Raw genomic sequence first — 116,066 nt, forward strand, 5'->3', positions numbered from 1 at the left:
CTGCCACTCCAGCCCACCTGCAGACCCTGAGCACAAAGAAGAAATATTGTTTATAAGCCACCAAGATTTTGAGTTGCTCATTACGCAGCATTATTACGCAATAGCTGACCAATGCACCAAGGGAAGAAAAGCGATCACAAAAGGTCACATGAGTCCATAACTGTGTGAACCTTGCCGTTGCTATACATGTGAAATCATGTTTAGTGAAACAAGTAAAGTCCACGATGTTACAAACAAACCTCATTATGACCATACAAAAGACGTGTTTGTGCACTGATTAGTCCAGAGACACTGAGCAGATTGTCCGCCAAGCACCTTTGTTCCAAGAATTGCTTCTATCCCCTCCATCCATGTTTGCAAACGCAGGTACCACATTCCTTCACTCTTAACCTCCATGAGGAGGAGTGAGGACCAGAGGCAATCTGGGCCAATCATCTTCTCTCCAAGCATTTCAGAACTAGGACAGGCACAGAAAACTAAGTTCCTCTGGGTGGGTGGACCATGATAATATTAATCTCGGGCCTGTTTGAGGGCTCCTTTTTTCCTCTTCCTGAGGTCTGACTGTACCCGTCCTTAGAGCTGCAGGGACTCCCCCCAATCCCTTCACTGAATTCCCCTTTATGCTGAAACTAGTTCACTCAGGTTTCTATTTACAGAAGCAGAATCAGAAGAGAACTCTGTGGGAAGCGGTAGATGGCATTTTGAGTTTATGAAATACCCTTTGGTGAGGTTACCATGATGTGGCACATCCGGGTCCCCCCACTAACTGAACACTCTCCTCAAGGGCAGAGGATGGGGTCTGGTTGCATTTTGCATCTCTAGTTGCATTTCGCATCTCTAGTGCCAGCCTCAGGTCTGGCGTGGACCGGGTGTTCAGCAAAGATGCCCTGAATTATTATAGGCAGCCACGGTTGCTATCACCTTGGCTGTGGTGAGGGCTGGTTGGAGAACTTCTTTTTTTTTTTTTTTTGAGGAAGATTATCCCTGAGCTAACTACTGCCAATCCTCCTCTTTTCGCTCAGGAAGACAGGCCCTGACCTAACATCCATGCCCATCTTCCTCTCCTTTATATGTGGGACACCTACCACAGCATGGCTTGTCAAGTGGTGCCATGTCTGCACCCAGGATCCGAACCGGTGAACCCTGGGCCGCCAAAGGGGAATGTGCACACTTAACCACTGCGCCAGTGGGCTGGCCCCCGGAGTATTTCTAATTTTCTGCCCTGAAGAACAGTGCTGTGAGTGCCTCTTAAGCACATGACCTTAGAGACAAGAGGTCTCTCCTCAACTCTCCTCTTCCTTTCCCTTCCCCTGCTGCTCCTGAAATTAAAGGATGCCCCCCTGTTCTTGGGGAAAATGGCATAGTGAAAAAGAACACCAGATATCTGAGTCCTGGATCGACCACTTCCTAGCTGTGTGACTTTGGGCAAACAGCTTAAGCTCTGTGCCTGTTTCCGTGTCTATAAGTGGGAATAATAATGGTGCTGACTTCACAGGGCCGTGATGAGGTTTAACAGTAAAATGCTTGTCAACAAGGACAACAAAAACCGAACGACCTGATTCAAAAATGGGCAAAGAACTTGAATCGACGTTTCTTCAAAGAAGATATACAGATGACCAATAAGCACATGAAAAGATGCTCACCATCACTAATCATTAGAGAAATGCAAATCAAACCACAATGAGTTTCCCATCCATTAAAACGGCAGTTATCAAAAAACATAAGATAACAAGTGTTGGTGAGGGTGTGGAGAAATTGGAACGCTTCTGCATTGTGGGTGGGAATGTAAAATGGTGCAGCTGCTGTGGAAAACAGTATGGTGATCCCTCAAAAGATTAAAAATAGAACTACCGTATGATCCAGCAATTCCACTTCCGGGTATATATCCAAAACAATTAAAAGCAAGGATTCAAATAGATACTTTTATGCCCAAGTTCACAGCAGCATTATTCACTATAGTCAAGGGATGGAAACAACTCAAGTGGCCATGAACAGATGAGTGGATAAACAAAATGTGGCATATTCATGCAATGGAACATTATTAAGCCTTAAAAAGGAAGGAAATTCTGACACATGCTACAACATGGATGAACCTTGAGGACATTATGTTAAGTGAGATAAGCCTGTATGGTCCCACCCATATGAGGTGCCTAGAGCAGTCAAATTCATACAGACAGAAAGTAGAGTGGTGGCTGCCGGGGGCTTGGGGAGGAGGGCATGGAGAATTATTGTCTAATGGGCACAGAATTTCAGTTTTACAAGATGAAAAAAATTCTGGAGAGGGATGGTGGTGATGGTTGCACAACAATGTGAAAGTACTGAATGCCACTGAACTGTACACTTAAAAATGGTGAGAATGTCAATTTTATGTTATTTACATTTTGCCACACATTATTTTAAAAGGAGTGAAATGCTTGGACCAGTGCCTAGGACACAATACACGCTCCAGGGCAGACAGCAGACCCTTTCAGGGAGTCTGCAAGGTCCAAACTCCTTTCACCACAATACTAAGGCGACAGTGGCCTTTTCCACTGGAGTGACATTTCACAGATGGTGCAAAAGCAAAGGTGGTACAACTTCTGGTGCCTCACCATGAACCAGAGCAGCGGCCCCAGATTGTACTAGAAGTCACTGTATTTTTTGCTGCCATGCCTTCACAATAAAACACTGCCAATATCTCTCAAGAAAGTCTTTGATGAAGCAATAAAAATTATTCAGTTCATTATATATTGACCCTCGAATGCACATATTTTAATATTCTGTGTGACAGTAGGAAGTATCATAAAGCATGCCAGCTGTGGACCAAAGCACGACCCTTGTCTCCAGGAAAAATATTTGTGCAATTGGTTGAATTGTGAGCTGAACTAGCCACTTTTTTCACGGAACACCATTTTTACTTGAAAGCAATATTTACAGATAAATTACGGTTACACAGACTTGAGTATCTGGCTGGCAGTTCCTCAAAAATGAATAAAGTGAGTCTGTCATTTCAAGGTAAACTGACAGCATTTGTGGCTAATGATAAAATTCAAGCTTTCAAGTGAAAATTAGAATTTTAGGAAATTTGTGTTGACCACTGTGAGCTTGACAGCCTCCCAATACTTACAGACTTTTCTGATAAGACTGGTGGTGATATTAATGAATTTGATTTTTCTATATTATATACTGAAATTTATTGATATTTGAAAGATCTGCATAAGTTGGTAAGCCATTTTTTTCCCAAATGGCAAATACATGCTCCTACAAAACCACGCATGGGTAAAAGATACGTGCAAAGTGCAAAAGCCACTAATGGGTTTTAATGCAACTGAGTACGAAAATTTCACTGATATGGTTTCAGACTCTAATAGCAATTAACCTTCAAGAAATTTGTCAAGTTCAGATTAGTGTTAAAGAAGAATAGCCACAATTATGTGAAAAGGCTATTAGAACACCCCTCCCTTTTCTAACTAAACATCAGTGTTAGCCCTCATTTTCTTGGTGAACTTCAACCAAAACAACATATTGCATCTGACTGAATGCAGAAGCAGACAGGAGAATCCAGCTGTTTTTTTATTAAGCCAATCATTAAAAAAGTTTGTAAACATATAAAACAATGCCACAGGGCCGCCCCATGGCCTAGTGGTTAAGTTCACACGCTCTGCTTCCGTGGCCCAGGGTTTGACCGGTCTGGATCCTGGGCGTGGACAGGGCACCACTCATCAGGCGGTGTCCCACATGCCACAACTAGAAGGACCCACAACTAAAAATATACAACTATGTACTGGGGGGGTTTGGGGAGAAAAAGCAGGAAAAAAAAAAAAGATTGGCAACAGTTGTTAGCTCAGGTGCCAATATTTAAAAAAGAAAACAACCATGCCACTCTTCTCACTAATTTTTTGTTTTGGAACATATAGTTATTTTTCATAAAAATATGTTAATATTTAATTTAGTAAGATTGTTACTATTTTAGCTATTTAAATGTTTTTAAATTCCTCCGTTTTAATTTCTAATACTGTAAATACCAGTAAAAACCACATAAACAGAAGTTCTTTGGGATCCTCAATAATTTTTAGGTGTGGAAAAGGGTCCTGAGTCCAAAAAGGTTGAGAACCAGCGCTCTCGCGTTAGCGCTATCATCATTCTGCACCGACCAGTACTAGGCAGCAGGGGGCAGCAGAGGCAGTCAAATGACCTGGTTTATCCGCGCCACCTTTGAGGGGCCACTATTTTCATCTCCATTTTACTCAGCAGGCAGCTGAGGCATAAAGAGGGGAGGCGACTGGGCCAAGATGTGCATCTGGCTCCGAAGCCCACAGCATCACGCCCACAGTGTCCTACATCCAACTTTGCCCCCAGTCTGGACAAGTGACTGCCCCACCCCCCACCCCGCCCCGCCATTCTCCCATCCATTCCTCACTCAACGCATTCTTATCCGGTCTCGCCATCCTTTAAGCTCAGCCAGGGTTTGGATGTTCACCCTGCCCTGGTGCCTTGGACCCCTCGGGGCCTGCCCGTGACCTCCTTTGATAATAAATTGGGCCATAAAGTTTCTCCGGGTGTGCCGGGGTGGATGGAGTCCCAGCCCCCACAGTTCCACATACGTCAATCGTCAATCGAGGTCACAGGGCCACCGAGGGCACCGGAAGGCCAGGGAGGGGGAGAGGCAGGCAGGGCTGTGAGCGAGCAGGAGGCCCTCTGGATGGTGGTGAGTGGGGAGGAGCGAGGCTGGATCCAAGCCCAGCCCCCTCCCCCTCTTCACCCCTCCCCCTCGTTAAGGCTGCGAGCCCTCCAGATAAAGTCCAAACTCAAAGCCCCACCTGATACGGCCTCCACCTGCCTGCCCCTCGAGCTCCATCTTGTTTATCAGACACTCACAGAGCAGCTTACCATGTCCCAACACTACCCTAAGCTCTTACAAAAATTAACTCACTTCATCCTTAGAAACACCCTGTGAGGTAGGTACTAGGATCATCCTCACTTTACAGTTGAGGAGACTGAGGCACAGAGCAGTGACAGAGCCAGGATTCCAACCCAGGCCGTGTGGGTCCAGAGTCTATGCTCTAACTGCTCCCATGTGCGCCCTCAATTTCTCCCTTCCCACATCGTTCTTGTTCTCCCAGACACACCAAACTTCTCACCTGTCACCTGCTGTTCCCACTGTCATGACTTTTGCTCAATGTCTCCCTCCCCTGCCCAGAATAGAAGAGTCTTCCCTCCTTATCCTGACAAGCTGTGCTCATCCTTAGAGGGCCAGCCGACTGTCACCTTCCCTGTGAGGCGGCCTTTGAGCTGCCCTGCCCTCCTTTGCAACAGGCAGCCTCCTGTGTTGACAGTTCCACTGCAGACAGCCCTGGCACGGGGGGCTCCTGGTGATCAGGGAGGGTGGCTCCTCCCTGACTGTCCCATCCCTGGGTGCACAATGTCTGGTCTGGGACTTTGTCCAGCTCAGGAAGTGCTGGTGAGTGCCGATGAGCGGGGGGCATAGAGAGAGACCAGACTCCATCCCTTACCCTCTAGTGGGAAAACTGACCCACGAACAGCCCAAGATCCAAGGGGATCAGAGTCCCAAGAGAGACACAAAGAGCCTGAAGTGTCACAGGCTCCAGTGGATGACACCCTGCTTCCCACTGGTGGAGTCAGGCACGCTTCTCAGAGGGCTCAGCTTGTGCACTGGGCCTTGAAGGATGGAGAAAATGCCAGTGGCCGGGTGGGGCTGGGAAAGGATTCTAGGCTGGTGGAGGAGGCTGAGGCAGGGAGGCAGGATGTGCTGTGAGGGCCAATGAGTCCAGCTGAGCTCTCGACCCCGCCAGACAGCGGCTGCAGGAGCGCAGGGTCACCTCTGCTCGATGCTCCGTGGTGTGCCCTCCAGCACCTAGCACAGTGCCTGACATGGTGGGTGTGCTATAAAGATTTGCTGGAAGCAGATGTCGTGGGCTGTGAAGTCATACAATTCGGGGCCCTATTTAAGAAAAAGAACGTGAAATTCTTAATATGGGTGTAGGTGCAACAGCGACCGTATATCAGCAACGAGAGCGGGAAGGAGCCGGACGACAGAGCTGAAGCTGCAGCAACCTTGCTGTTAATCCTCGTCTGGTGGAAGAATCCAGGAGGGTGGAAGGTTCCTGGAGCAGGGTCACAGGCAGACAAGGCTAGCCTTTTCTGTCAGCCCAAGCGAGGCCCAGGTTCAGAACCGGCCTCCGAGCCCTCAGTCACCCTCCCAGACAAGCTCCTGTGACCAGGCCTCTGTCACGCTTCCTGGGCCTCTCCGCCACAAAAAGGCCCGATTCTCCCAGGTCAGGAGACTTCCTCCCCTGGGAGGGTGGCCCGGGGGAGAATGTGGGCGTCTGAGTACCGTTTGTTGGTCACCTCCTGGTGACCTTGGGCATTCCCCTCCTGGGCCCCAGGGGTCAGGAGGGTCTGCTCTGAAAGCCGCTTTTTCATGCTGGCATTCTGCCCTGCGGGCCTGCCTCACTGCAGGGGCGGCCGGAGAGGGCTCTCTGAGGGCCTCATTCACCTCCCAATGCTGAGGTCTTCCGAGGGCGGCCTGGTGCTGTGCTGGGTGGCGGTAGGTGGGGGGGGGTGCATGGCCACGGAGGTGCCCCTGGCCCAGCGGGCCAACTAGACAGGAAGTACATAACTACAGAGCCTTCCAGCCAAGAGGTCCCAGGCCAAAGGCAGATTCCCTGGGGGAGTCCAGGCAGGCTTCTCAGAGGAGGAGACACCTGATTTGAGAGATGGAGCATTCATTCAATGATGATGTGCCAAGCACCTACTCTGTGCAGGCTCTGAGGGTACAGCGGCAAAAAGGACAGATGGGCGTTTGCCCTAAAGTTCCTTCCCTTCCATCCAGCAGGGAAGTAGGAATTAACTCAGGAAAGAAGGGGAACATGGCCCCCCAGACAAGGGGACCAGCAGGAGCAGCCACATGGAGGAGAGAGACTGCATCCAGCTTGTGGATGGAGCCGAGAGGTTTGGTGTGAGGGGAGAGGGAAGTGGTTGGGAGATGATGCTGGTGGGGTTGGCAGAGAACAATAATGGAGGGGCTGGAACACCAGGCTAGGGTCTTAAGACTTGATCATGCTGGCAACTGGGAGCTACGGAAGGTTATGAGCAGAGGGAGAAGTCACAAGGTTTCTTAGCACCATTACCATGCTCGACACATAAAGCAAAATAACCTCCCACCAGCCCTCCAGCCACAGGCACCCAGAGCCAACTTCTCACCCCTAACCCCTCGGCCTGGCTAAGAGAGCCCCCTCCCCTACGTGGACTTGAGCCTGCAGCTCTCCCTCCTTCTTGTTGTTCCAACCAGACTAAGCTGGTGCACTCTAAGGAGGGGATGAAGCAGAGCCTCTGGGTCCAGGCCTCCAACCCTTCACTGTGAACGCCCCACACCATTTGCCTCTTGTGGGCTTTAAATGTTTTCATGCTATCCAGTTCCCTACAAAGCTCCGTCTTTCCCATACCGATGCTTGGCTTCGAAACCTCCCAGGGCGCCCCTCTGACAACCCGTGAGTCCAGACTCTGAGTCTTCAAGGCTGGGGCCTCAGCATAACCCTGCTGAGTTCAAGATCATGAGCAAGACCCCAACAGAGTTCTCAGCCCTTAAAGTCTGGACTCCCTCCTGTCTGGACCCGCCTGCCTCTCCACACTCTTCTCTTCCCACTGGTTCCGCTGTCCTTTCCCTGGGAACTCCAGCCACCCCAAACTTATCTGGGTTCTTCAACAAAACAACGCTCTCCCTCGCCTCCAGGGCTTTGCCCAAGCTGGCCTCTCTGCCCAGAGCACCGTCCACTCCCCGAGGTCCCCCCCTAACCTAGCTAACCCCTACTTCTAGCCTGAGGCTGCCTGTCACTCAGCCTCAGGGAAGACTCTCCTAATCGCCCCAGAATAGGCCAGGGGTCTTCAGAAGTGTTCTTTCAGACTCCATGACATTGCACATGCTGTTTCCTCTGCCAGGAATACCCTTCCCTCCACCCTCTAAGCCCTGCACTTGCCCAGTCCCTGCCAAGTAGCAGCATCTTTATCTCCCTTTTACTGATAAGGAACCAGAGGCTCAGAGAGGTCACATCTGTTCAAAGCCACACAGGTTTGCCCTAGGATGCTACAGTGATGAGTGAATAGAATCCTGTAACAGCCACATGGTCTTGGGACATCACCTGGCCTCTCTGTGCTTTGGTGAAATGGGGTACTTATTGCCTGCATAAGGTTGGTGTGAGGTTCACAGAAAAGCTGTACTGTGTGGCCTCCATTCCTTCACCCCCCAGGCCAATTAGTGGCTTTCACATGACCCCTGCAGCACATTCAACACTCGGTTCATTCATACATCAGAACCCTCCGCCGCCTGCTCTGTGCCCTGCCCTGTGCGGGGTGCTGGGGACTCGAGATAAATCTGGCACAGCTCCCCGCCCCCAGGCGCTGGGGGAGGGGGGACGGGAGCCTAAGGGAGGGACCTCACGACTCGAGGTGTGTGTGCGCTGTCCTCACATACTTCTGCTCCCGACTTCGTATTTGTAAAAGTGACAACGACGCACCTCCCCGCAATGGGCGCTGGAACAGGGGAAATGTCGAAGAAAATCCGCTCTTTATTTTCAAAAACTTATTTTCACCGCGTCCTGAAATCTGAATATCTGACAGCAACCAACGCTCATCTCGTGCTGAGCTCTAGAAGCTGGGGAGTGGGGGGCGCACTGCGAGGGCGGTGCCCCACCACTCCTGAAGGCTCCGCCACCCCGATAACTCACCTCCACCCTGCTGCCTTCCCTACCCAGACCCCTGTTCCTACCCCATGACACCCCCTCGCCCCCGACAAACCAGTCCTCCTCACCTCTCCCTCCCTCGGGGTCCCCGGGTAACCCGGCCCCGCGCCGCTCTTTAAAAGCCCCCACCCCTCCATTGTCCTCGCTCTCCGCAGCTCTGCGCTGCCGGCCCCGCCCCTCCGAGGTGGAGTACCCGTCCCGCCGGGCCCCGCCCTATTCCCGCTCTCCGATTGGCTCCCGCTGCCCGACGGCGGGGGCCGGGGGCGGGGACCTGGGCAGGCCCCACCCCTCGCCTGCGGCCCGGGCGGGGGCGGGGCCTCGGGCTGACTCCGCCCCGCTCGGGCGGGGCCGCGCTGGCAGGCGCTCGGGCGCTGGGCGGCGCTGCCTCGGCTCGGCTCGGCTCGGCTCGGGCTGCGGCTCCTGTGGGGGTGGGCGGCGGGGATGACAGCGGCGGCGGCCGCGGCTGCGGCGCGGGGCTGAGCGGGCGGCGAGCGAGCGGGGAGAAGAGGAGGAAGTGGAGCCGCGGTCGCGAGCGCCGGAGTCAGCCGGCGCGCCGAGGGCCGCCCAGTTTTGCAGAGCGAGCAGAGTCCGGACCCGGGAAGACTTCACGTCGGGCGCCGGCCGCCGCGGCTCCGCGCCTCCTCGCCCGCGCCCCGCCTGCCCAGCCTGCCCCAGGCCGGCTCCGCGTCGGGACGCTCCCCGCCCCGCGGTCCGGGGCGTCGTGGCCGGGACGCCGCAAGCCCCGAGCCTGAACCGTGCACCGGCGCGGGACGCTCCTGGGCCCCACGGGGCCATGGCTGCGGGCTCGTTCCCAGCCTCTCGGTAGTGTGCGTCGGAGCGCCCAGCCCTCCGCCAGGGGTTAACTTAGGGCGCCCCCAGCCTCCCGACTGAGTGCGGAGGAGCCGGCGCGTCCCCAGCCTCCGGTTCCCGAGACCCGAGCCTTCCGCTGCCTCCGACCCCGTGCTTCGGACTTGGGACCGTGCGAGCGCCCAGGAAGCCCCGGTCCGGGTCCAGCGCCCCGCGAGGGGTCCCCGGCGGGCTGGACAGTCGGACTGAACCGGTCTGGGCTGGTGCGGCGAGCCGAAGCGGCCACCTTCCTGCCGCCCCAGGCGAGGGGCTGGGCGCTCGCTCCGCGGAGAACACAGGTGGCCCCTCTGCCCCGGCGGCTGGCGAGACCGAGAGCTGCAGGTGAGGGCGGCGCGGATGCCGGGCAGGGGCGGCCTGGACCCACCCCACGCGGCGCCGGGCCGGCTGCTGGTGCGTGCGGGGCGCCAACTGAGGCCGGAACTGGCTGGGAGGGGGCGCGGGGAAGGGAAGACATCAGCACTTATTGAGCGCCCATTGTGTGTGGGGCCGCGCCCCACCCTTGCGCAAATGGTCCCTCATTTAAGGCTCGCTACTATTCCGTGAGATAAAAGGTGTTGTGTATCGTTATGGGCGCTTACAGATAGGGAAACTGAGGCTCCACGGGGTTGATTGACCCTACTCTTTTCACTCTGAGGATGAGACTGGGGAAGAAGGTTAGGGTGGAGAGGGAAAGAAGCAGAGAATGAAGAGAAAAAGAAAGGAAGTGGATAGCTGCCTGGCAGGAGGGGGTGGTGGGGAACTGGTCAATGTGGGGCCGCTGGAGCATTCAAAAGCTGATCTGAGGCTGGGGAGGTGGCTTCTCCTGGCCTCCTTCTCCCACTCCGTGGCCATGTCACCTCCCAGGAAAGGTGACCCAGAGTTGAGAGCAGAGGTGGGAAGCTTCCTATTTCCCCAGCTGTTCTCTCCATGGGCCCAGGACCGGAGAGCAGTGGCACCTGGCACCTGCGTGCCACACTCCAGAGTCTCTAAGACACCCTGGAGGTCCTGAGTCACCGCTTATCTGATGGGGAAACTCCGTGTAGACGTTCCCAAGTCAGAGCCCATCAGAACTGCAGGAGATGGGGTCCCTCAGCACTCAGCCAGCTCACATCCTTCAGATTACTAACAGGGACACTGAGGCTTGGGGGCCGTGGGGGAGGAGGGGTGAGGCTGAGCCAGAAGCACACAGAAAACCTTCTGAAACACCCTTCAAGGTATCCCCTCTCCCACCCCAGTTAGCATCTTCTGGGTGGATGACTGGGGTTTTCCTCACATCTGATGTGAGGTCAAGATGACCACCTGTGAGGCTCTAGTGAGAGTCTGTGTGGTTAGCACTGGGGTCTGAGACATGCGGGCGGCCATCACCTTTGGCTCAGAGGCTCTCCTGGACTCAGCCTCTCCTGGACCCAGGAACTTGCAAGACACCTCTGGTCCAGGAGGGGAGGGGCTTGCTCGAAGTCTCAAGGCTGGGGCTGCCAGGGCGGGGGCATAGTCCCAGGTGTCTGGATTCCTAGGCAGGGCCTCCTTCTGCTGCCCCCTGGGGCTGTGCAGGGAGAGGGGTGTCGTGAAAGAGTGTTTGGCATGAACTCTGGGCTCTTGTTCTGGGGGGCGTGGGGGCGGGGGGTTGTGGTGGACATGGCCTTGGTCTGAGCCCTGTGGTTGGCTGGGACTAGTTAACCCGTGCTGTGCCTAGCTTCCTGGAGTCAATAGGAAACCACTTTGGAAAGCCCCGGGGAGGTGGAGGAGGCTGGAGAGTTCAGCTGAAGGCTGGAAGCTCAGTCCCTAGGCGGGGAGGGGTTGGGACAACTGGAAGGGAAGGTGACTGAGGGGCTTGGGGTTCTCCCCCATCTGTGGGATTTCAAATTCTCCTAATACTCCATGATCTAAACAAAGCTCCTCTCCGATGAGATCATTTCACACCTGTGATCTCATGTCATGGTATGGTGGAAAGAACCTGGAGTGAGGTAGAATAGAGTTGGGGAGCCACCTGGGACCTCTCGGGTGCATCGATGGCTCCAAGCCTCACATGTAAAATGGGGCCAAGGCAGGCTGTGTGTTACCTGCTCAGATAATGAGGCCATCACATCCAGTGAAGTGTCAAGTGCTAAAGAGTTTTTTGTGTTTGCCAAGACTGGGCTTGATACTAATGGCACCTTGTGTGGCAAACTGAGGCTCAGGGAGGTGGAACCACTTGCCCAGGCCCTTCGGGTTAGCTGCAGAAACTGAGTGCTGACTGCCTACCAGGTGCCCTGGGAGTTACCCTGGTGGAAAAGGAGTGGACTGACTAGCTCACAATTGGGTGAGCTAAGCGGCAGGCTAAAATGAACGCACAGACAGCAGTAAGTCAGACAGAGCGGGCGGGCGTGAATCTGCTCTGCCTCCCACTGGCCAGATGGTACTGGGCAAATAAATCGCTTTCACTCCTCAGAGCCCCAGCTTCTCTGTAAATTAGGATTCCTCCTTTACAAGGTTGTTGTGAGGATTAATGAGATATAAATATACAGTGCTTGGCCAAATATCTCTTTCCTTTCCTATAAGGAAAACAAGCTTGAATTTGGACCAGGAAATCTTGGAAAATTCTCAGACTTGCCTTAGATGAAAATGCGGAGTACTGTTGCATGCTTATAGTCCTAGGTGTGCTCAGCTGGGGCTCCTGTATGGGTCGGGCTCCCCTGTGCCTCCTCTCTGGTCCCACAGCCCTCTAGAATCTGCTTGGGGACCCTGGGCAAGAGGCTCTGGATTCTGACCCCCTACCCCAGGACTGTTGGCTTCCTCTGGTTGGGGGGGAGCTGGTGTGCATTCCCTCTGGCCCATTGTCTGGCCTCCCTAGGCACAGAGGTGCAGTGAATAATTTATGACTCCCCTCGCCCTATGAGGCGGGCTCAGGGAAATTGCTCTGGGCTCCACTGAGCTTCTGAACCCTGCCAGAGGAAGCGAGTGGTTCCAGTCAGTGCTTTTAAGTCTTGGGTATGGGGAGGAGGGAGGGCAGGACAAGATGAAAGTGGTCTATGATCAGCCCTGGCTCTCTCCTCTTTGGGGGCAAGGTGGACCCACAGGACACAATGGAAACCAAGCTAGATAGCTAGGATCAAGCCATGGACCTCTGATTCCAAGTGAGTGGTGAGGGGTAGCAGCAAGGGGCCCTTGAGGACTGGAGTGCCTTGGAAGGCTTCATCAAGGAGGGTGACTGGGCTGGAGCTGGAGGCACCTAGCTGTAGAGAGTGGGGCTCCTGACATCGGTTCAAGGTGGAAAACTAGTTATGCCACATACTTACCCTGAGACAGTGGGCAAGACACCTGACCCTGCCAGGCCTCTGTTTGCTCCTCTGTAAAACAGGGTAGTTATGGGTGACCCTGAGGTCACATATGTAAAGTACATGATATGATAGGTACCTAGAGAAAGGCTGCTTCACTGTGAACATGAACCATGGTGGGCTAACCTTGGAGGAGGCGGGACAGTGTAGTAAGCAGAGAGGTGGGGAGACTCTGGGGTGGTGATGCTGGGGTTTATGGGGTCAGTGAGTGGTGTGGAGAAGAGGAGTGAGTGACCAGATGGTAGAGGGCCTTGAGTGTCAGACAGAATTCACATTTCAGAAAGCATCATGGAGTCCCCATTCAGAACCCTCTGTGGCTCCTTGCTGCCTGTAGGATGAAGACCAGCCCCCTTTGTTGTGCGTTCAAGGCCTTGCCCACCGTAGCCACTGCCTGGATGCCTGGCTCATGGCTCGTCACGGTCTCCTGAACACACCATTTGTGGCCCCGTCGCTGCGCCTTTGCTTGTGGGGTTCCTGCTGTCAGAACCGCCATCCCTGCCTCTTCTCTGCTCACCTCTCCATCTGTTGAGGCCCAACTCAGGTTATAAATTCACCTAGAAATGTTCCTGGATTACCCAACCCTCTGATCACACCCCCTCTGAATCTTAACACTTCACAATAATAGTAATAAATAATACCTACCATTATATCATATTTTACAGTTTGTAGAGTACATCCACATAGTCATTAATAATATCATGATGTGGGGCCGGCCCTGTAGCTGAGTGGTTAAGTTTGTGTGCTCCGCTTCAGCGCTCCAGGGTTTTGTTGGTTCGGATCCTGGGCGCAGACATGGCACCGCTCATCAAGCCACACTATGGCGGCAGCCCACATGCCACAACTAGACCTACAACTAAAAAAAATACACAACTGTGTACCAGGGGGCTTTGGGGAGAGAAAGGAAAAATTAAAAAATCTTAAAAAGAAAATATCATGATGTGATATTAACAGTAGCTAAAGCTTTGTGTTCTTATTATGCTAAGTGCTTTATAGACACTCTCATTCACAACTCTGGGTGATAACTACTGTTATTCTCCAGAAACTGGGGCTCAGAGAAGTGCATTGTCTTGCTCAAGGTCACACAGCTAGACAATGGGGAGTGAGGAGTCAAGCCTGTGCTCCTATCTGCGACTGAACAGACAGCTCGACAGCTTTTAGAAGATGTCCTGTCTCTTCAGCTCCTCCCGAGTACCTCGAGAGCATCCTTCGCATGTAAAAAGCCTGGAAATGAGCCTTCTTCTCAAGGCTGAGGAAGGGCAGTGCTGAGGAGCATGGGACCCAGGAAGGACCCCTTGGCCAGGCATCTAAGGCCCTGGGCCCTGCGCTGGCTGGCTGTGTGGCTCGGGGTGAATCAGCCCCTCTCTGTGGTCCTGTTTTCCCGTGTCTATGGTGAGTGGGATGGTGTTCGAGCTCCCGCTTTCTGCAGTGTCCTTCGTGACCCTGGAAGGTGGAGGAGACCACAGCGTCAGGGCCAGAGGATGTGGTGTGGCGGGCGGTTGTGATTTTTGGCCTGGCTGCTGTCTGGGCCAGCAGGCTCTGTAGTTAGCTGCTGCCTCCCCCGAAGGAGGGTGGTGGCCTGGGCTGCTGGCAGCCTGGTCATTAGCTGGGCAGAGAAGACCCTATGATTGGGAGCCGGCTGGGCCAGGCCAGGTTGGCAGGGCTGGAGGCAGACTGGCTCCGCCACAGTGGGGTCATTGGCAGGGCAGCTGGCAGGGCAGCCGCTTCTCCTCCCTTTGCAGCCTCCAGGGCGGTGGCAAGCACCCCCAGCAGCAGAGCTCTGTCAGCCGTGGCTTGCCCTTCCTCCCGCTGTGGTGGTGGTGGGAGGGGAGCAGCAGGGAGCCTAGCCAGGCCTGAGGTGCCTCCGGCTAGGAGCTCCCAGACTCCCCCAAGCAGGTGGATTGCCGCCTTCCTCCTGTGCAGATCCACAGCCCTTGCTCCCTCACTGTGGTCTGTGGAGTCGGGTTCCATGGCTCTGCTTCCCTTGCCAGCCCGTCAGAACTAGATTCTCTTCACCCCAGTCCTCCGCTTCTTACAGAGTGCCTGGCACAAGGTGGCAGCCACCCCCGGCAGGGGAGACAGTGCGAGCAGCCCCTTGGGCATGTCGCTCAACCTTTGTACCTCTGTTTCCTTCCCTGTAAAATAGGGCTGACAATAACAGTTGAGGAGGTTAAGTGAGATGACAGGAGTGAGGTGCCTGGCCAGGCCTGGCACGCAGGCGGGTGCTTCTTCAGCCTGAGTCCACTTGCCCGTCCCCTTGGCAGCCTCATGACCAAGTGGCTCAGTAGGAAGCTGATTGATTAGTTAAGCCCGTGCTGCCAGGAGGGAGGGTGTGCCTGGTGGCAGGGAGGGCTCCCCAGGGGAGGACACTTTGCTGCCTGGGGGGCGCTGTGTGTCAGAGGGGACTTGTGGAGCTGCGAGTCCCACTGCCTTCCTGGTGAGCAGGCAGCTGTTGGCCGTGGAGGCCCCCAGTTAAGCTCAGGGCAGGGAGCAGGACTGGGGTGTCCAGGGGCCGGTTCTTCTCAGGCCGTGGCAGCAGGAATGGCCCAGTTGGGAGGAGCCGTCGGGGTTCCAGGGAGCTGATGTGGGGCAGAGAGTGTCCTTCCTGAAAGAGAAGCAGCGTTGGTCTCCCTCTCACACACGCCTTCAGAACGTAACAGGATTAGAGATTTTGGTCTGTGGGGGCAACACATTCAACAGGTAGGCACGTAGATACAAAACTTTCAGGGGCCAGCCTGGTGGCGCAGCGGTTAAGCACGCACGTTCCACTTCAGTGGCCTGGGCTTTGCCGGTTCGGATCCCAGGTGTGGACATGGCACTGCTTGACACGCCATGCTGTGGTAGGCATCCCATGTATAAAGTGGAGGAAGATGGGCACGGATGTTAGCTCAGGGCCAGTCTTCCTCAGCAAAAAGAGGAGGATTGGCAGCAGTTAGCTCAGGACTGATGTTCCTCAAAAAAAAAAAAAAAATGATACAAAACTTCCAGATTGTGGACAGTGAGCTCCTGTGGCGGGGGCTGGTCCCCTCCTGGTCTGTGGATGGTGGTATAGGGTGATGCTCAGGTCCCAGCCATGTGCACACGCTCAGTAGCCGTGTGACTTGGGCAAGTGATTGAACCTCTCTGGGCCTCAGTTTCCCCATCTGTAAAATGGGGACAATTATAGCACCTGCTTCACAAGGTTGTAGTGAGGATTAAATGAATTGTACATGTAAAGTGCTCAGAAAAATGCCCAGCACGTAATAAGCCCTCAGTGCAGGTTAGCTGTTATTAGCTGTGTCTCCAGCGCCTAGCAGAGCGTCTGAAAGAGGACAGGTGGTCGGGAATGGAGTATGGAATGAATCCCAAGCAAAGGGCAGCTGCCCTGTGCCATCAGTGAATGAACGGGCTGGCCTCCTAGGGAGGGGAGGATGCAGAAGCAATGATGAGACGGAATGTGACAGAATGTAGCAGAGAAGGCCAGGGGTTGGTGTTGTCCAGTGCTGGGTGGGGAGGAAGTCAGGAAAGGCTTCCAGGAGGTGGTGTTCCCAGAGCTGAGTTTGAAGGTGTCATTTAACACACATGCACACATGTGTACATGCACACGCGCCAGCACACTGCTGTGAGGTCAGCACCAGGAATGAGTTCAGAAGGGAGTGGCTCCTGTCCCAGGGTAGCTGGCCAGGGGTAGAGCTTGGGCAGACCCCGGGTCTGCTGGACTCCACACACCTCCCTCTTCCCACCGCCCCTCTCTGTCTTGCCTTCTATGACATTCTGCTTTGAAGGCACAAGGAAGGCGAGAAGGCAGGTGGGGAGGAAGTATGGGCCGAGGTCTGAGAATCCCAGCTCTCCCCAGGGCTGGGACCAAATCTCCTGCGAGAAGAATAAACAGGCCTCGCTAGGAGTTCTTTTATCTTCTTGCTCCCAAGGCACACCCACTGGAGAGGTGGTCTTCCAGCGTTAATCCTGCAGCTGTTAGCTTTTGAATGAATGGACTCTAGAAGAAAAATACCATGAAGAATTCCTCCTACCCTCCCACCCAGGAGGCTCAAAGGGAAAGTTTTCTTCCGCTGACAAGGGAGCCAGGACCCCCCAAGTGTCTTAAAGGAGTTCACCGCACAGGCACCCTGAAGTCATGGTTCCTTCCGCTGCCTGCACTGGTGGCTGGCTGTGGGGCCTTGAGGACATGACCTCGTCCCTTATATTTTGCCCATTTTTTACCCCTCTTGTAAAATGGGGTCAGAGTAACAAAGCCCTTCTCTCCCTCCAGAGATGGAGGGTGGGGAGCTTGCAAGGTGGGCGAGACGTTAGTGGGCGTCTGGGCCCATGGCTCTCAAACTTTGCTGCACACATTAGAACCATTTAGGAGGCTTAAAAGTCCTGCCTGGGCCCCACCCCACAAGCTGGGGCTGAACCAGGCATCAGTAGTTTTTAAAGCTCCCTAGGTGATGTCAATGTGTGGCCAAGATCCAGGACTACCTGGCCGTCCCCTGCAGCGTGCCCCTGCCAGCAACCCCAGGACGAAACCTGCACATCCCTGTGACAAGGAGTCATTGCTTCCAGGCTGCTCCCTCTGTGCTCCTGCTGTGCCTGGGACCACCCTGCCTGGAGAAACCGGGCAGTGGAAAGACTTTGCAATCCGATAAATCTGGATTCCAGCACTCCTCTGCTCCCTGCTTGTGTGTCTTCTCTGAGCCTTGGCATCTTCACCTGAAAATAGGAATAAGAATAATCTCTCTGAAGGGGCTGTAGAGACCAAACGAGGCCATGCACGGAAAGCATCAGCCAGTGCCTGCCACGTCAGCAGTCAACAGAGTGGCAGAGCCAGGCTGCACTCAGACCCTGGACTCCCCCATAGTGCTTTTCCTGCTGCCCCAGCCACCTGAGGCTGGGTCTCTGAGATGGGGGCTGGTGGGGGAGGGATCAACACCCAGTCTTGGGGCCCTTCCCTGTCCCCCTTGTCTCACAGATAAGACGAGGCGGCAAGCATTTTGTTTTGCTTGGTTTTGTTTGGATGACCACAGCATCAGGCTCTCCTTAACAATGAAGCCTTGTCTGAATCTGCTTGTTTTTCCAACCGGGACACCCAACTGCACCGCCTGCTCGGGGCCCCGTCCCACCTGGGAGGACTGAAGAATGTCAGCGGTGTTTTTTTCATTTAGGGGAGTGTCCTGGGGAGGCATTGGAGGCCTCCATCTGGCCCTCACCAACGATTGACCCCACTTAAATCACTTGCTTCTACTGGAAGCCAGTGCAATAAAATTATTTCAAGGTAGCTGTCAGGATGGGGTTTGGAGGCAGAAAAACTTGCATTTGAGTCCTGGCTTTGTCACTTACAGGCAATACAGCCCTGGGGAGCCATTTCAGCTCTTCGAGCACCAGTCTTCTGAAAGATGCGTAAGTGGGATATGCTTCCTTAGGTTGTTCTGAGAAGCACATAAAGAGCTGGGTGTGTGGAGCTCAATACCGACCATATCCTGAGCACTCGGAAACTGTCCGGGGTTGTCCTCTGCCCCGGCCTCCTCTGTGTGCCGGGCCAGCCCAGGCTGAGACATGGAGGCCAGCATACTTAGTAACGAAAGAAGGCAAACTGCTCTTCTGTAATCATTTGTTCCAAGGCTTTGGGGAGTCTCTGAGGGCTGCTCAGGGGAAGACTGAAAAAAGGAGGTCACTGGTGGCAGTGCTCGGTCTCCTCTGCTCTGGCCCAGCCAGAGAGGGTGTATTGGCCCGGGTGGACTGCCCAGACAATAGGGGTGTGGTACCCCAACAAAGCAGAGTGCAGATCGGGGCTGGCAGCCCCTGGGAACAGTGACCGCCCGGGGCTGAAGTTGCAAGGGGAGAAAGTGGTCAGCTATATGGATGGGCTGTGGCCTGTGTAGTCAACCCAGGAGACCTGGGAGTCCTTCCTCCGTCTCCGCTGGGGCTTCCCACTGGGTGAACCTCCCCAGAAGCCAGCAGCACGGAGCCCAATGCAGCCCAGTGAGATCAGCCTCCCAGGCCCCACGCAGGGTGGAGAGGGGGCCTGGAGAGGCACATGGACAGCGTTCCTCACCCCATCGGTTGAAAGCTGTGGAGTCCACTGGACTCACCCTCCTTGGGATGCAGTTTAAGTATCCTTTGTTGTTACTTGAGGATACCCCTTAGGAACGGGGTCTCAGCCCCCACCCCAAAGACGAACCAAAGCTTCCCAGCTGCCACTCAGTCGGAGGTGTTCCAGGGGTGCCCGTCTGTCCATCTCTGCCTCACCAGAGGTGCCTTAGCACCCCTTTGAGATTGGTACCCAGGCCCCTGCCCACCATGCCCACCACTTTGTCCAGCTCCACCCCACTTCTCCTCAGAGGACCTGGCTCTGCGTTTTCTCCAGCCTGATCACCTGAGCAACCTTCGATGTGCCTCTGTCCCTCTTTGTCAGGCAGTGTGGAGCCGTGGTTGGAACACAGGCTCTGAAGCCAGCCTTTCTCCTGAAATCCTGACTCCACCTTAGCATGGCTGGGGGACTCAACAGCGTGCCTCTTAATCTCTCTGTGCTGTGGTTCTGCGTCTTTGAAATGGGGTAACAGAGTGTCCCTGAGAGGGTTGTTGTGAAGACAGAATCATTGTGTAGTGCTCAGGACGGTGCCTGGTGGGCAGGAAGTGCCCAGTAAATGACAGCCTTTACCATCATCATCCCAAATAATACGGCGTGGCCCGACCATTAGTGAGAGGACAGGCAATGTCACCGCCCTCAGTCTAGACTCTGCCCCGCTGACGAGGCGATAACAGTCTCCCACAGCCTGGCCACATTGTGGACGTTCACCTGTCAGCTATCCACCCCCTCCCCCCAGCCCTCTCTTCTGAGAATTGGCTTCTCATTCCATCAAGCCTCAGTTTCCCCCTCTGTGAAGGAAAGCAGTTGACTAGATGTCCCCAAGTTTTGGCCCTGGAGAAGGCGCCGGGAGCTGGAGGAAGAGGACTCGGGTTGTCCCCGCCCTGGAGGAGCCCTCGAGGCTGGGGTGGACAGGGCGCAGTCCAGTTCTGCTCCTTGCGGGGCGGCGGTGAGCAGGGACCAGTGAGAACAGGAGCCCAGAGGAGGATGAGAGGAATCAAGGAGCCTCCGTGGAGAAGGGGCATTTGAAATGAGTCTAGAAGGTGGGCTAGGACCTCAGCTGGTCCACCCTGGAGGGGAAAGGTGTCCTCAGAAGCGGGGAGGGTAAGCATCAGGTGAGGAGGCGTGGCCCTGGGGCTGCAGCAGGCGTGGGCGTGCAGCGAGCAGAGCACAGCGCAGCGGGGCCTCACAGGTGGAGGGACATGTAGGGAGAACATTCGGATTCTGGGATCAGGCAGACGCGGGTTTCAATACTGGCCCAGTTTCTTGTTGGTTCTTTGTGGGCAAGTGGCTTGGCTTCTCTGAGCCTGTCTCCCCATCTGTGGAATGGGGGCAAGCCCTTCCAGGGCTGGGCAGTGATGTGCAGTGCTGAGTGTGGCTGAGGAGCCAGGCTGCCCCTTGACCCTGTGGCTGCAGAGAAATCAGGGATCCAAGGGACCTGCCTGGGTCCATGCCTCCTCCCCCAAATCAGGCTACAGGTGGCTTCCAGGGGCCTTGCTAGGGACAAGCTTATCTCCGGAGTGGGGCAAAGGTCACAGGTAGGCTGGTGTCAGGTGAGCTCAGGTGCACCAAGCAGTGGCCCCAGCCCAGAGATAGCCCTGGTGCAGCCACCTGACCGGCTCTCGTTAGAGCTGACAGCCGTCGGTGGCTCCAGGAGGTAGCTCTGGGCCCCCATCAGCCTCTGACCTGCAGAAGGGGCCCTGCTTCCCTAAGCCCAGGTGGCCCCCTGGAGCCTGTGAAGACCGGGTAAGGGGAGTGTGGGGCCGGGCAGGCCTGGGATAGGCTGTGCAGGGGTACTGGCCAACGCTACAGGGCCTGTGCTGGAGTGCCTGGGTGTGGGATGTGGGGAGAGCATGGGGTTCCTGCCAGGCAGGGAGCCAGAGGTACGGTCAGACGGAAGGTGTGTTGGGGTACATTGCCTGGAAGGCACCTGTGAGGCCCCCAGGGCATGGTGGCTTGGGGGCAGCTGGGCAGGCCTAGAATGCAGTGCCCTTTCCTTTTTTTTTTGAGGAACATTAGCCTGAGCTAACTGCTGCCAATCCTCCTTTTTTTGCTGAGGAAGACTGGCCCTGAGCTAACATCCGTGCCCATCTTCCTCTACTTTATATGTAGGACGCCTACCACAGCATGGCTTGACAAGCGGTGCCATGTCTGCACCCGGGATCTGAACTAGCGAACCCTGGGCTGCCGAGAAGCAGAACATGCAAACTTAACCGCTGCACAACTAGGCCGGCCCTTGCAGTGCCCTTTCCTTATAGCCGGCCACCACAGAGCACCTCCTCTCCTCCCTGATGGGAGTGCTTGTGGCATCTCCAGCACTTGCCCATTGGCGGCTGAGGAGGAGCCTGGAGATGCCCCTGGGGGCGTGGTAGTGCCTGCTCCTCACAGGCCTTCCTGAGAAGGGAGGTACCCCGGCTTCTGAGTCAGTCCTGACTTTGAAGCTCAGTGCTACCTCTTTGAGCAAAGCTTTAAAGACATTGGGCAAGTCACTTAACTTCTCTGAGCCTCAGTCATTCACCTATAACATGAAGGTGGTGACACCTACCTTCCAGGTCTGTTTTGAAGCTAAAATGACGTGGTGGATGAGATAGCATCTTGTATCTGAGAGGAGACTCCTTCATGACCACCCTCATCCCGCTCCCTTTCTCTGCATGCTGTCCATTTTTAATGCTGCCTCAGGAGGTTCCTTCCTCTGTCTGACTTAAATCCATTCTGCTGCAACTGGACCCTCCTTTGTCTTGTTGAGGGCTCTGCAGAGGCAGACTGAGCCCCTCCTCTACACAAGTGTGCCCCGTCAGTACCTGCAGTGAGCAAGGCAGCCAATGGAGCAACTGGGTGCTGGCTTTCACCTTGCGGCTTGGGGGCCCAGCTGTCAATGGCCTGCGCCTCCTGACCAGCGTGGAATGCGGGCGGGTGCGTCATCATGACTGTTCACACTGTGCTTGATCCATGCTCCAAAAGGGACGATTCTGAGGCAGTGGAGAAAGCCTGAGCCTGGGCTTAGAAGGCCCAGATTCTGGCACCCACTTGACCCCTGTCTTGCTGTGTGGCTTCCAGCCAGTTAGCAACCTCTCTGGGTCACAGTAGGCCTGGAAGATGGCTGTGCGCTAGGCCCAGATGTCTCCAGTGACGATATAGATGATTCTGCCTGAAGATTCTTTTCCTACGCCTCCCCACCTGGGCCCCAGGCACCCTGGGAAGTCAGCAGAGTAGGGTGCTGCCGGTGGCTGGTGGTGGAAGGAGCTGACTCTCATCTCTCAGACCAGGGCTCCCAAGGGTAGGCCGTGAGTTCAAGGTCAGCTGGGGGATTCCTGGTGGGTGGGGTAGCGCCTTCCTCCTCAGAGCAGGGATTTTGAGAGCCTGGATCTCCTCTTACCCCCTCAGCTGAACTCATCCATCCAAAGGTCATGACGTTTTGAGTCTCTCCTTGGAGTAGATCCTTTCCCACGGGAGGGCTGCTATAATCCCTCGTCCTGTGGGTGGGAACCTGAAGCTCAGAGAGATGAAGCACTGGCCTCAGGATCCACAGCCTGTCAGCGGGGCGTGGCGAGGGACCTGGAGCCCTGGATTCCGCACAGCCACATGGCACCCGGGCGGGGCCTGGCCCTCTAGGTCCTCAGCACGGGACTAGGGGTGGAGCACAGGAGAGCCAGGTGGTTTGTGGTGTGGGAAGGGCCCCATGGGCTTGGGGGGGGGGGGGTGCTCCTGGGACTGCTGCGTCCCTTTCCCTGGGAGGAAGTTGGCCAAGGAACGCAGTGGGTGGAGGGGTCGGGGACCCAGGAGTTCGGGGCTGCGGCCGGTTCTCAGTGCCCCTGTGGACTTCACTGTTTGGTTTCGTGGAGGAATCGGGACATGTCTTGTTGGCTTTGGACGCATTGTAGTTTACCTTTACAGAGCGCTGTGGTATCTGTGATGTCACCGGGTCCTCACTGCGGTCATGTGTGGCTCACTCTGGAGGGCAGGACAGGGCGAGCTCTGGAATCAGGAGACTGGCTTTCTATTCCGGTCCCCCCACCTCGTTCTCCCCAGCACTCGAGTACCAGCTGAGTGTCAGTGTACCCCCTCTGCGAAAGGGCCCCTCGTTCCCCCAGCAAGGAAGTGGCGCCTGGCTGGCTGGCTGCGCACATTCGGCAAGACGGGGTCTGGACCCCTGGGCCAGTGCCTGCTGCCATGCAGTAGTTTTCGTGGTTTGTATCATCCGGCCCACTTTCTGGACGGGAAGATGGAGGCTCAGCGAGGGAAGGTGACTTGCCTGAGGTTGTGTGGTGATTGGCTTGGTCCTCTGGACATCCTCTCGGTGGCTTTTTTCTCTAACACTTCCCTCTCTGTCCTCAAGAGACCTGATACTTCCTTTATCCACAGTCCTCAATGTGGGACGCTGTCTGATGAGGCCTGTGTACCCCGCCCCTGCAGTGCCTAACAGCACCTGCCTGGCACACAGTGAGCACGTTAAATGTTTGTCCTATGTGTGACTGTCTTGATGAGTTAGTATAAAATGTGTGTTTCCAGGCCACTAAGGTCTGTGTTCCTGACGCTTCCTTCTGCTCCTGTCCCATTTGAAAACAGCCCTTTCTTAGGTTGGGTTGGAAACCTGGGTGAAAAGGGTTGATCCCTTCCTCCAAGCACAGGGCCCACAGGAATGACCTCTGCGGGGCGGGCCCCGCCTCGCTGGGTGTGGAGACCGCTGGCCGGCCCGGTGCCCTGCACTGGTGCACCAGCACGGGCTTCTGCCTTTGCGGGTTTCAGGCTCCTCTCTTCCTGACCTTTCTGCTGCCCGCAGACCTCCCTCCAGCAGCCCTGCCCTTCTTCTCCCCTTTTGCTTCTGTGTGTGCATGTGCATGCGTGTGTGTGTGTGTCCTTCCTAATTTGCTTCTACTTGTTGGGGACTGAGAAATGGGGCAGCTGAGCTTGTTAGAATCAGTTCATTCATATCCATTCAACTAGCCATTCTTGACCCTGGGCCTTGCTGGGGCTTCCTTCCATCCATCCATCCATCCTGATTGAGGATTTCTGCAGTGGCGTGTGATCATTCGAGATGTGACCACACCTTCCTGGCAGGGCACGCGGGGGAATGAGGATCTCCATGGCAGATGCCGGTACAGGAGTACAGTGCTAACCCGTCTCTGCTTGCGTTACCCACTGCAGCTTCACATAAGCCCTGAGAACAGCGTTATCCCGGTTTTGCAGACGACAAAAGTAAAGCTCAGCAGGATGCGGTCCCCTGCCCAGTGGCCAGCAGCGAGCACAGAATTGCGCTTGGAACTCAGGTCTCCAGCCGGGCCCGTTGCCTGTTCCCTCTTCTGTGCTCCATTTGCAGGCTGTATGATGCCCGTGCAGTTTTTGCTTCTGTCATAAATTATTGTTGTTGGTGGCTTAGGTCAGCCTTGGGTAAAATAGTCAGCACCAGGAAGTGTGGCCTTGGCTGGGGGCCAGCCGCAAGCGCACCACGTACCTCATCCTGCAGTGGGCCTGAGCCCTCATTCACACTTCCCAAAATGTGCTCTGCGGAGCCCTGGTTCCCTGCGATGGTAACGGGTCCCTGGAGGCCTGGGCCTACAAAATCAGGAAATGCTGGGTCTCGTAAGTCAGAACAGGACTTCTCAGGACCTTTAGTGTGTTGATGTGAATAAAGGATCCCCCACAGGTGGCACGGGTGCAGCCAGCCTTTACAGGCTTGTTTCAACATGCAAGTCCTTTGTCACTGAGCAGGGTCTGGGGCTGAGTCTGGAGAAAGCACTTTGGGAAGAGCTGGTTGGCAAACCCTCACTTTCGCGTTTTGCACGTGAAAGCCTTTAGCTAGAGCTTGTTTCTTGCCCTGGGCTGTTTTCCTCTTGAGAGAGGATCACAGGGAGTGTTTTTTTTAGCCCGAGGAAAGAATTGGTAATAATGGTGGCGTTTCAGGCATCAGGGGAAGTGGAAGGTGGAGATGTTTTTCTTCTTTCATCTACCCAGCGAAGCATCTCAGACATGGACTGTGTGCCAGGCGCTGAGCCAGCTTTTGGAAATGCCAAGACGTGTCTCACTAAGAAGCTTCCATTTCATTTCCCGTGCCCACTAAGGGTTTTTAAAGAAAGGCAAGTACAAGCCTTAAAAGGAAGAAGTGATTTGTAAATTGTTCTGGGTCTTCGTGGTGGGTGGGTGTGTGACACATTTAGTCAATTCAGGAGAGCCTGAGTCCCCCATCCTGAGGGGTGTGAATGAGCCTGTCTAGCAACAGTCACCTGGGCAGAGTGCAGATGCCATACGGGAGGGGGAGGTCGGGAGTGTGGGGAAGCCCAGGGGAGGGAGCCTGGTCTGGGGGCGGGGGAACTTGAGGAGGCTCTGAGGATGATCAGAGGTTACTATGGGGGTGGGCAGGCTCTGGCCAGCTGGAGAGGGCGTTCTGGGAAGTGCAACAACCGCAGCAAAGGTGTAGGGGTGGCAACAGGTGGGTTCCCTCTAAGGAGCCTGGGGTGAGGGGGACAGAGGGAAGAAAGAGAGGAGGGGGTGTCGTTGGGGATGGGGCTGGAGGAGCTGGCTGGGGCAGTCACCAGGATCCCGACACCAGCTGAGTGGGTGCCCACCTGACTGGGAGACCTTGAGGGCCAGACCATAACACATTCATCCCAGTATCCCAGCACCTGGCTGGTGCCCCGGAGGTTTGTGGACTGACCAGACTCTTCCGCCGCGAGACCTTGGACAAGTCCTTCCCCTCCCTGGACCTCGAGTTGCTCATGCTGATGGTCAGGCAAGGTCACCTGGCACGTCCCTTCTAGCTCAAAAGGGCTCTCAGGAGTTCTTGGCAGACATGCAGGGAAAGAGGCTCCCTGGGTGGGGGGCAGCCCATCCACTGGGGCGGAGGCGGGGCTGGCTCTGCTGATGGAGTTCGCTCCTTGTTCTCTCTTCCCTCAGCAGCTGGCTACTGAGCTCAGGAGAAGTACGCTGGTGTCTAAAGTTACTAAACCTCTGGGCCTCAATATCCTCATCTGTAAAATGGGAACAGTAGTTACTCCCACCATGGACCTTTGTGAAGATTCAATGAGGTCAAGTTTGTGAAAGCGTATAGTAAACTGACTTACCCCACAGACGTGTAATCCGTTCTTGTTGTTAATAACGTTTATTTGTCCAGTTTCCATAATCCCCCAGGCCTCTGGCCCACTCACCTCTTCCAGGAAGTGCTCCCTGGTGGCCGCTCCCCATTCTCAGGGCAGGCTTCTCCTCTGGGTACACTTTATCCAGGCCGAAGCTGTAGGAGCCCATGAATTATGTACAGGTTGCACACGCAGGCTGGGCCCGTTCTGTCTGCTGGGACCTGGGACCAGACGCTGCCTGCTCCCCAGCCGCATCCCGGAGGCCTGCAGAGTGTTGGGGCCTGGCCTCTGGCAAGGGTGGGAAGCACATGTCAGGAGCTCCCCCTCCCCAGCTTATCAGTCCGGCTCCCAGGCTGCGCCCAACAGGGCCTGCCCACCTACAGGGGACTCCACCCTGTGTCCCTGGGAAGCTGTGGGGATTAGGGATACTGGGCAGAACAAGACAGTCACCCCTCCAGCCCCTCCACTTTCCAGCTGGTGCCAGGAGGTGTCAGTCTGGGAAACTCAGATCTCTGGTGTGGATGTGCTCTATTTCAGCAGGGCCTGGGGCATCTGCTCTGGCGGTCCCACAGCCTGTCACACAGAGTGCTTGGTCAAAGCCACCCTGCCCAGGATCGGGGGTACGGAGACAGGGCTGTGCTATGGCCAGCATCCCTTCCTGCAGAGTTCTGAGGGTCCCTCTCAATGCCCTTGTTCCTGAGTGGCACCCAGATGGCATCCTGGCCCGGACAGGGCTGGGGTCGGGGCAGACAGCTGGGCTCAGCTGGCACCCAGAGGCATCACAGATGCTCCCTCTGCTTAGGCTGGCGTGGGGGCAGGGTGGGGGAAGGAGGATATAGTAGAGCAGGAACATAAACATAAGCAGTTTATTGAAAAAAGAGCTGGTAAATATAAACATCCATTCTCCCCTGTCTTAAAAAGGCCTGACACACTTGGCTTCCTGTCCCGGCTCTACCCCAGGCCTGTGCAACCTGGGATTTGTCACTTGGCCTCATCTGTAAAATGCTAATAAAAAGGCCAACTTCACAAAGCTAGTGTGAGGTGAAATCAAACCAGCAGGTGGGACGCCCAGTAGGTTGCCAGGCACATGGTAGGCCACCAATTTGCAGAGAGGATCTTGTTCCAGCCCAGAGCAAAGAAAATGGGATTTTAGGTAGGTACTTGATCCTCTCTAAGCAGGAAAGACACAATTTCCGTTCAGCTGCTTGAGATGGTCAGTGCAGCCCAGACATGGTCTCACACCTGTCACCCAGCAGAGGAGCCTCTGAGTCACCTGGGTTTGGGGCACTTCCCTCCAGGACCAGGCAAGACCAGGCAGCCCTGGGTGTGAGGCCTGACTGCACATCTGCCAGTGGCCTAGGCTGAGTCCCCAGTCTCTCTGTCCCTGTGAAAGGAGGTCATGGATACCCAACTCTCAGGGCCTGAGATTCAGATGAGCCATTGTCTGCAAAACTCTCCTGGAAAGAAGGAATCACAACTGATACATAGTGGGCACTTGAGGGGGTCTGGGGGAGGGTGGCCCGGGGTGCAGCCCAGTGGCTCAGGAAGGCGAGGCTGGGTTCTCCGTTCTGGTGACCAGCAGGCTGTGATGGACAGCCAAGTGGAGCCTCATTTGCTTTCCCTAACAGGGCAGCTGGTTCATTACTCCTGACGGGTGCCCCTGTGAACGCCCCAACTCGAGTCAGGGCCAGCCTTGTTTAGATCACGTGTGTGCTCAGCTGGCCAGCCTTGGGTGTGAGGCTGTGACCCACTGCCCCATCCCCTGACTCTCGGCTCATTCCTCTGGTGACCCTGTGGAGCAGCTACTGTGCGGGGACCGAGGGAGCGGGAGGCAGCCCTGCCCCAGGAACTATGGTTCCAGATGGGCAGAAAGGAGGAATTCAAAGAAGGATCAATGGAGGGACCTAGCCAGGGGCTGGGGGCAGTCAGTGCCCCCCAGCCTGGGAACAGTTCTGCCTGGCTCTGCCACCAATCCCCGGTCACCTTGAGCACCTGACCTTTCTCTCTCTGGGCCTCAGTTTTCCATCTCAGAGGGGACATTGGGAGAGGTGGTCCCAGGAAGCTGTGACCTAAAGCAAAGCAGTGTGAGGCAAGGGATGATCCCTGAAGCCAGCCAGGCCTGGGCTTCTCACCCCGGCTTCTCCTTGTCCCAGCCATGACCTTGGGCAGGTCGCCAGCCTCTCCAAGCCTGTCTGACAGGGATATGCTGGCCCTGCTGGCACAGACCAGACACTGACTGTGGGCACCCTGACCAGCAGTGGCTAGTGTTGGTGGGCCTCAGGGCAGCCTCGGCCTGTGCCCATTCCGTTCCCTGTTTTTCCTGCAGCGCCCACAAGTTCCCTAGGAGCTCTTGTCCCCAGGAGATCTGGGCCCGGGGGAGTGTTGCTGACCTCAGGGGTGAGTCCTACCACTCGTACCAGGGACCCCAGGGTCAGGATGGAGCTGGCCATCCTCTGCCCCTTCAGGGAAGGGGAGGGACACACACTAGACCCCAGCCTTGGGTCCTTGTCGGCATCTTGGAACCTTGATCCTCTAGAACCATGGAATCTTTCTATTCCCAAATCTTGGAAGCATTGGATCATGGAACCTTAGAATCTTGGTCTATGAAATCAAGGCTTTGGGAACCAGACTGGACTTGGAAGTGACCTTAGGGGGTCATCTGATCCAGACCTCCATTCAGCCCACACAGCCCCTCTGCAGACCCTGTGGCACTCCAGTGTCGGGGGGCTCACTCTGCAGCCCCTTCATCTGGGCCTCATGCTTTGGTCAGGTCACAAGGCCACCCACCCCATCCTTGTGGGGCTGGTTGTGCTGATGGGCATCTGGGGAGGAACCTGGCCCGCGCTCAGCTAAGAATAGAAGGCTTTGTGCGATTTAAGTAGCAGCCTAATCATATCAGGCCTCCCAGCCAGGCCCCAGGGAGCTTATTAAGCAGGATCTGGGGCTGCTGTGGGTCCTCCTGGTTGGAGGGAGAGGCGGGTGGAAGGTGATGGGGCAGCCTCGGCTTCCTCTTGTTTCCAGGCGGTGTTGATTTTACTTGTTCCATCAACTTGGGCTCACCTTCCCCTCCCTGCTCCGCCCTGGGGCTGGCTGGGGAGCATCAGCCAGTGTTCCTGGGGGAAATCTCTGGGAATAGTTCAAACAAACAAGTGAGAGGAACAAACAGATCAATGCAAATGGCTTTGTCTTCAAGGGGAGAGCTGATGATGGTGGTCATTTATTGAGTGCCTACTGTATGCCAGACCCTGGGCTCAACATTCTGTGCCCTTGCCTCATCTAATCCTCACTAGGGCGCTGTGTGGAGGTGTCCTTATCCCTACCATGCAGACGAGGATGCTGAGGCCCAGCTAGTACTTGGCAGAGCTGGGACTGGGACAAGGACTGTCTCACCACGTTCCTTCTGGGGGGCAGAGGATGCTGAGTTAGGGGAGAGGTGAGAGTCAGAATTCTTGGGGAGAGCTCTGGGTATAAAGGACTTTCTCGCTCAGTATGACAGATCATGCTTTGCCTTGGGTAGAGTCTGTCCCCTTTTGGCAGCCTGGAGACGGAGAAACAGTCCTGGGCTGGGAGGAGTTACGATCCCAGGTACAGGCACCTGTGTGTTGAGTGTCAGGAAGCCAAGCCCCCTTGGGTCTCAGATCCCCCGTCTGGCAGGTGGGCAGAGGCTGCCTGGGGCAGGACCACGAGACCGCAGCTCCAGGTCCCTGGTCTTTTCACTAGGGAGTGTCCTGGTCCCCTTCTCTGCAGGTCCCTGATCCTGCCACCTCCCCTGCCCCTCAGAGATTATTCCCAGTGTGAGATCTGGAAGGAATCCTGGGTCACCCTCTGTTTATACAGATGGGAAGACTGAGCCCCGGAAGGACAGGGACTGGCCGGAGGTCACACAGTAAGTAGGCCTGGGGGCACCTAGTAGGTGGTCAAGAAATCCCTTCTTCCTTCCTTCCTTCTGCCTCCCTCCGGGCACTGCTTTTGTGTGAAGACCTGCAGGGCCCGGGTGGGTGGGGGCGTGGAGTCAGCTGGGTCCCAGGAGGGAGGGAGGCAGGCAGGCAGGGCCAAGGCTGGAGCCACTCTCTAGTGCTCCAGACTCATCTATACTCGCCCAAATCCTGCCCCACTCAGATGCCCCCTCTTCTGTGAAGCCTTCCTGGACTTCCCTCACTATCCCCCCAATCCCCCTCTCTACCCCAGGCATCGGAATTGTTTTTCACTGTGGTAAAAAACATACAACCTAGATTTGCCATCTTAATCATTTTTAAGTGTACAGTTCAGTAGTTTTAACTATATTCACGTAACTGTATATTAACTGTATAACTATGTTGCACAACAGATTCCAGAACTTTTTCATCTTGCAAAACCGAAATTCTATACCCTTTGAACAACAACTTCCCATCCCCCCACCTCCCCGCCCCAGCTCCTGGCAACCACCCTTCGACTTTCTGTTTCTGTGAATTCGACTACTTTAGATATCTTACATATGTGAAATCACGCAGTCTTTGTCTTTCTGTGACTGGCTTATTTCATTTAGCACCATGTCCTCCGGGTTCATCCATGTTGTAGCAGGTGGCAAGATTTCCTTCTTTTTTTAAGGTTGAGTAATACTCCATTGTATGTGTAGACCACATTTTATTTATCCATTTGTTTGTCCATGGATACTTGAGTTGCTTTATATCTGCTCTTGTAAAGAAAGTGGGGTTTTGAATGGGCCTGGGTTGGATCCTGGCTTGCAGCATCACTTAAGCTCCAAGTCTGAGTCCTTTGTCACTTGCTTCTGTGCCCAATGGGGTTGCTGCAGGGATTAGAAATTGTTCGTGTAAAAACGCCTGGTGCACTGGGGCTGGGCCCGGTGGTGTAGTGGTTAAGTTCGCACACTCTGATTCAGTGGCCCGGGGTTCACCAGTTCGGATCCCGGGCACGGACCTACACACCAGTTATTGAGCCACGCTGTGGCAGGCGTCCCACATATAAAGTAGAGGAAGATGGGCACGGATGTTAGCTTGGGGCCAGTCTTCCTGAAAAATAAAAATAAAAATGCCTGGCACATAGCAAGCTCCCAGTGAGTAGGAGGTGGGATTCATTCTCATTATCCACATCCTTCTAGGGACAGATCCCTTTTGGGGTTTATAGGACTGAGGATTATGGGACCCACATACCCAAGCTCACCTCCACCCTGTCCACGAGGCCAGCTCAGCATCTGGTGAGTCTCAGAACAGTGGAGCTGGAGAGCACCTGGGCCCAGAGAGGGGCGGGGATTGGCCCAAGTTCACACAGTCAGTCAATGGCCAGGATTAAACCCAGGTCTCCAGCCTGGGGACCTTCCTGCTGCAGTCCCCAGGATCCACAGGGCTTGTCTTTAGAAGGGACTGGCTTTCCAGGGGCCTGGGTACAACCCTGCAGCATGCGGGGCTGGAGGAGGCAGGAGCAGGGAGAGGAGCATCTCAGAAGAATCCCTGTGCAGGGCAGAGGCAGGCAGCATCTGCCAGGCTCTCTGATCACCTTCTCCTCCCGGGGCTGTGGACAGTGGAGCCGCCCCAGCAACCAGGGGCCCGTGTCAGGCTCGTTTGCAGGTGCAGGCTTGCCTGAGGTCCTTGCCCGGCACCCGGGCTCACTCTCTGCTTTCACTCACTCTCATTCAGCTCTTCATTTGCTTATTCCTTCCCTCAGTCATTTATTCAGCAATCGCTCCCTACGGCCTGCTGAGGGCCTGGAGACCAATGAGACCTTAGAGGCAGTTAGCATTGCACAGTGAATAGTATGGATTCTGGGGCTAAACTGCTTGGGTTCAAATCCCGGCTGTGCCAGTTACTAGCCCTGTGACCCTGGACAAGTTGCTTAACCTCTCTGTGCCTGAGTTTCCTCTTCTCTAAAGGGGGGATAATGATGTTCCAGTTACTATTATTACATAACAAATCACCCTGAAACTAAGTGACTTTATATAAGTGACTTTATTGTTTTGGTTTCTATAGGTCAGGAATTTAAGATAGGCTTGGCTGAGTGGTTCTGGTTCAGGATCTTTCAGCCTGTGGTCACTGTCAGGTGGTGCTAGAAGGGCGAGGAGCTGGAGCCGCTGGAGGCTGGCCGGGCCTCCTGTAGTCTCAGGGCTTTGTGCCTTTCTGTGGGCTCGGCGGGCTCCCCCACCACTGAAGCCTCAGAGCAGTCAGATTGTCTACGTGGTGGCCCAGTGCTCCAGCAGGGGTGTTCCAGCCGAGGCAGAAGCTGCATCACATTTGATGACCTGGCCTTGGAAGTCTTGGCAGTGTCACTTCAGCCATTAGTCCCAAGTCCTCCCAGATTCCAGTGGGGGTAACATAGACCCTACCTTTCCGTGGAAGAGGATCAGAGTTACATTGTAAGAACAGCACGTGGGATGAAAGATACTGCTGCAGATGTCTTTGAGGTACAGTCTGCCACAGTTGGGAGGGTTAGATGAGTCAGAACATGGCAACTGTCTAGAACAGTGCCTAGGCATTATATATAAGTGGCAGCTATATATAGTCAAGGGTGGTTTTGACCATATGCACTTTACTCCCGCTGTGCTGACTTTGGGACCTGACTCTCACTACAGAAGCCAATTCACTGAACAGCAGCATTTCTCATTTGGGTACAGAGGGATCTATAGGAGTTCACCAAGCAAGGGCAAGTGGGCAGGCATCCCATGCAGAGGGAACCAGCTCTGTAAAGGTATAGAGCTGGAGAGTGCAGCCCTGGGGCAGGACTTCTGGGACCCACCCTGAGGGGAGGAGGGGGAGGCCAGGAAGGTGAATTGAGGCCAGGTGAGAAAAGCTTTGCGTATGGGGTTTGTTTGCTCCTGTAGGTCCCAGGGAGTCCTCAGCTGTTTCTCAGGCAGAGATATTAGGGAGGGGCTGGTGTGCCCTGATGGGGAGCCATTTCTGAGGTGGAATCAGCAGGACTTGCGGGGTCTGGGGCGAGGTCCAGGTCTGGGATGATGGGGCTCACACCCAGGCGTTTGCTGGTGCATTTGCATCAGTTTTGCATGTGATGTGCATACCCACCCTGGCCCGCTTCCCTCCCCTCCCTGTGTAGTGGGTACCTGAGACTTTTCTCTGCTCAGATTGGCTCTACTGCAGGGGAAGGTAGAAGCGGGGAGAGGGAGGTGCCTGCCATGGCAGAGGGGTCTAGAGGAGCCTGGCAGCCAACCCTGGGGCAGCTGGCAGGGCCGGAGAACACCCAGTGGCCTCCTCCACTGCCTCTAGCCGGTCTGCGGCCCCAGCACCCCTCATGGTCTCCCTGTGCAAAACCGCTCCCCACTCTGATTATAGCCTCATAGGGTCCAAATGGAACAGGGTTGTGCACCCAGCCCCCCTCACATCATAGATGGGGAAACTGAGGCCCAGTGACTTGTTCCAAATCCCACGGCGAGTCAGTAAAGGAGCGAGCCAGGGCCCTTCACGTGGCTGCAGCCAGGTGCAGTAGCTGTCAGGGCTGCCTCCGCCAACTGGGGGCGTGGTAGACTGGTACTCTTCAGGTGCAGAGCTCCTCTCTGCCGGACCCTCCACCCACCCTCTGAAGCCCCTGTTCCTCCTGAGGGAGCTCGTGGCTGGGAACATGATTTTAAGGGAAGGAAAGAAGGGCTTAGCAGCTGTGTGGCCCTGGGAAAGTCACCTGGTCTCTCTGAGCCTGATTTTCTCCTCTGCAGAAGGAGTGTGAGAACACCAAGCCCTGCATTGTCCTGAGCGTGAGATGAACTCACCAGGGCCAAGTTCTTATCGCTGCTGCTGATGCTGCATCTGGGAAAGGGAACCGCCAAGGATTACTGGAAGGGACATTTGAGCCATGATTTGGCGGCAGGGCAGGCCTAGGGCCAGGGCAGGGGAGGATCTTGATCCTTAAGGCTCTGAGCTGTGACTGGGCTGATGGAGCCCTCCCTCGCATGTGAGAAGGGACCGACAGGAAAGATTGCGGTGGGGTCCAGGCAGGATCCCCTCTGCGTGCAGCCTTCTCCCCCAGCACTGAGAGGGAGGGTGTGATGAGGGAGGGCTTCCTGGAGGAAGGATTTGTAGCAACTGAGAGAGAAGGAATGGCTGAGGCAGGCAAGGGCCCTCCAGGGCCTGGCATTCCCTGAGGGCCTGCGCTGTAGACATGAGAGTTGGCCCTGAGCCCTGGCCAAGCTGACCTTGACTCCTGGAGCCCATGACGCCCAGGGAGGCTCGTGCCCCGAGGGAGCAGTGGCCCAAGTCCATGCTGCTTCCAGGATGCTCTGTCCCCATGGGCCTGTCTGCAGATCTGCGTGTACCTCTGTGATCTTGGACCGTGTGCCCATGTGTGTTTGCTGGGTCTGTCTGTATTTTTGTATGTCTGCGCATATGCATTTGCAGGCCCTGTGTCCATATCTCCTTGTAAATGGCAGACGGGTTAGAATGTCTCTAAACGGCAACTAAGTGCTCATGTGTTGTAAGCCCTAAGAAGGGCATAGCAGAAACAGCCCTTGCCCTGGGAACTTGTGGGTGGGGGGAGATCCAGACCTCACCCCTAGGGCAAATTCAGCAGAAAGAGAAGTTCCCAGATTTGGGAAAACTCTCTGGGGCCCCCATGCACTGAGCTCGGGCTGGGTCAGATCAGACCTGGCCCTTCCCTTCTGGAGCCTGCACTTCTGAGCAGTGAGATGCGCAGCTGGACCCCAGCATGGCTGCTGAGCTGAGGGCTGCACTGGGCCCCTGAAAACAGGAACGGCATGCCTGAGTCTGCTGGGAGAGTCAAGGAAGGCTTCCTGCAAGAGGAGTTCGAGCAGAGGGAGACTTAAGGGATGTTTGGTGGGAGCTGAGGGGAGGGGGTGGAGAACAGAGCAGGGCTGGTGCTAGATGGGATTTGGGGGTCCGAGGAAGGGGAAGGTAGGGAGAGGGATTCTCAGGCCTGGAAGACTGCGAGAACAAGGTGCCTTGAGATGGGAAGAATGGGGAGGAGCAGGTTCAGGGGAATGTGATGAATCCCCATTTGGCCACTGTGGGTGTGAGGTTCCTGTGGGATGTCCAGGGCGGAATGATCAGGGGGTCGTTGCATACTCGGGCCTTGAGCTTGGTCCAGGCAGAGACAGACAGGGGTGGTGGGGTGGTGGATGATGTTGACCAAGGAGAGTGTGAAGGGCAAGGCAGGAAAAAGGGCTTAGGATCAAGGGCAGCAGCCTGTGGCCTGGGCAGGGAGAGGAGCCAGCCGGAGCTGGGGCGCGGGCCCAAGAGGGAGGAGGGAAACCGGAGCAGTCAGTGTCCTGGAAGCCAGGGAGGGAGGATGTTTCCAGAGTGAGGGCGAGGTCCACAGTGTCAGGGAGGACTGAAGACTGTCCAGGGGGCTTACTCACCTGGAGGTCAGGGTTGAACTTGGTGGCAACAGAGGGCCGTGGTTCAGCAGCGGGTGGGAGGGAGGAAGTAGAGACGTGAGTGTAGACAACTCTTTCAGGAGTTTGGGTGAGAAGGAAGGAAAGAAAGGGCATGCCAGCTGGAAAGGGGCGGAGGGGGACAAACTGGGTGAGACTCAGGCCTGTTGATTTCCTCCCGGAAGGAGCCTGCCAAGAGGAGACACGGGGCGGAGGAGCCAGACGCTCATCTGTGAACACCTGCTGTAGTCCTCCACTGCGACTGCCCGGGGAGGGCCCTGAGGGGATGGGTGTGGAGAGCGGGGGCAGAGGAGGTAGCATGGGGGCAGCCCTGAGTCCTGCCCTGAGCTCTGCCAGGCTCCAGGGCCTCAGTCCATGCTGGGTGTGGGGAGGATCGGGGGCCCTCGCCTGCGGAGACTTTTGACCTCCTAGGAGGCAGAAGCCCCACAAACTCTGAGCATCCTCATAAACCAGGTTCTGGGTCAGTGGTGGAAGCTCAGGGCTGGGTGGGGGTGGCTTCATAGACGCATCAAACAAGAAAGGCCTGGGAAGGTCAGGATGTGGATTCACTGCTTCCAAGGAGGCCCCGCCCAACCCCATCCTTGGGTCCAGCTCCCAGTTGGTGGGAAGTTCTTTCTCTGGGTCTAGCCTGAGTCTTTCCTGCTGTATGTTCCCTTCTGGTGAACTCGTTGTACCCCGCTTTGTGGAGGCAAGCCGATCAGCCGGCCACTTTGAGTGGCGGCCAATGTTTTTACAACTTGTTTTCATGAAGTTGGTTTGAAGTCTCCCTGCCTTCCTGGAATGTTAGACCCACCCTGATTCACAAGGATTGACCGAAACAGGGTCTGAGCCAACGAGAGGAATCCAAGGACTTAGTCATGCCCCTTGGATCCTCCACAGCTTCTCCTGCTTTCCTTCCAGTAAATGAAAAGAAAGAAAGAACGTTCGCCGTTCGCCGTTCGCCGTTCGCCGATGGCTGGGAGGAGACAGCGTCCGGGGATGTGAGCAGGCTCTGATGAGCTGGTGGGGACAGAGGGGTCAGTGCGCAGGCTTGGCGTCAGGCCGACCTCGGTTCGAGTCCCTGCTCCGCTTCCTGCCGCGTGGGGGTCGGCAACAACTCTAAGGCTCTGAGCCTCAGTTTCCTTCTCTCTGAAATGGGAAATGAATGACACCACCTCGTAGGTTGGGTATCTAGAAGCAGACCCTGAGACAGAGATTCCTGTCAGAGGAAGTTCTCCAGAAAAAAATCTAAGGGAATAGGGCAAGTAGAACCAGAAGCAGAAGGAGGAGGGCGACTTGAAGCCAAGCCCCTTGGTCTGCAGAGGCGCTCTGGGGACGCGGGGCTGGAACGGACTGTGGGGGCAGGGCTGCTGGAGAGGTTACACCTCTGCCCAGCAGGTCGCTGGCAGAGGGGTCCTGGGGGATGGCTGTGCCCACAGGCAAAGGGATTTGGCAGCCTGAGGGTACTCGCCCCGCACCTGCACAGGTGTTGGCTGGGACCACACAACCCTGTATGCCCCGGAATGGGAAGGGTCCAGAGGTTGTGGCTGGAGCACGACAGAGGCCTTGTCCTGAGGATTAGCATGCAGATTAGAGGGTAAAGCGCACACGTGCAGATTATGCAGAGCCTGTGCAGGGAGCACCGATACGTGACAGCTCTTCTCCCTGTTAGAAAGGGAGGTGCAGAATGGGTGCCCTTGGGTGGTGTGGTCAGCAAGAGGCAGGACCTTCTGGGAGCTGTCCTGTGCCCCCAGCCCAGGTGCTGGCTCACTCTCAGCCCCCGGAGGCAGCATCCTGAAGAGCTCCCCAGCCCCCAGGCTTCTCCCACACCTCTTGGCTTCTGGAAACCTCTCCAACCCCTGTATCAGCTCTGCTCTGGCCCCCAGCCCCTGCTGATTCGGAACCTGAACTAACCTCCCAGTGGGCAGGATGAACTGAGCCGGGTACCAGAGTCGTCAGTCACTGCCATTTAGTCATTAGCTCAGCTGGCAACCATTATTAAGCACCTACTGTGTAAGGGGCTCTGAGCTTAGACCGGCAGGGTCCTGCTCTTACTGGGCTTCATGCCTGGTGCACTGCAAGGCCACACCCCATCCCGAGCCCTGGGGAACCCGCAGACTCATGGGTGAAGGTAGACATAGGGTGGTGGCCCCAGAGGGGAAAATGGTCTGAAATGTATAGGGCCTGCCCTGCCCAGGAGCAGGTGGGGAGCTGCCACCCTGGGGGGTGGGTGCAGGGAAACAAGCTTGCTCGCTCCCAGGTGTTGCTGCCTGCGGTGGGTCCGGCACTGGGCTAGGCTGGGAGACGGCTTTGATCCACAAACAAGGCCTTCCCTCGCCCTCCCCCGGCTCCTGCCTCCTTTGTTCACATGCACTGGTGGTGTCTGTCTACACCCTTAGACCATGGGCTCTTTCAGCAGGAGCCCCATCTGTCTGCCGGGGCCTTGGGACCTCTTCTGGCACACAGGAGAGTTCAGAAAATGTGTGTTGGTAACTGGATTTATGAGTGTCTAGACTGGCTTGGGAGTCAGATGAGTATGAATCCTGGTTCTGCCATTTTGCCTAGCTGTGCCCTTGAGCAAGGGACCCAAACCCCCTTGAGCCTCTGTTCTGCCATCTGTAGAATGTACTGCAGTGGTAGCTAAAGGAGTGAGTGGAAGAACAGACAGAGAATGTTGGCTTCATATGGGGCTATGGCCAGCCCTCGGGAAATGGTGGGCAGCACCATAGTGGATGGACTCGGCATGCACCAGGTGGAGTAGGAAACACAAGAGAGGTAGGGTTAGGCCCCCCTCACATCATTCAGCACTTTACAGTTTACAAAGCCCTGTCATGTCCCGCTCACTGGATTCTCCCAGTCATCCCACGAGGCAGTCTGAGCTGGTTGCAGTGTCCCCATCTGGCACCTGAGGACGCTGACTTGCCTTTTAAGCCAGGGCCGGGACTCGATCTCCTGGCCCTCGGTCTCGTGCTCTCCTCGACGCTCCTGTGCTCTGGCAGCTCTGTGAAAGATGCTAGGAAGGGCGGTGGGCAGGGAATGTGAGGATTGGTCAGATGTCTGGTGGCCTTAGCCCAAAGGGGGTCACTGTGACCAGCAGGCTCAGAGTGAGGGGGCAGGGGGCGTGGGTAGAGGTGGACTGAGTAGGGGTGCAGAGGAGGAGGAAACCAGTTGTAGGAGCCACAGGTCATTAGGTCCATTCACTCAGCCTAATGGCTGGGGGCTGCCAGCCTCCTGGGCCAGAGGCTGCTGGGCCCTCCCATCCAGGTCCCCTCAGAGATGCTGCTGGGGTACAAGGGACTCCAAGAGCACCGGGTCTGTGGGGGTCTGTGGGAGTCAAGTCGTGGTCACTGCCCTTGAGGGCATTCAAGCCGGCTCTGGAAATCAGGCCCACAGCTAAGCTTCAGTGTAGAACACTTTCTAAAAGGCAGCCTCTGGGGAAGCCAGAGGGCCTGGCAGCCCTGCTGATGCTCAGTGAGGTGAAGTGACCAGCACAGGTGGCCGGCGCCCCACAAAAGTGAGAGCTGGTGGGCAGGGAGTGGACAGGCAGGCCCCGCCTCAAATTTGCAGGGCCCAGGACAGAAATACAAATAGAGGCCTTTTATCTTTGTCAGATATCTGAAGATTATAACACAAACCCAGAAACTATTAAGTAAAATGGTTTGCTTTTCCCATCTTGACAAATGTATCTTTATAATGTAAATTGAAATATACATGTAAAGTTACGGTTTTATATGAATGAAAGTGACAAGATATCAAGGAAGACAATTTAATTATTATGACACATCTGTTTTCTTGGTGTTTTCTTGTTGGGCTGGTGATGTTCAGATGAGTAGTAAGACTTATTCATACATTATTGTTGATTTTATAAAATATTTTATTGTCTTCATTTCAGCAAGATCATTATAATTATATTGTTATAGTCAAGATTTCCACATCATCTGAAAATTGTGTATTGATGGTAATAATCTAAAGGATCAAACTAAGATGCCATTGTATTTAAAGTGCATAGAATTTGAATATATTTCCATCAAAATTGTAAATTAAATGTGTGGAAAAGAAAATTTATATTTTCAAAAATTGTTTTTATTCCTTGAAATTATCTGTGGGAGTTGAAACTATACACATCATAATTAATGAATATCAGATTTTTAAAATAAAATTATTTCAATAGAGATGAAATATTCAAATTTTTGGAGACTGTATAAAAATGAAACTATTCACAGTTCCAGTATTTAATGTACATCCAGCTCCAGTATCAAGAATTAGTATCACACTTCATGCTACATTAGTTTGAATAATGTGAATTATTAAATACTGTAGGATGTTCCTGAGCCGCCATGTGCATTTATTGTGAATACCACGCTAATTCATGAGGAGTACTTTTAGAACCACAGATTGGAACAGGGAGAAAAGCCAAGAAAAAGAGGATGCTCAGCATTACTGGGAAGCGGATACTTGGTTATGCAAGAAGCTGTTGCGTGTTGCACTCTGAAAGGATGTGATGAGTTTAATTTGTCTGCCCCCTCCCCCCGCAAACGTTCTCGCCCACCGCCCCTCCCCCCCCAGTAGCGTCGCCCCCCCCCCCCCCCCCAACTCCGGACAGAATCACCTTTTGTTCTTCAAGCCCAAGAAATGGAGAAGAGTTTCGCTGGGGCCTGAGTGGTGTTAGGGGAGCGGCATTAGGCTTGCAGGTCCCCTGGATGTCGTGGGACAGGGGCTCCTGTAGGTTCTCTGATAGGTGTATTGTGAGCGTGTGTTGTGATGTGTGGGGCTCAGAGCAGGGGCGCTGCTTCCCTGCACCTAAGGGTGATTCAGGGGTGGGTCTTCTTGCCAATGAGATCTCTGTCGTACCGCTAACAACAGATGGATGATGGAGCTTCTGCTGTGGCTGGAGTTTAAATCTGGGATCTGCATTCACTCATTCACTCCATTCGTATGTACATTTGTTCATTTATTTAGAACCTGTATTCACTTCCTCCAGTCCCTCATTTTATTGTAGAATGTGCGGCCATAGCAGTCTTGTAGTGCAGCCCCATGATCTTACAGATGAGAGAGTTGAGGCTCAGAGAAGGGCACTCATTTGCCTGAGATCACACAGCAGAGAAGCCCGCTGGCCGGTTCACAGTGCAGAGGATGGGTGTCATGACTGAGTTTCAGGTAAAATCTGAAGAGGTGTTGCTGTGTCCCAATCAGCTTCCCTTCCTTCCTCAGACTCTGCTGCCCCAGGCACCTGCCATAGGGCTCTGGGGAGATCCTGCAGGGGTTTCTGCTCGAACAGCCACTTCCTGTTTGGGGCCAAGCACTTCCTTCAAGTGACTCACAGGCTCCCACTGGCCGCATGCTGGGAAGCCAAGGTGGGGGTTGAGACGGGCCTGGGCCCTGTCACCTTCTGCCTGCGACCCCAGCTGGGTGACCTTGAGACGGAGCAGTGCCACAGACTGGAGGTAGGAGAGGGAGATGGAAGGAGGATGCCGGACTGTCCTCACCCAGCCTGATGGGCGGGGCTCTGCGAGAGCTGGGACCCCGGCCAGGTGGCCACCGGGGCCTCCACATCCAGCCATTCCCACATCCGCTTTCCAGGGTGGCTGCTGCCGAGATGGGGCCGACAGCAGAGCTGGGACCCCTCAGGGAGAATTTGTGATACTTTCTTTTCCTTAGAGAAGGACAGTGAGGTGTGACGGAAAGAGCACTAGGCTGGGAGTCATGAACTTGGATTTCTGACACCAACTTTCTCATGAACTGGTCAGCTCTCCACCCCTTTCTGGGCCTCAATATTCGTGCCCAGAGCAGGGCTTTCTGGCTGTGACATTTTGGGGCAGCTTTGGGATCGAAGGATTTACATTAGGAGATTTGGGTTTAAGTCCTGGCTCTACCATCTTGCTGGATGTGTCCACCTCTCAGAGCCTCCATTTTTAAATTTGAAATAGTAATAATGGGGGGCCGACCCCGTGGCCGAGTGGTTAAGTTCTCGCGCCCCGCTTCAGTGGCCCAGGGTTTTGCCGGTTTGGATCCTGGGCGCAGACATGGCACTGCTCATCGTGCCACAACTAGAAGGACCCACAACTAAAAGCTTATACAACTAGGTGCCTGGGGGCTTTGGGGAGAAAAAGAAAAAATTAAATCTTTAGAAAAAAAAGGTTAAAAAAAAAGATATAATAATAATCACTTCAAGCGTTTTACATAATGTAATCTTCACATCAACCCTGTAGGGCAGGTTGTATTATTATTATTATTATTTTATATATAAAGAGCTTGAGGCACAGAGAGGTTAAGTAACTTGTCCAAGGTCACACAGTAAGAGCCAAGATTCTAACTTGGGCACTTTGACTCCAGCACCCATGCTGTTAACAGCTATGTTTTTGCTGCTCAAATTGTGGTCCTTAGACCTGCAGCATCAGCATCAACTGGGAGCTTGTCAGAAACAGAGGATCTCAGGCCCTAGCCTAGACCTACCAAGTGAGACTGCACTTTAACCAGACCTCCAGTTGATTGGTTTGCACACTGAAGCTGGAGAAGCCCTGCTCTGTTTATCTTCGCTCTCTCACTGAGGCCCCAGGATCACTGTGGGAGGTGAAAGAAGTAGGGTTTTTTGTAAGCTGTAAAGTGCAGTGTATTCAGGGCGCTATGAGAAACCCGGGGACTGCAGGTGGAGGGAGGCAGGGCTTGGGGTGCCCTAGGGATCCATCGCTCAGTAACTGGATGTCATTTCCAAGCTGTCTCTGAGCCCAGCCCCGTCCGCCTCCAGTGAGGCTGAGTCTTGGCTCTGTGTTTCTGGCTGGTGTGTGGCTCCAGGGCCCACTGGGTTGGAGAGAGTTCTCGTGTTGGCATGGGCTTGGGCTGGGCACCAGGGCTGAGCCACTGCTGCCCTGGGTCTGCAGGGCACCAGGGGGCCTGGGTCCCAGCCCTGGCTCTGCCTCTAACTCTCTGGCCCCTGACCCCGCCAGCCTCAGTGTCCCCTAGAAGGCAATGTGGCAGCATCCTCTGAAGCCTGCAGTGCTGACCCAGAGCCCCTCCCCTCCTCCCCTCTCCCCATGGCCTGTGGTGCCATCTCTCCCCCCAGTTCCAGGGCAGGAGGGCTGCCCTGCTGGCTATAGGAGCTGGTGATGGGGGAGGCGGTGCATGAGTCAGAAGTCAGCCATATAATTGCGGTGCCCCAGATCCCGCCTCCAGCCCACCGGCCCTCCCTCCGCGGCTGCTTTGGAAGAACAGCTGGTTTGGCGGCTACCTCCAGAGAAGCAGGTCCCTGGACAGCACGAAGGGGCCTCTGCCCCCCAGGAGCCAGGCGCAGCCCCAGGTTTCACCCCAGGGGGGCTAGGCCTTGGGTCACGTTTCTGTGGGTCCTGGAGGGGACAAGAATGGTTCAGGGAGCAGGTCATACTGGTTTGGGATGGGGCTGTTTGTGGGCAGCGTATATGGAGGTGGGATTGCGTGTGCGGGGTCTCATGGCCCACCGCTGGATCACCTGTGTCGGCTTGGCTTGCCCGCCAGCTTGGTAGCTTCTCCAGGGCTGAGACTAGGTGTGAGCCAGCCCTGGGCCCACACCCAGCACGGGGTGGGCACTCACTAAGGGTCAGGTGGGAGGTGAGAAGGCAGGTGAACTGATGAGTGATCTGACTGGGTTTGTCCCCTTGTCCCCTCAGCTGGCCCAGTGAAGTGACATCACCACCTCCGTGGACCCCTAGGAGCCCAGCTCACAGCCACTGGTACCTTCTTCCAGATAAAGAAAAAAGGTAGGAAGTCGGGGGAGAAAGAAGTTAGAGACAAGCTACAGAGAGCAGCCCACTGGGTTCTAAAACAGTGTCTGCCTCTCCCATGGGGGCAGCACTCCACAGTTTACCAAGAAAGGCGGGAGGAACAGGGATTATTGGCCCATTTTATAGGCAAGAACAAACTGAGGCTCTGCGTGGGTGGTCTCTGGCTTACTCCAGTGCATCTGACACCTGTCCGAGCCCTTGGCACGTATTCACTCACATAATCCTCACGACATGAGGTCAGGGCCGTCACCACTCACTTTATAGATCAGGCCACTAAGGTCTAGAGGCGTTGAGGAACCTGCTCGGTTAGTAGGTGGTTAACCTGCTCAGTTAGTAGGTGGTTGATCTGGGTTCCAAACCCGGGCAGGCTGGCTCTCATTGCCCATTCTCATCCCTCTGATTTACTGCCTCTTAGAGCCAAGTATTAAACTAAGTTTCCTTGACTTCCAATTGGGGGTTCAATAGGCCCCCATTTCCAGGGGAGATGGGTATTTTAAAAGAGAATCCTAGAGAAAGTGATGCTTTAGCCAAAGGAATGAACAGCAAAGAGTGGAATGGGAGGCCTTGAAGCACGGAATTGGCATGAACCTTCAAGATGTGCTGGGCCAGCCAACTCCTGGGACTTCCTTCCTCAGCATTCCAGCAAGGCTGGTTTTCTTTGGTTACCAAAGGGAAACCTGGAAATTTGGAAGAGGGGAAGAAGAGCTCTGGCCCCGGGCTCTCAGCCTTGCCTGGAAGGAGAGCGGCTGGCTGCCTGGAACACTGTGGTGAAGGGAGCTGTAACTGATGGAGAAAATCAGCATTCTGTGCTAGATCTGAGGTCGTCTGCGGCTAGACCTGGAACAGAAGGGTGCAAAGATATCAGAGGTTTAAGAAAAAATTGTGGGAGAAAATACTTCATTGAGACTTTTTTTAGTAGCTTAATTTTTCCCGTAAATAGGGAAAAAGCTCGTTATTATTCAGAGGCAGAACTGGGACCAGGCTGTGAAGTGGCTCTCCAGTCGTGTGGTTTCCGAGGCTCTGATCGGTTCCTTCTTGCCTTCCTTTGTACACTTAACCAGCTTTTCTGAGTGACAGATAAATGGGCCTCTCCTTGGTGCTGGCCCGGGGCAGGGACGCAGGTCCCTTGCACGGTGACTCCTCTCGTGGGACGGGGCCAGGGGTGTCTCGTGTCCCCCTCACCCAGTGCAGGGCCCCGGACGCTGGCTCTTCAGCAAAGCTTGGCAGAATGGATCAGACGTCTCCGCCTGGGGAAGCGCTCAGCCTGGTGGCAAGACAGCCGCGGAAGCGGGTAATTACTGTGCACAGAGGCCTATGATCATGTCTCAAGAGCTCCGCCAGATGCTGTGAGCACAAAGGGAGGAGGCAGTGGGCTTCCGTGGGGGTCAGAACAAGCTTCGCACAGGGTCCATTTGTTCAGACGGATGGGGTTTGGATGGGGGTGGGGTGGGGCTTCCCTGGCAGAGGGCCCGGCAGGGGCAAAGGCGTTGAGGGGGGACGTGTGTGGAGCACAGCAGTGTAAGGAGGGGCAGGGGGAGGCGAGGCCAGGCAGGTAGGTCTGAGTGGAGGGGAGCAAGAGAAACATTCCCTAAATGGTAGGACTTGCTCTCTTCCCACCCTCGGGGCCTGCTTGGGAAGACTGTTTGTATAATAACTCCACTATTTTACATAAATAAATAAAATAAATCATTGCTTCCATTCCCTCAGGGGGCAGAAACTGGGCAGAGACAAGTTTGCTCAATGCAAGTCTCTGCCAGACTCGGCTTCCTCCTTCTCCTCCTCCTGTTCAGGCGGCCCCCCTTTCCTGGAATGCAGGCAGAGGCATTGGAAAAAGCCAGCTTGGTCCCTGGGACTGAATCACTGGGCTCCTGGGAGGAGCTGGGGCGTCACCCGAGGGTGAGAAGATGGTGAAAGTGCCCCCCTCGCCAGGCCCCAGGGCTGGTGCTTGAGGCCCAGCCAGAGGCCCCTGGGGACATTTGCTCACTCTGCCTGCTCCAGGGAGAACCTGTCTGTTCCAGTCGGGGAGAGGGTGGCAGAGGAAAGGCCACTCCTTTCAGGAGGGCCCTCCTACAGTCCTGGCTTAAAGAGGGAACCGCTTGGCTTTCCAGGGAAGGAGGGGCCCGTCACAGGGAGTATGCAAGCCTATGCAGGCTGCTCTGCTGAGGAACCACCACTAGGAGCTGTGCAGGAAGGGAGGCCGGATGGAATGGCTTCAGGTCTTTCCTGGTGCTGACAGTTGATGACTGGGGATAGTTGTAAGATCCAGGGGTAGTTCTAAGGTCCCTGCTGGATGGTGCCAGGATTCCACGATTGTATGCGTCTTGGGTGAGGTGCTTCCAAGACTCTGGTTCAGTGTGCAGCTGGAGGTCTTGAGTTTTGAGATGCTCTGCTCTCTGGACAAGGCCAGGGCACTCCTGGCGACTCCTCTGCCCAAGCTCGTAGCCCTGACTTGGGGAAGAGAGGTCCTTTCTGTGTCAAGAAAACCCAGGGCTCCTGGGCAGAGTCCTAAGCCTGGCTCCTGTCCAGTCTTTAGCCCCAAACTCGTCCAAACAGGCGAGTCTGTCCCCTGAGGCCCTTAACCGAGCGTGCACCTCCGCAGACCTATCCTGACCACTGCCGGCCTCGCCCCCCTGTCCGTCCATGAAATGGGGCTCTGCTGCTCACCTGCAGAGCTGGCCAGACGCCCCAGTGAGCCGACGTGGGGAGGGTCCTGTACACTGCAAAGCACCGTGCGTGTTATCGTTGTAGTTGTAGCTGCTGTGGCTGTGATGAAGTTGTCTCCTTGAAAGCAAAGACCGTGTCTGATTCTCTGTGGCTCTCTCGGCTCCCAGCAGTGCCTGGCACATAGTGGAGCCTTCGTGAACATTTACCAAAAGAGCTCAAGGGCCTACGCTATGGGACAGATGGCACCGGAGGCCACAGTGTGGAGGAAGCCTCCCTTCCCTGGGGAGAAGCAGGGAGCACTTCCTACGGGAGGGCAGCGGGGAGGGGCAGAACTGGTGGAGCGAGCCCGCGGGCGATGTGGCCTGCTCCCCAGAGGAAGGGCAATCAGAGGTCTCTTGGGACAGAAGTGTTGGGTAAACAGGAGGCCCCGGCATCACCATGGAAAGAGATTAAGGACCCTGATTATGGCATGATTGATTCTTTGAGGGCTCCTGCTGAGCCCCAGCCTCAGCCATGAATGATTCTGTTCCCCAAAGAATGAGCAGGCACGACAGGGGGATGGCGGAGGCTGGCCACTTTGTCTTTTTACCTCCAAGCCCTCCCTCCTGGCATCTTCTCTCCCAGCCTCTCCCCGCTGGCAGCTGCCTCAGTGACAGACTTCCTTCCTGTCCTGCGTCTGTCTACCACCTATGCTCATTGCATTCGAATCTAGGGTTTTCTCTGAGGCCCAGAGAAGTGGAGTGACTGGCTCAGGGTCACACAGTGGGATGATGGGGGCCCAGATCTCTCAGTTCAAGCCATCTGATGAGGCCTGTGCCTCAGGAAATGTGGTAAATCCGAGCATCCTCAACAGCTAAGTGCAGGAGGCTGTGCTGGAGGGCGGCGGGGCGGGCCTTGGGATTAGGTAGTCCCGGGAGTGGGAAGTCCCGTTATCAGCCCTGTGGTGTGTCCGTCTGTGTGTCCTCCCCCCAGGTTGGCTTTTTGGGGAAACAGCCCAGCTGGTGAGCTGCCTAGGGGTGCCCTGCTGCCCCCGGGCCCCCAGAGGCCGGGAACGCTCCTGTGGGCAGCAGACCCCATCCTCACCACCAGGTGGGATCTGCATGGGGCTTAACCTGATGACTGGAGCCCTCAGCCCTGGGAGAGGCCCTGCTCACGCCTCCGGCCACCAGGCTTTCCCTGTGCTGTCCCCTCCCCTAGAACGCCCTTCTTTCTGCCTTGTGTGCTACAAATCCTCCCTTATTTCAGAGTGCCGCTCAGATCCCGCCCTGTCTGGAAGCTGACACACAGTCATCAGTGCTGGGACCCCAGGAAGCACAGGAGCTGTGGGACCTGGAGGAGACCGTGGCCCAGGCAGGGAGGGCTTGCTGGAGGAGGGGCTGCTGAGCTGAGACGGGGGGTTTCCAGGCTCAAGCAGGGGCAGAGGCCTGAGGGGCACGGGCGCACCCACACTGGGAGCAGGGGATGGCAAGGCCGTGAGGAAGGACCACAGGGCGGCCCTGGTCTCACTCCAAGGCCGTGTTCTCCGAGCACTGTGGTGAGGCGTCCTCGTGGCCGTCTGCCTTTGACACTTTGGGGTTTGTTCTGAGTCTGGCGTCATCACTGTGAGTTATCCAGGCCGTGACTCCCAGTACCTTGGTCCCTGTCAAAGATGGTAGAGGCCGCTGGGCAGGGACAGAGCCCTGGCCCAGGGCTCAGGTGACCAGGCCTCTAACCTTGTCCAGGCCTTCCGGCAGCTTTCGTCCTGGTTCTGCTGCTCCAGCCAGCAGCAGGCTCGGGGCTCCTGGCCATTAGTCCTGGGAATGGAGGGGCTGTTCCCCTGAGACCAGGCAAGACTCTGGGATCTGTCCTTCTGTCCTCCCTGAGCAGCGCCCTCTCTGCTTTCCTGCTCAGATGAGGAGGGAGCAGGTGGTTAAAGGGTTTTAGAAGCTGAGTGCTAGAAAGGCCCTTGGAGATCCTACAGTGGTGTTCAGACCCTCCCACCATACGGACAGGAATGCCAGGACCAGAGGCTGTGGCTGTCCCCTCGCCTGCTGGGGGCTGGGCTGGGCTGGGCTGGAGGCCCAGAGAGGGCAGCCATGGCAAAGGAGAAGGGGAGCCGTTCCTCCTCCACATGGTGCCCTGTCTCCTTCCCAGGGGCCCTGGCAGGTCAGGTCCCTGCCCCCCAGCCCTGCACCCATCGGGCTTTCCCTTTTCCTCCTGCGTTCCTGGCTCCACTAACTGCCCATGTACCTCTAGTGCCAACCAAAATATTGAGCTTGGCCCTTTGAGGAGCAGTTTGCAGTGACACAGATGCTGTGGCTGGCATAGACAGGGAAGGCGGCTCTCCCTCTGGGGCTGGTCCCTCACAAAGGCCGGGCATTAGGTTCACAGCCCTGGGTTCAAATCCTCCCTCTTCCACTATTAGCTCTTTGGCCTTGGGCGAATCACTTATCTAACCGTGTACCTATCTATCCATCAATATAGATATTTAAATACATGTATTTAATTAATAGACTTTATGTTTTTTGGGGATAGTTTTAGGTTTACAGCAAAATTGATGAGAAAGTACAGCATTCCTGCATCCTCTCCCTCCCCGACCCCATATTGCCTACCATTAGCGTCTTACATTAGGTCTGTACACTTGATAGACTTGATGAGCTAACCTTGATACGACATTATTAACTTCAGTCCATAGTTTAATTGGGGTTTACTCTTTGTGTTGGGTAGTCTGTGGGTTTAGGCAAATATATAATGACTTGTGTCCGTCATTACAGTGTCATGCAGAATGGTTTCACTGCCCTAGAAATCGCCTGTGCTCCCCCGCAACCCTGGCAACTACTGATCTTACTGCGTCCAGGGTTTTGCCTTTCCCCGAATGTCGTGTGGCTGGAATCATGCAGTACACTGCCTTTTCAGAGTGGCTTCTGTCACGTAGCAGTACGCTTCCAAGGTTCCTCCACATCATTTTGTGGCTTGATAGCTCATTTCTTTTTATCGCTGAGTAATTTTCCGTTGTCTGGGTGGACCGTGGTTTGTTCATCCGTTCACCTGGGGCCCATATTCTACACTGTAAAAGAAGCCTGTGGAGCTCTCCTTTGGAAGGCTGTCATGAGGAGATGACACAGATGCATTGCTCCGCATGGTGCCTGACAGGCCCCCATACCACCGTCTGTAACTGCCTTCTTTCACTTAGCATAGTGTTTTCAAGACTCATTCATGCTGTAGCATGTTTCAATGTCTTATTCCTTTTTATTGCAGACTTGGGCCCTTTTATGAGTCACCTCATCTAGTCCCCATTTCTCAGATGGATAAAAGTAAGGCTCAGAGAGAGCTATTGACCTGTCCAAGGTCACACAGCAAGTCAGGCTGAAACCTAGGCACTGACACCTGTCGGAAACTCCTACTCTCAGGAAAGAGAGTGGGCTAGGGGTCAGAGGCAGTGGGGTCTGGGGACAGTGAGAGCCTGGCAGTCATGAGAGGGAGGAGGAGCAGACAAGTGGGCCAGGCATGTTCCCAGGATGTTGGGATAGGAGCAGATCCTGGAGGTGAGGGCTCACCCATCATCCTGCTCCTGCTCCCTAGTGGACCCTTGCTCCATCCCAGGCCTGCCTCCTGGAAGGCCCTTCCCTGTGCCAACAGAAGGCTGTGGACGTTCAGGGCAGGGACCAGGGATTCAGACGGAAAATGGGACTTTGGGCTGAGGGGCACCCTCGAGCATCAGGCTCAGAGGCAAGGGCTTTCTCTTGTCCCAGGGCCAGCAGTAGCTCTGGGCAGGGGATTTCTTGGGAACTTGGCTGATATCAGCAGCCCTGGGAGGTGGCTGGGAGGAACCTATAGGTCCTAAGTAATGCCGTTAGCCCTGGCAGGAAGGAGGGCTGGGCAGGGAGGGGGGGGGAGTCTGGTCTCTGGGAGCTTATCTGACAGCTTGGTGTCTGAGCAGCACATCTCTGTTAGCAGGACGTCCAGGCCTCCTCAGAAGTATAGTCCAGGGAGCCCCTGGGGGCTGCCTCCTCTTGCTGTGCTAAATGCTGGCCACTGGGGACATGGGAATAACTCAGGTCATCCAATGGGGGAGATGGGCATGTCAACGGTGCTCACACTGGGTGCCCAGGAAGAATCAAGGATGCCCAGGGATCTGGGAAGCTGGGGAGCCCTCTAACAAACCTGGGGCTCAGGGAGGCTCCTTGGAGGAAGTAACATCTGAACTGAGACTCCAAGGATCAGGAGGTGTTAACAGGATGAAGGGACTGCAAGTTCTGGAAGGTGAGGCTGGAGGAGCTGGAGACCGGATCCTGATCATTTACCTGTTAGGAAGCTCACTCTGGCTGCAGGTGAGAGCTTGGATTGCTGGGTGTAACCCACATAGGGAGGCCAGAAGATTGCCCATCCAGGGGAGAGATGAGACCTGGGCCAGGGCAGTGGCCAAGGGGATGGTGAGAAAAGGGCTTTGAGGGGTGTTAGAAGCAGGCTGGGGGTGGTGAAGAGGTCAGTTTGGCCGTGCCAGGTCTGTAGGGCCTGGGCGACAACCCCCAGGGACAGCCAGGAGCTGCTGGCTATCTCAGTTGAGAGGCAGAGACTGGGGGGCCTCAGCCACGCCTGGTGACCGAAGCCATGGGGGTGGTGGATGAGGTGGCCCCAGGAGAACACACAGAAGAAAGAGAAGAGCTTTCCTCCCGGAGATGCTCCTGCAGTTATAAAGTATGTGAAAACTCACCTGGGAGAGGTGAATCCCAGGCCATGATCCGCTTCCTTCTTTCCAGATTTGAAGTGGAAATGTCATTCCTGGGGGGCTGCAATGCTCAGTTGTGGTGGGGCGGGGGTGTGGGGGCGCGAGGGAAGGCAGAGGACATGTGAGAATCAGTCCAGGGTCGGGGGGTCCTGGGAAAGGAATGTGAGGGAGGGCAGGGAACCTGGGTGTGGGCTCCTGCTCGCAGAATGTCCACCTGCTGTACCTCAGTCATTGCAGCCATGTGCCCTCATGGCCCCCCATCATCTGGTCTCATATAGAAGTCAAGGCAAAAGCTGTTACCCCATTTTACAGATTCAGAAACCAAGGCTCAGGTGGGGACAGAGCCTGGCAGTCATGGGAGAAGCCCCAGCCACAGAGCAAGTCAGTGACCGAGGTAAAATGATGCCAGGCCTCTTTCTACATATCAGCGGCCTCCTGCCTTCCTGCAGAGGTGGAGGCAGATGTGGTGGTCGACCTGACAGTAGAGGCCCTAATCTCAGGGTGCCCAGGATGAGAGCTAGCTCCCTGGCTGTGGCCTCTGGCCTTTACCTCTCTGGAAGGCTGTGCATGTGGGAGCACATCGGTGAGCACACACTTCTTCCGGAGTGGAGTGGAGTGAAGCTGAGAGCATCCCCCACCCGCCCCCCAGCCTTCCCCAACCCCATGGGAGCTAAGCCGACTGCGGCAGCATCCCCGGTGCTGTCCCCTGAGCCTGGGCTCAGCTCAGCTCAGAGAACCCCCAGCAGCTGCACCGTGTTCCCCATGCCTCTCTAGGGAGCCACAGACACAAAGACTGCAGCAGACAATTCCCAGCAATTGGGAGGCTCCGGGTCAGTTGATATTCCCAGAAGCCCCTAATGCATGTCTGCCCCCTCAGCCTGGAGGCTGTAATCCCTGTGCTGAGGTTAGAATTTGCTGGGGGAGGCAGGTGGCGTAGCTGGGTAGGCAGAGGCTCTGAATGAGACCCAGAGGTAGAAGTCGTGGGTGGGCCTGAAGCCCAGTGTGCCCCTATGGCACAGGCCCTGGGGTGGGCATTTAGATAGCGGCGTCTGAGGAGCTCGTCTCCCAGGCCTCCAGGAAGCGGCCATGACCCCCCTGCACCGTGTTAAGTGCCCACAGCCTCCTTTGTCTCCACTGTACGCTGCACTTGTCATACCGGCTCCTGAGCCGTTATAGCCGGTGGTTGCAGAGTCAGCCAGCTTTCCCTGCATGGTCCAGGCAGTAAGTATTTTAGGCTTTGTGGGCCATACGTCCCTGCTGTAACTACTCAGCTCTGCACTTACAGTGAAAGCAGCCATAAACAACACGTAAACGAATGAGCATGGCTGTGTCCAATAAAACTTTATTTATGGACATTGAAATTTACTCCCATATTATTTTCATGTGTCACAAAATATTCTTGTTTTGATTATTTGAAAATGGAAAAACCATTCTTAGCTAAACAAGCATAGGTGGCTGGTCATATTTTGCCTGTGAGTTACCGTTTGCCAACCCCTGGGTTAGAGCAAGGCCCCTGAAGCCTGACCGCCTGGCTCTGCTGTGTGACCTTCGGCAACTGGCTAAACATTTCTGTGCTTCAGATTTCTCATCTGTAAAATGGGGATGATATCGTTAATACTTTGTGAATGTAAAATGGTGCAGCCACGTTGGAAATTATGTTAAGGGAAAGAAGCTGGACACAAAAGGCCATGTATCATATGATTCCATTTATATGAAATGTCCAGATCTATAGAGACAGAAAGTAGATTAGTGGTTGCCAGGGGCTGGGGTGGGCTGGGGCGGACCAGGGAGTGACTGCTGATGGGTGTGGGGTTTTTGTTGGGATGATGAAAATGCTTTGGAACTAGATAGTGGTGATGGTTGCACACTTTGTGACTATACTAAAAACTGAATATGCTAAAGACTGAATCATACACTTTCAGAGGGTGGATTTTATGGTGTGTGAACTCTATCTTGATAAAAACATACTGATAACACTCAGCTCAGTGTTGCTGTTAGAGTTCATGCATGCCAGCACTTGGAACGGGGCCTAGTGCATAGTAAGTGCCGGGCTGTGCCCCTCGCTGGTCCTGTGAGGGCCCAAGGGGTCACGGTGTCTGTCCTGTTCACACTGTCTCAGGGCCTAGGACCCTGCCTGGTACAGAACATATGGTTTCGAGTTTCTGGAGTCCCACAGACCAGAGGGTGAGTCTTGACTCTTTCGGCAAGTCGTTTTGCTGCTCTGAGCCCCCGGCTCCTCATCTGTAAAATGGGACAATAATAACAGTGGCATTGAAAATCAAATGATGCCCGAAATCAGGGTGTGGGAGGTGCCCAAGCCAATGGCCATCTGGCCACACTTGGCCAACACTGGCCCCAAGACACTGAGCCCTCAGCAGGTACCTCCAGGGCACCAAGCAGGGCTGGGGCAGTTGCTCCTGGTGGCAGCAGCTCAACCCACAAGATGCCTCCCGTTGTGCCAGCAGCGGCCCGCAGGCCCCACCGGGCTGGGCTCCCTGAGCCTGAAGGAATGAACACCGGGGCACCAGAGCAGATTCCCTGATTGACCACAGCCAGCCATGTGACCGCAGGCCAGGCACTGCCTCTTTCTCTCTCTGAGCCTCAGTTTGTTCAACTGTCTAATGGATTTAGGACACAGTACCTACCACTTCGGGTGATTGTGACAGTGAGCTGGGACAATGAATGCGGAGTGTTCACACAGTGCCTGGTGTACTTTAACTGCTTGATACATGTCAGCTTTTATGATGGTTTATTTCAAAAAAGTTATTTTGAAAGTCTTTGTGCTAGGCACTTTTCTAGTTTCTGGGGCTACAGCAGAGAATAAAACAGACAAAATCCTTGCCTTACATTATCCATAACTTACATTATGGTGGTGTAGGCAGACAAGAAACAAAATAAATAAATTAGATTTGAGAACATGATCGAGAAAACAAGCTAAGAATGACCGAGGGAATGTGGGAAGGGGTTGCAGTTTTACAGAAGGTGACCTGGGAAAGTCCGCTTGTGAAAAGGACATTTGAGCAAAGACCTGAGGAGAGGAGGGGAAGGAGGGAGCCACTCAGGGTTCTAAGGGAAGAGCATTCCAGGCAAAGGAAGCAGCAGCAGTGTGCTGGGCAAGTGTGGCTGGAGGCGGGGGGTGATTAGCTCAGGGGTGGGTGGCAGGGGACTGTCCTGGGGACTTGCACGTGGGGGCCTCTGACTCTGAGTGACACTGGGACACACTGCAGGGCTCTGTGCAGAGGCTGACCAGCCCTGACCTAGGCTGCAATGACTTTGCTGTGTCTGGGACCGACTCCTCGCCCCTCCCCTGCCTCACAGCTCTGTTTCCTCCCACAGGACCAGCTGGTGGCCTCCATGGGCGCCTGAGGGCCTGGCGCCAGGACCCGGGGCACGAGCATGGTGAGACACCAGCCCCTGCAGTATTATGAGCCACAGCTGTGCCTGTCCTGCCTCACGGGCATCTACGGCTGCCGCTGGAAACGCTACCAGCGCTCCCACGATGACACGACACCGGTGAGCTATGCTGGGGTGGGGGCAGAAGCCCCCAGGGAGCCCCAGGGTTGGGGGGAGGGGCTCAATTCTGTCACTGTGCTGTGTGGCTCTGGACAGGCCAGGGCCCCTTCTGGGTTTCAGTTTCTCCCTCTGTAAGATGGGCCCCTGGTAATTCCTGCGTCCACCCAGCTAGGCGGGCAAGGAAGTAGCTGTCCTGTTGTGGATGTAGCCAGCTGTTAACTCTCCTTCGACAGCGTGGGGGCTGGGCTGCTCCCACGGTCTGGGCAGGGAGAGATGCTCGAGGAAGGGGTTGCCCCAAGGTGAGCAGAAGATCTCAGCTTCCTGGAGATCCAGATGGACAGGCAAGCAAGTGGGTGGCTGGTAGGGAGGGTGAGGAGGTGGGCCAGGCCATCCTGGAGCCTGGGAGCTGGCAGGGCCATGGCCTGGCACCAGGGCCCAGTCACCTGAGCCACAGGCCTGCCAAAGCTGGCAGCAGGTGCTCAGCCGGATGAAGAAAGCCTCCTTCAGTGTCCAGCTCCCCAGGCCAGACCCCGAGCCGCGCTTCCGTCCCTGGGGCGCTATCAGCAGGTGGATCCAGTTTCTTCTTTGAAAGAACTCAATTCCTTCAGGAGAGAATGGAGAGAGAGATAAATGGTGTTTATCTAAAAGCTTTGCTGCCTGGAAAACAACTTTTCTCCTCCCTCCTCCTTGTCTGAACAAAGAAGCCAGCCTCCAAATTCAGCCAGCCCCAGAACAGGCTAGCGTGGCCGAGGGCGGGGCGGAACCAAGGTCAGAGGCCCAGCATCTCCGGGCTACCTGGATGGGGAGGTTGGGGAAACTTGTCTGCCTCTCTGTGCTCCTTCTCTGCCTGTGCTGGTGAGGGACAGAGCGCTAGACTGAGTCAGGAGCCTAGGTTCAGGACATCCAAATGGTGAGAAGCAGGTCCTGCCTGATGGGCACCTGTCCTGATTCGTTGCCACGGCCCCGTTCCCAACACAGAGGAGGAAGGCAAGAGAGGGAAGGGGCTGCCCGAGGCCACTGAGCAGGTCCCTGCGGGGCTGGGACAGCATCCCCAGTCTCTCTACCCCAGCCCTGCCTGGGACAGCCTTTCCCTCTCACATGGCCGTAGGATCTGCCCCACAGTGCTGCAGGTGCTGAGGGGGGAGTCAGGCAGACCTCAAGTTCAAATTGTGCTGCTTCTATTTGTACCTACTTGACATTGAACTTTCTCACCTGTGAAATAACACACACTCCTCTCAAGGAGCTGATGGGCGGATGCATAACGATGGGAAGTGACCAGCACAGTGCTACCTATGACCAGGCAGTAAGACAAGTCATTTCCCACTCCGTGGTCTCTCCATCTCTGAAATGGACGAGAGGTTGGGTTAAGACACCAGAATTCCTTGGCCACTCTGCTGTGCTCCGAGCTCCATTCTCCCCAGCGACTGGGGGTCGGCAGCCGGGCCACCCTGTGCTGGGAAAGTCAGAGGCACTGCAGTCAGCTGGCACCCCGCCTGTCTGGGCCAGGCGCTGTGCTGAGCACTCACACAGCCACTGTGCTTCTCCCAACAAGCCCGGGAGCTAGATGTCCTTGCCACTGTTTCACCTGGAGAAAGAAGCCAGCATGGCAGTGACTGGGCCTCTGTCACACAGCCAGTGAGGAGCAGAGCTCCAATCTGGCCTTGGGCAGTGTGGGTGGGGGTGGGAGGATGGCTGAGGCTGAGGCAGGGAGGGGAGGGGTGCTGACTCCCAAGCAGAAAGCCCCTTGCCTGTCGGGGTTGACACACTGGAGGAAGGCGGGTCTCCCAGGTCATCTCGCACCGCTTGGTGCGCTGTGGAGCCAGGAAGTGGTGGGTCTTGGCTGTGGGCAACGCAGGGCCCGGGGTGGAGGAAGTGGTGAGCTGAGGCCAGCTTCAAGCTCCCTGGGAGCCCTCGCGGCGCAGGCTCTGCAAATGCCAGGTCTGGGGGGCCTGGTCGGGGGGGGGCCAGGAGGCCCCATGCCAGCTTGGCTGGGGGAGGGGACAGGGTTTGTGGCAGCTCTGGTGGAGGGCCTCTGCAGACAGTGCTGAGTTCACCTCGGGCGACCCTGAGACTCCCAGCGGAGGACGAGGACGAGCCAGCATCCTCCCCCTTCCCTGTCACTCATCTCACTCCCCCTCCCACTTCCTGGGTCCCAGCCTCAGCCTGCTCACCCTGTCTCTCACTCCCTCTCCTCTCTTCTCCTTTCTCTCCCTGGTCCCTCCCCAGACAGCTGGGCAGGGACCATGATGGGGGCTGGGCTCTCTGGCCTGACACAGCGAAAGGAGCAGCGACCTGGTGTCTCAGAGTCAGGGCTGGCGCAGAGAAGGTGCTCTGTCAGTGGAGTGAGCCCTGCAAGCACAGGTTGGGAGGGAAAGGAGAGCCTCTCAGCTCAGGCCTGGGGGTGGAGGAGAGGCCTCAGCAAGGGGACGCGGGGCCACTTTGGGCCTGAGCCTCTCCTCGTCGCGCCTTCCCCTCCTCTTTTGGGGACTTCCTGCCCTTCCCCCCGCCCAGGCACAGCCTCCCCTCAGGTCCTCCTGAGGGAGGCCCCCTGCACCTACCAACTCAGAGAAGCCTGGGGTCAGGTGACCTCTCTGGGCCTCACCTGTGAAATGGGGTGACAGGCAGGTGTGAGCCACAGACCATTTCACTCTTGACCTTGGCTGGGAAGTGAAGTGTAAGAGTCGATAATTATTGAGTACCTACTGTATTCAGGGAGCAAGTGTTTACATGCATTGGCCTGTTAATTGTTTCATTGTTATGGGTTGGGAAATCCAGGCTTGGGGCAACGTCACACCTAGAGTCTGGGAGGCCTGAGTCAGGAGGACGTGTGTGTTTTAAATGAGAGTTTGCAGGAAGAAGAAAAGAGGGGCGGGGAGGAGGACTTGGGGAGTTGCCTGATGGAGGAGAAAGAGCGCTGGAACAGGAATATTTGGGACAGGATAGGGAGTGGCTTGACTGCGCAACTGGGAACCCTCTGTGTTCCAGACCCTGTGGTGCTGGAGGATCCTGGGGGGCAGGAGAATGGGCCCAGAAGTAGGGAAGAGGCCCCTCCTCTCCAGAGGCCCCTCATCCACATCCCAGCTGGCCTCCTGCCTTCCTGCCCACCAGCCAACACATTCCTACCACCTCCAAGGGCAGGCTGTCCCCTCCCCCCAGGACACACACTTGACAAATAAGGAAACAGGAAACTGAGGACCCAGAGGTGAAACGACCTATTCTCCTGCCCCCAGTGCAGAGGGAGTGGGGGAGCCTGGCAGCAGGAGGCCGGCTCACTCTACAGCCAGGAATGGGAAGTGAAGCTTTTTATAACTGGAGATAATTAATTGGTTGTTGTCTGTGACTCATTACTCTAATACTGCCAATTAAGGACTTGGTAGGACAGAAGACAGTTCTCAGGCCGTCCCCACAGGCCCCCTGAAGACTGCATCTCTGGGAGGCAGCACAGTCTCAAAACCAGCTTCTCTATAGCAAGAGGGATGTAAGTCAGACGCCTGGAGGAACTTCCCAGCCCGAGACACTGAAGGAGACCAACAGTGAAAGTCAACTCTCCTGCACTTCTATAGTATGCTTGCCTTTTGAAGGCTGTTTTGAGCTTGTTTGATCCCTCCATCTTATGAGTGGGGCTCCAGGAAGAGTAAGTGATTTATCTGAGCCGAAGAGTTGAAGGCACAGCCTCCAGTGTCCTGCTTGCACCCCCAGTCCTGTGCTCTCTCCCCTGTTCCACACCGAACAGTCTTGTCTGGGGTGCACTGGTTGCTTATTCAGTCAACAAACTTGTCCTGGTACCTGCTCTGGGCCTGGGGGTCACGAGTGCATCAGACCTGCTTCCCCCCTCTCTTGACGGGCTCCTAGGCGGGTAGGGGAGCAGACAAGAGCTGACACACCCAGAACCCCCAGGGTGATCAGTGGCCCAGGGGAAGCCCAGGCAGGAAAGCTTGCCTGAGCTGGTGTCTGAGAGAGTCAGCCCCATCACACCAGTGTGGGGAAATGTGCAAGGTAGGGGAGCTGCGTGCACAAGAGCATCTTGTGTTTGGGAACTGAAAGCAGTTCGGCCCAGTGTGGCTCCCATGTGAGGATGGGAAGAGTGTTGCCAAGGGGCCTGAGCCTGAGGCTGTGCTGGGGAGCGATCACGCTGGTCAAATCACAGAGAATGCGCTGAGGGGCCTTGGCAGGGAGCCGGATGAGAAAGGCAGAGGGGGATGTGGGATGTAGCAAAGGGAGGAATTCTAGAGACACCAGGAGGGTGCAGTCAACACACTGGCTGTAGAAGAGATTTTTAAAAAAATTTTTATATATGAATATTTTTAATTGAGATTCATAATAGTTTACATCATTGTGAAATTTCAGTTGTACATTATTCTTGTCTGTCACCACATGGTGCTCCCCTTCACCCCCTGTGCCCATCCTCTACCTCCCTTCCCCTGGTACCCACTGAACTGTTATCTTTGTCCATGTGTTTGTTTATATTTATGGAAGAGATTTTTGGTGATGCTTCCCCACCTCCCGTCATCCCACGGTTTCCACCCTAGCTGGATGGGGCCATTCCTGGAGATGGGAAACCATGCAGTGCCAGGGGTGAGGGAGAGGGGGTGAGTGGTCTGAGTAGAGCCCAGAAATAGCACGAGGCGGGGGCAGGGGGCGGCAGGGGTGGAACGCAGACAAAATAAATCTCCCCATCCCCGATTACTTGCCTCCTGTGATGGGAGCCCCTCCTGCCACAGCAGGAAGACACCTGGGGGGGGGAACACATGAGCAACCCACCCCCCATCTCCACTGCAGCCTGCCCAGGATAACCTCACCCTTTCACCCGCCCTGCCTTCCTCAGGCGGCCCCCTGCCTGGAAGGCCCTTTCTCTCTTGTCTCTGCCTCTCAAGGCTCCTGGCAAGTGCCCTTCCTTCAAACAAAGAGTCAGGCCTTCTCCGCTGCCTCCCTCTGTCCCGGGGCTCCCGCAGCACCTCCCTCGGCCTGGGCTGCCCACGTGGGTTGTGACTTGTGTTTCTCCCCTGGTCTCTGAGTGTTTTGAGGGCAGGAGAGGCTCAGGCAAGGGGCTCGGGCAAGGGCTGGCAGGACGACTGAGCAGGTGAGGAAGCCTGTTAGGGAAGGCGCCTGCCTGTGCTGATGGCGTGTGGAGAGGCAGGATCCCTGTGGGCTATCCATGTTGGGTGGTCTGGAGAGGGCACCTGCATGCTGCATTCCCAAGCCCCTGGCTGTGGCTGATTGGGGAGGCTGCTGACTCAGCCGTGGGACCTCCCAGGCCACCCTTGGAGCTGGGGTTGGGCTCTGCCAGTGGGCAGGATGAGGGGGTGGATTTCCCAGCTGGCTCCCCACCTCTCTGTCCTGTCAACACCATGTGGGCCTGCAACAGGGCTGTGGGGCAGGAAGGTGTGGCTCTTGCCTGAATCAAGGCAGGTTCCCTGGATGAAGCAGCCTTTGGGGTGGGCTCCAGGGTGTGATTGGAGTTAGCCAGAAGCACCTGGTCATTCCTGGCCGAGGGAGCTGCCCCTGAGCTCACCCTGCCTCCCGCAGCGACTGAGCGTGTGAGCTTAGGCAAGGCCAGGTCATCTCTGGGCCTCAGCTGGCTTGTGGGCTAGAGGGAGGTACAAAACCGTGTCCAAGGGTCCAGTTAGTCGATGGATACGAGTGTGCCTCGTGTCCTGTGCGGGAGAGAGCACTGTTCCAGCCGTGGGGAAAATATGTCGTCCCTCCAGACTCTCAAAGGGATGGCTTCCCTTCCCCGATGCTTGGGGGCAATAGGGCCCAGCAGGCCAGAGAGGAGCCCTCGGAGCTTCAGTTTTCCCATTTCTAAGATGGGGGTGACAAGACCCCATTTTGTCCTTTAAACCTTGCGGGGTTGCCATGAGGACAAGAACATGGGCGATGATACTGTTGCATCCACGAGAGAGAGAGGAGAGGCAGGCAGAGCCCTGGTCGTTGCAGCACAGGCAGCTGAGGATTTATTGCTGCAATAAAGCTGTGCTGTCTCTGGCCTTCGGGAACCCCCACATGACACCTAGCTCCTCTCTGAACGTTGCTGAGAGTGTCTGGCGTGGCCGTGCCATGCTCCATGGGAAGCAGCTAAGCTCTTGTTCATGACACTCCGTGACCACCTCAGGCATCTGCTTAGGGAGCGGGGAGTGGGCAGGAGATGACGGGGCATCAGCAGGGGTCTGTGGCCACCCACTGCCCTGTGGCCTTGGTAGGGCCCTCTGAGGGGCTCTGGGTAACCCCTCTGGAGGGCCTCAGCTCTTCTGTTTGTGTCAACCCATCGGATGGGCGGGGAGAGCCCAGGGTTCCAGGCTGGGCCTGGTTTCCTTCTGCCTAATGAGCCACTCTGAGTGACCCCGGCAGAAGCAAGGGCAGACAGAGGCCTAATTGCCCAGCTCTCTGTAGTCCAGAAAAATAAATCCAGCCTCTTAGGCTGTCAGGAGCTGGCTCGGGGTGAGGATTCTAATCCCTTCCCTGCTTGGCCCTGATGCTGCAATATATTTTAACCTTCCCCAGGCGGCCCCCTCCCCCAAATCTCCTGGGTCAGGGCCGGAGTAATCCTCCCAGGACCTGCCTGTCTCTCCCTTCCCAGAGCTCCACGCACCCTTCCCAGCTGACATTTCCTAAGCTTCTCTTTGCATCAGTCCCCCCATTTGGAACTTGGCGAGGCTGAAACAGGCTGATGATTGGAGGAGCTGGCGCGCGCGTGAGCTCTTGCCTGCAGGTGGGCAGGTCAGTGGGTAGGCACCCTCCGTCCCTCTCCAGCCTCTGCAGGGCTGTGTGGTACTGAGGGCACAGCTGGACTCTGGGACCTCAAAGCAGAGCTGGGACCACGAGGGTGGCACAGGGAGCAGAGCTCAGCCATGCGGAGGGATCCGTGTCAGGCAGAGCCAGCACTGGGGCCGAGGCTGCCTCGGGACAAACTGGAGAACCTAGAAACAGTGCAGGCGCGTCTGAGAATGTGCTGTGTGGCGGAGGAACGTGGCTGTGATTGCAAGTACCACACGTGGTAGAGGACAGCTGGAGTGTCCGCTGGGTGAAAGTGAAATCAGATCCCCGCCTCTCACCTCAAACCAAAATAAATTCCAGATGGATTAAAATGGGTTTTTTTTTTCTATTTTTAAACTCCCTTTTTCTATTTAGGAAGTGCACATTTGTTGAGAAAATTCAAACAACTTGGAAAGATGTAAAGTAAAAGGAATTCTAATCTTAATGCTTTAGAGGAAAGGCTTTCCAAGCTCTCTCCATACGCGTGACATCCGCCTGGAGCTGTGGATAGATGGGTGAATCACAGATTAAATGTAAATAAGGAAGCTGAGAAATTATCTGTATAAAATAGGAGGTAAATATATCATCTTGGGCCACCTTCCTTAACCCCGGCACCTAAGACAAAACCTATAAAGGAAAAGTGGGATAGATTTGACTGCTTAAAAATTTAAATTTTTATACAAAAATCATGAAAACAAATTTAAAGTCAAATGATAAAATAAGAAAAAAATAGGCAAAAAAAATACTCTTACATAAAGAAAGCTTTTATAAGCCCATAGGAAAAGAAGCCAGTCCCCGAAACAAAACCTGCTGTGCTCTGTGCCTTTGCACCCTCCCTGCCCTCCCTCTGCCTGAATCCCTAACCTTGTCATCCTGACAAGTCCCTTCCTTCCAGCTGTACTGCAGACATCCCCTCCTCCAGGAAGCCCTCCAGACCACCCCCACCCCTCCCATAACTGACAGTGTGTTCTTAAGCAGCCCAGGCTTGCCCAGTTCACCCCACTCATTCCTAGGATGAGAGCTACCCACTGGCTGCTCAATCACCTGTGCTAGTTGCTCAGAGTGGAGTCCAGGCCTGATTTATCTCCCGGGGTCCAGGGCTCAGCATGTGTGTGTAGAATGACTGGAAGAGGGTGGTGGTGAGGAAATGGAAGGGAGATGGTGGAATTTAGTTTAGTATGGGGTGTGAGGTAGGAGTCTAATTGTATTTTTTACCCAATGGCTGTCCAGATGTCCCCACACCATCTGTTGAATTCGCCATCCTTTCTGCGCTAATTTACCATTTATCAACCCTGTGCCCATGCTTCCAGGCCATTCTCCTTCTTTGGGTCTCAGTTTCTCCATTTCTTAACTGGACCTGCAGAGGATGAGACGAGAGGATCTCTGAAATCTTCTCTGACTCTGAGATGCCAGGGTCCCGCCCTGGCACTGCCTGTGTGACCTTGGGCAAGGCCTTGCCCCTCTGAGCCAATTTCCTCCTTGGTCAGACAAGGATAATCGCGTGTCTTGCTTCTTGTTGCTTTGGGACACTTGGGGTGCTGCAGGCATCAGACCTGGGTGTGAATTCTGGCTCCGCCATGACAAAGGGCAAACCCTTTGTGGCCTTGGGCAAGTCACCTCCCCTCTCCGGGCCCGGGTTTCCTCTGACGCTACCGCCTGCTTGCAGAGCTGTGGAGAGGAGAAGATGAGATGAAGAAGTAGAGGACTCTTAGGAGTCCCTCCGCCTCAACTCTGCGAGGGGCTCAGGGCTCTGTCCTCTGGAGCCGGCGATGTGGGGGTTGTGAGGCGGGATGGGGTGGCCGCTGTGCCAGGGTCGTCGTCCTCCATCTGTGCCAGCCCCTAGACTGCAGCCTGCAGAGCTGGGCCTGACCTCGGTGTCCCGCTGACCAGGGCACCCACCCTGGGCTAGGGTCGGGCGATCCACTGGCTGTCCTCAGCAGCCGGATAAACTTGGTGCAGAGCAGAGGGCGGGGGAAGACTTGATCACTGTCTTCACATAATTAAAGGGCTGTCGACGCAAAATGATAATTATAGGAACGGTGGTGGGTTTGGCGACTTAGAGCTTACATCTGTAATCGCATTGGGGCCTGGCAGCCGCCCCGTGAGGTAGAGGTGATGTCATCCCGTGAGCAGAGGGAGAAGCTGAGGCTCGAGGTCCTGAGTGATTGGCCCACAGTCATGTAGCTCGTGGGTCCAAGGGCCGGGAATTCAAATCCAGCTCCTGATTATATTCCCCACTCCTGGTCATTTGACCCCAATTTTTCTTGCCCTTTTGCTGGACTTGTTCTGGGTGGTATCACAGAACCAGCTGCAGGCTGGTGGTCCAGGAGGCAGATTCCAGCTGCCGCTCATGGAGGGACCGAAGGAAGGGAAATAACTCTGACTGCCCTCCTGTTACCACCCTGCACATCCTCCTGATCTATGCAGCATGCCGACACTGCTGTCCCCATTTTACAGAGCAGGGGTCTGGCACTCAGGGAGGATAAATAAATGTCTTCACCAACGTCCCCCATTCAGCAGGTGGCCAGTCTTGGATTCAGACTCAGTGTTTCTGGACTCTCAAATGCTGTCTTAGAAGGAAGAACTTTGGGTCCAGACGAGGACCAGGCAGCATCCAGCAGGAGGGTGTCCATCCTGGAAGTACGGGAGCAGAGCAGGGTGAGCTCCTGTCCTGGAGGTGCAGAGGCAGTCTCTGCCCCGGGGGTGACAGGTAGGGATCGATGGTCCAGCAAAATAGCTCTGGCCTGGCGACTCTGTGACTCTGGAGTCTGTGATGGGGTCAATGCCGTGGAGTTGACTCCTGCTTATGTGCTGTCCCAATGCAGAGTTCAGGTTCCAGGTCCTATTTGGGGACCCAGGAGAGGTCCTCCAGACCCTGCACGGTCCCCAGCAGTGAGAGCAGTGTCTGTGTGCATGTCGGCCTGGGGCCGAGGTCCAGGGCCACAAACAGCAGCGGCAGGGCCAGCGCCCGCACTTGCTGTGTAGGGCTGGGGTTTGTGGCTGCAACCCGTCCTCTGTGACTGACTGTGTGAGCCCCAGCCACTAATAAGCTCATTCTGCATGTGTTTTCTCTGGATTCAGAGGCTCTGGGGTGGGCGGTGAGGAGGAGACGTGCCAGTCAGCAGGAGACAGTGAGGAGGAGCAGCGGCTTCAGGGAAGTTGGCAGTGTTGCTCCAGTGGATACAGGGTCTCATCTTCCTGGAGGGTGGGGACAAGGATGGGAGGAGATGAGGCAGGGATCGAGGGGCTGAATATCTGTAGCCTCTGTGCTTGGGCCTCTGGGATTCTCATCACAGACACCCCTGGGAGCAGGGATGGAACATCTTCCCCCTCCATAGCCGGGCCCATCCCCTCCCCCAGCTGCTCTCAGCCGTCTCCTTGTCCCAGCTGCTGCGGCCGGCCAGCTCAGGAGCTCTCTGACCTTTGTCCTGCTCCCAGGCAGCTGCACGGCTCTGAGAGCAAGGAGGCTGGGGTGCCGCAGGAGCTCCTTCACTTGGTTCCCTGAGGCCCCTGGGATGAGGATCAGTCTGGGGTGGATGACAGCCTTGTTCTGGTGGCCCTGACACCTCCCTGTGTGACAGTCACGTTCACACCTTCTATTCCTCACACCATATCTGAACACCACCTTGTGCCCTGCAGGACGTGGGCCCAGGGCACACACAGATTTCTTGAACATGCCTGTCCTGAAGGAGTCCACAGTCCCAGTGAACTATCCTTTATTATGCACCTACTGTGTGCCACCTGATATATATCACCTCATTTAACATCAGCCCGCCCGGGTAGGGGCTATTATTCCCTTTTTACAGGTGAGAAAACCAAGGCTCCAAGGGGTTAAATAACTTGCCCAAGCAGCAGAGCCCGGGCTGCCCACCTCTTGAGTCTGGGCTCTTTCCGTGTCCACAGTTCGGAATGTGACTGAGGGTCAAGTGGTTGGTGGGTACCAAGAGTCCATGCGGAAACGGTCAGGGAAGGAGGCCTTGCGGGGCGGGAGGGGTGGGAAGGCTGCCTGAAGAACGAGGTTTGGCCTGGAGGTGACCCCAGAGAGAGGAGAGAGGAATCCTAGGGGGCCAAGCTGGGCCTGGGATGGCCGTACTGGTCCTAGGAGGCAAGGCGGGTTCTGGGGAGAGCTGTTGGGGGCTGGCTCCCGAGGGGGCCTGCAGGGGCCTCCTGTCAGGCCACCTGGTCCAGTCCCCCCTCCACTCCTTCCCCACTCCGTGACCTTAGGTACACTGCTCAACCTCTAACTCACCTCCACTCACCCATATTGGGCCTTTGTGCAAATTAGCAAGAGGCACCCCTTCCCCAGGACCCTTGACCAGCATCTGCTGGCAAATTGGTGTGACACATCTGCACATGGATAGTGACCACTGTGAGCAGCACCTGCTCAGCCGGATTTGGTGGCCCTGCTCTGAGGCTCAGTGTCTTCATTTGCTCTCGGATGGGGATAAATACGCACGAGTGAATAACCCCAGGCATCGTGCAGACTGAGAGGTGACAGTGCCAGTGGACCCACTGTCCTGCCCAGCATGGCAGCGGCCTTGCAACCTGCATCTCCTGGGAGCAGGGCCAGGCTAGCTTGTTAAGGGGTGAAACAGGCTCTCTTCTGTAAGGCCCCCGACAAGGACAATTAGTGCCATTTGGAGCCTCTGTCAGTGAGCTGCTCCCCACCACTTCCTCCCACTATTCCTGGCCTTCCGCTCCCCTTTCTTCCAGCCCCTGCCCTTCAGGTTTTTCCTCTGATTGTTCTGAGCCCGGTTTCCCTCCCCACTGCAGTGGGGCCTCTTCACCCCCGTCTACAGGTCCCCGTGGCCCTGGGGCCCCTGGCTGCCCGCTCCCAGGACTTTCATCCCTGGGTGGCCCCCATCCAAGCTCCTGCCCAGTTCTGATAATGGGGTTCCTAGGTCCTTGTTGCTTAGGCCCTGCCCCCATCCCTGCTGCGCCCTGGCTGGCTCACCCACCTGCCGGCTCTTATCTTGTCACCCTGGCTGGTTTGCAGGGTGGGGCTGGACAGCCCTTATCCTTGCCCTGTCCTCCCTGCTCCACGGTTAGGATCTGGCCAAGTGAGGACAATATACGAGACCCCTGGGTGCCGTGGGCTGTCCTGATCCCTGCTGTCTTCCTGGCCACCTGTCAGCATTGCCCTTGGGTCCTATATCTCAGCTCGCCACAGGACATTTCCTCAGCATCTTTGTCATTGTCCCTGCAGCTAGCTCCTCGTCCCACCACCTATCGACCTCCAGGCTGCTTGCCTGCAACAGGGCACACCGTAGGCTGAGGCTCCCCCGTCGCTGGGCCTGTCTCAGAACCTGTCTGCTGGTCAGAGGTGCAGTGGCCTCACGCCTGCTGAGGTAGAGCCATCTCTGTGGACAGATGGCCACTCACCACCACCAGCTCAGGGTCCACAGAAGACTAAGGGCTCCTCTGTCAGGGTGGGCTAGGAAGCCCCCAGTGAACTCCGTCTTGGGTGGGTCCACTCATGTCGGAGTAGAGAAGGGTGTTTCCTCACCTACTATTTCTTTCTTTCTTTTTTTTTTTTTTTTTTGAGGAAGATTAGCCCTGAGCTAACTGCTGCCAATCCTCTTTGTGCTGAGGAAGACTGGCCCTGAGCTAACATCCGTGCCCATCTTCCTCTACTTTATACATGGGACGCCTGCCACAGCATGGCTTGACAAGCGGTGTGTAGGTCCACACCCAGAATCTGAACTGGTGAACCCCAGGCTGCCAAAGCAGAACATATGCACTTAACCGCTACACCACTGGGCCAGCCCCTCCTCACCTGCCATTTCACTATTAAATCTCTTAAGTTCCTACCCCACCTGGCAATACGAAGACCACCCAGATCTTCAAGGCGCTCACAGTATAATAGGGGAGACCGATACACAGAGAGACAGTTGTGGAACTGTGGGCTCTGTGCTGTGTAACAGACACCCGGGCAAGGGTTGTGGGAGCTCTGAGAAGACCGGAGGCTCCCTGCTGGGACAGGAAAGGCCCCGGAGGGGGAGGAGTTGCCCCCTGGACTAGGTTGCTTTCTAGATGGAGGGTCTGGCTTGTGCAAAGGCACTGGGCCTGAGAGAGCCTGTTTGAGGAAGTGTGGGTGATTTCCTGCATGGCATGTAAAGCGCATGTGTGGGGCAGAGGTGGGGGCTGGGGACACAGAGCTTGGGGAGTGACATGACCACAGGGGCATCAGTGCTGGGAGACCCAGATGTTTTAGCTGGCCTGGGACCCAGCAGCTGCTCTCTGCAGGAGATGGGGCAAATAAATTCTTATTCGTGAGCAAGTAAGAATTGGAGGCAGCAAGGGGGACCCTTAGAAGGACTGGGGGGGTGGGGGATGCTGGGGGTGCTGGCTCAGATGTGGCAGTGTGGGCCAGCCCTTCTGGGGCCCAGGACCCAGCCACAGGAAGCAGCACTGAACTGTGGCCCTTCTCTGCTCTTCCAGACAGTCCCAGCTGTTCTTTGGCCAGTGGCTACCCGGGTTCTATTGCTCCCGGAGGGTAATAGCTCGCCCCGCTCCCAACCGGGGTTTCCCGGTGCCTGTGTGAGGTTGAGCCCCGCCGGGCCTGGAGCTGGGGCTGCGCCACCCGTGTCTGAGTGAGGCCTGCCCTCGGAGAAGCCACCCTTCCGCCTGCTGCAAAGCGGCTTTAGGGACCCCCCACATCTCTGCACAAAGCGGGGCCGGGCAGCCTGGCTCTGCACATGACAGTGTGTGGTGGGGCTGCTTTGGCTGTCACCCGGGCTCGAGCCCTCCTGCCTGGCAAGGCCCGCAGCGGGTGCCCGATGGCGCGGTTGTGGCTTGGGCCTGAGGGCCTGTCCCGGTGCTGCAGACAGGAAGGCGCACATGCGCTGACCGAGCACTGCTGCCTGCCAGCCGTGGTCCCCGCACTCGACTTGTGTTATCTCATTTAATTCTCACATCAATCCCGTGGTGTAAGTGCTGTTATCGTCCTCGTTTCACAGAAGAGGAAACTGAGGCACAGAACGGTTCCATCACCTTTTGGTGTCCGAGGTCATATAGCATCTAAGTGAAGGGCAGGGAGTCCTCTGGCTGCAGACACTATGCGGGACCACTCCACTGCGGGGTCTCTTGGGGGCCCAGGGTGGAGGTATCCTGGGCATCAAGGGAACATTCCCTCCTCTTCTGACAGTCATAACCACCAAGGGAGTGGAGGCAGGTCCCGTCCCTGTCCTTGCAGAACCCCAGGGAACACAGTTGTCTTCTGGGAGACACAGTCACATGAGCAGGTCACCGTGCACAGAGTACAAGTTTAAGGGCAGGGACACTGATGCTGGGGGGCCCCCACCAGGAGGGAGCATGGTGGCAGGGGCGGAGTCCAGGAAGGCTTCACAGAGGAGGTGATAATTTGAGCTGATTGGAAAGGCGAATGTGAATGTTCGGTGCACAAGCCTAGGGGACAGTGGCCCTTCCATGGTGAGGGAACTGGTCGGGGGATGAAGCTAGAGAGGTCCAGGGGACACCCCCAGAGGGGCCTCCCTGCTTGGCTTAGCCGTGAGGAGCCATCAAGAGGTAAGCTGGGGTTAGAGCCACCCTGGGCCTGGCTGTCCTGTGCCGAGGTGAGCTGCAGGGAGCCTGGCCCGGGGCCTGGGCAGTGCCAGGCGGGAGCTGCCCCGACTCCTCCAGCCCTCCAGCCCTCCAGGGGCGAGTGGTCTTGGTTCTCTCCTGCACTGACTTCCCCTCAATGGCTGTGGCTTTGTTCTGATGACCTCAGCAGTTTCCAGAGGGCAGGATGTTCTGAGCTTGTTGTGCTTCTGAGATAAGGGGATGGATGAAAACAGGGATAGACCTGGGCACCTGGCCGGAAGCGCCTGTGGACCTCTGAGCCAGCCCCTGGGAAGCAGCAGGGGCGGTCAGCAGCCCCCACCACCCCACCCCCATCCCTGCAGTAGCCAGAGGGGCGGCCTCCCCAGTCCTGAGGGGCCAGCGCCTGGGGGAGGCGGCTGAACACTTCCTCAAGTCCGGAGGGGAGGGGGCAGCTGGTCTTTAACCCTCTGCTAACTTGCTCTGTGACATGGGCAAGTTGCTTTGCCTCTCTGGGCCTCAGTGTTTTTATGGGTGGCATAGGGCAGAGGTGCGGAAGAACAGCACCTGTTTTGCAGGCCTATGTGAGGAGGGAAGGAGGTGAGGGATGTGACCACCAGGCCAGTGCAAAAGCTTAGGGCCCACACTGCCTTTGCTTCCGGGGGCCATCGCCAGAATGGGGTAACCTCACACACTGGAAAGGCCTCGGGCTACAGCAAAACGGGCCCAGCTCTGGGGTGGACCCCTGACCCTGTTCCTAGCTCCCCACTATTTTGCAACTTCTGGTTCTGTGATGTTGGACAGGTCACTTCCTTTCTCTGAGCCTAAGGTCCCCACCAGTGTGAAGAGGGTAGTAATTCCTTCCTGGCAGGTTTGGCTACTGAGGGGGAAGAGGAGGGAGCATTTGGTGGGAGGCGGCTTGCAGGGCCAGCCCTGACCCCACTTGACCCCTTTCCTCGTGCTGCTCTTCCAGTGGGAGCGCCTGTGGTTCCTGCTCCTCACCTTCACCTTCGGCCTCACACTCGTCTGGCTCTACTTCTGGTGGGAAGCGCACAATGACTACGACGAATTCAACTGGTGAGTGGGTGGGAGGGACGAGGGCCTGGGCCTCCGGGGGCTGGGACGGGGCTGGTGGTGGGGCTTGGGTTTGAGCCTCTCCCAGGCTGGTCCGCAGAGTTCTGCCACCAGCTCTGTGTGGCCTTGGGGGCAGGGTCCTCTGGGAAGAACAAAGGCTTAGCGGGATCCAAGACCAGCTGGGGAGAACAGGGAACTCCTTCCTTGCGCTGCCATCATGGAAAATAGGAATGTAAGGCTGCAGCGGGGCTCAGTGCTGGGCTGGGGCCCTGGGCCCCTTTGTAGACAAGAACTCCAAGGCCTGGAGAGACCCAGGCCTCAGCAGAGGAGGTGGCCCCAGCCCCTAGGCCTCGGAACTCCCTGAGCAGGGCCTTGGGCAGCAGGCAGGCAGATGGTTTGGTTCTGAGACAGCTCAGCTTCTTTGTGAGCACCAGCCTAAGGTCCAAGGGCAAGGCTGTCTGAGGCTGCTGCCTGGGTACAGGAGGGCACCTGTTTCTTCCTCGCTCCTGCCTCTATTTCCTGCCTTTGTCAATTGGTGAAAGGCTGTGGGAGGAGGGGAAGGAACCCTGGGTTCTAGTGGGAACTCCTCCATTGACAGGTGTGGAAACTGAGGCCCAAGGTCACACAGCCAGGTGGGGGCAAGCTGATGCTTGGAAGCCAGCCCTGCTCACTCCCCTTCCTGTGTTGTCAGAAGTTCAGCTCAGTGTGACTGTGAGCAAGTCTTTGGTCCTCTCTGAGCCTCAGTGTCCTCTTCTGTAAAATGGGGACCTCATCAGGCCTTTCTGAGGATGAAATGAGATAGTGAACTTGACAGGGCTCAAAGCTCCACCTAAACCTGAGGGCTGCTCCCTGGGAAGCTGAATCTGCAGCTGGAAGGTGGTCATGGTGTTAGGATTTGGGATTTCTAGGACTCTGGGCTTGTGGTGGGCCGTGGTTCTAGGAGTCTGTGATGATCCTAAGATTCCGTTCCTAGGGTCTGAGCATCCACTCTCCTCTGCACGGTGCTAGGCTGTGTCTCTGTTATTAATGAGCCCAATAAAGGACGCGCTGCTGTCCCGCTGCAGCCTGGTGAGATGAGCCAGAGCCCCAGCTGAGCCCCAGGGGTGGCCTCTGGCCTTTATTAAATACCATAAATCAATTATTCATCCTCGCAAGTATCCGAAGCACAGCACTGTTGCGGATAAATGGGACCTTCCCTGGTGGCCCTCGACTGCAGTCTGGGCAGTTCTGCTGACCCGGCGGTCTGCTGCCTGGGAGATCATTGGGTCCGCCCCTCTCATGTACAGATGGAGAAACTAAGGCCCAGAGAGGGGCAGGACTCACCCATGGCCACATAACCAGTTACTGCCAGAAACACATATTGAGGACAGTCTGAGGAGACTGAGGCTCAGAGACGTTAAGTAGCCTTTCCAAAGTCACACAGCGAGATGCAGACAGATCTGGGACGGGGACTTGAGCCTGACTGACTGTATCATGCTGTCCATGGAGCTACGCCACTCTGCTCAGAGGGTGAGCTCCCTGTCACTGGGCGGCTCAAGCGGAGGATGGGTGCCCGCCCTCTCGGGGAGGCTGCACACGGAAGGCCTAACCTGGGACTTAGGGATGGCCTGAAACCTGCAGCGCCCTCAGCCTGTCACCTCCAGTGCTGGGAGTCGCTGCTGGGGTTCAGGAGACCCTGACGCTCATGGTCCCCAGAGGCTCTGGGATCGTTCCTGCAGGGAGAGCAAGACCTGTGAGTAAAACCTGGCGGGTCAGCGCTGCCCGAGGAGAGCAGGGAGGGCCGTCCGGGCTGCTGTGGAGGGCTGTCTGCCAAAAGTGAGAGACAAGTGGAACCAAACATCTTTCAGGAGTGGCTGCCAGGAGCAGGGCCACCCCTCTTTGGGCCTCAGTTTCCCCAACTGCACAGTAAGAAGAGTGTGCTCAGTGATCTTCCAGGCAGTAGGTTTCCCCCGGAATCTGAGGCTGAGAGCCAGGGAAGGGTGCAGGGGCTGGCAGATGCCTGCACTGTCCTCTTGGTGTCCCCTCCCAGCCCGCTGCCAAGGCCCAAGACGGCAGCAGGCCTGAAACTGCCTGGCGCTGGCTCACATTCTCTGACCACCCTGAACAAGTTGCTGCCTTCTCTGATCCTCAGTTTCCCCGGTTGTACAGGGAGGATGTGGGTGGTTCAGCCTTTCTGGAGAGCAACTAAGCAGTATCCATCAGGAGCCTTAAAAAGTTCATTCCCTTTGGCCCTATCTATAATTGTATTCATAGAAGTTTATCCTAAAGAAATACTTACTAATACAGAAAGATACATGCAAAATTTTCATTTTTGTGTTACTTTGTAACAGTGAATAATTGGAAGCTATTAATGGCCACTGGGAGGAGGTTGGCTACATAGGGTACATTAATTCAATAGAAGACCACATGGCTATTGAAAAATCCCATTTCTCTGGATTTATACCGATGTCAGTAAATGCCGAGTTAATAAGGAGATAGTTGGCTGAGCACTCACCCCGCGGCTCGCCTCACGTCCTCCTCAGGAAGCCCAGGAAGCGCATTACTTATCCTGACATCCTTACAGGAGGAAACTAAGGCTAGAGAAGTCAGGTGCTACAGTTTGTCAGTTCTGAGAACCCATATTTTCACAATTCAACATTGAAATTGAGATGAATGTCACAAATGATGGCATCTTAGAATCAGCGAGGCTTGTCACCTCCACAGGGTCCTACAAGCCAGTAAGAGGCGGAGTGGGGATTTTAACCCACACGTGCCTCCCTCCAAAGCCCACACCCTGGCCGCTGTGCTGTGTGCAGTGGGGCCCGGCCTGGCTGGTGTCAGCAAACCCTTGGTAATGGTTCCTTCTGGGCAGTAGAACTACGAGGAATTGTTTTCTTCTTTATGCTTTGTGGCATGCCCAGGTGTCCACTGTGAGCCCTTGACAGGCCTGATGATGGTCAGGGAGTGATGCCATCGTTACTGAATGGGCAGGGCCTGGCACTGAGCCCAGCTGCACAAGAGTCGGGCCGGCCCACGGGAGCGTCCTTGTTCCCTGGTGGAGGCCTGACCCCTGCCCTTCTCCGCCTGGCAGGTACCTCTACAACCGCATGGGCTACTGGAGCGACTGGTCAGTGCCCATCCTCATGACCACAGCTGCCGCCTTCACTTACATCGCAGGCCTCCTGGTATGTGGGGCCATCTCAGAGGGCAGGTGGCCCTGCTCCTGGGGGAAGGGAGACTTAGCCAGTGCTGAGCTGTTGGAGGGACCTGCCCTGGTCTAAAGAGGGCAACTGGCTTTTCCCTGGGCCTCTTGGGCTGCTGCAGCTCTGGGGCTTGGTTCCCTCAAGGTGGGAGGTCATCTTGGTCTTGCCCTCTCCTGGAGTGTGTCCCCTAGACTCGGTGACAGCCATCCCACTCTGTGGGCCCACTGCAGACTCCCTCTTACAGGAACTTCTGCTTTGGTTCCTGCTCCCAGTTCGCCACTCCCTCAGACTCAGGTCATTCCCCAGGCTGCACTCGGGGCTCCTTGGGGACAAGACTCAGGTCTGCCTCAGAATCCTGGAACTCCTGAAACGTTGACTGGGCAGTCCCACTGCAGCAGGGCCCAGGGACCTCTTGAGGGAGAAATCCTAGAGGAGGAGGAGCCTGGAGGCCTGGAATAAGCTGGGGGGAGGCCAGGCTTGGGCTGGGCTGCGCTGGGCATTCCCGCTGCCTGCGGGGAGGGTTTGCTGACTGCTTGGAGCAGCAGTGGGAGACGGGCGCCTGGGGACCTGGAGAAGGAGGAAGCCTTCAAGTCACGCCTGGTGCCTGACCGCCGCCCTGTGGGTCCCCCCTCAGGTCCTGGCGCTATGTCACATCGCTGTGGGGCAGCAGATGAACCTGCACTGGCTGCACAAGGTAAGGGCTGCCTCCACGGGCTGGGAGAGGGGAGGGGAGGCTAGAGGCCGTCGCAGCAGAGGCAGAGCTGGACACGTCATCCCTCCCTGGACCGTGACTATACTTGTTCTAGTAGCCAACACCGAGTGCTCCCCGTGTGCCCAGCACTGTCCTCACGGCCCGGCCTATGCTAACTCACTTAACCCTCTCCCCAGCCTGTGATGTAGGTGCTGTTATCATCCCAGTTCGCAGTTGGGAGAACTGAGGTACAAAGAGGTTAAGTGACATGCCCAAGGTCTCCCACTTAGTAAGTGCGATTTGCCAGGCCAGGTCCCGGCTCCGCCCTCTGGCTGCCTCTGCCTCAGGCTCACCCTCTCCTCTTCATCCTTCATCGAGCTCATTTTACCTCTGATCCCGTGACGTAATTCCTCAACTTAAAGCCCTTTCCGCCACTCCCCTTGCTCCCGGGATGATCCAACCCCCAACCCTCTGCCCCCCACCCCCGCCTCTAGCATTAAGGCCCTTAGATGGCTCCCAGCTGCTGTCACGGGACAGTCACCCTCAGCCTCTGCCGCATGAGACATCTCAGTCCTCCCAGCGTGTCTGGCCCTTCCCTGCTTTACCTCTCCACTCTTGCCTCCCTTCTCTCTCTTCTGGACCCTTCTTGGCCCTCCTCCCCCACCTACACAGGCGCTTGGCTCCCCCAGCCCGGGCAGGCTCCTCTGCCACAGTCTGAGCATCTGTGTCGTCCATCTCTGTCTGCCTCTCTGACCCTAACCCTCCCCAGTCTGGGAGCTCCTTGCAGGCCAGAATTAGCTTCACCCATCTCCGTGTCCCCAGTGCCCCACTCAGGGCGGGGCCCAGAGCAGGGAGAGGTCATCCATCCCCAGCCTCAACTCTCTCATCACCATTCATTGCATGCATGGTGCTGAATGTGTGTGGCTGATGCCTGCTTTTCTTGGGGCCCCAGTGGGCACAGGGGTGGCACAGAGATGACCAAGAGAGAGCCCCTGTGCTTTGGAGGGAGGGCTGGGCCATCTCTCCGTTCCCAGTGCCTGGCTCAGAGGGGCACACCATTTAGGAAGGGGCAGAAATGTCCAGAAGTAACCATGAGTCCATGAGGTGGGTCAAGTGACTGTGAGGGGAGGGGCTCACTTCCAGCCTGGAGGACATGGAGCAGGGAGCAGAAGGAGGACGTGGTGAGCTCCAGTTGGGCTGTGTGGAGTGGGAGGTGCCTGTGGGCATCTGGGGGACCTCCACGCTCTGGAGCTGGGCGGTCAGAACCAGGTGACTGCAGTCCTGGACGGGCGAAGAGCAGGCAGCAGCCCCAGGTCCCCTCCCACCTTCCTCCGCTTGTCACTCTATCCTGAGGTCTCCTCTGGGCTTCTCAAGTCTGCTCTGTGAGGCGCTGTCTTCTCCCGGCTGCAAAGCTGACACTTGAAGGAACTGCAGCAGCTGGCAGCCCGGGTGGGGCTGTTCACCCTGCGGTCCCCTCCTCTGCCAGGCCTGGCTCTCAGCAGGCCTGCTCACACCTGCTTGATCCTGGTGGAGGGGCCCCTGGAGGCACGAGCCAGCCAGAGTGGCAGATCAGTGCAGGGAATCTTCTCCTGGGGGCAGGAGGATCAGATCCCTTTATCTGCACTGGGGCCAGCTCCCGGGGTGCCAGCCCGCCTTCCTCTCCCCTCTGCCCCCTCCCACAAGATCTCAGCATGAGGAAGGGCCTTCCGGGCTGAGCTGGTCCATAGCTGGACCCACTGCCCCAGGAGGGAGGGCTCAGAGTATTCAAGTAGAGGCAGGAAATTCTATTGTTTCCAAGATTCTATCGTTTGATTCTAAGATTCTAAGGAATCCGTATTCTTTTTCTTTGTTTTAAACAATTTTTGATTATCTAATACATTGACATGGGTCAGAATTTAAAAGGTACAAAAAAGTACACTGTGTAAATGCCCCTACTATCTTTCCAGGGATATTTTAAGAACATACAAATAGACAAATACATTTCCTTTCTCCTTTTTCTGTAAACACAAGTCGTAGCTCACTATCCCCTCTCTTCTGCACCTTAACAAAATCCTTGGAGCACCTTCCCCTTCGGTACATTAAGAGCATTCCCCTTGGTGTCCATCCTTTGCTCCTGTCCCACCGTCTAATCCCGAGTTCCCTGGCCAGTCCCCTGTTGACGGGCCTGATGGCCATCCCAGTTGCTTTCAGTTCATTGCCAGGACGATGTGGCAGTGACCTGGGTGGGGAATTGCTGGGTAAAGAGTGTGCACTTCTGTCATTGTGAGAATTGTCGCCGAATTGCCTCCTTGCCAGATACCACCAATTCATGCTCCTCAGCCCCGTATGACTGTGCCTAGGAAAACCCCTTTGCCCAGAACTGTGTGCACATTTCTTGACCTTTGCCTATCCGATGGGTGAAAATGGAACCTCAGTGTAGTTTTCCTTTGCATCTCCCTTATGTTGAGTTACAATTGGCAACTTTCATCTGCTGGAGTCATTTGCATTTCCTTTTCTGTATGTCTCCTCATATCTTTTGCTCTTTATGCTGTGAGATTTGCTTTTTGCTTATTAATTTGCGGAGCTCTTTATAAATTCCTAAAATTAGCCCTTTGGCTGATGAACTGCAAATAATTCTTCCTAGTTTGTCATCCATCTTTTGACTTGCTTTTTGTAATTCTGCCGTAGGTATTTTTTATTCTTAAGAATCTGTCATCTCTTTGATGGCTCCTGGGTTTTGTGTCAGACTTAGAAAAGTCTTTCCAACTCAAAGATTATACAAAAGTTCTTTGTGGTATCATTTGGTAATTATATGTTTCTCCTTTTTCTCAACATTTAAATTTTTTTATCTTGTTGGAAGTTATTTTGGGGTACAGGGTGATCATACTTTGTTCTTTCCAGATGGCTCCCCAGTGTCCGTGACCCTCTTGACTTATCCATCTTTCCACTAATTCAAGATGCCACTTCTATCATATGCTAAATTTTTTTAATGTATTTAGGTTGTTTCTGAGCTTTTTACTTACTTTCATTTATCTCTCTGGTCTTAGACCAGTATCATACTGCTTTAAATACTACAGTTTTATATTGTTTCGATCATGACCTTTATTTTGAGAGTCTCTGGTCCCCTCTGAGTCCCAAGTAGGGGGAGGGCCGGAGCACAGAGGTGCCCAAGATGGCGTGGGGAGGGAGCCATTTGGGGCAGGCTGGGGGCTGTGAGGGGATCCAAGTGTCCACTTGGGGGCCTTCCCCTCCTCCCCAGTCCTCCCATAGCTCCTGTTTCCCAGAAGCTGCTCCCAGGTGAGCCTCCAGGAGAAGTCCAGGGCCAGGAGGTGAGGAAGATGCTGAAGGGGGCTGGGGGCTTCACAGGAAACAGGAGGCCTTTTCCCTGAGATGCCCCCCTTCTCCCAACCCCTTACCCCAGAATGAGCTCAGATGCCACTGCCATGAGGGGCTTTTATCACAGCCCCCACCTAACCATGCTGTCCCCTGTCCTAGCACTGGTCATTCCATGCTGCTCCTGTCCGTGTCCTCACCTGACTTCCCTCCGTAGGGGCAGCAGCCCCCAGCCCAGGCCCCATCAGCACCTCTGCTTGCATCTCTCCACATTCTCTTCATCAGCATCCCTCCAAACAACTGGCCCAGGCTCCACAGTTCTTCTTGGTGTCTAGCCTGTGTCCCTCCAGCTGCGGTGTGGGAAGGCACATTCTTGGAGAGCGTGTCCTGCATGTCCGGCTCTCTGCTCGTCATAACAGCCATGGCCATCATTTACTGGGCACTTACTCTACGTGTCAGGCGCTTTCCACACAGTATGTCACTTACCCTTGTAATAATCCTGTTCACTTGATATTATGCCCACTTTTTAAAATTATACCGCTGGGGCTGGCCCTGTGATATAGCAGCTAAGTTCACGTGCTCTGCTTCGGTAGCCCGGGGTTCACGAGTTTGGATCCCAGGCACAGACCTAGCACTGCTTGTGAAGCCATGCTGTGGTGGCATCCCACATAAAATAGAGGAAGACTGGCACAAATGTTAACTGAGCAACAATCTTGCTCAAGCAAAAAGAGGAAGATTGTCAACAGATGTTAGCTCAGGGCCAATCTTCCTCACAAAAAAATAAAAACTAAAATTATACGCCTAACATTTAGTAAGCATTTCCTGTTTTGGTGCCAGGCACTCCCCTTGCATTTTCTCATTTCTCATCCCAAACACCTTTTAGGTGGGCACTCACTCTCCCTATTGCACAGCCCAGGGAACACGCTTTGAGAGGTTAGCGTCTCCCATTAGGCAGACTCACCGAGGGATGTGACTCAAGTGTGGCCCTGTACCCTGTGCCAGCCATCTGCCATTTGGACCACAGAACCCAGGTTCCAGCTGCCCCCAGGAGGTCAACCTGCCACACCTCTGCATGGCTGGGCTCCAGCTCCTCGCATCCCGGCACCCCGGCGAGGCTCCCTGAAGGAACGGATGTCCCTCCTGTCTCCTCCACCCCTCCCCCTGTCATCACGAGCCACAGTCCCACCACATAGAAAACCAAGGACCGATTTCTCAGTGGAGAACACTGGACTGTCGCTGGGCCTCCGGGGCGGGACTGATCCTTTCCAGTAGGTTTAAGGAATGGTGGCACATTGTTGGGAGTCAGTGCTGTTCCTGTGGCTTAAGGACACAGTGTGTGGGGGGAATCCCACAGACACTGAACATTTTAATAATGCTGCTGAGCATAATGGTTGCCACTGCAAAACTCAGAGAGAATAAATTCCTTAATTGCGTTAGGATTATGGGGAATCAGTTTTATTGCCAGTATTTCCACTAGTGGTTAATAACATATTGTAATAAGATGCTCTCAGAAGCCAGCCTTCCCAGAGGCGCACTGGGCCCTGGGCCGGCCTGGAGGGAGCAGCAGGGGGCAGGGAGCCTGCATGTTGAGGGGGAGTTCTCAGAGATGGTTAGGACACTCCTTGGGCTCCAGTGTCACTGCCGCATGACGTCCCAGGAGGAGTGTGACCTCTGAGACAGGCGGAATGGGGTTTGGTTCTGGATCCGCCCCCTCAAAGCTGCGTGGCAGGCAGACTCTTGTGCTGTCCAAGCCCCGTTGTCCTCTGTGTGAAACAAACATGGTAACACCTCACCTGGGACAGGACGGGAATAAACATGAGGAAGTTGGGCCAGGCACACTTGGGCCCTCATGCCCCTGCATTCCTCCCCTCCCCGTGTTCCCCGGGCTGGCCTGTCACAGTCCATAAAGGCCCCAACCCATCTGAGCCTTATTACTGTTTCTTATTGGAACATTCATTTCCAGGCTGATGGGCTGGGATGACAAACCTCCCAAGGAAAACTCAATCCCAGGCAAGAATGAACCTTCCCTGTCTGGCAGGGAACCAGATAGATCAGCCGCTGTCTCTGCCTTCACCACCTAGAAACTCAATTTAGAGCTGGGGCAGTCGTTGGCGGTTTCTCAGAATGGGGCTGCCTCTAGGAAAGGTGGTGCGGGCAGAGGAGGGTGCGGCCCCTGCCAGCAGGGAGATGCGCTGGAGGCGGTGGTGGGCAGGCTGTGGGGGCCTGGGTGGCCTGTTATGGAGCGTGGGGGCCATGAACAAAGGCCTTGGGGTAGAGGTGGGACCTGGGCTTAGGAGGCAGGCCCTGTAATGCAGGGAAGGTGGGTACAGTGAGAGCCAGGACTCAAGGGGTAACATGGGGGCTGAGCAGCCAGAAACCAGGCTTTACTTAGTTTCAGGGAGCATCTTGCAGTGCATGAGGTGTTTCAGATCCCACCCGTCCCGAGATCCCTGTCCTGTCAAGGTTCCATCTCGCCCTCCATCAGCTGTGCTCCTTGCTTCTCTTGGTGAGAGGGCAGCCCCATAACACATTCAAAGCTGGAAGCTCAGAGGCTGGGGCAGGACCTGCCTCACCACTCGCCCCAGCCTGAAGTGCGGCTGAGCCCAGCCAGGGGCGCGAGGATGGGTCCAGGCATCAGGCTCCTGCCCCAAGACCAGGGCCAGTCATGGCTCTCAGTGGGGCCTCAGTTTCCTCATCTGTCATGCTGAATGAAAGGTTGTTGGGGGGACTGGGTGAGGCTGTGGACGACCTTCTGGGCCCAGGGGAGGCCCCCCATTTGCAGAGAGTCTTCCCTCCTCACCAGCAGTGAAGCCGATTCCCGGAGCTGCCTCTCCGTCACCCTACCCCAGCTCTGTCCCACCTGTCTCCTCTCCATCCTCCTCTAGTTCTCGCTCAGTCCCTCCTCCTTCGCTGGGTCTGCCTGTGTCTCACCATCATCTCTGTCTGGCTGTCTCTGGCTTTCTTTCAGTCCATGCCTGTCTCTTTCCTGTTTTCCCTCTTCCCTGCCAGGCCTTCTTGCTCTGTCCATTTTTCCTGTCTGTCTCTCAGTCTCTCCCTCTCTCAGATACACTGGGGACCTTTGGGCTATCCAGGCTCTGACCCTGCTCTGATCCTCTGTCTGGTGGCTCTTCCCCCTTCCAGATAGGGCTGGTGGTCATCCTGGTGTCCACGGTGGTGGCCATGTCGGCCGTGGCCCAGCTGTGGGAGGACGAGTGGGAGGTGCTGCTCATCTCCCTGCAGGTGAGTGGGGTGGGGGGTAGGGCGGCTGCTTCCCCACGACCCTCAAACCTGGCAGCACCTTTTTCTCATTCCTGTTTCTCCAGACCAAGGCCCAGAGGGGCCTGGGAGGGGTCCAGGTCACATAGCAAGTCAGAGGCAGGGAGGGTGCTACACCCCAGGGTCCCTGGATCCCCATTTCCTCCATTGGAAAATGGAGACAGAGTTGCCTGCCCCATGGATCAAGAGAGGCCGTCAGGAAATTGGTGACCAGAGGGTCTGGGCATGGCCGGGAGCCAATGGTCCCTCTTGCTCCTTCCCACACACAAGGGCACAGCACCGTTCCTGCATGTGGGGGCCCTGGCTGCCATCACTGCGCTCTCCTGGATCGTGGCAGGACAGTTTGCCCGTGCAGAGCGGTCCTGTAAGTACAGCTGGGCAGGACCTAACCCCCCCCCCCGTGCCCTCCAAGTACCAAGGCCAGCTTTCCTGCCCTCACCTGGGTGATGTGGGGTCCTCACCCTCAGCATGGGGGGTTCTGGTTGAGTGGCCCACAGGTTCCACGGAGGGTTGCAGCCTCAGTCGGCTTGTGTTTCCTCCTCTGCGTCTCTCTGTCTGTGTGTCTGTGTATGAATTGAGAGGCCAGGTTCACCCTCCCAGCAAGAATGGGGGCTGCCCTTGGTGCAGGGTCCCCTCAGAGCACCTGGGGCCTGATAGCTGGAGGGAGGAGGGGCCCAGCATCCCTACCCCAACCTGCCCAGGCTCATGATTGGGCCTGGCGGGAGCCCGGCAGCCCCCGAGGCGGCGCTCACGCCCCATGTCTGCAGCCTCCCAGATGGCCATTCTCTGTACCTTCTTCGCGGTGGTGTTCGCCCTCTACCTGGCCCCTCTCTCCATCTCCTCTCCCTGCATCATGGAGAAAAAGGACCTGGGCCCCAAGCCCGCCCTCATCGGCCACCGCGGGGCCCCCATGGTGAGTGCCCTCTGAGGGTCCTAACAGACCAGGGTGTGGGGGGTAGCTGCCATTCTAGGGGAGATGGGCAAAGACCCCAGGGGGTAGACCTTGAGGAAATGGATGTAACACATGTAATAGCAGAAACAACTTTTACCCCTTTTGAGGGGTGTATGGGAAGGATCCGTGAAAAGGCCGGTGAGCTTGGACAGACCAAATCCTGAACAGTCCTGAACACACCTTGCCAAACCGACTGGACTTTTACCCCGAGAGCCCTGGAAAGATGCAGGCAGGCTCTAGGCCTGGCAGACCCCCGCGTTATGCGTTAGGACAGCCCAGGAGAGAGATGCCGGGTGTGGGGTGGAGGCGGGGGCGATGGCCGGCCCAGGCTGGCCCGGGTGAGGCAGTGGGAGAAGATGCTGGGGTGTGGGGGCAGGGAAGCTGGGTGCAGCTCGGGGGCCACCGCTGCGGGGCGGACAGGGGAACCGGGTTGAATTGGAGAGAGGAGGAGTCAGAGTCAGCACCGGCCACTCCACTGACGCCGCAACCCCACACAGACCCTCCCTCGAGAGGGGGCCCCAGGGCCAGGCTTCCCCAGCCCCTGGGCTGCTGTGGGAGCCCGGACTAATTCCCATCTCCTCTGTGCCTGGTGTCATGCTGTGCTCTGGGATAGCGAGAGGGCCTGCACCGGGGCCGGGAAGCAGGGAGTTCTGTTGAAGGGCCAGCCGTGAGCCTGGTGCGCAGAGCAAGAGGCAGCCGCTCCTGTTACCTTGGCAGGCCCCCCTCCTCTGGACAAATGTTTCCTCTCCCACCGCCCCACCTCCGCCCTTGGTTCTCAGCTGCGGCAGTACCACTCCGCACCCCCCAGGGGGCGCTTGGGGACTCCGTGGGAGCTGTCCTCGGTGGTCACAAGGACTGGGAGTTCCACGGTGCCCTTGAATTTCAGGGTAGTCAAGGGCGCCCCTCCAAGTAACTGTTCGAAAAGGAGGAGTTGAGTCTGCTGGGGCTGCGAATCACCCTGAAGCCCACCTTCCCCACCCCCGCCCCCCGCGTGTGGTGGGCCTTGTTGTGCCCACTTTCCACATAAGGCTCAGAGGCCCCTGCCCCTGAGCTGGCCCCGGGGCCCTCCCACCACACCCCATGCTGGTCCCGGGGCCTCCTGGAGGCAGCCAGCTGGAACGGCCATGGCTTTGGATTCGGAGGGACTGGATTTGGGGTCTAGGTCCGCCACATGCTTCCTGTGTGTCTGGGGGTTGCTGGTCCCCTCTGAGCCTCACGCTGCTGGCGTATGTGAGGATGAATTAGAAGCGCAGCCTTCCCACTGGCGGGGCCCCAGATTGTAGCTCCTCTTCCCTGCACCAGCCTGATTACCCACCCGCCTGCTCTAGAGGCCAGGGGAGAGAGGGTGTGCTGACCTGAGGCGGGGGGAGGGGCGAGGGGGAGGAGCAAGGTGGCCCCAGTATGGATTGTTTTGTTAGTAGAAAATATTTAATTTCTAATTATTATCTGATATTGAATTCATGTTCCATTTTCCTTTCTCATCTCAAAAATATCTTTTTACAGTTGAGTTGTTAAAAATTAAGATCTATATAGGGTCCACATAGGGCCGGGTTTCCACGCCTCTTTCCCAGGAGGCCAGCACCAAACCCGGGGAGACCTGAGCTGAGACAGACTCTGCCCCCTACGGTCTCCGCAGCGCCTGCTGCGTACGCTCCTTCTGTCTGCCCACAGTGCACCTGCTGCGCCCCCACCGCGCGGGAGGGAGCACCAGTAGCTCTTGAGTGGTCACTCATGGGAGGCCTGGCCACAGGACATTTACAGTGAAGGTGGGCGGGACTCCACCACTGGACTGGGAGACAGGAGGTCCCCCAAGGCTGCTGTGTCCCAGGGAAAGGGGAAGAAAGGAGCTCACCTTAGAGACTGCTGGGGTCTGTTAGCTCACCTATGACTTGACAGCATTAGCCCATTTTATAGCCAAAGAGCCTGAGGTTCCCAAAGGAGAGGTGATGGCTCAGGGCGGTGATGGGAAGTGGAGCCGCTCCTTCTCTGTCAGCTCCAAAGCCCTTGCCATCGCCGGCTCCCCGGACCAGGCTGCCTCCCAGAGGAAGAAGTGTGTTACACGCTGGGGAACAGCATGGCCAGAGGGAGAGACAATGGGCACGGGCAAGTCTTGATGGGGGTGAGCCCGGCCCTGCGGACCCTTTCTACCCCACCCCTTCTGCCCTTTCTTCTGTCCCGGCACTGCGCCTGGGCCCAGCCCAATCCTTGGTGTGGTGCTGACCCCCAGTGGCAGCGACGGGTATGACAGGGTCCTCAGACCAGACATTAACTAGGGGAAGGAGATTCTGCCAACTGGAAGGACGCTCAGAGAACGTGAATATATGTCCTGAAGGGGCAAGTGGGGAAACTGAGGTCCATAGGAGAAAGAGAGGTACCCGAGGTCACAAAGCTAGTTAATGGCAGAGTCAGGGCTAGAACCAGGATCGTTTGATGTATGTGCTGTAGGGTTAACAGTTGTCATCTATTAAGCACTTACTGTATACCAGGCAACTGCTAGGGGCATTTAATCCATAACAGTCCAGGCGATGGTCTGTAAAGATGAAGTAACTGGTCACCCCCACTGAAACTCTGCCACGCTATCTACTCTCCTCTCCCCCCGGGCTCTCCACCTGGACTCGGGGAGGAAACCTGGCATTCAGCCCCAGCCCAAGACTGCCGTAAGGCGGAGGACTGGTACAAAAGCCCCCCCACCCCAGTGTCTAGCTCAGTGCCTGGCATACAACAACGATAATGTAGCGATCATGGCTACTGCTTAAGTGCTTGGTATATGTCAAGCATTTATATAGATCAGCTCTAACTGCCCCTGCCTTCCCCTCCTCTCGAGAAACCCTGCGAGGCAGCGAGATTTAACAGGTGAGGAAACTGAGCCTCAGAGCAGCTGCGGGTGCCCAGAGTCACACAGCTACTGCTTGGAAGGGTCCACCCCAGCCTCCCGACACGGAAGGTTTTCCGCTGGCTGGGGAGGGGCACCGCAGCTAAATCTCCTCCCTCCCCCATTTCCTCCCCAGCTGGCCCCGGAGCACACGCTCATGTCCTTCCGGAAGGCCCTGGAGCAGAAGCTGTATGGACTCCAGGCTGACGTCACCATCAGGTAGGGGGTGGGGTCAAAGGATGGCACCTCCTCTGTCCCACCGCATCCACATCAAGGTCTCTGCCGGAGGAGCCGTGGAGGGGGAGTGGGGAGGCTGGGATTATCCACTGCAGGGCAGGCCCCCATTCATGCAAATAAATCTTGTGCTAAACCCTAGGATATAATAGAGAGAAAAGAACAGACGCTCTTGGGTCAAGCAGGGGTGGAGCCTGGGGACCTGGAGTCCTGCCACAGATCCACTTGAAGAAAGACTAGATCTACATGGCTCAGCAAGATGGAGCTCAAGCACTCTAAGAAATAAGCAGACTGCAGTGCGATACATTCACTGTGATGTCAGTTATGTTTTAAAAGGCCACACAAAAGTGACTTATACGTTTTCTACATATAGATATATGAGTATGTATTAGTATAAAGGGCAAGAAGAACCCACACCAATCTCATAACAGATTGTCTCCAAGAAGGGGAGAGGGGCAGGGTTGCCACATATAGTTGCGCAGGTTTTGTACTGAACGAGGGCACCACATATATGAGGATAGTGTTTCCAGTGTAGACATCATAGAATTGTGTATTTATCAAAACTTTCTAGCAGATGGTGATAAAATGCCTTGAGGAAGGGGGACCCAGATACCTTTTACCATTTCACACCATATGGGCTATTGGCAGCCTGGGTGGGGGAAACCAGGATGGTGTGGGGTGGAATTTGTCAAAGGGGCCTGCATTTGCACTGTTCTCATTATGCATCACATGGACAGAGTTCTAAGTCAGGTTCCACCACTTACTGGCTTGTGGGCCTTGAGCTAGGTACTGCCCTCTCCCAGCTTCAGTTTCCCTTAGCAAACGCAGTAGCGCCTATATTGCAAGGTTGCCAAGAGAATAGGCCCAGCCCTCCTTCCTCGGCAGTCCCCATGCCCATCTGACCCTCAGAGAGAGAGAGAGGGTCGCTTACCAGCCCACTGTCCTCCCTGTGCACTTGGGGAACCTGAGGCCCAGACAGGGGCAGAGCCTGCGCGGATCCCACAGTGGGTTGGTGTAGGTAGGTGGGGAGGGATGTGTGTGGGGCGGAGCCTGATCATCGGTGGGCGGGCGAGGGACCTGGGTGGGCAGTGACTTGGTGGCTCCACCCTCCCGCAGCCTGGACGGCGTGCCCTTCCTCATGCATGACGCCACCCTGCGGCGCACCACCAACGTGGAGGAGTTGTTCCCGGAGCTCGTCCGCAGGCCTGCCGCCATGCTCAACTGGACTGTCCTGCAGAGGCTCAATGCCGGCCAGTGGTTCCTGGAGGTCTGGCTGCGCTTCTCCCAGTCCTAGGCGCGGAAGGCACAGGCGGGGACCCTACGGAGCGAGGGGGAAGGGACGGCTATCAGCTCAGGTGACCCCCACTCCCGAGCCCCCCCGACTCACAGTCAGGCTGGTTAGCGACCGCCTGGGCTTCTGCCGCTGCAGCCCGGATGTCATGGTTGTCACTGCCTCATCAGAAGCTTCTGTTTCCCCCAGCAGAGAAGGTTGATGGTGATGATAATGGTTAATAGTTAAAATTGTTTACTCTCAAACTCTAGAGGGAGGCTGGTTGTCTGGTCTGAAATGCTGGTAAAGGAAAAATGTGCTGGGGTAATTGGTGATCAATTACCAAGTGATTCTTTGGTAAACAGGGCGGGAAAGAGAGGTTAGGACTGGGGACTCCTAGAGGCCCCACAGGGCCACAGCCATCAATTTGCCTGACATGCACACACCAGAAAACACTGGCGGCTCAGGGGTCTCTGCTCTCGGTTGCCAGGAAGGCACGTGGGTGCCCCAAGGCGCTGGTGACGCAGCCATGTGTGTCCCTGTCTCTGCCAGACGGACCCCTTCTGGACTGCCAGCTCTCTGTCGCCCTCCGACCACAGGGAGGCCCAGAACCAGTCCATCTGCAGCCTAGCTGAGCTCCTGGAGCTGGTCAAGGGCAATGCCACGTTGTTGCTCAACCTGCGTGACCCGCCGCGGGAGCACCCCTACCGCGGCACCTTCCTCAACGTCACGCTGGAGGCTCTGCTGCGCTCAGGCATCCCCCAGCACCAGGCGAGGCCCTGCGTCCCAGCTCCACCTCTGTACCCCCCAAGAAGCTCCGCCCTTCCCAGCCCCCTGGAGGAGCCCCACCCCCTGGAGGAGACCCGTACTGCCCCACCCTCACGGAGACCTGGCATGGCTGGAGTCCTCCTCCAGCGTAAACTCCCTATGACCCTTCTCCAGACGTCAAGTTCCACATTTGTAAAATGGGGGTAGCATGCCCCTTGCCTCCCTGACAGGGTGCTCATGGGGACAAGAGGGGAACAAGAAAGTCCTTTAAAATGTAGAAAGCGCAGGAGTGGGTCCAGGTTCTCCGGAACACTGTTACTTCATCGAAGCCTTGCCCACATTCTTGTGGTGTAATATTTGGGGCTCAGAGGAATCCAACCCCAGCTTATAACAGCAGAGCAGACGCTGGTGGCCACGTGCAGAGCAATTGACATTTGAGTTATCAGTCTCGTGGTGACAAAGATCCAGAGGGGAAACTGCCTGAGTTCTTGTCAGAGCAATTTTCAGCCTTGCTGGGCCCCTCATGACGATGTGGTCCCTGATGATGATGATGATTACACGTGAGCTTTCACTATGTGCCAGTCTGTCGTTTTTAACCCTTCCAGGGGCTCTAGGAGGGGTAGACACCCTAACCACATTTTACAGGACAGCAGTCTGAGCCCACCCCTCCTGCCTGCAGGTCATGTGGCTGCCTAACAGGCAGAGGCCCCTGGTGCGGAAGGTGGCTCCTGGCTTCCAGCAGACATCGGGCTCCAAGGAGGCGGCTGCCAGCCTGCGGAGAGGCCACATCCAGTGGCTGAACCTGCGCTACACGCAGGTGTCCCGCCAGGAGCTCAGGTGCCAGCCCCAGGCTCACCCAGGGGAGGGGGAGACAGTCTGCCCTACTCCTGTCACCCTCACACATCTGGGCACAGGGCTGGATGCACAGGGGCTCCTGCTTCAGAGCAGAGAGATTGTGAGCATCAGGCAGACCTGGGTTGGTACCTGAGCCTGGCCCTCTGGAGCAGAGGTCCTTCCTCCAGGGACAGTTGTGGGGATGGCATGAGGCTGTGAAGGGGACAGGCTTTACAGACTCCCCATGCTGGGCCCCGAGGCCCAGATCCGAGGGCCGACCAGCCTGTGTCCCCTGGCCCGCAGGGACTATGCGTCCTGGAACCTGAGCGTAAACCTCTACACGGTCAACGCGCCGTGGCTCTTCTCGCTGCTCTGGTGTGCGGGCGTCCCGTCTGTAACCTCTGACAACTCCCACACCCTGTCCCAGGTGTCTTCCCCCCTCTGGATCATGGTGAGTTGGGGGATTGTTGGGGGCAGAGAGCTGCTGTGGCCTGTCCCAGCCACACCACAAGCACCACGCTCGGTCAGGTCTCAGGCGGGGGGAGCGCAGGGTGGGGGTACAGGCTTCAGCATCCAGAGAGTTTGCACGGCCTCTGGGGGCTGCACGAAGGTGCTGGTTGGTGGGGCGAACCTGGGCCTGACCCACAGGGAGGAAAACATCACTTATGGGCCCTGGAGAAGTTAACAGCTACTTGGGTCCTTTGGATTGGGGTTGTTTCTTATGTCTTGTTGTAAAGGAAGGGAAGTCTGTGGAAACAGGGTAACAGGACAAGAATGGGGAACGTGAAAATCTGCTCAGAGAATACAGGAATACAACCATTTTGCATTGGTTTACTGAGTCACTGCGGGGCTTGGGGAGCCCTTAACCTCCCTCCTGTGCTGCCACTGTCACCTCCCTGGGGACGTGAATGGCAGATGGAGGCTCTCATTATGGCTAGGACAGTGCCAGGGTCAGTGAATCGGATGTAGGCTATGGATGTTTATGCCATCCACCTGCCCATTGTCCTTAAAAACCTCCGAAGGCTCAGCTCAGAAGGAGATGAAATAACTGACCGACTGTGGCAGCCATAGCTACGAGCACACTTGAATTTTCAGGCCCCAAGACAAGAGTTGACCAGCAGTAAGAAGTCGCCCCCCCCCCCCCCCCCACGGTTAACCTGAGATCCAGGAGGGTCGGGGCCTGGCTGCACTGGAGGCCTTGCCCTCCCTGGTCCTCCTGTGGTACCTGGAGGGGAAGCCCCCATGCTCTACTCCCTGCAGTGACACATGGACTCTTACACCGACAGGGGTGCCACACGCCTCTTCAGACACACACCTGCACACCTGCCAGTCATGCCACAACCTCGAAGTCATCTATTTGTCTTTCATTATTCGGCCCCTGCTTTGAGCCCCCTGAAGAACACAAACCCCCCAGGCTTAACACACACCACTTCTACCCTGAACACCATGCAGATCTCTTTATCCTGTGTACACACACACACACACTCCAGGTCCCAGGCCCACAGTGCCAGATCCCACTCCTACAAATTATCATCTCAAGCCCAAGCCCCTCCAGGTCCTCCCTTGCCCCTCCCTGATGGTGACGTGGGGTCCCCCTGCCCATGGACCCTCAGTCTGGAGCCCCCGTGCAGACCAGCCGTGACTGGAAGCTGGCCACCGGCCGTCTGTCCACAGCCCCCGGACGAGTACTGTCTCATGTGGGTCACCGCCGACCTGGTCTCCTTCACCCTCATCGTGGGCATCTTCGTGCTCCAGAAGTGAGTAGGCTGTGACCACCTTCCGGGGTCTTCCCTGCCCTGCCACAGGCCCAGCCCCTGCCCCAGCCGGGGGAAACTCCTTCTTAGACGGCAGCCAGGAGAAGGCCTGGCCAAGCGGCCCTGTTCAGGGGAGAGGGAAGACTTACAGTGGCCCCCCGCCCATGCCCCTCAGCCAGAGCTGGGTGGCTTCTACCATGGGCACCTAGCCTGGATCCAGAGCCAAGCTCTGCTGAGATTTGCTTTGTGGACTGTGGCGAATTTCGGTGCCTCTCCGGCTTGTCTCCTCACCCATGGGTTCCCACTGGCGCTGGGTTGAGCCGTGCTGGAGACCTGCCCCACCTCCGGAGCACAGCTGGGACGGTGGTTGCAGTGGGGAGGTGCGGTTGGTCCAGGGGAGGGCTTCGGGCCAGGCTGGGCCCCAGTTTATTCTTGACCAACATTCTCTCTGCCCCACACTGCTCTGATCTGGCGCATGTCCCTCCTCTCTCTCCCTCCCCTCTCTCTGCTGCACTCTGGCATCTCACAGCTATCACTTGATCAGGTAATTCTGGTGTGGTCTTCCTCCTCCTGTTCCTCTTTCTGCCCCCTCCTTGCCACCCCCTTTTCCAGTTCCCTCTGAAGACCTGCCGCGCACCAAGCCCAGTGCCCGGGTCAGGGTCCCACCGGTCACCCTCCTGGACACCCCTCCTCGCCTGAAGCCTGTCCCTCCCCTGCTCTCCTCCTCTCCCCTAGTCCTCCCTTCTCTCTTCCCATCTTGCCGTGTGTGTTTCCCCCTGCTCTCTGTTCCTGCTGCTGTTTCTGCAGATGGGGAACCAGCTCTTCGTTGCAGGTTGCTCACCTGGCATCTCCCTCTGGCCAGGGGGCTCTTCCTGAAACCCTCCCTGTCTGCCTCTCCCATTGCTCACTCTGTCTCTTTACCTGTCACTGTGTCTCCCTCTTATCTTTTCATCTCTTTTTTACTTCCTGTCTCTGACTCCCGCCCCACCCCTCTTCCCCCATCCACACAGCTTTCCTCTGTCCTCACCCTCCCCGCTTTCCCCTGGGGAGGACCCCACGGTGGTTGAGCCTCCTGTCCTAGGTGTGCTGGCTGCAGAGATCTTGGCCTGACACTTTCCTTCTGGGTTTCATGTTCATTTCCAAGATGACACATAGGTCTTGGGGATCCAGGTCCTCCTCAGGGCAGCACCTTGGGCCCTCCTGGGTCAGGCAGCTTCACTGACCAGCTTCTAGGAGGAGAAACTGTGCTCGCTGGCTGTGGGACCGAGCCCAGCAAAGGCACATTTACCTAATCCTTCCTTGATTCTCTCGGTCAGCAGACATCCACACGTGCTGGCTGGTGCCAGGGTTGGGCCTGCAGCAAGGAGCCAGGCCTTTGGGCTCGGAGCCCCCAGTGCGCTGGGGAGGCTGGGCCGTGATGGTCCAGGGGCTGGGATGGACACACTGGGCCTGCTCGACATACAGTCAGAGTGGTATCATGGTCTTCCTGGGGGTCAGGAGAGGCCTTATGGAGGAGGGGACCCTGGGGGAAAAGATTATTTCCCTGTGGGCCTCATTCTGCCATTCATTCACTCAACAAATACTTATGGGCACTTGCCACACAGCAGGCATTACGGTTGGTGCTGGGGACACAGCAATAAATAAGAGACCCAGTTGCTGCCCTCAAGGACATGTGGGGTGGCCAGCCCAGCCAGAGCACAGGCTGCCTCCCCCTCTGCCTTGCGCTTTCCCCTTGTCTGTCTACTCCTTCACTTACCCGTCTGCCTGTCCATCTGTCTGTCCATTTCTGCCGCGCTGACCCCATCTGGAAATAAATGATTTCTTGTGGAGTCTGGGCTCCCTCCCCCCCAGACCAGCAGGGCTCAGTGCCCTGGGCAGTTGGGTCCTTGTTTCCAAGCTGACCCCAGCTCCTCTTGGTGGGAGTGGGGGTGGGGGGTCAGGGAATCCTTCCGTCTGGGTCTCAGGAAGAGTCTAAGTTCTGAGGCCAGGGGTTTGGGGCTAGTTCGGAGGAACCACAACAGCAAAAGCGTGCCCTGGGTGGGGCGCAGGAACCCAAGTCCTCCTGGCTCTGCCTGGCCCCTGCACGTCCTGTGCAGCCGCCTCCCAGTCCACCCGCTCCTGCCTCAGCCATCAGAGGGATTAACACTCCAGCCTGTCCTTTCCCCTCAGAGAATGGACAGACCACTCTTCAGGGTTGTTGGAACAGAGCAGCAGCGGCCCCACCCCGAGTCACTCTAACACCCTTGCCTGTGAAGACAAGCCCCCTTCCCCACCGTCTCCCTCACTCCCCTGCTTTCCTTCACCTCCCCTCTGGGGTTTCTCCGCTGGCTCCACTCAGTCTGGTCCTTATAGTGGAGCTGTAGGAGACATCATCTGGGACTCCCCAAGATTGGTGTGTACCCCAGGGTGGGTCATCAGTTAAGGTCCCCCTCCCCCCCATTTGTCCCATCCAAAGAGAGCCAGGTGTATGACTGGGGGCACCTGAGACAACTAACCAACCTCCACCCGTCTTCCTGTTCAAGGGGAGCTGACCTGGGTTCTCGAGGTAAGAGGGAGGCAGGAGTGCCCTGGCTGAGAGTCAGCAGACCCTGATTCAAGCCCCAGCTCTGCCCATCTCTGGGCCTCAGTTTCCCCATCTGTACAGTCAGACAAGAGTCCTGCTGGTCTCTGAGGCCAAATGCAGAGAGGCTCTGGAAGTGGGCAGGATCCCTGCTCCAAGGCCGGGGGGGGGAAGGACCTGATGCCCACGGGGCCATCTCTGCAGGTGGCGCCTGGGTGGCATACGGAGCTACAACCCCGAGCAGATCATGCTGAGTGCCGCGGTGCGCCGGACCAGCCGGGATGTCAGCATCATGAAGGAGAAGCTCATCTTCTCAGGTGTGTGGCCCCGCAGACAGGCTCAGACGGGCACTGGCTCCGTCCCCAGCATCCCACATGTGCACTCAGGTGTGCATGCACACTCACATGCAGCACATAGGGGTAGGGACACGGCATGGACGCACGTACACCCACGCAGCTTCACGCCCACATGCAAGTGGAGGCCCATGTACACATAGAGAAACACACACCCATCCACATGCAATCACCAACGCCAGGTCCTGTGGCTCAGTTTCACCCACATGGGTGGTGGGCAAGGGTGACATGCAGGGGTGGAGGTGGGAGGAGTCTGCTTTGAAGGCCCATCCCCCTTTGCCTGGATCATACACGGACCCCACAAATACTGATTTCACCCCTGCTTGCTGCCAACCCCTGCTGACATTCCCAGTCTGGTGGAGAGGCAGCTGTATAAACACACACGTGGAAAATTGGGTTTCATTAGCTCTCTAACAGATGGGGTGCTGAGGCACAGTGGGGTGCCCAGGAGGAGAGAGCGGTCAGAGCTCCCTGGGGCAGGGAGGAAGGTTTGGGGGCCCACTCTGCAAGGAGGTGACCCAGCTAAAATGGGAGGGATGGGTAGGAGGGCCTGGGTGATGGGTGTGAGGAGGGGGCCGGGTGAGCAGTGGGAAGGAAGGCCATTCCAGGCGCAGGCACAGCTTGCGTTCAGAGGCAGTGAGGGAGCTCTGCGTGCTGGGGCACCAAGAACTAAGTCTGACTCCGTGTGGCTCGAGGGAGGGGCCTCTGGCTGGCTCAGCCCGCGATGGGCCTGGGAAGGCACGCGGTCCTCGAGTGTGCCAGCGGGAGCTCGGGCTTCATTCTGAAAGCAGGGGAGGGTCGTGGGTGGATTTGCATTTGTTACGGTGGGGCTGTAACAAAGCACCACAAGGCGGGTGGCTTACACGACAGAAATGTGTCGTCTCACAGTGCTGGAGGCTGGAAGGCCAGGATGGAAGTGTGGGCAGGCTCGGTGCGCTCTGAGGGCCGTGCGGGAGGATCCAGTCGAGGCCTCCCTCCTTGCCTTGTAGGCGGTCACCTTCGTATTCACACAGCGTTCTCCCAGTACAATCTCTGTGTCTAAATTTCCCCTCTTGTTAGGACACCAGCCGTGTTGGATTCAGGCCCACCTTAATGACCTCATCTTAACCAATTACATCTGCAACGACCTTATTTTCAAATAAGGTCACATGCTGAGGTGCTGGGGGTTAGGCCTTCAACATACGAATTTTGGGGGACACAATTCAACCCATAACGAGTGTGGAGGGTGGATGAGAGGGGGAAGCTGGAGGCAAGGAGACCAAGAATTCAGGCAAGAGGTGTGGGCATGGGAACAGAGGGAGGGCATGAGAGAGAGAGTTAGGAGCCAGATGGACCTGGATTCAAATCCCAGCTCTACCCCAGCTAGCTGTGTGAACCGGGCACATAGGTCTGCCTCCCTCAGCGTCAGCCGCCTCGTCTGTTAAGTGGGCTAGCGCCTGCTCCCACACCTGGCCCGAGGGGTGCACAGTCAACACTGCTTGAATGAACAGGAGCCCCGTGGGGGTGACCGTGGGTTTGGGGCTGGCTCCAAGGATCGTGTGCACACCCACTCATTTATTCCCTTCTTTTTTATTCATTCCTTCAACAGATGAATGCCAGGCCCTGTTTTAGGAGAGTCTGTGCCTATGTACTTACAGGGACTGTCAGTACAGTCCTCCTAACTTCTCTCAAAAAGCCTCCTCCTAGGAGCCTTCGCTGAGCACTGAGGCTGAGTTAGATTGCCTCCCCTGGGGTCCCACAGCCCTCTGGCCACACTGGGAAGCTCTTGGAAGGAAGGGCCAGTCCAGGGCACCTGGCGTCCCCAGGCTCCTGCACTGTGCCTGCAAGAGAAGTCAGAAGGGGCAGGCAGAATGCATGGAAGGCAGGAGGCCAGCCCCTAGGCCTGGCAGGTTCTGCCTCTCCAGACCCTCTCCTTCCTGTGGTGTCAAAGGCCTTTCACAGAGCACCTCCTGAGCAAGGAGGGGGCCAGAGCCCTCACCTTCTGCCCACTCCAGGTTGAGAGGTCCTCGCCAGAGACCCTCAGCCCCACCAAGGTACCCTGAGTCCCCTCAGGGTGGGCTCATCTCCACTCAGCAGACCCTTCCTGAGCCCCTGCTGTGTGTCCAGTGCTGTGCTAGGCACTGGGGACACAGATGCCCAGACTTCACTTGTCCTTGAAGCACTCCAGTCAGTGGGGGCCACAGACATGACAGTACAGCGGAAGCAGGGGCTAGAGTGGCCATGAGGAGACCCCAGCCCAACCTGGGGGGCTCAGGGGAGAATCTCAGGGGGTTGCAATGACAGAGATGAGAAGAATTGGGCCAGATTTTGAGAAAAGGAGGAGTTGATGGAAAGGTCACTCCCAGGAGAGGGGCCAGTGTGTGCAAAGGAGAGTAAGCACATGGGTGCCAAGCTCAGGAGGGTGCAGATGGTTTTCTGTGGCTGAAAGGCAGAGTTCCAGGGAGAGTAGCCTGAGGGTGTTTGCAGAGTTTAAGGGGGGCCTTGAATGCCAAGCTCAATACCAAACCTGAACCCAGTGGTTTCACCAGCCTCCTGGTGCCTGACCAGGAGTTGGTACAGGCCGTCCTTCCCACCGCATCTGCCAGCCATCCTTGTCGATCCTTCCCCTCCCCCCACTCACATGCTGCCTCCCTCTGGCCCAACAGAGATCAGCGATGGCATGGAGGTCTCCGATGAGCTCTCTGTATGTTCAGACAACAGTTATGACACATACGCCAACAGCACCACCACCCCTGTGGACCCCCGAGGGAGTGGCAGCCGCGCCAAGACCTTCACAGATAGGGGTGGGCGTTAGCTGAAGACCTGTCTGTCCCCGCCTGTACCAAACGTGAGACGGGGGAACCCAAGAGAGCTGGCAGGAGCGGATCTGGACCTGGAGTGCTCTGGGAGCTGGCTCCACGGCCTCCTCGTTGGCTCCAGCCCTTTGTCAGCCATGGCCTTTCTTGGAGGGGGCACCTCTCTCCCCTGAGGCCCAGCTGGGCCAGGACTCCAGCCTCTCAGATGCCCCTGCAGGCCTGGGGCTCCTTCTGGGAAGTTTGGGGCCTGGGGCCTGGTCCTCCCTGAGGCCCTCCCTTGCATCGTGACCTGGAAGCTTTGATGGGTCACTGGGCTGTGCCATGCCCCGCTGTGGATGGAGGATGTAGATGCCCATGTGTGTCCATCCTCCTGTCCATGCTGTGAGGCAACCCACTTCTCCATGTTTCTCCTGCCTCGAGGGCCTAGGCTGGGCCTCTGCTGCCAGCAGCTCTCCTCCTCATGTGTGCCCGTCCGTCTCAAAGCACAAGGAGGGTCAGCCCATGGGGAGAGCCTGCCACAGCGGTGCAGATACTCCTCCTCCGAGCCTCCCTCTGGGCTGGCCCTGCCCGGGAGAGGGCCTGAGCCACGCCCCCAGGAGCAGCTGGAGACGCCAAGGGCAGGCTCAGAGCTGCTGTCCTGTGCCCAAGAGCCCATCAGGCCTCTGGGGCAGAGTGGCCGGGAGGCCCAGGAGATCCACAGACTGACACGACCTCACATCAGTGGCCACAGGGCAGGGGCCATCTGGGAAGAGTGTTCTGGGCATGGTCAAGGGTGGGCATGTGGCCAAGGAGGCCTGCAGTGGAGGGAGCCAGAGGGCTCTGGCCAAGATGATTAAAGCTGCCGTCTTGACATGTGTCCTCTCTGATTTATCCATGGGAGGGTGGGGACAGAGCTTGCTGGGTTTGGGATTCAGTTTGGGCCCCATGACTTGAGGAGGAACCATTCTCAGAAATGAATGGGAGAGTGGTGGGGTGGTTGAGCCCTACCCTGCATCACTGGCACCAGGGGTTCCTCACCAGCCCTGGGGTTGGGGACCAGTATCCCCATATTGTGGCAGGGGAGATGGCCTTAGAGAGGTAAAGAGACCATTGTGGGCCACACAACTTAGAACGGGCACAGGACCAGCCCCAGTGGCCTGGTGGTTAAGTTCAGCACACTTCGTTTCAGTGGCCTGGGTTCGGTTCCCAGGCATGGACCTATCACGCTCGTCTGTCAGTGGCCATGCTGTGGTGGCGGCCCAGATACAAAAAGAGGAAGATTGGCAACAGATGTTAGCTCAGGGCAAATCGTCCTCAGCAAAACAAAAACAGGCAGAGCCAGAATCCCACCCAGGCCCTGGCCCCAGAGTGTACACGTGCCTTCTGCAACCAGCGGGAACAGTGCAGCAGGTGGGGAAGTTTCCTGGGTCCGATGCAGGGCTGGGCAGTGGGACTAGCAGGTTGCCTCCTGGCCACGTGGAGGCCTTCTGAGCCCCTGGCCTATGGAGGGACAGGCCCTCTACCAGCAGATGCCTCTCCCCCATGGTGGAGGTTTGGCTTTGACTTCTCAGGGCTTTGGACCTGACCGAAGAGGGCCCACCCCCATTCCTGGCACAGTGGGGCACCTGGGCTGAAAGCTAAAACATGGCCCTGAGACCACAGATGTCCCTTCCTGTCTTTCAGTCCTTGGACCCCTGCCCTCCGTCCCCTGTGGGAAGGGGTCCGCGGTGGAGTCAGGGCGGGTCTGTAACTCCCATCTTTGTCCTGAGAGTCTGTGTGGTCTTCTGTGTGTCCTAAGGGGGAGAGAGGCTGAACCCCAGCTCCAGCCTGCATAAGGTGCCTCCTGAGAGCAAAGGGATGTGTCTCTTCTCCAAACAGGGGTTTTCTGGAAAGAATTCTTGGGGTCTGAGTGATTCTGACACCTTGGAGGAAAGGAAAAGAAATCCCTTCCAAATGTTGGAACCCACCCTGCCCCCCGCCCCATTAACCTCTAGGACTGCCCCTCCTTTCCCCTACTGAACATCTGGCAAGTGCTTCCCTTCCTGGGGCAGAGGTCAGCTCCTGCCCCATCCTGGGCACAGGGAGTATGAGTGAAATCCAGAATGGCTGCGTCAGGAGTGGGCTACACTGCCCTACCCGAAATGCCCCAACAACTTCCTCTTCACCCTCTGGCAGGCCCACCTAGGAAAGAGGATTTGAGCTTTCATGCCGGCCCCTCCCTGCCCAGTCAGTGCCCCTGGCCAGGATGTCCCAGGCTCCTGGCCACACTTGGGCAACTTGAGACATCCTGGAATCTTCAAGGGGTGGGGGGGTGCTGGGAGTTCTGAGTGAAACAGCTAGTCAGCATCCCACTCTCCCCAGGGCCCTACACGGTGTCCCCCCCACCAACTCCCCAGTGCAGCTGCCTCCCCTCACCCTGAACAATGGGGAGAGGAGGGAGGCCAGCCCCCAGCTGGGCAGATGGCCGGGTCTTCTGCAACCTCAGCTGAGCCCACAGCCTGTGATCAACCCTGGCTCCTGTCCCTTGACCTGCGGGGATACTGAGAACCCCACCTTGCTGATGCCCACCCCCCCGCCGTGTCCTCCCCAGCCTGACTGCCCATTCACAGAGAAACGGGTCCCCTCCCCTCTGCCACCCGCAGACCCACTCCTTCCTTCCTCCCCCAGGCTGAGCCGGCCCTCCACCTCCTCCAGGGCTCTCTGAACCCACAGCCCCTCCTTCCTGAGTGCAGATACAAAGGTGCCCGACTCTCTCACATCCTTTAACAAACAGCAACACATACCATTCTTTCTCGGGGAGAAGCGGGGCATGCCGCTCCCTGGAGCAGGGGCCGTGGGCAGACTGTCCTGCCAGGCCTCAGGACACACTTGGCCAGCATCACAGTGACCCCTCCCATCAGGCTCCGTCCACGAACTCTCCTGCCTGAGCCCGGCCAGGGGGGCCCCTGCAGCACCCGGGCCTCACTGACTCCACATGGCACGCGGCTTTCACTCACAAACCCTCTCTAAGTGTCACAGCAACCCAATACAATGGCAGAGCCGGAATCACGATGATCCCTCCTGACAAGATGGGCGAGGGCCAAGGGGCGGGCAGTGGTCTGCCAAGGGCTGCATGGCACCTGAGCACCAGGACCAGGCCCCAGGTGCCCGGGCCCATCCAGATTCTCAAGGCAACCTCCTCCCAAATCACTGTCCTCTTCCAAGAAGCCAACCCCTCACCCACCCCATGGACACCAGGCCCTGCGGTCCTTTCTAGAGACAGCAAAGGATCCAGCACCAGCCTATGGAGTCGCTTCCCCCTGGCTCCAGGAGGCCAAGCTGGCCCAGAGCTGCCTGGCTCTCTCCTCCACCCCAAGAGGCCTTCCCAGTTCCACCACGCCCTACCCCACCTGGCCCCCTCCAAGGCAGGTGCGTTGTTGAGTGAAAACCACCTTGACTCATGCCATACCACAGACAGAGGACCACACACTGTCCATACAGATCACATAGTCCACGGGGACGCAGACCCTGTCACACACAGACATGAACAATCACGTAGACACAGAGAGACAGGACACCAAGGCCCACAGTGACATGTCTGCTGTTGAGCAGGAACACAGACACGGCACGGATAGCACAGAGGCAGGAGGGAAACCGAGACCCCTAAGCAGTGTGGTGACATTCTCACACACCCACCCCAATGCTCCGCAGTCACCGCGTCCCACACACTCCCACATGCCACACAGGTACCTGGAACGCCCGCACACTCACAACTACCAGATTACACCCCGTCTCCCTGGGCTCCCACACACACGCCACCCTCACACCTGTGCATCATTCAAGCACAGGGCCAGCGCCAGGTCACCCTCAATCCAGGCCCACGGATCCCGGAGCTGCACACAGTTGATTCCATGCTTACTCCTGCATCCTCCCTCTTTCCCTCCCTCCCAGGGCTGGTCCAAGAGTGGAACAAAAGCCCAGCGTCCCCTCCTCCCCTTCCCCCCTGCTCTCCCTCCCCTCCCCCCTGGCGTCCAGCCCCTTTGTCCTCCTGCAGCTGAGCCTGAGCGCGAGTCCAGGCAGAGCGGCAGAGACACTGGAGCTGTGGCTGCCAGGGGTACAGGCTGCAGGACACACAGGAGTGGTCCCGGTGAGAGCAGCAGCTGCGGGGCACCAGGGAGAGGGCGCCACCAGGTAAGTGCCAGGAACATCCGGGGCGGGACTTAGGCCACAGGGCAGCCCCGGCTGTGTGGTGTCTACATGTCTGAGCATGTGTTGGTGTGAGTGGGTGTAGGTGTGAAAAAGAGACAGGGTGGCACGTGAACTTCTAGGGCCTGGGTCCCTCAGTGTGTGTCAGGACCCAAGGCTTGGGGCGCCCAGACTCTTAGCTGGGATGGGAGAATGCTGAACGGAGCTCTGCCTAGGAATCTCCACCTTCCCTGTTCCAACTGGGCATCCTCCAGCTCCCGGACTGGGAATCCCAGGGTGGAAACAGGGTCCGATCTCCCCGTGTGTCCACAGTGCCCAGAGCAGTAGACAGCAGTGGAATGAATGAAAAAGTGCTTGTGCATTTCCCAGGAGGGGACTCCCTCTCCCTGGACAGCCCCTCGGGGGCCATCTCTGCAGGGAGAAGCCCCTCCTGGTGCTGAGTCCTGCCTCTGGGATCTCAGTTCAGAGTGCAGCTGCTTCCTCGGCCAGGGGAGAAGAGAAGGGGGCCCTCGTGCTTGGTGACCTCTCTCACCTCCCTTCCCTGGTCCTGGGCTGCTCCTTGGGACATGCCCCCACACTAGCAAGTGTGACTGAGCTGCCAGGCATGCATGGTCTGGAGCCAGGTGGGTTCAGGGCCCAGCCCTTCTACTTGGGCAAAAGTTAACTTCCCGGGACCTTGCCCACCAGGGAGCTCACGTCCTGTGATTCTGAGGCATGAGATCCACCACCCAGGACTACCCAGGCATGATCAGTGAAGGCCAGGCCGACACTGGGCAAGATCTGACCTCCTGGGCAGAGCGGTCTCAGCGGAGGCAGAGCAGCTCGCATCAGGCGCATGGAGGGAGAGGCAAGGGGCAGGGGCCAGAGCTGTGCGCCCCACACCCTGGGAGTAAGGTGCCACATAAAGGAGTGAGCCCCCTGTCCCTGGAGGTGTGCGAGCAGAGGCTGTCTGTTCACAGTGGTCAGATCACAACCAGCAGGGTAGAGCCCTTGGTTCTGTCGCGTGCTTTCACACACACCCCTCCCTCGATCCTCACAGCACCTCCGAAGGGCAGATTCTCTGCGTGCTTGTTTCCTCACGACAAACTTAAAACAGAAGGGCGATGGGCTCTAAAGATACTTCTCAGGGTTGTAGGGATCCAATGAAACCGTGCACGAAACAGCACCTGGCACGCGTGGCGGGCTCCCTTCCTGTCGAGTGAAAGCAACGTCAGACACATTTGTTGAGTTTGTAGTATGTGCCCAGCACTTTTCCTACATCCCACTGAACAGTCATGGCAGCCCTGTGAGGTAGGTGTTAGGAGCCCATTTCAGGTCAGGAACTGAAGGGGAGTGCCTTGTGTGACTCACATGGCAAGTCAGTGGTAGAGGTGGATTGGAACCCGGATCTGTCCTTAGAGCCAGCTCTCTCCCCTTCCCCACAGTGCTTCCTTGAGAACACAGAACTCACTAGAGGGCCAACTGCCCTCTCAGCCTGGGATATAACCTCATGCCCTCCTTGCCTCTGGGCCTTTGCACAGGCTGTTCTCTTAGCTGCAGACTTCCTCTCTCCACTCCCTTCCCTTCACCTGGCTAGTCCTTCTCAGTCTGAAGGCCCTCTCGACAGGGACACCTTCCCTGGCTCCCCTCCTACTGGGTTTAATGCCTCTCCTATGAGCTCTCCTAATACTCTGTCTGGGGGTCCAGTGGTTAAGATTCGGCACTCTCACCACCATGATCCAGCTTTGTTTCCCAGTCAGGGAACCACACCACCTGTCTGTCGGTTGTCACACTGTGGTGGCTGTATGTTGCTGTGATGCTGAAAGCTACGCCACCAGTAATTCAAATACCAGCAGGGTCACCCATGGTGGACAGGTTTCAGCAGAGCTTCCAGACTAGACAGACCAGGAAAAAAGACCTGGCCACCCACTCCGAAAAAACTGGCCATGAAAATTCTATGAATAGCAGTGGAGCACTGTCTGAGACGGCACTGAAAGATGAGAGGACGGTGCCAAAAAACCGGGCAGGGTTCCACTCTGCTGCCCACAGGGTCGCTAGGAGTCGGATTCCAGGCCACAGCACCACCACCAATACTCTGTACTTCCCCACGGGACCCCCGCCAGGCTGTAAGCTGCATGAGGGGAGCGACCCCGACTGTCTTGCTCACTGCCTGGCACAGAAAAAGCTCTCAATAAATACTGTTTAATATATTCGCCCGACCTTGAACAGGTCTTGAGCACCTGTGATGAGCCAGATCCTGCGCTGCTGGGGGAGAGGCAGCTATTACACAGAATGATCAGGGTTAGGTCAACTGGGCAGCCCCTCCAGGAGACCCGCAGGAGGCGCCCGGGTGAGGCCAGGGAGGCAGAGCCACACGCCCCCACGCACCGGATCTCCGGGGGGTAGCCTGAATCCCTTGACCAAAGGCTACAGCTCCCGTCAGGGGCCTCCCTCTACAGCTATTTTGAGCAGGTCCCAGTAACCCCCCAGCCTCCGCCTTTCAGGCCTCGGAGAGGTAAAATCTCCCTGCTGTGGGTTAGGCACGTGGCACTGCTCTATCCCTTGGGGGAGTCCCCAAACACTGTCTACGCTTTTGTAAATCGTTCCTTTATTAGACTCTCCTCAAATTACCCCATTTGAGAGCGTGCCATCTGTCTCCTGCTGACACTGATAGGAAAAAGCTGAGCGAGTCTGAAGAACAGCAAGGGCAATATGGCTGAGCGGGGAAGCGAGGGAGGTGGCGGCACAGCTCAGGCAGGGCCTCGCCCTTCAGGTAGGCAGGGACTAGATGCCTGCAGCCGTCAGGAGCCCGGGTGGGTGCAGGGGAGGAAGAGCAGCTGATGAATGAAAGCACCCTCGCTGCGTTCATGCATGCCTGCACGAGGCAACCGGGGAACCAGCGGGGAAGGCGTGCACGCAGGCGCCTGCCCTCCTCTCCGGCCCCAGCCGCCGGGAGCTCCGACGCTGTTTCTGTTCTCTCCCCAGCAGGATGCGGGAGGGCCCCGGGCCGGAGGAGTCGGAGCCGGGCTCCGAGGCGCCGTGCGCGGGCTCCTGCCACGCGCAGCGCGTCCTGCAGACCCTCAACGCTTACCGGCGGAGCGGCACCCTCACCGACGTGGTGCTGCGCGCCGGCGGCCGCGACTTCCCGTGCCACCGCGCCGCGCTCAGCGCGGGCAGCGCCTACTTCCGCAGCCTGTTCGCGGCCGGCCGGCCAGAGCGCGGCCCGGCCCTGGGGCCCGCGGTGCCCGTGGTGCCGGTGGCGCCCGATGCGCCCGGCGCGGGCCCTGCCGGGGCGGCGGCGGCGGCGCTGGCCGTGGTGCTCGACTACGTGTACGGCGCGGGCGTGCGGCTGCGCGCCGAGGACGAGGCGGCCGCCGTGCTGGCGCTGGCCGAGCGGCTGGGCGTGGCGGGCCTGCGCGAGGCCTGCGCGCGCTTCCTCGAGGGCCGCCTGCGCGCCGCCAACAGCCTGGCGCTGCGCCGCGTGGCCGCCGCCTTCTCGCTCACGTCGCTGGCCGAGCGCTGCGGCCGCGTGCTGCGGCAGGCCTTCGCCGAGGTGGCGCGCCACGCGGACTTCCTGGAGCTGGGGCCCGACGAGGTGGCGGCGCTGCTGGCCGACCCGGCGCTGGGCGTGGCGCGCGAGGAGGCCGTGTTCGAGGCGGCCATGCGCTGGGTGCGCCACGACGCGCCGGGCCGCCGCGGGCAGCTGCGGCGCCTGCTGGAGCACGTGCGCCTGCCGCTGCTGGCGCCCGCCTACTTCCTGGAGAAGGTGGAGGCGGACGAACTGCTGCAGGCCTGCGGCGAGTGCCGCCCGCTGCTGCTCGAGGCCCGCGCCTGCTTCATCCTGGGCCGCGAGGCCGGCGCGCTGCGGGCCCGGCCGCGGAGGTACGGCCCCCGCCCCCTTGCCTCCTGCCCTCCGTTGTTGCGGCGTTCTTCAACCGCTCACTCATTCCACCGTCATCCTTTGATTCGGTCACTGATGGTGTCTGTTAAATGAGATTCATTTATTCATTCGGCAAACATTTCATAGATATGGTGCTGGGAATTCTGCCCTTGAAGAGTTAACAGCCCAGTGAGGGAGATGCAGAGATCTCATCCCTTGCGCACATTCTTTCTCTTGCCCATCTATGCATTATTCTGAATGCTCCCTCTGTGCAGGTCTTTTGCTGGGTGCCTGGGACTCGGGAGTGATTTGGAAACACCCTTTATGCTCTGGGAGCTCAGACTAGTAAGGGATGTAAATAAGCAGGGCCTGGAAAAAAGAAAAATGACAGAGGCTTACTCCCCCTAGAACGTCATGCCGGCAGACTTTGGGTGGAGTAGTCTACGATGGTCTGTCACCCTCCCAGGCATAGAAGACAGGGATGCCTCTGTCTCACTCACCACTGTATCTCCAACACTAAGCTCAGGGGCTGGTACAAAGAAGGTGCTCAATATTTATCAAAGGAATTAGGTAGGAAACCACGGGCTAAAGGATTTGGAAAATCTAGTGGGGTCAAAAGACTGAAAGGTCCGTGGGAGAGGAGAATGCTTTGCTGAAAGGGTGTGTAGCCTGGTTCGATGGAATTAGTGATTAGAATATGGGTTTAGGAGATGGTTATAGGGGGAGAAAGGCTTTGGAATTGGTGTAGTCGGAGATGGAAGTCAGAAAAGAGTGAAGAGAATAGGCTAGTGTCAAAGCTAGGGTTGAATTCCAGCTCCGTCACTTAGTGGCTACATGACTCTGGGCAAGCCAAAGTCTCTGAGCCTCTTTCCTCCTCTGTAAGAGTAATAGTCACCGCCTAAGAGAACTGTCATTAAGATAAACCAGGTGATTTTTCTAGGGAAGGGTAAGGACTCTGTAAAGATTCTTTTCCTGTAACTTGGAGGTCAGAATGGGGGAAGGATTAGTGACTCTTCCCATCAATAGCCAGAGGGGAGGCTGGAAGTGGCAAGAGTCCAGCATGGGTGGGGGAGGCAGGCGCCAAAGGGCATGGAAGGGCAGCAGGACCGCACAGACTGATCAGCGAGAGGGTGAGAGAGGGCTACTACCTAGGTGCGGGTCAACGGGCATTGGGCTTATCCCCACGCCAGATTCATGGACCTAGCTGAGGTGATCGTGGTCATCGGCGGTTGCGACCGCAAGGGGCTCCTGAAGCTGCCCTTCGCCGACGCCTACCACCCAGAAAGCAGGCGCTGGACCCCACTGCCCAGCCTGCCCGGCTACACGCGCTCGGAGTTCGCCGCCTGTGCTCTCCGCAATGACGTCTATGTCTCCGGTGAGGGCGGGGCCGCAATGGGAGCCCCACGGGATTGGCTCATCGAATCCAGGGGACCCTCCCCCTCTTTTTTCCCGGGGGGGGGGGTGCGCTGGGGGGGCGTGGTTTTTCATGATACCCTACAGTTATTGGCTGAAATGGGGAGCCTGCAGAGCCAATCACTGGTGCGACTCAGCCCTTATTCAGCAATATCCGCTTCAATTCGTGTTAGTATTGATCACTTCTCTTTATCGAGCCTACTATGTGCTTGGCATTATGCTAAGCAGCTTACATTAGTTATCATTTAATTCCCCCTCAAACCCCATTTTACAAAAGAGAAAACAGGCTCAGAGAGGTTAAGAATTTCCCCATTGTGATAAAAATCGCAAAAGCTAGGAGGAACACAGATCTGTTTGATACTAAGGGACTGTGCTCTCCTTGAGATTCAGGCCCTAGAGCCTGAGAGAGTAAACACAGTCCCTGCTCCCCTGGAGAGCGGGAGACAGACTTCACCGCCAGGCAGAATTTGATGGGAACTCTCAGAGTCCCCCGATGGTCCGGAATCCCACTCAGGGAATCTGGCCTAAGTTCATGGAAGGGATGACTATTCAGCTGGACCTTGAAAGCCGGAGGGAGCAGCATAGACCAAAGCATGGAGGCAGGAATGTGCAGAGAAACCCGGGGTACTCGGGCTTTGAAGTGCAGGTTGAGTGTATCTGGGAGAGTAGGGGAAGCTACTGGAGATGAGGCACGAAAGGGAGTCTGGAACCAGACCCGGGAGGCTTTTCTCCAGGCCAGTGTAGACTGCACTTGAAGCCGTAGGGAGCTGTGGGTGCCTGGGAAGGATAAGGGGCCAAAGAATGAGGCAGGAAGGCCTTAGAGACTATCCAGGCCACATTCTATTACTGGACAACTTATCCAAGCCCACTGATGGCCTCTGATCAACAGGTGGGGCCTCTGCTGGGAATACACTGAGGCGAGGGCTACAAAACAGGGATGTGACTTGGGTCACAGGCTCAGGCTGAGGGCTGCAGTTGGGGTTGTCCCTGGGGAGGCTACTCCTGAGAGGTGAGTCCCTTGTCAGGAAGCCCAGGGCTGCCAGGCATGGGGAGGGAGAGTCACAGCCTGCGTCCCCAGTGCCTGGCCCCACAGGGCATCCCAGTGTTGAGCTTGGGGCACTGGAAGCTCTGGTTCTGGTCATCGCTCTGGCTGTGAAAGGCCTTGTGGCCTTCAGCACGTCATTCCTGGTCTCTAAGCCTCGTCTGAGTTTCCCATCTGTAAACTGGGTACCATAATCCCAGCACCTCAAGGGGGATGAGAAGAGACGTGAAATCATGGCGGTGAAGGCAGCAGGCCCATTGGGTCACCTCTCCCTGTCCCCCGCCCAGTGCAGGGCTCTGCTTTCCCTCAGCCCCAGCACATTCCTGATGCTTGTCTTGGGCACCCTTTGCACTCCTACCTTCGATGGAGTCCTAAGTGCCCCCCTCTTTGCTTCCCTGAGCACAGAGCCTGGGGCACCACCACAAGGCACCCAGTAAAGATGAGTTCCTTCTGCCCAAATCTCTCAGGGCTCTCCCTGCCTGTTGTCCCACCTCAGGCCTTCCCACCACTCATTCAAAGCACACTGTCTGGTCACACGCCCAGAGTCTCACACCAGCCCAGGGGGAAGTCCTTCCTGCTGTCGGCCCTGAACCCTGCCTTTGGACCTGGGGCCCTTGTTTCTAGCTCTTTGGGGGTGCTGGGGATAGCAAGAGGGCCTGGGGGCAACAGCTGCTTCTCTCTCCCCAGGAGGCCACATCAACAGCCGTGATGTGTGGATGTTTAGCTCCCATCTACACACCTGGATCAAGGTGGCCTCGCTGCACAAGGGCAGGTGGAGGCACAAGATGGCAGTCCTGCAGGGCCAGGTAGGGACAAGCAGCAGCCACCGCCCTCGGGCCCAAGGTACAGATTTACCACCGTCTTGGAGGAAGGCCCTTTGAGATCCTCTCTTTGTAACAAGAGATCTGAGGCCCCAAAAAGTAAAAGGACTTGCCCAAGGTCACATAATAATGCTAGTGCTAATAATAACAGTAATTACTGTAGTAGTGTAGCCTAGTGGTCAAGGGTGTGGGCTTTGGGGCCAAACAGCCTAGGACTGAATCTTGATTCTACTGCCTAAGACCAAAAAAATCTCCCAGTTATCTTTATAAGCTATATCTCGAATTCAGAAATGCAAATAAAAGTGCTTCTTAGAATCATTTAAGGGAGGCGGCAAACCCTTAATAAATTACTAGCCATTATTATTATGCATCAGCTTGGTGCAGGTATTTTACAGATCTAATTCGCATTCAGTACCCCTCGTTGAGACCCATCTCATTATCCCCGGGTGATAGAGGAAACCTGCTGAGGGATGCTCAGTAACCGGGTGGACGCCCCCCAGGCCATGGCAGCGCGGGTCGGCCTGGTCCTTAGGCTGGGGAGGGATAGTCTCCCGCACACAAGCCAGAGGCGGTGGGGCGGAGACGCAGACAGCCCTGGACTGCGCGGCCCCAGCCCTTGTCCTCACCCGCAGCTCTTCGCGGTGGGCGGCTTCGACGGCCTGCGGCGCCTGCGCAGCGTGGAGCGCTACGACCCGTTCTCCAACACCTGGGCGGCCGCGGCGCCCCTGCCGGAGGCCGTGAGCTCGGCCGCGGTGGCGCCCTGCGCCGGCCAGCTCTACGTGATCGGGGGCGCGGGGCAGGACGGCGTCAGCACGGACAAGGTGGGCGCGGAGAGGGCGTCGGAGGCCTGCTGTGTGCCAGGCGCAGAGCTGGCGCCTTCCTGTCCTCCTCCATTTTCTCCCTTAATCCCATCAACAGCCCTGAAGAGTCACCTCGTGTTTCAGACAAGGCAGTGAGTTCAGAGAGGTGACCCCAAGGTCAGCCAGCTGGTCAGCGGCACAGCTGGACCCGAATGTTTGGGCTGGTGCCATATGGTTTCATAGATTTTAAAAATTAAGTGAGGGCAAGGGTGGAATTAATTAAAATGTTCTTCCTTCATTCAAAAAATACACTCATTATTGAAAATTTAGAAAACACAGAAATAGAAAAAAAAATCACCCATATCCCACCATCTAAGGGTAACTACTATTAATATTAATATTTTGGTGCAGTGCCTTCCAGGCTTCCTCTGAACTGACTTCTGCTTTTCTGATTCAGTTTTGTGTTCTTATTATCAGTAAAATTTTGCCTTCTGCTGTCCATTCTTCTAAGTAGAAGCAGTTTCCACATGCTTAGCAACACTTCACAACCAGCATTTCAGTGTCTGTGTAACAGGCCACTGTGTGGATGAACCATAGTCTACTGATCTAATTTTCTGTTGTTGGACATTCAGACTTTTTGTGGATAAAAATGGATCTTCATCGTGACAGCTGCCTCCCTCTCCTGATGGCCTCATAGGCCTGTGGCCCTGGGATCTGACTCTCCCAAACCGGGATCCCTCACCCCTCCTTATTCCCTGATCCCATTCCCCCAGCACACCTTCCTGAGGGAACTGCCTCAGTTAGCACCCTCTCCTGCAACACTGATTTGTTGTAGGCCATTCTGGAGGTCCCCAAGGAAAGAACCGAAACAGGGACTAACGGTGGGCAGGCAGGTATGGGTATGAGCCCTCAGAAGTTGTGAAAGGCATCATAAACACCCGTGGGCCTGGGAGGCCTATGGTGGGCTGTAGGAATGGGAGCTGCAGGACAGCCCAACTGCAATCTTGCCATGACCTCAGAGCACCAGGAAGAAGGGAAGGGGCTAACGATGGATGCAGCCAGGAATGCATCTCCATGGGGGACCTGCTGAGGACCCTCTAGCACTAATGCAGAAGGTACTTCCATCTCCTGGGACGCAGACCTCTCCCTGGACCTTGAAGGATGAGGCTTTTGACAAAGGGAGTCCAGGGGTGGGAGCTAGAGCAGGGAACCAGACCGAGTACACTTGAGGGCAGGGACGACGGGTCTCTCTATCCTCCTAGACGCTAGCTCAGGGCAGGGGGACATAGGCAAATGTTGTTGTGTGGAATGAGTCCCCCTCGACAGAGAGAGGTGGCAGGGCGCGGGCAGCAGGGCATTTGGGGGTGGGGCTTCACCACTGCTGCTCCTCCCACCCCTCAGGTGCAGTGCTTTGACCCCAAGGAGGACCGGTGGAGCCTGCGGGCCCCAGCGCCCTTCTCGCAGCGGTGTCTTGAGGCTGTCTCCCTCGAGGACACCATCTATGTGGTGGGGGGCCTCATGAGCAGGATCTTCACCTACGACCCTAGCACAGACGTCTGGGGGGAGGCAGCTGTCCTCCCCAGCCCCGTGGTAAGTGGGCGCTCCTGGGCATGGGCCCTGGCACTGGTTCCATTCAGGACGGTGGAGACCCGCTTCTTAGGATCTGGATCCTGGAGGTAGTGAGTCTCGTGTCTGACTCCAGCTAGGCCGTTTTACATAGTTTCCCAGCTTTGTTCTCAATGATCATCAGCCTTGTGTTTCGCAGATGAGGGGACTGGCCTTAGAGAGGTTGAGGCCCCAGCCCAAGGCCACCAGTTAGGCCACGTTAAAGCAGAGCCTGGAATCCCAGTGCCAAGTGCTGTAGCACTGAATGGGAGCTTGGTCTAAATGGTCTTGCAGTCTCTACTGCCGTGAAGGCCACCAGCTGGTAGCTGATTGTGGGGAGATGGGGGTGAACGGACTGCCCGGTTCCCCTGTTGCAGTGATGTCAAAGGGAGGCCCAGGCCCTGGATGCTCTGGCCCCTGCATTCCTTGCCTCCCCCACCCGTAGTCTCCCCCCGGAAACTCCAGATAGGCTATAAGGGGTGTGGTCGGCCTGGTAGTCCTTGCCAGTTCTGACCTTCCGTGATCCTAAGAGCCTGAGATTTCTGGTTCTCTGAGCCTGAGATCCTCAGTGGTGGGGTGGGAATTACTGTTATCGTTACTGAGGTGCTTACTATATTCCAGGCACTATGTAAAATGCTTTATATGCTTAACCCCATTCACTGTTAAGGGAACCTTATGAAGAAGGTACTGCTGTTCTCACTTTGCAGATAAGGAGACTGAGGCCCAGAGAGGTTAAGTGACTAAGGCTCTTCATTTAGTGAGGGTCAAGTCAGAGCCTGAACTCAGGCCCTCCGATTTTCTGCCTCTCTGCCATCCAGACTGCCTGCTCATCTTCTATGGGTCAAGGTTTTGTTGTCTGGCCTGGCCAGCTAGGGACAGAGGGAGCCCCAGGCTGGACCCAGGAGCTGACTGTCTTTCTGTTTGTCCACCCAGGAGAGCTGTGGCGTGACTGTGTGTGACGGGAAGGTCCACATCGTTGGCGGGAGGGATGACCACGGGGAAAGCACCGACAGGGTCTTCACCTTCGACCCCAGCAGTGGGCAGGTAGAGGCCCAGCCGTCCCTGCAGCGCTGCACCAGCTCCCATGGCTGCGTCACCATCGTCCAGAGCCTGGGCAGGTGACTCAGATGTGGCCGGCCTGAGCCAGGGGGCGGAGAGGGAAGGGAGAAAGGCTCGCCACTGTGCTCCCCTCCTGGCCTCCATGTAAATAGCTTAACTTATTGCCCCCTTTTCTTGTAGAAATAAAACCTCGTTCAAATGTTGCGTCTGTGTTCCGGCTCGAGCCTGCTTTGCCTGGAGAAGCAATGCCCATATCTTCTCCCCGCTTCCCCATTTACCTTGCAAATAGCAGTGTGGACTTTTTAAATTATGAAATATTCCATGCTTAAAAGAATATATATATATATTTTGTACAGTTTAAGAGTAATAATAAAATAAATACTTATGTTCTCACCACCTAACTTAAGAAATAGGTGGTTACAAATGCCTTTGTAGGACTGTGTCTAGTTCCAAACCCACCGGTTCCCACACTCGTCCCATAGGTAATCGCCGTCCTTCAATTTCAGATTATGAGCATCTTTTTTTATTTTTAGGCAGCTGGTTATTGTTACCAGTATTTTACAGAGAAGGAACTGCCTTAAAATGATGAGAAATCGCCCAAGGCCACACACTTAGCATGTGGCAGAGCCTGTGCCTCCTAAGGTTTCGTGAAGCTCCAGAATCAGTGAGGCCCTCCTGGTCAGGAGGGTTCTCTCTAAGCCGCCCTCTGCAATTCAGACACCCAGCCATGACAGAGAAAACGCAAAGCCGGAGGCAGAGCTTGTAGGGAGCAAACATGTCCGAGGACCAGAAACAGAACTGTGAGGAAGGCAGACGCTTGCGCCCTGGGGTTCAGACCCTAGGATGAAGGCCTTGGAAAGGGGATTCCAAACCGGCCCACTGCTGGAAGCCAGGGCCGAGGTGGGGCTCCCCGCACATGAAGGAAGCTGAAACAAAACACACAAACCTAAGCAGCCTTGGGGTGGAGGCTCGCAGCAAACTGCAGGCCCAGGGTGGCGGGGGCCGGAGCCACGAGCCTGAGAACCCAGCCAGCCCGGCTCTGCACCTGGACCTGTGAGGTCCCCGATCAACACGGGGCACAAACCCGATGCCATTAGAAGCACCCAGGTTGGCCTCTGGCTCTAGGGACAGAATCTAACTGCTGGGTGAGGAGAGGGGAGCTCAGAGGAGAGAGCGGGAACAAGACGCCAGACAGAGACAGAGTCTGCGAGGCAGAGGCCCAGCGGTTCAGGTTCTGTGCCTGTGTGTCAGAGGCCTGAGGAGCTGGCCAGACCCCATCTGGGCTCCCCCTCATTTGCACTCAGATTGCCTTTTGGAGAGCTATCATCCACGCCAGGCATCCCCTCCAGCACAGGGCCAGCCCCAGCCCCTGCCATCTTCCAAAGCCCCAGGGCCCTGGGTACAGGGTCTCTCCAGCTGGGGCTGGCCTACCACAGCCCAGCACAAAGGCTGGGGTCCCAGCTGAGCTCCTACCCTCCGATTATCCCAGATTAGGGAGCCTGTGACCATCTGGACACAGCTGATAATGGCAGAAGGGGGAGGGGTGGAGGCTGGAGGCCTAGCCCCTCAGAGCCTGTCTGCCCCCACCCCACGGATAACACCCAGGACAAAGCCTGGAAGGTGCCATATTGCTTGTTTACCCTGGCAAGAGCCTGAGTAGAAAAGCAGGGGCGAATCCAGGGCAAGCTCCCCTAAGGACATGGGTGCCTCACCTGGGCTGGGCACTTCCTGTGTGCCAAGCAGACTGCCCCATTTCCCTCATGATGACCATTCATGCCCTCAATGCTCTTTCACGCAGTGCCGATGCCCTTCCCTCATCTGCCCGAGGCCAGCCTGACAGCCTCCACCCCAGAGCTGACCACTCTCCTGTGACCCTTCCTTATCTGCCGCTCTTCCATCGCCTGACATATGGCCAGGCCTTCACACGTGATGTCTCTGGTCTCTCCTGACATACCCATAGGATGCCCTTTGAGGCAGGAAAGGTGTCAGCGTCATCTCCGTGTCCCCCAGTGCCTACAATAAGGCCTCCCACAGAACACGCTAGATCAAAGTTTCCTGGATTTCTATCTCATAATACCTGTGAGGTAGGTATTATTTCCCCCCTCCCCCCCATAAATGAGCAGAGACTCAGAGTTGTGAAGTGACTTGCTTACTAAGGTCACCGGGCTGTTGAGTGATGGCAGAGCCAGGATTCCAAAGTGGGTCCAGCAATCTCCAAAGCTGCCCTCCCCACGCGGCCTCGCCCAGGCTCTGCTAATCTGAGAAGAGCATTGCGTGCAGCCCAGCTGTTGCTCAGAGGTAGGAGATGTATCATTTCCACCACGGGAAATCCAGCCCAGTAGGATACTGTCCCTGCCCTTCGGGGCCTCCACCTGGAAGAGTGGAGACATGGTTCATGTCCCTGGTGTGTGAGGCTCACAGGAACACAAGCAAAAGGTGGCACCCCAAGTGTCCTGATTTCCTAGGACTACTGGTTAGATGGAGAAACCATACATATATGGAGGGTCTCCCTGGCTCCTAGTCTTCTGCTCTCCCCACCCCCACCTCACCCCCAGGCTGCCTGCTGAATGGGAGGGACTGTTACCGTTCAGTGAGAGACCAGACCCCAAGTCCTGAGCACTGACCCCTTAGCCACACAGGTTTGCCATCCTCTCTCCAGCTGAGAACAGAGACTTAAGTCTTGGTATACCATCACAAGCCACTGGACTCAAATTTAGTTTCTGAGTTTCTTTGAGGAGGTCTAATTATTTGTAAGGACTGTTATTCTTTCTAGTGGGCTTCAAGAACAATGAGAAAATTGACTTATTTTTTAAAAAATAGAATGAAACATTCTGTCTTGCAATCACCATATGGACTTTATAAACCCAAAATACATTATGAGATCTTGATGAACTTATTTTTCCTATATCTTGAAAAACTTTGCTGTTTTATCCTAAAAATTATTTCACAGTATTCATCAATTATTCCCAACTATACCAAACAAGACTAAGATGATAAGAAAATGGAAGAATGATGGTATTGCCTAGAAGGAAGACGCAACAGTGAAAAGAACCACTACTATTTACATCATCCTTCAGTTTCCATATTGCACTTCCCAAAGTATTGTATATCATCTTTCAAAAAGGTATGAGAGATGTCTATAGAGACATTGGTTGAGAATTAAGGGGTTTTTCTTTCTCCACTCGTAATGACAGAAGAGAAGACACCTGACAGACGTCTCACACTTCTTAGACAAATAGGAAAATGAATGCAGACACAGCAGCACTCTAGTCTCTAAAGATGATGGGGAAACTGGTCACACAAGCAGTCTTTCCTAGATGAATTTTCTCAAACTCAAGAGTGGGCGAGTGAACGATATTCTTTCTTTTTTTTTTAAAGATTGACACCTGAGCTAACATCTGTTGCCAAACTTTTTTCCCCCACCTTCTTTTCCCCAAAGCCCCCCAGTACATAGTTGTATATTCTAGTTGTAGGTCGTTCTGGTTGTGCTACGTGGGAACCTCAGTGTGGCCTGATGAGCAGTGCCATGTCCGCACCAAGGATCCGAACTGGCAAAACCCTGGACTGCCAAAGTGGAGCATGGGAATTTAACCACTAGACCACAGGGCTGGCCTGTGAACGATATATTTCTAAAAGCAAAAAGGAAATATATTTTAAGTCATTATTCAGTTAAGTCATTCAACAGGAAGGATTTCATCACACTATATATATATATTCTTTTCTTTTTTTTATCAGATTCCTTTTTTTGGTGAGGAAGATTGGCCCTGAGCTAACATCTGTGCCAATCTTCTATTTTGTATGTGGGACACCACCACAGCATGGCATGATGAGCAGTGTGTAGGTCCATGCTGGCGATCCAAACTCATGAATCCCAGGCCGCTGAGGCGAAGCATGCGAACTTAACCACTATGCCACTGGGCTGCCCTGTCACACAATATTTTAAGACAAAAACCTGGACCATCCTACCTGGAGGGAATTATGCTAAGTGAAATAAGCCAGACTGAGAAAGACAAACACCAGATGATTTCACTCATATGTGGAATATAAACAAACACATGGACAAAGAAAACAGTTCAGTGGTTACCAGGGGAAGGGGGTGGGGGGTGGGCACAGGGGGTGAAGGGAGCACTTATGTGGTGACAGGCAGGAAATAACGTACAACTGAAGTCTCACATTGATGTAAACTATTATGAACTCCAAAAAAAAAACCAGTTCAAGGAAAAACAAAAAAATGCCAAGAAACCTGGACCATCCTGTTTTGCTAAAAGGTGATGTGACGATATTTATCTTTTATGATTCCTATGCCCCAAAATTTACTTGATAGTTTGTTACAGTTCATTAAGTGGAAACATGCTGAAGGCACTTGTGTACAGAGGTGATTGGAGGGAAATAGATGCTGCAGAAACTTTTAAAAAGTCATTGATTTGGTCATTTGAATTGATCTTTACAAATCTAAAGATGAAAATGTTTTAAAATTATGGAGCAAAGTGCCTGTACTCTCTCCAACAAAACTATGAGCCATCAAAAAATTTAAAAAATACTGCTGTTGACAATGCAAGTGCAAAAGAAAACAAACAAAAATCCCAGAAGCAATGATAAGCTAGAGCCTATCAGAGACGTATTTGAAATGCAGAATCAGTAGTTACAATGAATACGTTTCAGCTTCATACACGGCAGTTGAAGAGCATCATTGCATTCAAGGGACATCGCTCATTTTGGCTATATATACCTTCAAGAAAAATATGAAATTGATTGCTTTAATTCATATATGTGTGTGTGTAGATATCCACATATACGTGTATTTTTGAAGAGTACAACTCAATGGTTTTTAGTATATTATGTTGTGCTGTTAGTATGTGTTAAAGTTTATAAAACTGTTTTTCACTCTCCCTTTCTTACTTCTGTGAATTATTTGTAATATGACCTAAAATATAAAAGGTGAGGTATCCATTGGACCCACACAGTAAATGGTGATGACTGTTTTTCCTGGTATATTGAGGGTAATTCTCTCTGGTCCACCTGCCCGGGGAGGAAAGCGGCCCTCTTGCTGTGCCTATGCTCTCCCTTCCCCTCCCTCTAAAAGCAAAAATATATTTTTTTTCTTTTGAGGAAGATTAGCCCTGAGCTAACTGCTGCCAATCCTCCTCTTTTTGATGAGGAAGGCTGGCCCTGAGCTAACATCCATGCCCATCTTCCTCTACTTTACATGTGGGACGCCTACCACGGCATGGCTTGCCAAGCGGTGCCATGTCCACACCCAGGATCCGAACTGGCGAACCCTGGACCACCAAAGCAGAACGTGCAAACGTAACCGCTGTGCCACCGAGCTGGCCCCACAAAAATACTCTTGAAGCCAGTGGAACCCTGCCCTCTAAGGCAATGTAAGATTCAAGGACTCCAGCTCCTCTGGCTCACTGCATAAAGGGCTGCCCAGCGCAGGCTGGTCGTGGGGGCAGGTGGCCCACTAGTGAGGGCGAGAGGAATCCATCACAGCAGCACTCCCACTCGGTGGACAAAGGCCCAGGTGCACCCGGCCAGCTGAGCTATTAGTACCATACAGGACTGAGCAGCAGAGGAATGGTTTCACTTGAATTTCAGAACTACTGGGGCTCCACGTTATTTGTAAAAATGAGGATTTGGGATCAGATAAGTTCTTCCCAACCTAGGGTCTCATGTTACTTGTTCTCAAATCAGAAGTGGGGATCTCAAGATATTCTAAATATTGTCCAAAGCCTAAGAGAAATCACATATTCTCCTAAGATGTATTGTTTGGGTTGATTAAAACTGCTGTAAAATTAGTTCAGTAGCGTAATGGAATCTGCCCATTACAGGCATGTGGAAAATTACATGAGATGTTCACAGCAGGCTCGGGGCATGTAACAATTACCTTCTCACTGTGGTCATGCTGCTTATCCAGTTACAAATATAGCTTTGATTAATGACAAATAGGGAAATGGTTTGTTTCATAGATAAACTATCAAAATCTCACCTCCCCGAGGAAGAAAACAGTAAGAAAAACTATCTTTTGAAGTTGAAAATGTTGACTCTCAATGATACCTAAATGTTTTCCTGATGTGGGCAGAACTATGACATACCACAGCTCCATTTATACATAGCAACACTGGAGCTCAGAAACAATCGCTTGGATGGAGCATGGCACAGAAAAAGGCCAAATGCACCCCCTGGAAAATGGGGCTAGCGATACCTGCCCTGCTATGCCCACTTCCCAGCACAAGCAGAAAGCAGGGCCCCTTTAGGGCCCTTACAGTGAGGAGGGGGAGACTCCATTACCATGAAGTTAAGTTCTCAGTGACTTACTTCCAAGAGGATACGCTGAAGGTAGTAATAGCTGGCCTTTACGGAGCACTTGCTATGGGTCAGGCGCTGTGCAAAGAACTCCTCATGCAGATGTGCAAACGGAGGCAGGGAGGTGTAACTGACGTGCCCATGCTCATACTGCTATATTGTGGACTTGATTCTGAATCCAGTCTGGCTTGAAGGGCTGGGCTCTTTAACTGTTATGTCTCCTAACAAATATACTAAATAATAAAAACTAAAGAAATGTATTGATATTTAGATTTCCTTTAACTCCCACAATAGCCCTGTGAGACAACTAAGGATGAGAAAGGTCCCAAGTCACTCTGGACGCATCAGTGGTGGTGTCAGGATTTGAACTCAAGAGTCTAATTGCAAAGCTCAGCTTCTCCCCAACCACCTCTTTGAAAAGTGCTCCGCAGAGAAGGGTATCTACGCTCCCACAGGGCCTGTGTCCTCAGAGCCTTTGCCTCATTGCCCAGCCAGCAGTGGGGAGGATCGCCTGGCTGGAGGCAGGGAGCAGGCTCCACGGATGGCCACTTTGAGTGGGCTCCAACAGCTTCTACAAGAGTGGTTTGCAAGCCCAGATTCTGCCTGGTGGCAGAACCCCCTCAAAATAGCCTTTACCCATTGTCCTGACCCCACCAGTTTGTTTCTCCTGGCTCTCCAGACTAACAGTGATGTCCTCTTGCCCCCAACCCCTCCTTGCCCGGTGGGGGGGCTGGTCAGTCAGCTCCCAGCTCCTGTTTGAGGTCCGTCACTGGCTGCTAAGAATG

General features: G+C 56.0%; 2 protein-coding genes across 18 annotated transcripts; both read left to right on the plus strand.

Annotated features, from left to right (window-relative positions):
* Positions 1-9,094: 9,094 nt before the first annotated feature.
* On the plus strand, positions 9,095-95,062 carry GDPD5 (glycerophosphodiester phosphodiesterase domain containing 5). 14 transcript variants are annotated; one of them, XM_044752330.2, is made up of 18 exons: positions 9,096-9,926; positions 42,995-43,084; positions 53,817-53,993; positions 69,259-69,362; positions 72,430-72,523; positions 73,176-73,235; positions 79,686-79,784; positions 80,091-80,184; positions 80,588-80,733; positions 83,781-83,863; positions 84,995-85,145; positions 85,701-85,919; positions 86,596-86,753; positions 87,054-87,201; positions 88,364-88,507; positions 89,034-89,048; positions 91,269-91,381; positions 94,063-95,062. In XM_044752330.2, exons 3-18 carry the CDS (start codon positions 53,877-53,879, stop codon positions 94,091-94,093), a joined length of 1,776 nt encoding a protein of 591 aa, XP_044608265.2. In that variant the 5' UTR covers positions 9,096-9,926; positions 42,995-43,084; positions 53,817-53,876; the 3' UTR covers positions 94,094-95,062. The 14 variants fall into 14 exon arrangements, with proteins under 14 accessions (XP_070346784.1, XP_044608265.2, XP_044608266.2 ...); XM_014855855.3 differs by having other exon boundaries at positions 9,100-9,926; positions 88,425-88,507; XM_070490679.1 differs by lacking the exon at positions 9,096-9,926 and adding an exon at positions 40,684-40,798 and having other exon boundaries at positions 88,425-88,507.
* Positions 95,063-96,840: 1,778 nt separating this feature from the next.
* Positions 96,841-109,388, plus strand: KLHL35 (kelch like family member 35). 4 transcript variants are annotated; one of them, XM_070490677.1, is made up of 8 exons: positions 96,842-98,361; positions 101,344-102,237; positions 103,426-103,610; positions 105,378-105,496; positions 106,144-106,332; positions 107,713-107,901; positions 108,850-109,034; positions 109,156-109,386. In XM_070490677.1, the coding sequence occupies exons 2-8, from the start codon at positions 101,345-101,347 to the stop codon at positions 109,262-109,264; spliced, it is 1,869 nt and encodes a 622-aa protein (XP_070346778.1). In that variant the 5' UTR covers positions 96,842-98,361; position 101,344; the 3' UTR covers positions 109,265-109,386. The 4 variants fall into 4 exon arrangements, with proteins under 4 accessions (XP_070346779.1, XP_070346778.1, XP_070346777.1 ...); XM_070490676.1 differs by having other exon boundaries at positions 96,843-98,361; positions 101,341-102,237; positions 109,156-109,385; XM_070490678.1 differs by lacking the exon at positions 106,144-106,332 and having other exon boundaries at positions 96,841-98,361; positions 101,341-102,237; positions 109,156-109,388.
* Positions 109,389-116,066: the final 6,678 nt, after the last annotated feature.

The sequence above is a fragment of the Equus asinus genome, chromosome 20, assembly GCF_041296235.1.
Source record: "Equus asinus isolate D_3611 breed Donkey chromosome 20, EquAss-T2T_v2, whole genome shotgun sequence".
Lineage (NCBI taxonomy): Eukaryota > Metazoa > Chordata > Mammalia > Perissodactyla > Equidae > Equus > Equus asinus.

What these genes read in the sequence shown, in the direction of transcription:
- GDPD5 (XM_014855855.3), top strand. Translation starts at nt 53,877, where the DNA reads ATGGTGAGACACCAGCCCCTGCAGTATTATGAGCCACAGCTGTGCCTG. An exon ending in GACTACGACGAATTCAACTG is followed by an intron (nt 69,363 to 72,429) that starts GTGAGTGGGTGG and finishes TCCGCCTGGCAG; the next exon opens with GTACCTCTACAACCGCATGG. An exon ending in GTGTCCCGCCAGGAGCTCAG is followed by an intron (nt 86,754 to 87,053) that starts GTGCCAGCCCCA and finishes CCTGGCCCGCAG; the next exon opens with GGACTATGCGTCCTGGAACC.
- KLHL35 (XM_070490677.1), top strand. Translation starts at nt 101,345, where the DNA reads ATGCGGGAGGGCCCCGGGCCGGAGGAGTCGGAGCCGGGCTCCGAGGCG. An exon ending in CTGCGGGCCCGGCCGCGGAG is followed by an intron (nt 102,238 to 103,425) that starts GTACGGCCCCCG and finishes TCCCCACGCCAG; the next exon opens with ATTCATGGACCTAGCTGAGG. An exon ending in ACGGCGTCAGCACGGACAAG is followed by an intron (nt 106,333 to 107,712) that starts GTGGGCGCGGAG and finishes CCCACCCCTCAG; the next exon opens with GTGCAGTGCTTTGACCCCAA.